This window comes from Schistocerca serialis, chromosome 2 (assembly GCF_023864345.2).
Source record: "Schistocerca serialis cubense isolate TAMUIC-IGC-003099 chromosome 2, iqSchSeri2.2, whole genome shotgun sequence".
Taxonomy (NCBI): domain Eukaryota; kingdom Metazoa; phylum Arthropoda; class Insecta; order Orthoptera; family Acrididae; genus Schistocerca; species Schistocerca serialis.
Window position 1 is genome coordinate 90,499,563 of NC_064639.1, and position 144,179 is coordinate 90,643,741.

General features: G+C 42.2%; 1 protein-coding gene across 1 annotated transcript; it reads right to left on the reverse strand.

Moving 5' to 3' along the window:
• Positions 1–3,308: 3,308 nt before the first annotated feature.
• Positions 3,309–106,932, reverse strand: LOC126456772 (transcription initiation factor TFIID subunit 9-like). The gene is made up of 5 exons (XM_050092541.1): positions 106,702–106,932; positions 41,057–41,193; positions 40,849–40,980; positions 24,008–24,317; positions 3,309–3,719 (listed from the first exon to the last, which is right to left on the reverse strand). The coding sequence occupies exons 1-5, from the start codon at positions 106,820–106,822 to the stop codon at positions 3,571–3,573; spliced, it is 849 nt and encodes a 282-aa protein (XP_049948498.1). The 5' UTR covers positions 106,823–106,932; the 3' UTR covers positions 3,309–3,570.
• Positions 106,933–144,179: the final 37,247 nt, after the last annotated feature.

Sequence of the window (144,179 nt, forward strand, 5' to 3'; positions counted from 1 at the left end):
TTTACTATCTGGCCGTTGTAGAAATTTAAGGTTGACATCTAGTTGTTTACTGAAAGAACAGCTGACCTCTGTACCCAGGTCCAACTGTTACTTCAACAACATTGTTTCATGTTCTTACACTGAAGACCATCTTACCAATCTCCGATCGTTGTTTTCTGTTTTGCAGTCTGTGGGTCTAAAGTGCACTATTGCCAAATCCCAATTTTTTCAGTTGTCAATTGAGTACCTAGGTTTTGAGGTTTCTCGCATGGGGATCTAGCTGTTGGGTCACCATGTTGACACAACTGCAGCTTAGCTGCGGCCGACCTCTATTAGGGAGCTGCAGGTGTTTCTCGGTAAAGTTGCGTACTATCATGAGTTTTTACTGGAACGATTCACTGTTGCTCAGCCACTGCATGTGCTTTTACATAAAAATGTGCCTTTTTTCTGGTCCCTAGCTTGTGACTGAGCATTCACTTTCCTTAAATCTAAGCTTCAATCTGCCTCGTGCCTGGCCACTTTTCAGCAGGGTCAGCATCTCGTGTTGGCTACTGATGCCTCTCAGTACAGTCTTGGTGTGGCGTTGGCACACAAATACATGGGCAAGTCTAAATGACCCATTACTTACACTTCTAAGATGCTAACTCCTGCTCAGCGGCGGTTTCCTCAAATTGAAAATGAGGCTATAGTGAATGTCTTCACCTTCAAGAAATTCATGTTTGCTTGTGTGGTTCTAAGTTCCATTTAATCACAGATCACAAGCTGTTGATTGCTCTTTTTAGCTTTTCAGGTTCTTTGCCGGACAAGGCAGGGTCTCATTTGCACTCCCGTTAGCATTATCGGATCCATTACTGGCTGACAGTGCAACACGCTGATGATGATGCCTTATCTCACCTTCTGATCAGCCTAGACCCGGTTTTCAATCAATATGAGTTGCTTCAGCCGGCTGTTGTGGCCAAGTGGTTCAAGGCACTTCAGTCCGGAACTGTGCAGTTCTGGCCAGGTGCACCTATTTGGGCTCATAGTTTTGGCTGCCAGCTGAACTGAGTTCCTATTGGTCATCAAGCATCGCTGGAGCTGGCACATGTGTGTCATCCGCACTCCTGTCACATCGACCAGCTATGGGGCCTGTTCTGGAGGGTCTACCACCTCCATTGCTGATGCCTGCTCCTGCATCGCAGATTGTCCAGTTTGCGCCGCAGAAAGGGGCGCCGACTGCTGACCTTGACGAAGACATCGCTAGGGAGACACCATCCGCGATCCTTCCCTATGGCCTCTCATGAGTGGGGGGACAATGCGCCAAACCACCCCTGCTCACCACGTGCTGCAGCTCTACATTTGCAGGACTTCCGTATACCATGGTTATCGATAAGGCTCCCAGTTTGTTTCCTGAGAATTCGCATCTCTTTGTTACGGTAGTTGTGTTTGCCATCTCATAACTCCCCCGTTTCATCCTCAATCTATGGCGAGACCAAACCCATGGTTCAAACATTTAAAACTCAGATGCATCTGGCAGGTCCCCTGAAGCTGCAAGCTGCTTCAGACAACCCCCCCTCCTCCCCACAGTAGCATTGTTTTCTTATGGGCTACGTTTTCTGTGTCTAGTGTTTTATACGTATGTGTGGCTTTCCCACACCCTAGAAGGGACGAACGACATAGCTTTACTCATGATGCACGATTCCAGAGAGCATGTGTCCATACAGTTCACAGGCCTGCTTAGAGAGGCCACCTGGGTCAGTCCCCTGGTGAGCTGCTAAAGAAAAAGTATTATTTAAGTGATCGCAAAAGAGCACTCTGCCTATTCCGTAACCTGTATTACTGCTGTCCAGTAAATTTGTTCATTGTTATGCACAACTTGTATCTTACATTTTGCTGTATTAACTACTATGTTCCATGCATCATGTTTGTTCTTGCTATAACAGTGTGGATACTGCTAAGGTTTTGTACATCATTCCTTACACTGTTACAACAACATATAAGCACTTTGAGATATTTACTTGTTCTGGCTATTTTGTAGGTTTCCCTCATTCATTCTGAAGACACTCTGTTACCTGTAGTGATCCAAGATTTCCTAGTACCGCTTTTTTTCTTTGTGGAAACTACTTTCAATCATCTTTACAAACTTATTACTAAACATGTTGAATTTAGACCTGGCATTGTATTCTCTGTAAATTTCATCCCAGTCAACATTTTTAAAATTTTCCTTAATGCCTTCTATTGTCACTAATCAATCTCATTCTTCACTTAATTATGAAGAGCCTCTGACAGGCACAATGATAAGACTGCTATACATTTAAGCTGCCAGCCAAAAGGCCTTCTCACACACACACACACACACACACACACACACACACACACACACACACACACGACCACTGTCTCTGGCCGTTCAATTTGGCTCAGTGGCCAGAGACACAAATAATGTGTGCGTAAGTGGAGACAGAAAGATTGTGGAGCTATAGAGTTTAACAAAAGTATAAAACTACATTTTTTTCACAAAGTATCTTTCAGAGTACTGTATTTATTAGACATTGTGATTATAATATACAGCCGTGCTCGCCTAATTACACGTGACATATGAGGGTGCTAAACTGGATGTAATAAAATACAACATCACAATTGCATATGGGTTGCTGCATATATCGAATGTGTATGTATTTTATAAATAAAAAGTAAGTATTAATCTGTTCATGCATTTGGTACCTATGGCTTGTATGACATATTTCAGAGGCTTCCATGAACCAGGGAGTTAATGATGTGCAACCAAGGGTCGAGTAACAAGTTTACTTGAGCGTTACCCTGTGCTTTTGGATTACTGAGGCTCTGTATTTTGTAATCCATTAAAACTGCCGATGGGGCCAATGGGGAAACCAGAAAATATATTACTCATCGATAATGCTTAAAATCAAACATTACTGGTTTCATCTTGTTAGTGTCATAGTTGGTCTGTGTTCACATTAAGTTTGCATTCGACTGGCGCACAATGTGCACAGATTAAAAAATGTATTAAAACCTGTTATAAGGATCACTGTGGATGCCATGTAAAGTAGTGTGTGTGTGTGTGTGTGTGTGTGTGTGTGTGTGTGTGTGTGTGTGTGTGACATGATCTCCCATGTTGTCACTGTTTGCCGCTCTCAGTACCAACAATTACTTCAGCTATTTTGTTTCATTTAGTGTTGACTGAATGCAGTACCATACACCAACTGCAACATATGATCAAAGTTATTACCACACTAAAATATTAGAGTTGTCTTGTGAAAATTTTGTTACATGCGACAGGAAACAGGGTAGTAATTTTAACACCAAAGAGTAAAGAATGACAGCACTGATGAAAACAGAACCATTTTTAATTGAATTGTACAATGCATATCTTGAAGTCCACAATAATAATAAAGTAGCTACAGTACTTTACGTCTCGAGCACTAACTGTCACCTCACAATTTTCTTCAGGACATAAAATAAATAAAAAATAATAATAAAAAAAGCCATTTAACATAGTAGGTAGTGAAAACAAAGTTTCTCTAATTGTACAATATCATCCATTCAAAAACATAGTTAACTGAAACACAATCTCTTCCAGTTCACACATTTTCACTCTAAAGTATCATAATCTTCACTCTCATCTTCTCGCTTTCGTTTTAAGCTTCCCCCACTTGTGTCACTATCCTCCAGTTTTAAGGTGCCAGTACCTGACGTTATTTGGACTTTTGGCTTGGTTACAGGTTTCTGGATGCTGGGTCCTGGGAAAAAAGATAATCAAACAATATTTTTATGTCTAAGTTAAAAAAATATTTTACATGGAACATCAATAAACGATTAGCACTGCTAAAATAATTTATGCAAATTCTGTAGAAAGGTTGACAGCAATTATATGAATTGGTGCATGGTGACAAATCATTAGATTTACACAGGAGGTGTGTTCATAAAATTTTGTTACCTTGAAAAGAAACAAAAAAAAAAAAAAAAAGAAGCATACCAGCAGACCTGGTAGAGACTGATATCAACAAGTCACGATACCACAGTATCATGCTAGAAAAGTTAAAGCAAAATAGAACAGGACACTAATAACATGCAGCATCAAACATTAATTCGTTTTTGGCAGCAGTGGAAGTCTTGAGCCGTGTCCCGACGGCAAAAGAAGAGAAATGAATCAGCCTGAGACAGCTAAAACATTTCAACTGTTGCCGAAAATGAATTAGTGTATGGTAATTCACTACATCATTTTGTTTTGGCTCCTCTAGCAAGATGCTACAGTACATCTGCAGGTGTAGCTTAACAAACACCAAAATTAATCATGGAATTCCACTAAGTCTGTTGGCAAGTTCATTGACATGATATCCGAGTAATTCAGCATCCACAGGAAAATTTCATTTCTATGGAAGACCTATAGCAGGCTGTGAATGTTACAGATCAGCGCATCTTCGATCTACTGCTTGCAGTCCACTCAATGAGTCACTCCATACAAGTAAGTTCAGGTTTGAGAGAGTTCCAGTGTGTTGAAGAGCTCAAAATACAGCTGTCAGTTTTGAAGTAAATGTGCCGATCATATCTGGTACCGGGCCTTGCACATTAAACTGACCTTGGAGCCCTCTGTATATACAGTTTAGTGAATTCTATAATTGTCGTATAGAAAGTTAAATATCTAGTGGTAAGTGGTGGAGTCTTCATGCCACAGTGTGCCCTTTTCTCAAATGATATCCTGAGAACTGTGGATGTAGGGAAACACACAGATTCCGCATTTCTAGATTTATGGAGTGTGTTTCACATGGTGCCACCCTGCAGATTGTTAACAGAGCTCCAGGCATATGGAATAGGTTCCCAAATATGTGATTGTCTCGAAGATTTCTTGAGTAAGAGAACACACTACGTTGTTATCAACTGCGAGGGTTTGTCCCAGGGAAGTGTGATATGACTACTTTTGTGCTCTATATACATAAATGGATCTGATGGACAGGGTGAGCAGCAACATGTGACTGACTGCTGATGAGATTGTAGTACACAGAAACATACCATTACTGAGTAGCTGCAGAAGCATAGATGGCTTGGATGGAATTTCCATTCGTTATGATGAGAGGAACCTGGGTCTAAATAAAGAAAAGTGTAAGCGAATGCAGATGACTAGGAAAAACATCCTGCACTGTTCAAATACATTATTAGTGCTGTGTTACTCGTCTCAGTCATGTCAATTAAATATTCAAATAATAGAGGGAAAGATTCCACGTGGGAAAAATATATCCAAAAACAATGATGATGTAACTTACCAAACGAAAGTTTTGGTATGTTGATACCAATGCTTTCATTTGGTAAGTTACATCATCTTTGTTTTTGGATACAATTAAATATTCAGGCATAGCAAATCAATATGAAATGAAACAAACACTTAGTAGTACGATACGCGAATGTTCATCTTTGATTTATTATGAGAATTTTATGAAATTGCAGCTCATCTATAATGGAGACTGCATAAGACCACTAGTGTGACCAATTTTTGAGTACTGCTCTAGTGTTTGGAATCGCCACGAGATTTGGATTAATGGAAGATACTGAATCAATTCTGAGGCTTCCTGTAGATTTGCTAGTGGTAGATTAGAGCAACAGACAAGTGTTACAGAGACGCTCTGTGAACTCAAATGCGATCTGATATACTTTTCCTGAAACACTGAGAAAAGTTAGAGAATCTGAATTTTCAGCTCACAGCAGAACAACTCTACCGTCTCCAACATACATTATGTGTAACGAATGTGAAGACAAGATAAAAGAAATTAGCACTCGTATGGAGGAATATAGACATTCATTTTTCCCTCATTACATTTTTGATAGTTGATAATGATCGCTTAGCTGAGCAGAAGGAGCTAGTGTTGTACTCTTTGAAGTGAGATGCCTGCTTCTTCAAGGATACTGTTGACTGGGCTTGTATGAAAGGCTCCAGTTGCTAGTTTTACGCTGTTATCGAATCCAGGTTCTAGTAAACCCAGTACAATGGAGCTGCTGAACCACAAGCAACACGTCCATAGCCAAGCTCGATAAAATTGGCATGCTCTAAAAGAGTCATAAAACCCCCAAAACCCATTCCCTGAGGAGCAAGTGGAGTAGGTTCAGTTTCTTCATGCAATTATCCTGGTGTTGTCATATGTTAGTTTACTGCAAATAATAATCCTAAAAAGCGAAGTTAGTCAGCTACTTCAAGTAGTTGGTTTCCTAAGTAAAGCTGTGGATGGGGAGGTACATACTAAAGTACAGACAAAAATACACAACATGCATTATGTTGGTGACACTACGTGTGCTTCTGGGCTCAATCTTGTATCCTCTGTGTGGCATTCTGAAGCTGCCATTACAAACTACATGGTGATGGAGATCTGTAATATGTACAGACATCATCGACAAGTAAAGGCAATAAGACTGTGGGGGGGGGGGGGGGCACAGTGAAGAGGGTAGCACTCAGCACCAATCCCTGTGGGACTCCATCTCCTGGACATATTGGGTACTAGGAATTGTGCCAAGTTGTACACGAAATATACCAAATGGTAAAAAGTGCTGTAGGAAAAAAAATCAGTAGGCAACCCCAAAGACCACACTTGTGCAATATTGACAAAATGTGATAGCATGCTGTAGAATCGAAATGCTTTTTGGATATCAAAGAATACAGCACACAGGTGTTGTCGGTGCGCAACTGCAGACTCTAGTCCCAGAAAGTGGTCAATGGTAAACTGAAATTGTCAGAGGATGCACTGTTATGGAGAAAGTAGTCATTTGGATTCTAAGCACTAGCATAGTTACCTAGATACCATTATAACAATTTACATTAAGTAACTGTCTGATGAACTGGTTTGTAATTATCCAAGTTGAGTATGTCTATTCCCAGCATCAGGTAGGGGCCACTCTGCTCTCCGTCAACTTGGAGAGAAAAATTCCCTCTCGCCACATTCAATTAAGATGCTCCACAACACAGTACTCTTTTAACTGCTGTTGGTCAGACATCGAAGCATTGGTTGAGTATTCTGTAGAATACCCGGGGACATCTCTCTATACGAGGGCTTTTGAGTTTCCATTCAGTAAAAAGAGCATTATAAGTTTTTAGGTGGTGGGAGTGAAACGACAAAGTGCTGCATTCTGCTACATGTCAGTAGTCTGTAAAGGTAGGACGGTAATTAAAGGATTGATATTTTTCTCAGCGATATGTACAGCAATCCAAAGACACAGTGATAACGTCTTTACTCTGTGAAATGCTAAACTGCTGTGGGTAGTCAAGGTGTACAAATCTGTCAAAGTTTAAACTAGACTCAAGTATGTACTCTCATAGAGGAGACATAGTGTTCACTTTACTTTCATCCTTTTTTCTGTTTTAATTAAAAATTGAACATGCACTGCAAGTCACTTAAATGCAATTAAGTTGGTCACAGAGTGATGGCATTTTAGTGCTCATCATCATTCACCAATGGCCCTGGTTATTTCATAGGACCACAAGGGTATGGATTTCTATTTGGGACAGTGTGTGGAAAATGGTATCACTTCTGCACTACCTTTGCTCACAGAAGTAGAATCCTACACCATATTTCTCCTCAGTGACTCAAACTTGCACTTTGGAGGTATATGCTGGCCAATTAGCTCTTCTAAGGGACCAACGTGGTAAAAACTCACTGATGTTTTGATTTGGTGAGGAAAGTACCATCAGAAAGTGATCACTATTTCACAGGTCTCTGCAAACATTCTAACAGCATAGCAGATGCCATAGGCAGCAATAAAGTGTGATTGTTCTCCTGTGTTTAATAGCCAGAGTTCAAATTCAGAGAAAAACAGTTGTCCTCTACGTTACTAGCACTGCTCCTCCACAAAGAATTGTCGGCAATAAAGTCCCCCATTAAACAAATAAAGGGTTGGGCTAGTTATACTATAAGGGTTGCTATTGCTCGATAAGATATTTCCCAATATGTGGATAGAGACAGTTATAGCTTTTAGTCTGGTGTTTAGTGGTAGCTGTTTGCTGTAGATGTTACAGTTTATTAGTGTGAATATGCTTCAAGACTCTCTCTCTCTCTCTCTCTCTCTCTCTCTCTCTCTCGACATGAGTATTGTAATAGGCTTGGTAATGTCTAACACTATAGAAAAGGTCTTCTAAGAAATTTTATTCCTGTACTGCAACACAGATGCAATTAGCTGGCATGCACAACTGTGCTACTTGGCCTTGCACCTCGTATGAGGTTGGTGGAAAATCCACGTACGAGGATTCTTCCTTATGTCAGGCAGGGATCCAATTTGGTCAGATATTTTTTTGGTTTGAGTTTTTGTTCTCTTTTCTTTCTTTTTGTTTCTGGTGAGTTAGAGTTTGTGTGAGATTTTGCTGTCTTTTTAGCTCTGGATTGGATTATGACCAGGCTTCTCTGCAATACAGTGCCCAATGCTCTTCGGTCCACTAGTTCGTGTGAGGTCACATCTCTGTTTCACGTTTGGAGGAGGATGCCTTGGATGGTGTCCTCTCCTATGTTGGGATCAGAGACATTCAAATTGTTTTCGGCTGCATCAGCATGGAGGCCTCAGCTGGTGCTATAGGTTTGGGGACCAAAGGAGTTAGCAGCCTCTCCTTCCGATAGGTGGTTGAATGATTTGCATGGATGTAGCTAGAAGGTGTATCAGGTATAAAACTGATCACAGTACCTGCAGAAGCTGTGATAACGTTGATGGAGGGAAGATGTTCATACTTCTTTCTGGTGTAATCAGTTTAGTGTTTTACATTCTTGGATCTTCCTTTCTTATTTGAGCATGAGGCAGGCCTAGAACATGGAGAACGCTGGTATGGACAATTAACACATGTTGTCATGTTTGGTTCCTGGGTAAAGCCCTTCCAATATATCCACATATAGGTTCAACACTGCAGCTAGAGGACAAGTGACCATAATGTAGGCTCTGAAAACATCTCATCTCATAGGTGGGGTAACACAAGGTTTAACATTGCATCTCTAAACTATTACTTTAATTTTCTTGGGTAATATATTGCCTTCAAAACCAAGGATAAAAGCACTTGGGTCGTTTCAATTGTCCTTCAGGTCTTTCTGGATTTGGAGAATGAAACTGACTCATCACTTTCCTAGGTTGGTTCACAATTTGTCGCTTTCTGAGGTATCGAGTCTTGGTGGAATGCAATACCTTCAGCCATACTGAAATTTTATGTGCAGTGACAATGTTTGTCACATTTCAAAAGTGCTTGTTGTTAACATAGCCATTGATGTTTTGATAAGCAGGGAACAATTTCTCATTTTTTCCAATCCAGCAAACTTGCGTAACTTATCCTCAATATGTTTGACGGCAGTCCAACAGCTCATTAAGCACAAGCTGCTGCATCTCATTAATGCACGAGCTGCTGCATCATCTCTGTCACAACAACCAGCCACATACATGGCACAACTTCCTTGCATCATGCCGTTCCAAGCTTTCAATGAACAACAACAGGAATGTAACCAGTGCTCATCAGGTCAACAATCACTGCGCTACACATCAAGCACAAGTTACTGTGAAACACTATCAGTGGGTCACTGAACTTCAGGGTTTGACACGGCAGTGTCTTTTCAATGTAGCTGTGAACAGCACTACAGTGATGCAATTACATACAATGTACCAGACAGTAGGATTTATTAATGAATTCCCATTATGATCCCTTTGAAACAAGTGCTATAAATTATTGAACGTCAGAACTCATGTGGTAATGCCATGGAAATTTTTGAGGTGGCTCTGATTTGCAGTGTGACACAAAGTAACAAACAGTTATGGCCTTGCAACCAACCACTGCGTGCAAACAGGCCACCTCACTGTGGACAGAGTAAACAAGTGTGTCTACTGGGAGATCATGACCCCAGTGCTTTTCCATGCATAAAAGACAAAACTGCCATTCAGGTAAATTACATGTACCAACCACTGGAATGTCCTGACTGTTATATGCAGTAAGTTGCGTGCAAGATTTTGTCAACTGTGATGAGCCCATCTGCTCATAAGTGGTACATTTAAGCAATGTAACCGAAGCACCATTGCTTGCTTTGCTTGTAGAAAGCCAGGTCATGTCCTGTGTGTGCTTGCAACAGAACAAGAACTTTACCCACATTTGCTCTCGTAAGTGTGGGCACCTTCTCGCTCAGTGAACATAGTTTTTTTCTAAACCGGCTACCGGTACTAGTAATGACCAACTTCGGAACATGCCTTCACCCAGCCCAAGTGCTGTGCAATGATAGTCAAACAAACTGTTTGTGAACTTAGTCATTGCCGGACACCATGTGCGACTTCAGTTGGACAGTGGTGCTTCGGTTACATTGCTTAAATGTGCCACTTATGAGCAGATGGGCTCATCACAGTTGACAAAATCTCGCACGCAACTTACTGCATATAACAGTCAGGACATTCTGGTGCTTGGTACATGTAATTTGCCTGCCAATTCCAGTTTCAAACCACAACGGTGACACATACAATTTTATGATCGCGAATGTTAATATAGTTTTGGGTTAGATTCTTTCAATTTGTTTGGTCTCTGTATTCACGACATTGTACTTCCTGTTTCTACTTTCAATTCAAAAGACAGTGTTACTAATTTGACTGAGGAGTTTCCCAATTTATTTTCTGAAGCTCTTGCCAGGGCAAATAATTTTGTGGCACATGTTACAATGAAAGACAATGTGCAACCTCAGTTTTATCGGCTGTGTCTCGACCCTCACGCACTTAGAGACAAAGTTGAAAATGAACTTAAAGAATGGCAAGACAATAGTGTTATTGCTCCTATCCAGGCTAGTCAATGGACTTTTCCCTTAGTCATCTTACCAAAGCCTTCTGGAAGACTTTGTGTTGACTTTCCATCCACTGTGAATTCACGAACAATTATGGATATTTATCCGTTGCCTTGCCCTGAGGAATTAATGGACAGACTTGGTGCAGGAAGCTATTTTTCAAAGATTGACTTACACAATGCATATTTGCAAATTCCACTATACAAGAAGTCTCAGGAAGTGTTCGTCATCAACACACATTTAGAGATGTTCAAATTTTTGCACTTACCTTTTGGCAGCACTTCCGCACCTGCCATATTCCAATGCTATTTAGAACAGTTTACTGCAAAAGTTCCATTTTGTTCAAATTACTTGGTTGATATTGTGTCAGGATGTACACCAGAGGAACATACAATAAACTTTGCGCGCTTTTTCAAGTGCTTTCAGCTGCCAGTCTGAAGTGTTGCCTGGACAAATGTGCCTTTTTTCAGACTGAAATTCAGTACTTAGGCCATGCTCTTAATTGCCAAGCTGCTCATCCCTTTCACTCACATTTGCTGGCCATCTGGAACCTCCCTGACCTGCAGAACATGAAATTGTGGGCAGTTTTTGGGAAGCTGACATTTTATATACGGTTATATCCAATGCAGCCCAGATCGCGGTTCAGTTGCATCCTCTGTGCCGAAAGCATGTGCCTTTTGTTTGGACCAAAGGGTGTCAGGATGCATTTCAGAAACTTAAAAATGCTTTGTCGAGTGGCAGATGCCTTGTTCGTTTTGATCCCGCGAAGCCTGTGGTTTTAGCAGTGGATGCTTCTTCGTATGGTATCATAGCTGTGCTCTCACACAGATTTGGATCACAGGACACGCCGAATGCTTTCACTTGCAAATTACTGACCAAGACTCAATGTAATTATTCCCACCTCGAGAAGGCACTCTGTATTATCTACGGCCTGATAAAAGTTTCACAATTATCTGTTTGATCAGAAGTTTTACCTAGTGATGGACCATAAGCCACTTCAGTCTTTTGTTTCATCCACCCAAACCTGTTCTGCTGTGCATGGCTCAGAAGCTGCCATGTTGGGCATTGTTACTATCACTGTATCAGTACAAAATCTTGTACCGGCTCACCCTTTCTTGTCTTCCTGTTTGTCCTGGTTCTGAATTCTATGCTACTGCTACATCTTGTTGTCAGATAGATGCGCAGGACACTGAACGTTTACAGACTTTTCCACTGCACTATAGGAAAATTACTCAGGCTACAGATGCATACTTGAACCTTTTGTTGCACTACATCTGTACAGCCAGGCCCTCGTTCAGTGAAAAACATTCAGAATTCTTTTGCGAGTCGATATTTTCCAGTGTTAAAGCGTCGACTGCACACCGACCAGCGCAGTGCTGCGAAACAGATCAAAAATGGGCTGACCTGCATGCCAATGGAAAGAGCGGGCAGGAAGACAGAGTTCCGTGCCTGCTGTCAATGCTGATTAAACCAGCCGCCTCGTCGCTGCTCAGCCACTTTGAGAGCATCAGTACTCAGTAATAGGAGGACAATACTTAGCCTGTGTTCTGCGAGTGGTTGTAGTAGTAGTAGTAGTAGTAGTAGTAGTAGTAGTGTATGTACGAGGCACAGGAAAGCACTTTATAATGAGAAGTTATGTTTCTTTTCTTTTTAGAAATAAAGTGCCCTATTAATCTGAAAGTGTTTCATTGTTTTGTACAGATATTTTGGATTCCTGCCACCAGCCACTCAAACTTCTCTCTTTCCTTGTTTGTGCCAGTGCTGACTCCCACAGTAAAGAGACAACACAATTGGACGAAATTTTTTAGGAGGCAAGATTCATTACAGACAAAACCACGAGCGCATTGACTTTAAACACATCTGTGTGTCTACCAAGTTGTTGGTAATAGAGGATATGTAGGTAAGTTGATGCTATCTAATGTGTCCCTCCCCAAACAATTCACACTACAGGAAAAATAGTAGTTAAACCCAAAATGAGATAAAAATTACTTTACCCAGAAAGTTTGATGAAAAATAAAGGGAAAAGATCTAAATGAAAGAATGAACAACCTAGATAAAGACCCAGGTCAAGAGCAAGGACTGCCATCATGAGTTTTGTAGTAAGAGAAGTAAGGATAGTCTGTAATGGGAGACTGCAGCACACTAAGGGAAGAAAATGGTCCAGTAATTGTGGTCTATACTTGCCACACACATACTCTTGAAAGAGTTGTGAGCTCCCTGAAGTGCTAGAGTGATGGCAATAGTCACTTAACGAATGCAAAACCACTTCAAGGAAACTAAAGAAGATATCTCTTTGTCAAATAAACATTTCTCGCCAGAACACTAAGGTATTTAGTGCTGGATAAACTACTGAACTTCTGAATGTTTTGGAACACAAACAGCATTTAGCTATTGGAGGAACTGTATTTGAAGAAAGAATACAAAAGTGGAGATTAACAACAGAGTTCTAACAGACCAATCTCCCTTGCTATCAAAACTTCCTGAGAAAGTAGCTTACAAAAGAGTGAAGAAGCATCTTTTTGATAATAACCTTGTAGCGATAGTTCACTTTCACTTTTGTAAAGAATTCACTACTGAGAAGGAAATATATGATCTCATGAACTCAATTCTAGAAAAATTACCCTGTTGGAGGAGGAGGATATTAGTGTTTAACGTCCCGTCGACAACGAGGTCATTAGAGACGGAGCGCAAGCTCGGGTTAGGGAAGGATGGGGAAGGAAATCGGCCGTGCCCTTTCAAAGGAACCATCCCGGCATTTGCCTGAAGCGATTTAGGGAAATCACGGAAAACCTAAATCAGGATGGCCGGAGACGGGATTGAACCGTCGTCCTCCCGAATGCGAGTCCAGTGTGCTAACCACTGCGCCACCTCGCTCGGTTTACCCTGTTGGCATTTTCTGCTATCTTACTAAGGTCTTTGGTCATAAGGGAAACTATAATTGTACACCATTAAAAGTCTTCCTCTTGCATGGATGGAGTCATATCATAATAACAAAAAACAGAAAGTCATATTAGCATATTATACGACAGGAATAAGAGATAATTCAGAGTGGGAAAACATTAAATACAGTGTGCTGCAAGGTAAGGTGCTCAGCTCACTTTTATTCTCAGTCTATATGCGTGATTCACCTGCAGCATTGGAGGACTCTTCAAAAACTGTAATGTTTGCTGATGACACAAAAAACCTATAAAGTGCCCAAACACAGCCAGGAGAATAGTGGGACAGCCTTTAACTTGTTCACAGGTAACAATTTAACCCTGTAATCTTACCTAAACTTTTACTATGCAATTCCAAACAAATAGAAATGATTTACAGGTATTAGAAGTAAAGATCAATGACCATACACTGGTCAGGGCTCCATGTGAGACACTCCTGAGCATCCAGATGGATAATAAACTGCTGTTGTACCAACAAGTGGCTAAGTTAGCCGAAAAGCTCAGTTCTGCCTGGTTTTCAATTAAAATCACTCTCGCCATATTGACATTTGTGAAGGATCGCTAGCACACTTTCAGTTTTGCCCTAGATCATAATATTCAGGGGAATTCCAGCTAATTAGAAAAAGGATTTATTCTACAAGGAACTCAACAATTCACAACCACAGTATTAGAAGTAGAAACAATTTCCAAATTGACCATATACCACTCTCTACAGCTCAAACTGGAGTTTCATATTCTGGTGCAAAAGTTTATAACAGATTATTTGTTTTTGTTTTCTTTTGTTTCAGAGTGCAAAAACAACTAGAGTCATACACACCCATGTCAAAACTGTAGAACACGAAGACAAAGGGAGGAGTTAAAAACGACTACATGTCGACGCCAATCGATGGAAGAGAAGATAGCCAAAAACAGGGATGTGGAGAAAGGTCTATAAAATACGCCCTAGAGAAACGGAGGTCCAGAAGTAAAATTAAAAAGCCTTCGCCATATTGCTACAATGGATAAAAAGTAAAATGCGGTTGACAGACCGCACATTGTTCGCTAAAATGGTCAAAAACTCAGATGGCAAACACAAACAGGAATGTAAGCTGTTAAAAAAAAGGGGCATTCCGTCAAGAAATGGCGGACACTCACAAGTTCAGTGCAATGTGCACAAAGTAGTAGGGAGGACCACCACTTAACAAATAGTGCACAATACAGAACCTAGTTAAAATGATTTCCTCGCAGCGAGAGGGCTGAGGGGAGGTTGTCCAGACTGTTGCGAGAGGCTTAACAACTCAGACCTTGTTCCCATGAAGGGAAGATCAGTGGTGATGCCAAAGTGACACCACCTGCTGACACATGGCAACACAGAGATCATCAGGGGAATGTGAGAACTAGGAGGCTTAGGTACAAGGAGTGCAGCCTTGGCAGCAGCATCAGCAGCCTCATTTCCTGTCAGACCAATGTGACCAGGAACCCACATAAACATCCATCAAGAGTGAACAAGTGACAGCTTTCCTAGATCCCTTAGACTAAGGGATGGATAGTGTACAGCACACACAAACTTTGAAGGGCAGTAAGAGAATCTGAGCAGATGACACAGTTGAAAAACCTGTGTCACTGGCTGAACTGCATGGTCTGATATAGAGTGAACAGCTCTGCTGCAAATACCGAGCATTTTTCTGGAAGCCGATACCAAAAAACTTCAATGCCATTGACAAAGGCACACCTGGCACCATGGTAATCCAAGAGCCATCAGTGTACACAAAGGTACTATCATGGAGTTCCATGCAAAGGTCGTGAGACTGATGGCGATAGAGCGAGACTGAAGTTATGTGCTTAGGAAGGCCAAAGTGAACATGGGCAGCCTCATGATGCCAAGATGGTGAAGGGTTCACACCCACCGGGAAAGTTGCAGGTAGTGTGAAGTTAAGCTGCTGGAGCAAGAGTCAAAAGTGAGCTTCAGGAGGCAACAGAGAAGAGGGGCGCATCCCTTGCTGGGGTCATCAAAGACGGAGGCATTGGATGGGTGGCCACACATGGCAGACAAACGGCATGCAAATCTGCTGAGGAGGAAGCCATGGCGGTAGGGCAGTGGTAGTTTGGCAGCCTCTGCATACAGACTCTCAACCACAGTAGTGTAAAAAGTGCCAGTGGCCAAACGGATGTCACAATGGTGGATAGTATTGAGACTACGTAAGATGGATGGATGTGCAAATCGATAAATGAAATACCCATAGTCTAGTTTTGAATGGACAAGGGACTGGTACAAACGGAGGGGGCTGGTTCAATCCGCACCTCAGGAAGTACCATTGAGGACACGTATGACATTGAGGGACCGCATACAGCAGGCTGCCAGGTAAGACACATGGAAGGACAAAGAAAGTTTCTCATCGAGTATGAGCCCCCAGGAATTTCGTAGTTTCAAGAGCAACAGGCCCAAGTTGTAAAGACAGTGGAAGAAACCACATGTGCTGCCAGAGATTTGAACAAATGGTTTTGTCAGTGGAAAAACGAAAGCTCTTGTCATTCATTTACTGTAATTACAAGGTAGAAAGAGACAGGTACACAATGTGCATAGATTTGAATAATGTGTCATTATGAGGAAAACAAATCCATTCCTACTGTGTTTATTAAAAGCGAAATTGTGGCTGAGTGTATATGTGTGTAAGCTGGATTAATGTTTGTAAAGAAATTGCAACTCACTTTTATTGTGAGTATTAAGAAGTAAGTAAACCTTGAGCACATAGTGTGCAGAGATTTAAATGATGGGTTGTAAAGAAATTTAGAGCTTTCATTTCAACTGAAATTATTAAGAGATTGAAAGACATCGGGCACATAATGAGCACCTAGTTGAATGACATGTTGTACTGTGGCTGTATTGGCATTCTTGTAGTAATGTCACAATGTATGTTCAAATTGCCCGAGTGGCATCCAAGTGAAAGACTAGCGTCAGGCCACTGAGTCACACAAAATTATTATGTTGTATCAGCGTTCTTGTAGTAATGTCACAACACGTTTGTTCAAACTGCCTGAGTGGTATCCAAGTGAAATGTATCAGGCTGTTGAGGCACATAAAATTATTATTACAGAATGATAATCTCATAACAGACTACTGTGGTGTAATAGTCAAACAGCAAGAAAACTTGGCATGTTAAATTCTATTACTTTGAGGAGTAAGTTATTAGATTCATTTATCCAGCACTGTGCTGTAATTGACTTGTTATAGAATTAAAAAGTAGCAATCATAAAAATCTATATTGCTCATTTAGGAAGGGGAATATGCAGTGTTCCAGATATCGATGGTAATTCTGATGTTCTTTCCACCTTAGCTACAATGGGTAATTATAAATTTTCATTTCAATGTATTTATAGTAGCCATCTTTCATAATATTCACTAAATGCTGTTTGCTTTCTATTATGTAAAGAGTTTAAAAGATCGTGAAATGTAGTATTATATTTCTCAGTTGATGCAGCACTTTGCAGTGCTGGTCATAGCAATGTTATAGCCAATGACTAACGGGTGTGAGAAGCTGGGATCTGCAGTGTCACAAATCTTGTTTTGCATTATTGCAATAATTAAAAATAACAAGAAATTAGAAGTTTTTTTTCTTTAGAGCCTCCAGCATAATATATGTCTGATAATGACATGATTATTAGATCAGATGCACCAAATAATGCTTATAATAGGCAATCTTTATTTACAACATACTGTTTTGGCATTATCGCCATTTTCAAGTCCATCTAAATTGATGTGACGTCCATATTACACTGTTAGAGGACTGTCTGATAAATGTTACTCTTTTAATAAGCTGGTAAATATTGTCAATATGTTGAAAATAAAATGTTAATTATGATGTGACAGTAGTTTGACAGTTCCACGCTTACTGTCAAACTACTGTCACATCATAATTAACATTTTATTTTCAACATACTGACATCATTTACCATCTTATTAAAACAGTGACAGTTATCAGACAGTCCACTAACCACGTAATATGGATGTCACATCAATCTAGACATACTTGAAAATGGCGATAAAGCCGAAACAGTCTGTTGTAAATAAAGATTACTTATTATAAACAGCTATTTGGTGCATCTACTCTAATAATCATGTCATTATCAGAAATCAAAACCTTTGTGACTGAGCTTGTAATTAGATAATGAAAATGTTAAATCTCCATTAAGTCTTGGTCCATTCACATTGATAACATCAGTATTGTATACAGTTAGAGAGGAATTTATTAATGTAATCCAAACAATGTAAAGTCCAGATTGGAATATCAACACTATTACAAAAAGGATAGATTACTACTTATTGTAAAGATGACACGCTGAGTTGCAGACAGGCACAACAAAAAGACTGTTTACACATTTAGCTTTCGGCCAAAGTCTTCTTCGAAAGGAAAACACACATTCCTGCACGCAAGTACACCTCAGGCACACAACTGCTCTCTCTGGCCACAGAAGACTTTCACCAAAAGATAAGTGTGTAATAGTCTTTTTTTGTGGCTGCCTGCAACTCAATGTGTCACCTTTATGGTCAGTAGCAATCTATCCTTATCAGAATATTGTTACTTTCTCAGTTCTATGCGATAGGATTTATTACAAATTGGCACTGTGGATTCAGCAGCCAGAGATTGCAGTCATGTTGGTGTTTGTGTTGGTGTTGGTGTGTGTGTGTGTGTGTGTGTGTGTGTGTGTGTGTGTGTGTGTTTTGTCTATTTCTGATTAAGGCCTTTTTGGCTGAAAGCTTATTTGCTGACAGTCTTTTTGTTGCACTGATCTGGGACTCGGCATCTGTGCTACATGGTGAGTAGCAACTATCCTTTTCATAATATTGTCATTATTTCATGCTGGATTTTGCATCATCTGAACTTCCATATTTATGAGAACAGAACTTCAAAGCTATGAGAGAGTTAGTTCTGGATGTGCGGTGTTTCGAGTTTCCAAGAAGTCCAGTGCTGATGAATTAATTAACACTGCAATAAGGATCAACACCAGTTTCAAGAGAAACACTGCACATTTGCCTGTAACTGATGAAAAACTGTTCTGTCAACATGCCAATAGTTTGTTCCACTGAAAGAAAATTCCCTTCTCATTTACTTACATGAGGCCTACTCCTCTTTATCTGTTGTACAATATGTTTTTCGTATTATTGTAATTATACTATCTACTGTGATGATCTAGATTTTCTTTCACAACAATTCTCTCACTGTAATCACTACAAGTTCAGGATGACAAGAATGTGTCTAAAAAAAAATGAATATCCACATCTGGTGTGGTTTGGGTTAATTTTGAATGTTTCACATTCTTCCCTTTGCTGCTTTTAACGAAACATTACAGTTCTGAATAGACAATAGTTTTAAGAAGTGGAATATATTTTTGTGAAGCCAATTTGAGTATTTCCTCTTTCCAAGAAGAAAGGTAGGCAATTGATTAGCTTCAACCCTCGCAATATTAATGCATTTTCAGTAATGATTACTACTGACAGAGGTGTGTGTGTGTGTGTGTGTGTGTGTGTGTGTGTGTGTGTGTTTTTTGTGTGGGGGGGGGGGGGGGCAGTATTTCATTACCACCATAAGAAAAATAAAAGAAATACAACTTTAATTAATTGTTACACAAGAACTTCATTCATCCATACCAGGTGGGACCTGATATAATCTGACTTACTGAAAATCCAGACAATCTGGAAATATTCCACTAACAAGGGAACCTCCCCATCGCACCCCCCTCAGATTTAGTTATAAGTTGGCACAGTGGATAGGCCTTGAAAAACTGAACACAGATCAATCGAGAAAACAGGAAGAAGTTGTGTGGAACTATGAAGAAATAAGCAAAATATACAAACTAAGTAGTCCATGTGCAAGATAGGCAACATCAAGGAGAGTGTGAGCCGAGGAGTGCTGTGGTCCCGTGGTTAGTGTGAGCAGCTGCAGAACGAGAGGTTCTTGGTTCAAGTCTTCCCTCGGGTGAAAATTTTACTTTATTCATTTTCGCAAAGTTATGATCTGTCCGTTCGTTCATTGACGTCTCTGCTCACTGTAATAAGTTTAGTGTCTGTGCTTTGCGACCGCACCGCAAAAGCTTTTGCGGTGCGGTCGCAAAGCACAGACACTAAACTTATTACAGTGAACAGAGACATCAATGAACGAACGGACAGATCATAACTTTGCGAAAATAAATAAAGTAAAATTTTCACTCGAGGGAAGACTTGAACCAAGGACCTCTAGTTCCGCAGCTGCTCACGCTAACCACAGGACCACGGCATTCCTTGGCTCGTATTGTCCTTGATGTTGCCTATGTTGCACATGGACTACTCAGTTTGTATATTTTGCTTATTTTTTCATAGTTCCACGCAACTTCTTCCTGTTTTCTCGATTGATCTGTGTTCAGTTTTTCAAGGCCTATTCACTGTGCCAACTTATAACTAAATCGGAGGGGGATGCGATGGGGAGGTCCCTTGTAAGCAATACAATATAGAATGCTATATTTATTATAGTTTGCTCCCATTTATTTACTGAAATATTGTGTAAGTTTCTTTTGTTTCAAACTTGTGAGACATTTCAGAGCTGTGTGGGCGTTTCACTAACATCACTTAGTCTGAAGTTGTTCCCAGCTGTGCCATTACCGCAGCAGGGAGCATTATTTCTTTTCCTCAAGTGCCACTTTCATCATCCACTTCACCATTAGTATAATAGTAATGGTAGCTGGAAGTGTGGTACCAGTGATCAAAAATTAGGTACGAGCTCTGTACACTAGCTTAAACTTGCCAGTGAATCCTGTGATGTCATCTTTGGGCTTGCTGTCTCTGTGTGCTCTGAACTCGTACTCATGAGTGTCTGGCACTGCCCATGTAGCTAAAAACTTGTCACTCAAATCTGTTGTTGGGTACAATTCAACTTGCCCCACATACAAAGGAGAGCAAGTACACAAGTTCACGAGTAAAACTGCAGATACATGACACTGCCTCTACATATGAAACTGTAGACATGACAATTATTACATACAAATACAATGACTGGCCATTTACCAATGAATATTTTTCTGTTTATACGGTACATACGTTTATATAGAAGTATATGTGTGCTTTATATGTATGTACACTGAGATGACAAAAGACATGGGATAGCAATTTGCACATATACAGTTGGTGGTAGTATCCTGTAAACAAGGTATAAAAGGGCAGTGCATTGGTACTCAAATGGTTTATATGAAAATGTTTCCAATGCGATTTTGGCCGCATGATGGGAACTGACAGACTGAACACATAATAGTAGTTGGAGCTAGGTGCATAGGACATTCTATTTCAGAAATAATTGGGGAATTCAATATTTTGAGATCCACAGTGTCAAAAGTGTGTTGGGAATATCAAATTTCAGGCATTATTTCTCACCATAGACAATGCAGTGGCTGACAGCCTTCACTTAACAACTGAGAGCAGTGGCATTTGCATAGGATTGTCAGTGTTAACAGACAAGCAACACTGTGTGAAATAACTGCAGAAATCAATCTAGGATGTATGACAAACATATTTGTTAGGACATTGCAGTGGAATTTGGCATTAATGGGCTGTGGCAGCAGATGACTGATGCAAGTGCCTTTGCTAATAGGACAACATTGCCTGCAGCACATCTCCTGGGTTCCTGACCATGTTGGTTGGACCCTAGACCACTGGAAAACTGTGGTCTGGTTAGATTAGTTGAGTTTTCAATTGGTAAGAGCTGATGACAGTACTCGAGTGTGGTGCAGACCCCACAAACCATGGACCAAAGTTTTTAACAAGACACTCTGTAACAGGTGATAGCTCCATAATGCTGTGGGGCTGTGTTTACATGGATCATTGACTGGAAATTGTTCTGTTCGGCTGCTTGGAGCCATAGACAACACTTAGTTGCTACAAATCTGTATGGTAGATGCACCAGTGTCTTCAATCAGCATTAATGCAATAAACAAAATTTGACACAACACATTGAATTCTAGGTTCCTTGTACAGTTATGTGAAGGAAATTACAAGATCTATGATTAATTACTTCTTTACAATTAAGTATGATGGCTGTCAAAAAGCCTTTTATTTGGCAAGATTTTTCTCATTTTGCATGACCGTTCTAGAGTATTTTGATGCTAAAGATCCAATTTTAAATGGAAATTTGAGCAGAAATCGGACATTATTTGTTTAACAGATATGTTCAATAAATTCAGTGAGGTTAAGTTGCAGTTACATAGAACGGTCATGCTAAATGAAAAAAATCTTGCCAAATAAAAGGCTTTTTGACAGCCATCATATTTAATTGTAAAGGAGTAATTGATCAAAGATCTTGTAATTTTCTTCACATAACTGTACGAGGAACCTAGAATTCAATGTGTTGTGTCAAATTTTGTTTATTGCATTAGTGCAGATTGAAGACACTGGTGCATCTACCATACAGATTTGTAGCAACTAAGTGTTGTCTATGGATGACATTGTATATTGCAAACAACCCAGTTACATTTTGTTTTAAATTGCATATATATCCATGATAACACCCTAACATAGCAAGTGCTCCGTCTGGTCCCACTGATATTATATTTGGTGAAGGGATTGCTTTTCCTGTGAAATAATCTTTCAAAGCATGACATAGGGAAGAACAACTGAAATGCTGAACTATGTTTTTGTAAATTTTGACTATAACCTCACTAATGCTGCATCTTAATGGGTTTTTACTGTTCTCGCGAAGAGCAGTTCTTCATGGGTTTCTTTGTCAATAATAATGCTTCATTACAAGGTAAAGTTCTTCCCAGAATTAAATTAATGAAGCAAAACAATAGATGGCACAAATTTTCCCAGTTTCTCAGTTTGTCACAGACAGACTGTCATGGCGATGACGTTTCTGCCTATGTTTGACTTTTAAATGTCCTTCACGCACACTCTGAAGCTGGGTTTGAGAATGTTTTGAATATGAAAATACTACAGTGGATTATCAATCCACATAGTGGTGTTCAAGAAACAGATGTTATGTTACAAGAAAAACTGATTAGAGTAAGCTCTAATGAAGAACTTAGGATATGGTTTAGAAGAGGGATATAAGCAATTCTGGGATCAGAGATCGAACTTGTTACTTGTCCTGTATTATAGACTACCATGAGATGGAAAAGATGTCAAACACAATCTTCATATTTTATGGAAAGGGGTTTCAACACTGTAATATCCTTGCAAAACATAAAGAAAATTGGAAATCACTAACCAAGGAGATTTAACTTTAAACCTAACTAAATTGAAGACTAATATTAAAAAATTGCTAATAAAGCACCACTCTTGTCCCTCCCACTAAAAGCATTCATGTATTATTTTCACCAGATTTACATTTTGCATCATTTAAAGTAATAAATGTATAGAATTTAACATGTTTTTTCAAGTTTTTCACTCCCAACTTCTACCTATAAAAGCAAGTAGCACTGCCTCAGCTGTCAAAAACACACTGAAAAAAGACAGCTAATTATTATTCAGCTATCGCACTAAGTCTGCCATCAAACATACATAAAACATGCACACATCCACAGCCTGTGCTCTCTGGATTATTCCCACTGACAACAGCTTTTCTGAACTGTACTTGTGAGAACTTTTCACGAATCTACCATTTGCACTCCAGCCCTGAAAATGCCTTCTATCCTATCAGCACACCTGCATTGTCCTTTTCCTTTCTTTGTCCACTTCTCTCTCCTCCCCTCTGCCCCTCCCTCTCGCACGCACGTACACCAGCAAAGCCTCCTGATGCTGCACCTGACAGCCCACTATCCTGTCTCCATCACACTCCTGCACACTACCACAGACAACAATAGGATTATCCTCCATCCCTGCCCTGATGCTGCACCTTCTCCTTCCTACCAGGTTTCTTCTGTATCACCACTACTCGTTCCAGTCAAGACTGTTGCTCACAGCAGATGAAGTCACACCCAGAGATGACAGTGTCCACGTTTGTATATTATGAATTTGTGAATGGCGTGCATTTTGTCTATATATGATGGTCTCAGCCCAACAGTTGACAATGGCTAGCTGGATTTTTTCAATGTCACTCAATGCCTCCTCTATGTGGCGATTAGTGTTCTATCCATATCATATTGTTGTTGGATTTTCTAGAAATGGTAGTAACACACTAATTTCCAAAAATTGCTAACACTGAGAAAAATATCAGCACAGTGGCTGAAGAAGACTTACCTTTGGACCATATTATTAATGTGAAATCCTGCTATAACATGTAGTCGGAAAACTTTACATGACACATACTCCACTGTGAAACATTATTACACACACTGAAACACTAAAATATGTTCTATGTTACTGACTCGAGTGCTGCAGTTATACAGTACCTGCAGAGAGTTTAATTACTGGTTTTGGAATTGTAATTGTCTGTGTTCTTGAAACTGTCGTCAATGGTCCTTGTCGTTTCACAATTGACATAGACTGTTGTCCTTGAGACTGTTGTTGCTGCTGTTGCAAGTGCTGCTGCAAGTGTTGTTGTTGTTGCTGCTGCTGTTGTTGTTGTTGTTGTTGCTGCTGCTGCTGCTTACTGCCAGATAGTTTAACATTCCCAGAGTTTGATAAACTTGTAATTGAGCCAGACATGTACGTGCCTGTGTTACCAGCCATATGGTGAACCATCTGTTGCTTGGGCTGTGGCTGGAACATAAAATTAACAAAGTTTATTATAGCTATTTAATAAAGAGGAAAATTGAAGCTGTCACACTTTTACCTGATATTCTCTCTTTGGATTGAAAACAAAATCACAAATCCAAGCTGATGCTGGTGTTTTAACTTTGGAAAAGAAGTTGCCTTTAATACTGCGATAACTCTTTATGCTCTTCAACTAAAGATAAAAATATTATATGAAATTGCCATCAAAGTCTTATTCGTGGATGTGGGATTCTAACAGTCTGTTGGCAGAAGAGTCAGCAAATAACTGTATTCTATTAATGTATATTATTTGTCTGGCTCAGATGCACAGACAAGCACGCATGTCCATTCATTACTGAATGATTACCCAAGCAGTTCTGAAATAATTACTGAAATAACATTTGTACAGTTTGCTTTATTCAAAACTGTTCAAACTTTGTGTCCTTAATATAAGTGTCTACTAAACACTACACTATACTATACTACACTACACTACACTACACTGATGATCCAAAATATTACGACCACCAGGGATCCGGCAGTTTACTGGTAGGTTTGTGGAGGTATTTGGCATTCGATGTCTGTGCACAGGTCACGTAATTTGTGTAATTTAATTTGCGTATATGGTAATGTCATCTGATAGCGGCCCAGACGGGTTCCACTGGACGTATGTCAGATGGATTTGGTCGCCGAGACATCAATATGAGTTGACTATAATGCTCCTAAAACTACTGTAGTACACTACTGGCTCTGAGACACACATCACCATCAGAGAAGACATCAATCATAAAGGGATGCAGGCAGTTCACAGCAGTCAGCACGTCTTCGATTACTACCACAGGGCCCACACAAGCTCAGGAGGATGCCTTCCATAGCATAATACTGCTCCCACCAGCCCATATCTCTGGAAACAAACATTTTGTTTTTCATCCTCCCGACTGTGGATTAGAAAAAACAGCGCGAAAACTACTGTGCCTTTCTTTTCTGCATTGTATGCAGAGGCTATGACAGTACCTAATTGCAGTCTTCCCATTCAACATCAACGTACATCACCTTATTAAAAACATTCCTTGAGGCCATTGACAGCAGACGTTCATTATTCTGTATATATTCTGTACGTTCATTATTCAGTTTTGACTGAAACAGTTAGCCATTATCATCATATGTGCTGCACCATGCCTCAAAATTATATTTACAACAAGCAATCTGACGATATCTGGAACTTCAGCAGTTAGTACAGCCTTGGTGGGCAAGGCAGTCAGGGTACACTATTTATCCATGAAGCCCTACATCAATTTGGGAAACCTCGTCAAGAGGTCAATTCCAAAGTATATACCATGAGGGTAACTGACAGACATGCTCCCATAGTTCGCATTCCCTATAGTGTCTTACATAATGTCTGACAGACCAGCAGAGATGACACATACAATACCTGCTTCTGAGTCTATCAAGGGTTTTCACATGTAACAGATGCCTGATTTGGAGGGTTGCGAAAATACTTCGGTATGGTTGGCCATAAGTGAGCTGCAATAATGAGCAACATTTTCCATCCTATTGGGTCGTTCTTGTAGTGGCAGCAGTTGGCAATTAAAATTCCTTTATGAATTGTCTGTAGTCAGACCATTTTCAGAGGAAGCCTCTCACGTATTATATATACAGAGTGGTTGCAAAATCTGTTACGGTTCTTACATTTTCTGGATCAGGATGGGCTCAATTTCCATTAACCAGGTGCCCCAAGATTTTTATTTTTTGGACAAAAAAGAGATACTTTCTCTGACTGAGTTTTTGACATGCATTTCAGCACAGTTGTCAAATAGCTTAAATTCTCTTCAATTGTCTGATAGAAAACAACAGTTCTATTCAGATACAAAAGCTACATCATCCATTTAAGTTGTCTAAGTAGGATGTCCATCATGCACTCAATGCTGCATTGTCACACAGACCAGACAGCATTACTCTGAACTGGTAGAGGCTCAAAAATGTAACAAGAGCAGTCTTCTTATAAACAGCCACACCAACCTTGGTTGTGAGGCTTGCAAGAAGTCTCATCCAAGTATCATCGTTGCCACATTCTGGTAAAATGACAAATTACAACGGCAGTGTTCTGTCCCTGATATTTGCTCTCACACAGAAGTTCCTGCTGACTGGACATATTTTTCATTTGGAACCCTCAGCACAATGATCCTTAATCTCAGAACATAATCTTCGTGGTGACTATAGCCATCTGTCACCACAGAAAATGATGACCCAGAATAGACTAGTATCAGTACAGGTCAGAGATCGCTAATGATATCAATGTGATTTTCCAACATCTTGCCACTTGCCATCAGTGGAGGATTTTCATTTGCTTTAGGCCCACAACTGCAGGTGGTCGCCTCGTTTAGTTTTCCTGACTTTGGAAGCTGGACAAGTGACTGGAACTTCTGTATTATGATGGTGAACACCTGCATGACTATAGCGCACTGAAGAGCAACCTAGATTAGGATATGGTGAGGAGCTGTGTCCGGCAGGGCGGCAGCACATAGAACTGCCCTGTATGGTGTCTTGCAGTACATTAGTCACTGAACATTCTTCTTCGTTCTTTACACTTGAGTATGACAGGCCCCGACAGCCACAATGGAAACATATTGGCCTGTTGTCATTCAATAACAAAATGTCCATTTTTCTGCACACTAAACCAACTGGCAATGGAGCCAGTTATATCTACGACAAGGAACTTAGATGTTGTCTTATGGCTGCAGAATAAATCTGGGGTTTCCAATTCTATTTCTAAATGAACTATTTGGCTTTCAGACATTGGTGTCAATGAATGTCCAAGCCCTTTGTGATTTAATGATGCTATCTCCTGCGGGCGGGGTTAAACATCCAATGCTGCTACATCTGGCTATCTAGGGTTGACATTAACAGATGTCATAAATCCTCATATCTCTTTTCTGATGATCTCTTAACCTAGCAATGCGAGGCCCATCAAGACTGCCATTGATACTACAATAGGACATCTATGAAACATAATTCAGGATTCTCTATTGTGACCCATTTCTTTGTGCCAGCAGCACTTGACGAAGTCCTCTGGTGTAGGAAGATCTTTCAAAAGAGGCACCTGATAGATGTTCTCTGCCACACCCTCCATTAAGTGTGAAACTTTGTTGGCTTCTGTCATATTTGGTTGGTTGGCTGATTTGGGGGAAGGGACCAAACAGTGAGGTCATAGGGCCCATCAGATTAGGGAAGGACGGGGCAGGAAGTCGGCTGCGCTCTTTCAAATGAAACATCCTGCCTGAAGTGATTTAGGGAAATCACGGAAAACCTAGGATGGCCAGACGTGAGTTTGAACCACTGTCCTCCCGAATGCGAGTCCAGTGTACTATCCACTGCGCCACCTTGCTCAGTATCATATTTGGATACAATGACTGACACATGCCAACACACTTCATTAATACAACTGTGTAGTCAGCCCTTGACATTGACCTTGGGTTCAGTTGTACTTTGGCTATACCAACCTGGTGCTGGATGTCACCAAATGTTTTGTTAATTTCTACCAGACATTTGGCCAGCTCTTGAGCTTTACCTCTATTCACAAACCACTGCTGGGCTGTACCAGCCATGTAAAAGCATATGCTGGCAAAAACCATTAATGTCATCCTATCACTTGGATTTAGTGAGAACAATGAATCTCTTTCAGCCACTGCGTTGGATCCTGGCCAGCTTCTTCCGAAAACACTTTCGATTGCTTGATTGTACCTGACTCACTGACACTGTTGTAACCATTGATACCTTGACAATTTGGATTGTAAGAGGAATGTACTACTTATATTCAGTCATGTGTCAGTGAGGGTGGCAGCTTTTACACAGTCTTATTGGAGCCATCGTTATCTCAATGACTAGATATGCCCAGCATCTTTATTAATGTATTGTACGTACTTGATTATAGATGAGGTTTTTTCCCAAATTTGTGAGTAGAAAACTACGGGGTCATCTTACATTTAAGCCAATGGCCATGCCGCTGTAATAACACCAGTTCCCGCCAGATCACCGAAGTTGAGTGCTGCCGGGCTTGGCTAGCACTTGGATGGGTCTCCGTCCGGTCTGCCTAGTGCTGTTGGCAAGCGGGATGCACTCCGCCCTTGTGAGGCCAGTTGAGGAGCTACTTGATTGAGGAGTAGTGGCTCCGGTCACGAAAATTGACAACGGCCGGGAGAACGGTGTGCTGACCACATGCCCCTCCATATCTGCATCCAATGACGCCTATAGCCTGAGGATGGAATGGCAGTTGGTCAGTACCATTTAGTTTTTCATCTTACATTTGCATATTCAACTATTGCTGCTGAGGTCAAATTTTCACGTTGTTTAATAGATTGATACAGGTGTCTTCTTACTGTAACAGATGACACTTTGGCTATTGAGATCATGGGCAGATTTATTTTGAAGAATGCAGGTTAGGTAGGGCAAATAATACATGCACTCTAACAAGTTCAAGATTTCCTGACAAGCTGAAGTGCTCAATACAGTACCAACCTCGCTCGAACAATTATGTGACATTTGACTCACGTGGCATAATGCAAGGGATATACGAGAAACTATGAACTACCCAGCAGAACAATCCAGAACAATCTATTGCTCTGCTTAAAATCTGACATTTTGTGAAACACAGGAAGACATAGAATTTAATGCTATTATGTTACAATTTTTGTTGTACTTGAAGAGGTTTGTGATAAAAGTTCTCATACCTGTATGGCTACCACATACAAACAATTATGGTACTTGTTAAGTAAAGTTAACATTGAAAGATGAAAATGCTGCCCTTCAAAAAACATTACTTTATTCTGAATGCAAGCCAATATTTTGTTTGATTATGAAATATTATTCTGTGCAGCCAATGAGAGAGCAGAGGGTAGACAATACATTAGGAAGCAAGAAACATTGTAACATTCTCATGTCAGTATAGAAGAGAAATCTGATACGTATTTGGAAAAAAGACTGCTGCATTCCCAGGTTCCACTGTAACCACAATCTCAGATATTGCAACATATTTGGAAGAAACAGCGAAATATATAACCAACTTTGATTCCACCAACTGTTGCGCACAGCGATTGTAAACTATAAGGAAGGAGAGGCACACAGCAATAAGTCGCAATCCCATTAGCTTTTATTATTCTTGCAAATCTAGATTTCAGCTATGAATATAGCCAAAATCCACATTTTTAAGAATAATAAAAGCTAATGGGATCGCGACTGACTGCTGTGTGCCTCTCCTTCATTAGTGAAATATTTGTGAGAATGAAGATATAAATTACACAAATATGCTATTAGGATGATGGCGATGATTAAAAATAGTGATACCACAGCCGATAGGCTTAGTACGTGGAAAAGGTTGTGGAGATTAGAACGTTTCTTTTTATTTTATTTCTTCCTGCATTATTAAATTGTAGACACTGAAATGGCCTAGGTTTAAATAGGAACAATTCTAACATTGTCGAGAAATATTTAATGTCAATAAAACAGTTTTTAATTTTGTTTAGTCAGAATACACTAAAAATATAGTTTTTTCAACAAAACTCTTCAAGAAAAAAGGGATCGCCTTACAATCAGGTAAATATGTCACGTAGAAACCACCCACTTATAACAGCAGGATCATAAACACAACTAGGATTTCACACTGAGAGCATGTTTATTAAGAACACATAAAAGCACAGACAGAGCTGAACTGTCTCCCTCAGCAGAGTTTGTGATTTATGCATACAGACGATGTTCTAGTAAATTCCAATATTCCATAAATAAATAACTGCCAGAAACTTCCAGAAATTACAGTTCTCAACTGATAAATAAATGTAACAGGCAGAAATGAAATTGGTGACCCAGTGCCACTATACAACAACTTTAACCACTACACCATAGCAGATGAGTTATTCCCAATGCTTTAACCTACAAAGATAATTTTTTTATTTAATTTTGACTAACATCAGTTTGTTTGTTACTTTTCCAATGAGCAAGTCCTTCTTAACGCTTCTTCAAACTCAAAATTTTAATGCACTTATTTTTATATTATTGCACAGCTATATTTGGTTATTAGAAACATTATCATGGCCAAGACAGACACAAATCCTGCCACACAAGTGTAGTATAAGTTCATGTGCCAACTAGCTCTGCAGATCATGAGGAAATGGAAGTAACTATGATGAGAGAATGGAATTTGATAGGAGGAAGAGGAAGAGAAGTTAAACAGTAGAACATAAGAGAGTTTGAAGGCATTTGTACTATTTTTTGACTGTGAGTGTCTCAAAAAATACGTAAAGGGTTTTAACTACCACTACCAGCCACAAAATTTGTTAACTAATGTGTTATTTATTTATTGTGCGACACGTTGTGAGGGTATACCTCATCATTAGGCTATATGACATAACAAAAACAATTTCACAATAGGATCATGCAGATGTTAAAAAGTCTCTTCATAAATGCTGTGGTTCTCCTGTGGAAGAAGAGAAAACCTTGTAAGAGGCGAAGTCACTTTGTAAGCTGGAGTGATGTTTGCATGAAAATGTTTTGTAACAATCACTCACTTTGTTCTTATGGCGTGACAGTCTCGTTGTGATGAGCTGAGGTGTTTTGGTTTCTGTGGCTCTCTCAGCTTTCTTGATCACTGTTCACAAATCTTCACACACATACCAGTGATCAAGAAAGCCAAGAGAGCCACAGAACTGTTCACAAATCTTCACACACATACCAGTGATCAAGAAAGCCAAGAGAGCCACAGAACTGGAAACACCTCAGCTCATCACAACAAGACTGTCACGCCATAAGAACAAAGTGAGTGATTGTTACAAAACATTTTCATGCAAACATCACTCCAGCTTACAAAGTGACTTCGCCTCTTACTAGGTTTACTCTTCTTCTACAGGAGAATCACAGCATTTATGAATAGACTTTTTAACATCTGCATGATCCTATTGTGAAACTGTTTTTGTAATGTCCTATAACCTGATGTTGAGGTATACCCTCGAAACATGTCGCACAATAAATAAATAATACATTAGTTAACAAATTTTGTGACTTGTAGCTGTAATTAAAAATCTTTACAGTAGAACATAAACATGGGGGAAAGAAATGAGAGGGAAGCTTTGTGTAAGTGGTAAAGACCTGGAGACAGAGGATGGTTTCAGACTGATTATATAATGATAAGATAATTATTTCAATCCCCGATTTTAAACTGTGAAACACTTCCAACAACAGATGTGGAATCCTCCAGTCTGTCATTACAAAAGCAAAACTCATGTACTACAGTATAACATTGTTGACACAAATCTGACAGGACCAAAAAATCAAGAGTTCCTGTTAAAAAAAATTCAGGTTACAGCAGTACAGTAACCCGTAATGCACTACAACATCAATCACTTTACATTACTATAGACTTGTAACACTATAAAGTGACTGTAGAAGTACAAGTACTCACAAATTACACTATTTTCTTGGGAATAAATCGAGCATGGTTTACTGACATTTATTGGAATGAAAATATCTAATAATTTCACAACTAATTATAACCAAAGCACAAGTAAACCCAGCAGTGACACTGAATGTTTAAGAAAACTGTTCTAAACTGTCCAAGGTTGTAAACATATCCTGAAGTATAGGTGGAATGGTACCTGTATTCTCTTCCTCCTCTTTCTGATGACCCTTCTTGCACCTCAGTCACAGCTTTCAGCACATTAGATTCTACAGAACCACATACAGCAACACTCATATGCACTACTGAATGTCTCAAAACTAATCCCAGGGTTTGCACAATGTCTTGCAGAACTATCCATTCATCAGGTGACGCAGCATCGTTTAACTCGTGGGCATCTTCAGTGTTGCTATGTCCCCATGCTCTGTTAAAGCACTTCCTTATATGATGTAGCAACACAAGAGTTCCAGGCTGCTGCAATGGTTTTTATTGCATCAAGCAGTGTTGTTTCCAGCAGCACAAACTGCAGTGCTTACAATCTGCTTGCGATAAGCTCTCTTCATGAAAGAAATGATGCCTTGGTCCAAGGGCTGAAGGCAGCTTGTCACATTTGGTGGAAAAAATTGAACATTTATGTTGGTTAGGTTCAGATACTGTATGTTATGGGTGGTACACTTGTCCAATGTAAGGAGAACAGTCCGCAGCTCGTGGTCGCGCGGTAGCATTCTCGCTTCCCGTGCCCGGGTTCGATTCCCGGCGGGGTCAGGGATTTTCTCTGCCTCGTGATGACTGGGTGTTGTGTGATGTCCTTAGGTTAGTTAGGTTTAAATAGTTCTAAGTTCTAGGGGACTGATGACCATAGATGTTAAGTCCCATAGTGCTCAGAGCCATTTTTGTAAGGAGAACATGTTTGTTTTGCGCAACCATTGGAATGCTGAATTGAAGAAGCCACTAGTGAAATAACGTGCTGTTGATCCGAACTTTCTCATAGTGAGAGTAGATGCAAGGTAAAGTGTCAATATTTATATTTTTAAAACAATGTGGTTTCTCAGACTTACCGATAACCTAGGGATGAAATTTCTAACGCTTGTCCGCACTATATTCAAGGGCAACAGTTACACATTGTTTGCTGTGTCCTCTACCACGACACTTACCATCTTCTACCCCAGCGTGCAATTTAGAAAAAGTTTCTACAAAAGTCCAGTTTCATTCATACTGAACACATCACACAAGGCATACTTTTCCTTCACTTGGCTGAACTCATGCAACCAGTTGTTCACACTTTCTTCATCTACTGTATTTACTTTACCACAAATTCGTAAAGATAAAACTGAATGTCTCTTTAGGAAATGATACAGCCAACCAGCAGAACAACTGAAGTTTTCGATGGCTATACTTTTGGCAAGCTCATTTGCCTCTGACTGAATCATCAGGCTACTTAAATGTGTGTGAGATGCACACAGTTGATTGAACCATTCTAGCAGTAAGGTCTTGTATCTTCATACTTAGCACTACAAAATTGTTTAGATCTGTTTCTCGAATCTGACGCAGCAGCATTAATGGTTTTTTCTCAATTCTTAATCATCGTAGAATAACGTAGATTTAGGAATTCCAAACTATTATGCAACTGCTCTTTTCTTTGTACCATGGTCATCTCACCTAGAATCTTAAGCTTTACTTGTACTTTTAGAGCCATCTGTTTCCTCTTTACCACATTTAGCGTGCTTCTGTTTGCAGATTTTTATTCAGTATTCTAAGTTGATCTGGCTATGACTAAAAGAACACCTGGCATCGAATATGTTTCTACATGTTAATGCATGCATTACTGAATTTATTTAAATGTACTATACACACTGATTGTTGAGATGATAGTTGTGGCTGCCAACCTACAATAAGTTAGAAATGAGTCAACAATGGGTCGTTAGCTTTGTAGTTAAATTTATTGCATTCATTTCAGAAAAAATTTAACACTTAAAAAAATACTGTAGCATTGGAAGTTTGTGTTACAATGAAATTTAACTACGCTAGGGTTATGAGTTGTTCTTTAGTAAGTTCGTACTAACGGGATTATACTGTATGCTCAAAAAATAAAATACTTCTAGAATAAGGCTGAAACATCAAGAATAAGGGAAAAACTGTTATAAACATTAGTAAACAAGAAACACACAAAAATAGTGATGCAAACTGAATTGAATTCCCAGAATATAGCTCTGTCAGACTGGGGAAATTTTTAAATCACATGAATCACAGGTCACCAACTCCAGTTATTACTTCTTGCAGTTGCAGCAAACACTGAACACAGAAATCCACAACCAAATAGAGATGCTTTACATTTACTTGTGCAGACACTGTGTGTGCACCATCAACAGGGATTAATGCCCGAAATTCAACTCCTAAGAAGGTTACAGAATTCATTAGGTAGCTAAACAGGAATAATTCTGCTGACTTTAACTAACTCTGGGCATATATCCGAATAAACAAATATGCATAGGTGATCCCCTCCCCCTCCATGAATTATTGACTTCACAGAAATGGGGTAGCTTAAATGTCTCATGGATACGGCAACCACAATGAGGGGATATCTGTGGAGAGACCAGACAAAGTTATGGTTCCTAGAGGGGCAGCAGCTTTTTCAGTAGTTACAAGGGCTACGGTCTGTATTGTTGACTGGTCTGACCTTCTAACACTAGCCAGCATGGCCTTGCTATGCTGGTACTGCAACCAGTTCAAAGTCAAGGAAACTACACCCATTATTTTTCCCAAGGGCTTATGGCTTTATGATTCTATTGGGTAAAATATTCTGGAGGTACAATAGTCCTCTATTCAGATCTCAGGGCAGGGACTACTCAGGAGAACGATGTCATCAGGAAAAACAGAATGAGCATTCTATGGATCTAAGTGTTGAATGTTTGATCCCTTAATTGGGTAGGTAGGTTAGAAAATTTAAAAAGGATGGGCTGAAGCCAGACATGGTGGGAATTACTAAAGTGTGGTGGCAGGAAGAATACGACTTCTGGCCTGGTGAGTACATGGTTAGACAAAGAAAATGAAACAGCGCTACTGCAGGAGTAGGTTTAATAATTAATAAGAAAATAGGAATGCAAGTTGCGTACTACAAACAGGATAGCGAATGTCTCCTAGTAGCCAAGTTGGATATAAAGCCATCATCCACCACAGTAGTACAAGTATGCCCAGTTTCTCCACAGATGATGGAGAAATTGAAAGACTGTGTGTGATGAGATAAAAGAATGCTACATACAGCTAGGGGAACAAAACTTACACTGTGATGGGAGCTGCAATTTGAAAGTAAGAAAAAGAAGTGAAGGAAAAACAGTTATAGAACATGGACAGCAAAAGAGTAGGAAGGGGGTATGAAAGTGGAAGTTAATGTGGCAGAAGCATAATTTTGATTTAAGAACAATGAAAGAAGGTTGTATACATGCAAGAGACCTGTAGACATCAGAAGGCTTAAGAAGATATGTAATGGTAAGATGGACATTTAGAAACCAGATTTTAAGCTGCAAAACATATCCAAGGGTGGATGTGAACTCTGACCAAAATTTACTGATTCTGAATTACTGACTAAAACTGAAGACATTGGAGACAGGCAGGAAATTAAAAAGATGGGATCTGGATAAACTGAAAGAAACAGATGAGAGTTTCACAGGCAGTATTTGCAACGTTTGACTCATGCGTAAAGGAGTACAATAGCAGACAAATGGATAACTATCAGAATGGCGGATCATGGAGGGCTTGGCAGTTTGAATAGACTGTCTTAATAGTCCTCAACATCTGCTTGCTGAGGTGTCATCAGATCAGATAGATAAAATTAAAGTTGATTGGTCTTACAGATTTTGACTCCACCTCTTACACCTATTAATTTTTATGCCTTGAGTAACATTGACAAAGCAATCAAACAATGTAAAATCCAGGAAAGTTGCTACCCACCATATAGTGGAGATACTGATTCGCGATAGGCGCAATAAAAAGGTTCACACAATTATAGCTTTCAGCCATTAACGCCTTTGTCAGCAATAGACACACACACACACACACACACACACACACACACAAACAACTTGCACACACGTCTGCAGACAACTGAAACCCGACTGCGAGCAGCAGCACCAGTGCATGATGGGAGTGGTGGCTGGGTGGGGGTAAGGAGGATGCTGGGGCAGAGAGGGGCAGGGATAGTATGGTGGGGGTGGTGGACAGTGAAGTGCTGCAGTTTAGACAAAGGGCAGGAGAGAAGGTGGGGAGGGGGTAAGTAGCACTGTGCAATTCAGAAAAGCTGGTGTTCGTGAGAAGGCACAAGCTGTGAAGCAGTCATTGAGATGAGGGATATCATGTTTGGCAGCGTGTTCAGCAACAGGGTGGTCCACTTGTTTTTTGGCCACAGTTTGTTGGTTGCCATTCATTGGACAGACAGCTTGTTGGTTGTCATGCCTACATAGAATGCAGCACAGTGGTTGCAGCTTAGCTTACAAATCGCATGACTAGTTTCACAGGTAGCCCTGCCTTTGATGGTTAGCTGATGTTAGTGACCAGACTGAAGTAGATGGTGGTAGGAGGATGTGTGGGATAGGCCTTGCATCTAGGTCTCTATTAGTGGGTTTGATAAGGCATTACCTACAAACAAATCTGGGGTACAGCTATGGGCACCCACATGGCACCATCCTATGCCAAACCATTCATGATCCATCTACAGGAATCCTAAGTATAAAACACAGAATCCTAAACCCCCTCACCTGCTTCACATTCACTGATGACATTTTTGCTAGCTGGATTGAAAGTGAGGACATACTATCCACATTCCTCCAGAACCTCAGCAACTTCTCCCACATTTGCTTCACCTGGACACACTCAACCCCACAAGCCACCTTCCTAGACGTTGACCTCCACCTCAGAGATGGCTACATCAGTATCTCCGTCCATATCAAACCTACTAACCACCAGCAGTACCTCCACTTCGACAAATGCCACCCATACCATACCAAGAAGTCCCTTCCGTACAGCCTAGCCACCCGTGGTTGTCGCATTAGCAGTGACGAGCAGTTCCTCTCAAAATATACCGGGGGTCTCACTGAAGCCTTCACTGACTGACTGTGATTGTCCTCCCAACCTTGTACAAAAACAAATCTCCCGTCCCTTAGCTTTCCCGTCTCCCACCACCTCCCAAAGTCCAGCCACAGAGGAGCATTCCCCTCGTAACTCATTACCATCCGCGACTGGAGCAACTGCATTATATTCTCCGCCAGGGTTTCAATTACCTCTCATCGTGCTCTGAAATGAGGAATGTCCTGCCCACTATCCTTCCCACCCCTCCTACAGTGGTATTCCGCCATCCACCAAACCTACACAATATACTTATCCATCCTTACACAACCACTGCTCCAGTCCCTTATCTCACAGCTCATACCCCTGTAATAGACCTAGATGCAAGACCTGTCCCCATACATCCTCCTATCACCATCTACTCCAGTCCGGTCACTAACATTACCTATCACATCAAAGGCAGGGCTACCTGTAAAACCAGTCATGTGATCTACAAGCTAAGCTGCAACCACTGTGCTGCATTCTATGTAGGCATGACAACCAACAAGCTGTCTGTCTGCATGAATGGCCACCGACAAACTGTAGCCACGAAACAAGTGGACCACCATGCTGCTCAACACGCTGCCAAACATGATATCCCTCATCTCAACGACTGCTTCACAGCCTGTGCCATATGGATCCTTCCCACCAACACCAGCTTTTCTGAATTGCGCAGGTGGGAACATTCCCTGCAATACATCCTATGTTCCTGTAACCCTCCTGGCCTCAACCTCTGTTAGTCACTGTCCTCGCCCATCCAGCCCCCCTACCTGTTCCCATTCCAGCACTATACACCCAGTCTTTTAGTTTCTCTCCTTTCCGCTACGTACCCCCTTCTCTCCTGCCCTCTATCTAAACTGCAGCACTTCATTGTCCACCACCGCCACTATACTATCCCTCCCCGTCCCCACCCCAGCCTCCTCCTTACGCGCACCCAACCACCACTCCCATCATGCACTGGTGCTGCTGCTCACAGTGTGATTTCAGTTGTCTGCGACTGCAGACGTGTGTGCAAGTTGTGTTTGAGTGTGTGTGTGTGTGTGTGTGTGTGTGTGTGTGTGTGTGTGTGTGTGTGTGTGTGTGTGTGAGTCTATTGCAGACAAAGGCCTTAATGGCCGAAAGCTATAATGTGTGAATCTTTTTGTTGTGCCTATCGCGACTCAGCATCTCCACTATATGGTGAGTAGCAACTTTCTTTCTCTAGTATTGACACAGCAATGACAGATATAAAAGCAAGGTTCAAGAGTGGGATTAAAATCCATGGTGAAAGAATATCAACGATAAGATTCACATATGACACTGCTATCCTCAGTGAAACTAAAGAATAATTACAGGATCTCTTTCACTGAATGAACAGTATAGTACAGAATATGGACTGAGTGCAAATCAAAGAAAGTGAAAATAATGAGAAGTAGCAGAAATGAGAACAGCAAAAACATACATCAGAATTGGAGATCATCAAGGATACATACTTAAGGAATTCTGCTACCTAGGCAGCAAAATAACAGATGATGGATGGAGCAAAAATGACATAAAAAGCAGACTAGCACTAGAAGAAAGATAGCACTTGGCCAAGAGATGTTCACTGGTATCAAACATAGGCCTTAATTAGAGGAAGAAATTTCTGAGAATGTATGTCTGGAGCACAACATTGTACGGTAGTGAAAGAGGGACTGTGAGCAAACCAGATCAGAAGAGAATTGAAGTATTTGAGAGGTGGGGCTACTAAAGAAGAATGTTGAAAATTATGTGGACTGATAAGGTAAGAAATGAGGTGGTTTACACAGAATCGGCAAGGAAAGAAATATATGGAAAACACTGACAGGAAGAAGGGACAGGATGGTAGGACACCTTTTCACATCAGGAAATGACTGCCATGTTATTAGAGGAAGCTGTAGACTGTAAAAATTGTAGAGGAAGACAGAGATTGGAATACATTCAGCAAATAATTGCGGATGTAGGTTGTAACTGCTATTCTGACATGAAAAGGTTGACACAGGAAGCTGCATCAAATCAGTCACAAGACTGATGACTTAAAAAAAATGTTATTAGTGTGGAGATTTAATTACTGCACAGACACCTGTAGTTTGCTTTTGTTTGTTCTTTATGTTGGTGTGATTTGCTATGCACTATTTGTGTGTGCTCTGCTATCAGCTTGGAGACAGTAACTTGCTACGTAGTCACTGAACCTCCACAAATAGGTATATATATTTTTGTTTCATTATTCGTCTCTCTTCTACACTGACATGCTAGCATTTTGTTACATGATCTTCACAGTGTGTGCAAGTGACAATGCAGAAGTAGGTTGCTGTTGTGGCCTACGTATCTTTTTTGCTTCACTGTATGGTACTTCGCCAGTAATTTTGATTTCCTGAATCTTCTTCTCTCGCAAATAAACGGGACAATCTCGACTCCAGTACTGATGGCTCTCACCACAATTAACACCCAATGATATGCGAGTTTCATGACATCTTTTCCAAACTTTTTCAAGTTGCCTGGCCCTTGCACATTAATGCAGTGTGTCGAAATTCTGCCATTCACATGTCTTAAAAGATTTCATGTGTAGGACCAGAGTTTTAAGCAGATAGACCATGCCATGATGAATTGGGGAGAACAAAAGCATGAAAAGTCAAAATAAATGCAGCTGTCTTCCATAGACTTTTTTCACAACTGTAAATACATTTGTGACTAAATTAGCCTCCTATTCTTCCTTCACTAGTGGCTAGGTCTACTATGCCCCTACAAGTCACATCACTACTAAAGTTTAGGTGGAGCTCCGGAATGACTGGGTGCTCACTATGATATTTTTTATCCTGCAGCAGTGTTGCTTGACATGCAGCAACTGACTGGTGTTCTGGTGCTGTTATCTACTTGCATCTAAGATTGAAAGTGTTCAGGAGGGCTGAGCTCCCTTATTGATTTGGATGTTGCTACTACCCAAAGGCCACCCGAACACGTATTAATGGGTGTCCCAAGAGCAGCTAGGGATACACATGTCAACTCAGACAGAGCTCTCTGCTTGCTGAGTAAGCCCGATATAACTGAGATGCAGCAGGTTTCCCGGACATTGCCCTTTAATGACTCCTTTGCCGCAACAGTCATCCATCTCAAAGGCATGTAGCACACCACAAGGTTGAGCTTTTCATTTTGTTTTAGAGAAACGAACTGTACGTGTGATCCAGGCAGTGAAGCCAATATCCATGCTCCCTGTCACACACAATATTTCACAGTGGTTTCTGAAGCTGAAGTGTACGCAGAGCTCGCAGTTACAGTAGACTGTGGTCATTACTTGGCACAGCCCAGATTATAGCTCTTAACATATGCATTTTACAGACCATTTTTATTGGACTCTTTTTCTTCCTTTGACCCATACTACCTCCACTCATAATATGGAAAGAAAGATGAATGCATTTGAAGAGATATGTTACTGATATTGTCAAAAGTAATGTTGCGAAACAGCTACGCACTTTCGAGAGTTACACTCTTGTCATTCAGATGTTCATATTTAAACACTTAAACAGACATAGTTGAACAAGTGGGTGGTAGTTGTAAAATAAACTCGTCTGGACAAAAAGCCCTTGTCTTACTGTGAAAGCTATCCCATCACACTACTGCTCCTTCTCCAGATTGTCCTCCTTCACTAGTGTCTCCAAAAATGTCCACTTGTTATCACACAAGCTGACTACCAGAACAATGGCTTGGCCAACTGTTCCCTCCCATTCCATATATAACAAAATATTACTGCACTGAGATGTACATTTACATTAGTTCTCTATTACAGTCTTTTTTTCTCTTATAACTTTCTCTTATAGCAATTCCATTATGGACATGTGATTGTGCAAGAACTGCATTTGGACAGAAGGATATCAGGAAAAAAATAATAGCGTAAAAACTGACAGAAAACTAATCCACCCTAAATAAAAAATGGAATGCATAATAACAGAGTTCCCAGCACAAAATAATGAATCAGAATTTAATTATAAACTCAAGTGGACTTACCTTTTTCATACTCTTGAGTCGGTAATTGCAAGATGAAAGACAGTACCGGTCAGGTGGTAACCTTAGCCCACAATGAGGTTTCACTAGTGGCAAGGGTGTACTGTTCTTCGTCCTAGCAACGTCCAAAAGAATCTGCAAAATTTAAAATCCAATACTAAATCATTTTATCACATCCAACTACAAGAAAAGGAGAAACCAAATAACATACTTCTCGAGGTGGAGGGTTGGTAAATATCCTATCTGTTGTCATCTGGACAGCCAGTTTCAGATCATCCAGATCAATTGCCTTCTTTTTTGCATGGTTTGCAAGCACTCGTGCGTCCTCCAGAACAGTTGTGACGTAACCTATAAACAAAGAGAATAAACATCATTATTCAGTTATCCTATATTACTCAGACATCCTCAAAATACTTAAAACAGGAAGAGGGGTGGGTGGGCCATGTCTGCTGGACTACAATAGGAAAGAATATAGGTACAGGAGTCAAAAGCAATGAAATTCATTCCAAACTCAGATTACATGAGAGACACAGAGATTTTCTGTGAACACTGTAGCTGTCCACAGACTCTTGTACTGGAACTTGATCTTTGCAAGAAAAAAAGTTCTCCTATTTCACTCATTTGTTAAGTATAGTTAAATTTGAAATGTACAACAATATAAAATTAATTTTACTTAATGGTTATATAAACAGACACACATTAAATATTCTGAAGTTGCTAGATATTTGTTGTTGCATAATGTTATTAGAAACCCAGTTCAATCTCATATCAGACCTAAATCAGTAGAATTTCTTAGTGACAGGTAGTATGCATATTCTGGAGGATTATTATCACAAGAATACTTCTTCACAATACACATGAGTTGAGAATATAATATCTCTAGACCAACTTCTATGGGTGTAACAAACTTACTGACAGATTAATAAGTGTGTCAGACGAGGACTTTTTAACTTTCGTCATATTATCGAGTGGTGGTTACTAGCCAAATTGAAATTTAAGGGTGCGGGCTTGAGGGAAACAGGTGGCAAGTACCCCTGCCTGAGAGCAAGTGGTTGTACATATTGAAATTAAAGGAGAAAAATAGACTGTCATCAGACCTTCAGTCATAAAATAAGCCTTAAAAGGGTAATGTCATCTGTGATAAAGGCCATCTGGTTGTATCGCCAAGCAATGTAGTGTTGGTATCTGCGCCAATTACGATGTTTGGCATTAACAAGACATAATGTGAACGTAGGGCTGAGTCGCCTTGGGAGCAAATGGGGGACCCTCAGGGCTCATGCATGATGACTGAGTGCCCCCGACACCTGATCCCCATCCCCATCTGACATGATGCAGGGATGAAACAGTGATGTAATAAACAATGCTCCTCTAGACTGATGGAGTGGAAGTCAACACAAGTAAAAACATAGTAAAGATGAAAAGGCATAGATTGTGATAAAACAATATAAAAGACCAGAGAGCCTGGCATCTCAGACATAATAAAGGCATCAAAGCTACTGTGAAGAGAGGCAGGGGGCAAGGGGTTTGTACTCATTAGGCAGTACGAAGCCCAGGGTCAGATGAGCATGTCCAATACAGAGTTGACAAAAAATCGTGGAACAGAAGGTGGAATACTCCATATCAGTGGTTTCCTTGATAATACATAGTTCATTAGAAGTGTCACCCACCATTCCCTGTTTGTGCTGCAATAGACTGCCTGTCAGAGGTGGGTTCGTAAGTAAGGGCTGGATATTCCTATTACAAGAGCCGGTAGTGAGCTTAGTTTGCTGGTTAGGCAATCAACAATCTGATCCTCATACTCGAGGGTTCAGATATGACTCAGGAACCAGTGGAAGACAACTGAATGGCCAGTGTTATTAGATCATATGGAAGATCAAGGATAGTGAACAGTACCGGGTAGCATTGCCTAATGGCCTGCAGATTACTCGTTGAGTCGCTGTGTACCAGACATTGGACACAGTCTTTCTTCTCAATAAAACAAGACAGTATGATAGTACATTTACTTCATTAGGCATTTAAGCTGTAAATTAATATTTAACAAAAGCCTGCCTCCCACTTTTCTGTGTGTCTTCAAATGAGAGTGAGATAGAAATTAATTAACATTGTTCCTTACATAAAAGAGAAATTTTAGGTCCGGGTCGTTTAAGGCAATGCATTTAAAACTGTAATTATTGCTGATTACCAAGACAGCAGTGACCGTTAGAGAAGCTCCTCTGTTTGAAGAAGGATGTTAGGAGTACAGGGATACATTCCTGGACGGTAGTTGGTGATTAGGACCAGCCATGTAATGAGGTAATGGTAGCCTAATAGATCTCGAGAGTTTCCTCAGAAATCACTGGTAATACAGACATAGCTTTTTTAGGAATGGTCATTTCGGGAGTCAACAGAAAATAGTGCCTATCGTGATAGTCTGCAGTTTTCTTGCTGGAACTGCATTTTTACATAAGGCCTAGCAGGTCAACCAGCCTCACTTTTGTCGGTTTCCTGGAGTAGCCAACACTTAGCATACATGTCTTCCACAGAGGACCTCGTGGACAACTGCTGGCCACTCAGCATAACACAGTGAGATGCTATGGCCTACAGCATAGCTAAGGCACCATCGTGTTCCTCTGTTGTTCCACACTACTAGCACCTCTTTAACACCCTAACTCTCTTTCTCTCTATTCTTAACTTGCAGGGCCTTGCAATTTCATACTTATATTTTAGTTGATGGCTGATAACATGTAAACTTGATATTGAACACTAGTGTGCTCTTACATTCCAATTTTAGTGCTTAGTAACTGTTTCTGTCACTTTGTAACTATTAAATGCAACATACATTACAATTAAGGAATTGAATTTGGTCTCTTCCCACAGTTGTGATTGTGGCACTGTCCTCCTTTTTCACATGTATCCCCATGATTAGCTTTGATTAATCAATGGACACTGCAAGGGATCAAAGTTTAAGGTCATGGGATAGATCTAGCCAAACATGCAGGCTAGGGACACACCAATGCATGAAATGATTCAATGGATATAGTCGAGTGACGGGAGAGAAATATCTCTATGGAGGATTTCCAGTCAAATCTCAATTTGGAATCCTGCTCTTTGTCAAGCATCAGGGGGCTGGGACTCCTGAGAGAATATGGAAATTGGCATGGTTACAAAGCAGTAACTGGTGATGCCAAAACCACAAGGAGACTGTTTACTGGGCACTTTCAGAAAGCCCTGATGGGAAGCTTCACCCCACAATGATGTACTGCCTCCAGCGGTTGCAATGCTGACAGTGCCACCGGATCGTATACCTGCCACCCACAGTACAATTGTGATTATTTCCAGGTCCAAGTGGATTGTGGTGTGAAAACGAAGTGTGTGATCCGTGCTTTGTCAGGGGAGAAATAAGGTTCACGATCCAGGACCCAAGACTACACCCTCCGTGTGGCTCCTTGGAGTTGACTGTTGCTGAGATCATTATGTATAGCCCATTGTAATAACATAACTAAGTTGGGTGAGCAAAGAATAAGTACTATGGCATAGAACAAGCCTTTTGCTGTGCTGAAATAATATGTAACAGAAATAAAATTCAAAATCATTAAGCAACTGTTCATCAAGGAGAATCCTACCAGTTCGTCAGAAACTCACCCATTCTTTACACTAGTCTATCCTGTGTAAGTAACTTCATCGCATATAACTAATGCTTGAAACTGCTCACTGTATTTGGCCCTTGGTCTCTCTCTATCATTTTTAACCCTCACACTTAATTCCATTACCGTACTGACAATTCCTTGATGCATTATGAAATGTGCTATCAACCAACTCCTCCTTTTGGTGAGGTTGTGCAATAACTTTTTTTGGTCCATTTCCTTTAGTACCTACTCATAAGTTATTTGATCCAACCTTCAGCATTCTTCTGCAGCACCATCACATTTCAAAATTTTCTATTATCTTCTTATATGAAATATTTATATTTCCCATTTCACTTCTGTTCAAGGCTACACTCTGGACCTTTAACTAAGCATTCTAACATTTATATTTGACGTTAACAAATTTCCCTTTTTCAGTTATTCATTTTTTGCTATTGCCAGTATGCATTATATATCCATTTTATTTTGAACAGCATCAGCTATTTTACTAAGCAAACAGCAGAACTCGTGACTTCCTTTTAGTGTCTTGCTCACTAATCTAATTTGCCCAGTATCATATAATTTAATTCTTTTAGATTCCATTAGCCACATGTTACTTTTGTTGATATTGATCTCATAATATCTTTCTAAGACACTACTGAGCCATTTAAAGGCTCCCTCAAGTCTTTAGAGGTCTTTGACTGAAGTACAATGTCATGAAATTTCCAAATTTTTTTTCTTCTCTCTGAACTTCATCTACATCTACACTCTGCAAACAACAGTAAAGTGCATGGCACAGGGTACATCTCATTGCATGAGTTATTAGGGTTTCTTTCCATTCCATTCATGTATGGAGCATGGGAATGACTGTGTTACTGCCTCTCTGTAAGTATTCTAACCTTGTCACCATGATCCCTATGTGAGCAATATGTAGGGGGTTATAGTATATTCCTCGAGTCACCATTTAAAGCCAGCTCTTGAAATTTTGCTAACAGTCTTTCTTGGGATTGTTGATGCCTATATTCAGGAGTCTTGCCAGTTCAGTTTCTTCAGCATCTCTGTGACAGTCTCCCACAAGTCAAACAAACCTGTGACCACTTGTGCTGCCCTTTTCTGTATACACTCCAAATCTACTGTTAGCCCTATTTGACACCAGTCCCACACACTTTAACAATATTCTAGAATGGGTAGCATGAGTGATTATAAGCAATCTCTTTTGTAAACTAACTGCACTTCACCAATATTCTAACAATAAATCAAAATCTACCACCTCCTTTACCTGTGACTGGGCCTAAGTGGTCATTCAATTTCATATCCCTACAAAATGTTACATTCACGTATTGGTATGAGTTGGCTCATTCCAATGTGAATCATTAATATTACAGTCATAGCACACTACACTTTTCCATTTTGTTAAGAACACAATTTTACATTTCTGAACATTTAAAGCAAGTTGCCAATCTTTTTATTTTATTTTTATTTATTTATTTTGCACCACTTTGAAATCTTATCAAGATCTGACTGAATATTTATGCAGCTTCTTTCAGACAGTACTTCAATATAAATAACTGCATCATCTGCAAAATGTCGGAGGTTACTATTAATATTGCCGTCTGCCCAGACAGCGTGATGGAATGCTGTGCAAAGGGGCCCGTGTTTGATTCCCGGTTGGCTTGGAGATTTTCCCAACTCAGGGACTGGGTGTTCTGTTGTCTCATCCCCCATCGACGCGCAAGTCGCCGAAGTGGCGTCAACTCAAAAGACTTGTACCATGGGCGCCCCTAGCCACACGATATTTCATTTCATTAATATTGTCTGCAACTTCATTAACAGACAACATGAACAGCAAGAATCCCAACACACTTTCCTGGGGGCACACTCAAAGTTACTTCTACATCTGACAATGACCCTCCATTCAAGATAACATGCTTTGTCTTCCTTACCAAAAGGACCTAAATCCAGTCACAAATTTCACTTGATACACCATATGATCATACATTTTACAATAAGCGTAGCTCTGTTTCCGAGTCAAATGCTTACCAAAAATTAAGAAATACTGTGTCTACCTGACTGCGTTGATCCAAAGCTTTCTGTATGTCACATAAGAAAAGCATGAGTTGTGTTTCACATTAGTGATGTTTACAGAATCCATGCTGGTTGGCATGGAAGAAGGCCATTATGTTCGAGCTCATAATATGTTTTAAGACTCTACAAGAAATCAATATCAAGGATGTTGGATGGTAGCTTTGTGGATAACTTTTATTACCCTTGCAACGCAGAGGTGTGACATGTGATTTTTTTCTACTTACTGGACATGGTTTCTTACTCGAGGAATTAACAATAAATTATAATTAGGAGACGGGGTAATTCAGCTGCAAATTCAGTACAGAATCTGACAGGGATTGCATCGGGGCTTGAAGCTTTGCTCAATTTTAACGATTTCAGTTGTTATTCAACAGTACCGATACTGATATGTGATTATAGGTTTTCCCGGCGTACGGAAATCTTGAATATTTCTCAGGCGAGTGGCGAAATACAAAAGGCACAATATTTCAGCAAGATGACTTCTTGCCATCTTCAGGCATTCCTGGAGTTCGATTTCTGATGGATGCCGCCTCTATACAGGCTTTACCTCCCTCCTGCAGCCTTTGTCTCGGCACCTCCACGGTCTGTGGCTAGTGATGGGGAAAGCACAGTGCCCTGTGACAAATGTTGAACTACAATCCTCTCATGGTCATGGCCATGTGCAGATCTCAGGCACTGTGGTGACAAAGCATATTCTTCTTCAGATGTCCTGACAGGAGCAGATTTCTGCGCAGACTGCCGATGTGATCTGATCACACTCAAGGCTTGATACCAGGCCTTGTTTAACTGAAAGCTGCTGTCCTTATTTATTAGCTCATCATGCAGTCAGATCTCCACTGCCTATTCAAGAATACAATCCCAGAAGATATTTGATTGCTGAAACACCTTCATGCCATTGTGGTTCATGTCATGTCTATGGGAGATGCAATGCTCTGCCACAGCTGATTATGTTGGCTGTGCATTGTCTATGTGGCATTTATGCTCAGTACATCTCTCCTATACCATTCCGATGGTCTGGCCTCCATACATTTTCCCGCACTGGCAAGGAATGTGCTAAACTCCTTGTTTCCAGAGTTCTAAGTTGTCCATGACTGATCCGAATTATGTTTTTGTCTTGGATGGTGGGTGAAACACACACCTGACATTGTGTTATCAGAGTATTCTGCCAATCTTTGCCAATTTGTTCCTGACGTATGGTATAATCGCCATCACAGCTGGTTTGTCTTCATCCTCAGTGTAGGCTGCGGTCTCAGCTTCTTCGGTCTTAGGGGCATTTTATCTGGCAGTAGTTGTAACTGTTTGTGCAGAACATTGCCTTTATGCACTGCAATTCAGTTGCTAAGCTGTCATGGTCAAAGATTTTGCTTGCTCTGTGCTTTTGCTTAGGACACATTCTCACTATGAAAGAGCATGACAGTTGGAGGCATGGTAGACACTGTGTCCTAGTGTGCCATCTGGTCTTCACTTGACGAGCACATCCAGATATGGAAGATGGTTGTTTTCTCCTACCTCAATCATGAACTTGATATTCTTATGCAGAAAGACTTGTAGGCAACCTCGTCCATGCGGCCGGATTATGAATGTATCATCTACATATCGAAAAAAGCAAGAGGGCACGTGAACTGCAGACACCAGGGCTTCTTCCTCAAAAGTCTCCATACACATATTGCCCACTACTGGCCATAATGGACAGCCAGCCACTACTCCACCTGTTTGATCATAGTAGTTCCCATTGAATAGAAAAATACATTGACATAAGTAACAATTCGAACAGTTATAGTAGCACTGGTCTGAACTTCTCTGTTATGAGGCTTACAGAGTCAGAGGTATGCTAGTAAAGAGGGATACCATGACAGAGTTCACCATGAGGTCTTCTTGGTTCAGTTGGAAGTTCTAGATCTGCTGGAAAAAATGCACCGAATTTCTTATGTGGTGTTAACATTTGCCCACAAAGGGGCTGAGTATGACATCAGTTATTTTGCTAATTCATATGTTGGTGCTCCAGTGTTGCTCACAGTCGAGCAGACAGGCATTTGTTCCTTGTGGACTTAAGGTAGTCTGTACAGTCTAGGAGGAGCAACTGCTCGTGGATGAAGTTTCTGCACGGTCTTCTTATCTGGGAAGGTGTGCTGGAGAAATGCACTGAACATGTCACACACACAGCCAACATGGTCTGCCTTGGCAGAGCATTTCATCTCCCACGGACATGACATGAACTACGACGGCATAAAGGTGTTGAAGAAATAAAATATCTTCTGGAATTGTATTCTCAAATAGGCAGTGGAGATCTGGTTGCATAACGAGCCTAATAAATAAGGACAGCAGTTTTCAGTTAAGCAAGGCCTGGGATCCAGCCTTGAGTATGATCAAATCACACTGACAGTCTACAAAGAAATCTGCTCCTGTCAGGACATCTGAAGAAGACGCATTGTCACCACGGCGACCAAGATCTGCACGTTGCACGTGCCACACTTCCCCACCACCGGGCACAGACCTCGCAGAGGCATTGAGACAGAAACTTTGGGAGGAGGGGTAAAGACTATACAGAGTCAGCATCCATCAGAGATCACAGACTTCAGAAATACCTGAAGATGGTAAGAAGTTGGCTTGCCTTTTGGGCAAGGCCACATGGCTGAATAAGTGAGAAATATTCAATACTTCCATACGCTGGTAAAATTTAAAATCCACATTAAGTACCTCTACATGCAGGAGATGCACAGCAAAACCAACAAGCTTGAAAAGCTTTGGAACAGCAAGAAGCGTTTTTCGGTCTCACTTGTCTTTGTACTGAGATGGCGAGAGGACCAAATCATACCATATTTTGTGAAGGTCGTTCACCATATCAGAACTGCAGCAGCCAACTGGATCATCAAAAAAGCTACCATCATCCTTGTTAGGTAGAGGATCCAGTACACTCAACGAGACATCACGAGAACTCTTCTCACTCCACTTACAGCTGGCCTTGACGTCCTCCTCCGACTCAGGGGAGTGGATAGATGCAGTTAGCTTGTCTCAAGGTCCAACAGGGCATGGCAATCGACCACCTGCACACAAACTTCTGAATGTGAATGCCTTGCAGCCAAACCACCACAAAAGAGCCTGAGAGAACTGTTATCACCTTTACAGAGAAAATAACTGACAATCCCAGCTTATCCCATTTGGATAGGGGCTGCATTTCACACCAACGCTAACAACACCAACAGTGCAATTCACCACAAAGGTAGAACATGTAAAAGACGACACCTACAGGAGAACTGAAGATAATCCTACCAATTTACAGTGATCGATCGAATCCGGAGTAGTTTCCTTGGGAAGCAAATGAAGTCCAAGATGAACATGGGCCACTGCATGAAGCCAAAGCAGTGAGGGCTTCACACCCATCAAGAACGTGGCAGGTAGTGTGAAGTTAAGCTGCCTGAGCAGTAACTGAAAGCGAACTCCAGGAGGTAACAAAGAAAAAGGGCCATGCCCCATATTGGTGGTCAAGGGAGCCATCGAGAAAGAGGACATAAGATGGGTGGCTGGGCATGGGAGACACCGGGCAACAGGGTCTAAAGACACAACAAGGTGAGAGGGAAAGAAAGTACCCTGTGGTCATGTGGAGGGTACCCACTGCAGGGGGACACTCCCCCTCCCCCTCACCCCCAACCATTTCTAACAGTGAAAGTGGAGGAGTATTACAGTTTAGTGCAAAATCTGCTCTCCCTCAGGAAATGCAACACTTTGATAGTGGCTGTCTCATTATTTGCAAGCATCTGAGGTAGTGAGGTAGGCAAAATGACAGCGTGTCACACATCGGCCAGCAGTGTGCACTCAACAAGAACATGCACATTGTCAGTAGACTACCACAGCTGCAGTGAGAATGATCCTCTCAATGCACAACACATTGGCTCCTTCCCGAGAGGACTGGAAAGATGTATGCGACGCCTTAGTGGACCCTCAGTCACTCTCAACTTGTTTTGTGTCACAATAGTCTGTCATTCCAGTTCCCAGAGCCTCAAAATATTGTGCCAGTATTACAATGTCAGGTTGATCTCCTGTAGTTGCACCTTTAGCCATACAGTCGGCGAGTTCATTTCCTGGAATGCCTATGTTGCTTGGTGTCTAGATGAAGGTCACTGTCTTTCCACAGCTGTTAAGGTCAGCCAGAAGGTCCTCGATGTTGGTGACCAAAAGCCAGGGCTACACCTTTTAAGCATCTCATGGAATTGTTACAGACCGGCGTAAAGTTCGTTGTGGCCAGGGATTTCATTTACCGCAAAGCCTGAGATATGGCAAACAACACTGTAGTGCATTAGTGTATACACCGCAAGCACTTGACTTTTGATCTGTCCGTGTAGATGCACACCGAATTAGAATAATCATGGAGGATTGAATGAAACAGATGTTGGAGACGAGTAGGATCAGCATTCTTTGTGAGGCCACAAAGAGGTTCATTCATATCACAGGAAAGGGGAGTGTTGAGAGGGAATTCTAGGAACACAGACTAAAAGAGGCTGTTGGAAGTCCTTCAGCAAAGTACCGAATTGGTTCCCATATGGTCTATCCAGTTCTGGGCAATGCGCAAACAGTCTGAACTGTTGATTGTTGAACAGAGCTGAGTAACATGGATGAGTAGGCATCTGACAGATTGTGACTGCATAATTTGCAAGCAGCTGTTGTTGTCTAACCCGCAACGGTGGGACACTAGCTTCCTCCAGGAGGCTGTCAACAGGCTCATAGGGGAGGCCCCATTGCTAAACACACACCAGTGTGGTGAACAGGGTCCATCCAGCTTAGTACAGACTGTGCTGCTGACCCATAGGCAACACATCCATAGTCCAAGCGGGATAAAATCAGTGCTTTGTAAAATCTCTGAAGAACTATATGGTCTGCATACCACGAGGAATTACTACAAAAATGGTGAGCATTTAGATTCTTCATGCAAGTTGTTTTGAGCTGGCTGACATGTGGCCACCAAGTTAGCTTGTTGCCAAATAAAATTCCTAAGAATTGAAAAGTTTCGACTTCAGCTAAATGGTCACCCAGATAAATTTCTGGGTGCGGGTGCACAGTCCGGAGTCAGCAAAAATGCACAACTCATTTTGCAAAAGAAAATTGATAGCCGTATTTCAGGGCCCAGTCATGAATTTGCCGCAAAGTCCCCTGAAGTTGGCGATCAGCAGTGCACAGTGATGCAGAGGCATAGTACAGGCAAAGATCATCCACATACAGTGATATAGACTCTGTGGGGCTCACTGAATTTATGATGGAGATAGTGAACAGCATTACACTCAGAACCTATCCCTGAGGGACTCCAGTTTCCTTTACATATTGGTTACTGAGAGTCGAACCTATCCAGACTTGAAAAAGTCGGAGAGATAGGAAATTCTTGATGAAATTGGTAAACTGCCCTGGAAACTACACTCACACACTGTAGACAAAATATGACATCACCAGGTGGTATCGTATGGCTTTTGTAGGTCAAAGAACACGGCAATCAGTCAGATATTGGCTGTGGGTGAGAGCATTGCAAACTGCAGATTCCAAACACATTAGATAATCTGCAGTGGACTGGAAAGCCTGACAGCCACTTTGGAATCACAGTATGTGCATATGCTTCAAAAGGCACCAACAAAGTTGACCATTTGTTCAAATAACTTACACAGCCCATTCATCAGAAAGACTGGCTGGTAGTTAGTTAAAACATCTTCCAGCCTTTGGGAAGGGAATTCTCCTTTCTGCCAAATACAATTAAAAAGCCTGAGGATATGTTCATGCAGTCAGCACAAAGATGTCTGCATTTATGGTTGTGGTGTTTGTTGGGTCCAGAGGCTGTATCTCAACACCCTGCCAAAGTGCTCTGAGCTCCCAGCCATTAAATGGGACACTGTACGAAAGACAGCTGCGAGCAAGGAAGGATAACAGGCGGCACTCAGTAAGGTGTTTCTGGGTCAGGAAACGAGGAAGGTAATTACTGCAAGTGGATGCTTCCATGAAGTGTGCCACAAAACATCCAGCAAGTATCATGAGATCAGTGGAAATGTTACCACTGACAAGAATGACAGGAACCGCAAATGGTGGTGGATGGCCACAAATGCAAGGAGATTTGCCCATGTTCAGGATAATTGCATAGATGATACCTATTGCTCCCAACAATCCTGCTTCCTTCCCTTTATCAAAAACCACGCTTTCGCCCAGAGCCTCTTGAATGCTATTAAATTATCCACAGAGGGATGGCACTTGTGCTGTTGAAACAACCTGTGGTAATCCCTAATAGCTGTGGCTGTATCTTCAAACCACCACAGTCTTCAAGATGAGCAGGAGGAGTAGCATATCATTGCTGCTGCTGCATGAATAATAATATCAATGATATCCTATGCCATTTTGTCAACATCTGTTGCACAACTGGCTGTAAAAGTGGCTGTAGAGGAGAAAGCCACCAGTCAGCTTTCAGAGCGACCAACATGGAGCACATTCCAGATGTCTGTGAGTGGAGAGGGAGAGAACAATAGGAAAATGGTCACTGTCCCAAAGATTGCCATGTATGCGCCACTGAATCAGAGGTAGCATAGTCGGGCTGCGGACTGTGAGATCAACAGTTAAGCTTTTTCTGTGGGCTGCACTGAAATGTGCAGCAGCTCCAGTGTTCAGTAGGCATACGTCCTATTTCGAAAGCAAGTGTTCTAGTACTTGGCCTCTCCGAGACATAGTGTCACTACCCCACAGAGGATTATGGGCATTAAAGTCCCCCAATAAGAGGAATGGGCGAGGTAGTTGTTCCACAAACTCTAACAGCTCATGATATTGGAAAGGCCATCTGGGGGTAGATAAACATTACATATTGTCATTCAAACTGATAAGTAGAGGCTAATGGCCACAGCCTCTAGTGCATGACCTCACCAGAAGTTCTCTCAAAATTAACACAATTGGTATAGCAGGGTTTGTAGTTTTTCAGAGCAGGGAGATGTGCTGCTGTAAACTGTATTTCCAGAAGTGCTATGCCAATTACAGAGTAAATAACAGTTAAATGACAGAGTTTAGTCAGATGGCAATAGTAGCTGTTACAGTTCCACTGAAGGAGCATTAGTCAGATCTGAGAAAGTGGTGAATGGAAAGGATGGGTGTGATTACTTCGCTACCAAGTTGTAGTCCACCTGATTGCTTGATCTGTTGTCAGTGCATAGTACCGACCTCTGCTGGGATGGAGACTGCTACATCTGCAGCCTCAAAAAGTATTTTATCTTTTTGCTTTTCCTTCTTTTCCTTGTGAGACACAATTTCTGTGAAGATTTCCCCATTTTATCTTCCAGAACTTAAGAGGACAATACTTTTCTTTGGCCCACAGCTTGTGCCTGCTGGTCCACGTCTCGAGAATGGGGGTACCTCAACAGGTGTCCTCGTCACTGAAGATGACTAGACATTTCTGGCCACACCAATGGTCTCTATACGTTGAGGGGGCAAGAGAGTTGACATTCCCTCTGCTAACTGTAGCGCAGGACATGGAACACAAAGTGGGCCAGGAGGCATCATGGGAAACCTTGTCATTGTGTGAGGTATGGACTGTGACACAACAGCTGAAAAATTTGAGGTCCTAACAGTCGGATTAAGTCTTTCAAACTTTTTCTTTGCATCTTGATAAGACAGACAGTCAAGCATTTTATACTTTTGAATTTCCTACTCTCTCTTGAACAATGAGCACTGTGGTGGATGAGGAGGGTGTGGTTCCGGACAGCTGAGACACTGAAGGGGTTGGTCAGCAGAAGGACATTACCTTTGGCACTCATAACATCAGAAACTAAGGCCTTACATAACACCTGCAAGCCACGACGTAAACCTTCTCAGGTAAAATGTTGCCTTTGAAAGCTAGCATAAAACCTCCAGTGTCCATCTACATCTACATCTGCATAGAGACTCTGCAAATCACACTTAAATGCTTCGCAGCCACCTACACAATAATTCTGTGTTATTCCAATCTCGAACAATGCGTGGAGAAAGCAAACACCTATATCTTTCTATGTGAGCTCTGATTTCCCTTATTTTACTATGATGCTTGTTTCTCACTACGTAGGTCAGTGTCAACAAAATATCTTCACATTCGGAAGAGAAAGTTGGTGATTGAAATTTCACGGGAAGATTTCACCGCAACGAAAAATGCCTTTCTTTTAATGGTGTCCATCCCTCATCCTGTATCATGACTGTTACACTCTTTCCCCTATTTCACGATGATACAAAATGTGATGCTCTTCTTTGAACTTTCCCAATGTATGCCGTTAATCCCATCTCGTAAGGATCGCAGACCGTGCAGCAGTACTCCAAAAGAAGATGGACAAGCGTAGTGTATGCAGTCTCCTTAGTAGATCTGTTACATTTTCTAAGTGTTCTGCCAATAAAACACAATCTTTGGTTTGCCTTCCCCACAAAATATTCTGTGTGTTCATTCCAATTTAAATTGTTCGTACTTAGCAGAATTTACATTCTTTGGATTAGGCTGACTTATCATGTAACCAAAGTTTAACAGATTCCTTTTTCATTATTTAATTTCTGCACCATACAAGATATCATTTCTAAATCATTTTGCAATCTGTTTTGATCTTCTGATGACTTCACTGGATGATAAACAACAGCATCCTCTCTAAATTACCTAAGACAGCTGCTCAGATCATCTCCTAAATCGTTTATATAGATAAGGAACAGAAGGAGGCCTGTTCACTGGGGAACACCAGAAATCACTTCTGTTTTAATCCACGACTTTCACCGGTCTGTTTTATGCACCAAGGGAATCAGCTCTATCGTTTGTTAATTTATTTGGTATAAATCTGTCAATCACTGTCAGTACTATTTCTTTGAATTTGCATAAAACAGACCGGAACACTGTTGCAGAAACAACGAAAATCTCCAAGATTGGCGATCTTTTACAGAAGATCGAAATTTAGCATGGACGTCAATGCAAGATGCTTATAATAGTTTCCACAATAAAACTTTGTTCAAAACCTGGCAGAAAATACAAAGAGATTCTGGTCGTATGTAAAGTATGCTAGAGGCAAGATACAATCAATGCCTTTTCTGTGCGATAGAAATGGAAATACTATTGATGACAGTGCTGCCAAAGCAGAGTTCCTAATCACAGCCTTCCAAAAAGCCTTCCAAAGGAAGACGAAGTAAATATTCCAAAATTCGAATCAAGAACAGCTGCCAACATGAATAACTTAGAAGGAGATATCCTCAGAGTAGTGAAGCAACTTAAATCATATAATAAAAGCAAGTCTTCTGGTCCAGACTTACACCAATTAGGTTCCTTTCAGAGTAAGCTGATGTAATAGCTCCGTACTTAACAACCATATACAACCACTCGCCTAGACGAAAGATCCATACCCAAAGACTGGAAAGTTGCACAGGTCACACCAATATTCAAGAAAGGTAGTAGGAGTAAACCACTAAATTACAGGCCCATATCATCAACGTCGACATGCAGCAGTATTTTGGAATATGTATTTTGTTGGAACATTATGAATTACATCGAAGAGAATGTTCTACTAATGCACAGTCAACACGGATTTAGAAACATAATTCTTGTGAAACACGACTAGCTCTTTACTCACACAAAGTGTTGAGTGCTACTGACATTGGATTTCAAATTTATTCTGTGTTTCTAGATTTCCAGAAGGCTTTTGACACTGTACTATACAAGTGGTTTGTAGTGAAATTGCATGCTTGTGGAATATTGTCTCAATTATGTGACTTGATTTTCTGTCCGAGAGGTCACAGTTCATAGTAATTGATGGAAAGTCATGGATTAAAACAGAAGTGATTTCTGGTGTTCCCCTATGCAGTGTTACAGACCTTCTCCTGTTCCGTATCTATATGAACGATTTGGGAGACAATCTGAGAAGCCGTCTTAGGTTGTTTGCAGATGACACTGTTGTTTATCGTCTAGTAAAGTCATCAGAAGAGCATAACAAATTGAAAAACAATTTAGAAAAGACACCGGTATGGTGTGAAAATTGGCAATTGACCCTAAATAACAAAAAGTGTGAGGTCATTCATGAGTGCTAAAAGGAAACCGTTAAAAGTTTGGTTACACGATAAATCAGTCAAATCTAAAGGCCACTAATTCAACTAAATACCTAAGAATTACAATTACGAACAACTTTGAAACTGTAACAGATCTACTAAGGAGACTGCCTACACTATGCTTGTCCATCCTATTTTAGAATACCACTGTGCGTTGTGGGATTGACGGAGTACATCAAAAAAGTTCAAAGAAGGGCAACAAGTTTTGTATTATTGTGAAATAGAGGACAGAGTGTCGCTGAAATGATGCAGGATTTGGGATGGACATCATTAAAACAAATTCACAAACTTTCTCCTCTGAATGCGAAAATATTTTGTTAATGCTGACCTACACAGGGAGGGACAATCACCATGATAAAATAAGGGAAATCAGAGCTCATACAGTAAGATACAGGTGTTCATTCTTTCCGCACACTATACGAGATTGGAATAATAGAGAATGAACCCTCTGCCAGGCACTTAATTGTGATTTGCAGAGTATCGATGTAGATGTAGCACAGTTTCGGATGATATTTTATGCAACCTCTGGGTTTAAATATGTATTTTCGCCAACATATCAAAAGTGAATTAAAGTTACTACCAACTATAATTGTATGAGTCAGCTACATGTTCAAAATTAAACTCTACTGTTCTTTGAACCTGTCAGCAATTGTATCATCTGAGGTGGGATGTCGGTAAAAGGATCCAATTATTACTTTATTCCGGTTGCTAAAAATGACCTCTGCCCATACTCATATGACTGCTGTAGGACTCTGTCAACCTGGCTTTATAAGCACGCCTACACCGTCAGACCAGCAGTGTTTACCAACCGCTAGGAACAGCTCCGGACAGTACTTACGCCGGCCCTAGTTTTGTATTCACTCGCTGTACTCTTGTAATAGTTTAAAACTTACTGTATGCCAAGAAGGCGTTTTTTCTTTAATTATAATAAAGTGTGTTAAAACTGACTGTTAGTTCTTTTCTGCCAACCGCAGGACACTACAGTTATTGGCGATTAGGATAAAACTTTCATTTTCGAACAGAATGGAGGCCTTGGTGGAAACTACTGCAGATTCAGGCAATGCTTGCATGTTCAGAAATTCCCTCTCACTCGCCAGCGTTGCAAGGAGTAGCGCATAGGGTCGATTCCATCGCAGGTAAATTGAACACGCTGCACATGGCTCCACTGAAGTTTCCGGTTTTCGATAGGTCTGTCGAACCATGGTCAAATTATGTCGAACGACTGGAACTACATTTACTGGCACATGGGATCCACGACGAAAATTGAAGTTGGGCTTTTTTTTTTTTTTTTTTTTTTTTTTTTAGTGACAGTTTGTCCACAGGTGTATTGTTTAGTTCAACAATTGAACCTTGAGCAGTCCCCTCGAGATCTCTCATTTACTCACATTAAGGGCTCCCTTTCTGAGTACGCTGACAAACAAATACACGTCACCTCTACCCATCAGACTTCCTTTTCTTGTCAAAAAAGTCTCCAGGTCAGACATATCAGGAATGGATTACAATGCTCCAGGGTCTCTCCCGCGATTATAAATTCTGGTGCGCCAATGTCTCCTGCAAGCAGCCTATGCCTCTTCATTTATTCACAATATGGTGTTATTTCACATGCCAGACGAGGGTCTTTGGGCTGAAATTTTGAAGTTACAGGACCCGTCCCTCGACACCTGTCTCCCAATCATTCGTGCATTTGAACAGTCTCACCGGCTACAAACATCACATCTTTACCCAGCTGTTTTCGTGGCTTACCAGTTGCCTAGCACCGAGCAGGAGTCTTGTCAATCCGTTGGCCCACTCTGTGACAGGAAGTCTTTCACCTGGTTTCCATCCTGTCCAGACTGTTTCTGGACTTAACAACTGTCGAAGTGACCCCACTGGTGCGCAAGATGCATGGCTTGCAGCCGAGCAGGCCATACTGCCGTGGTGTGCAGGCTTTATAAAAACATCGTGTTGATGCCACTCCTCCTGTGGACGCATAGGCTCGTCACGAATTGTTACCTCAGGAGCCTCGCATTCCATTGACGGCCAAGTATTCTCTATCATTCCCCAGTTGGGTGCCCGTTTTCTCATTACCTTGGGGGTCGTGCATATTCCAGTGGTCTTCCAAATTCACATGGCATCATCCCTTTCTATAGTGGATGGTGCCGCATACCAACGTTTGGGCTCACTGACTTCATACCCGTACACTCACGCCTTGCGCAGTTTCAGTAATCACTCTATATATGTTGATGGTGTTTTTTTCCACACAAATCTCTTACAGCGATTGTTCCTTCACCGCTCTGTTTTTGGTGGTCAGATCCTCTGGAGCTACTAACCTTCTGGGTGTGGAAATTTTTGGTCATCTGAGTTTATCAGTGCAGGACGTAGTACAAGCAGTGTAGATTCCCTCATCGGATACCCTCCTTGCCCATTTGGTCAGAAAATATGACATTGTTCTCATCCTCCACACCAGGGGTGAAGGGTTTCACCACGCATGTTCAGCTTCTTCCCTCTGCTGTTCCTTGTTTTTTTTTTTATAGCCTGCCCTGTTCCCTTTGCTCCCTAAGACAGGCTCCAGGTGGAACTTTGCCACTTACAGGATGAGGGCGTCCTTTCTCCCGTCACACACAGTCACTGGGCAATTCCTATTGTGATAGTCGAGAAGCTGAACAGTGCTTTACGCATCTGTGGTGATTTTAAGGTTACGGACAAATTTCAGTCTGTCATCGATGCCTATCCTGTCCCAGCAGTGGATGACATACTCATACGTCTTGTGGGCTCGACCATTTTTGCCAAAATTGATTTGTGCAATGCTTATTTGGGGCTGCCATTGGAAAGGTATCGCAGCAGATCCTAGTCATCAATACCCCATGTGGCCTTTTCTGGTACAACCACCTCCCGTTTGACATTGCCCATGCCCCCGCCATTTTCCAATGTTATTTGGAACGCCTCACAAGCCAGGTGCTCGGGGCGGCCAATTACCAATTACCTGGACGATGTCATCGTCTGTGGCTCTTCAGCGGTGGACCTCGTGCACAAGCTGGACGGCTGTTTCATGTTTTTTCCAAGGCTAACCTGTGTTGCCAGAAAGAAAAGTGTGACTTTTTTGCACAAGAATGTGAAGCAACTGCAGTCTGTCCTCAGTCAAATCAACTATTATCGGGTTTTTATACCTCATGCCGCCAAGATTTTGGCGTCCCTGACAGAGTTATTGCGCAAGGGTATGTTGGGTTTGGGACACGTCTCAAGTCAGCTCTCTCCTGCCCTCCTTGTCTGGCCTGCCCTCATCGTCCCCGCTGACGCCTCGGACTATAGCCTGGGTGTGGTCCTCTCACAAGTGGTTGACGGCGTTGAGAGGCATCCAAAAAATTGACCGACGCTAAAACCAAATATAGTCAAATTGAAAAGGAAGCATTGGCGCTGGTTTTTGCCCTGTTGAAGTTCTACGATTTCGTATATGGTCATCATTTCACACTGCAGTCTGATCACAAACCTTTGATTTCTTTGTTCCACCTAGGTGCTGCAGTGCTCACCCAGATGGCACGCCGTCTCCAGCGTTGGGTGCTCTTCCTTGCAACTGTCGACTTTAATATTGTCTACCACACCTCTGAACGGCATGCAAATGCCGATTTTCTGTCCCGGCTACCTGCCGGGGTGGACCATGAGTTTGACGCTTCCCCTTTGGTTTGTTTCCATGTGGACCCGGGCGTGAACGCAGCTCTGGATGCGTTTCCGTTGGTTGCTAACGTGGTCCGGCGGGCCATCGCTCAGGATCAGACACTGCAAGCTCTCTGCCACCAAATCACTGCGTGTTGGCCGACCAGCCATCGTAGCGTCCGCAATGCAAAGGTCCAGCACTTTTGGGATCATCGGCATAGTCTCTTTTTCCGCAGTGGTGTTATACTTTTGCATAGTGATTCCGATGTTCCCCGGGTGGTCATTCCGCATGCTCAGACTATCAACATTCTCCGGCGCCTCTCTGCTGTCAAGGGACTCCCCAAAACAATTGTTATGGGTAACGGTTGACAGTTTACTTCGACCGAGTTTAAACAATTCTGTACTGCCAATGGAATTTCCCCTCATCCATACTGCCCCATTTCACACTGCATCAAATGGCTGGACGGAATGTTTTGTGCAGACATTCAAGACCTAGCTCAATAAGCTGCTGAGCCATCACACGCTGGAGGAGGCTGTGCTGCTTTTCTTGGCTGTGTACCGCGCCGCCCCCCATGCTGGTAGAAGTCCAGCAGAGATACTTGACAGTCGACCACTCCACTCCCCCTTATCTGTCCTGGCTCCTGAGGCTTCTCACCCTCCACCCACACGCCGACACACTCCTTTTGTGTCGGGCAGGAGGTCTGGGAGTGGACCTTCTCTCACCCACAGGGGCACTGGGCGACTGCCATCATCACTGAGCTCTGCGGCCAGGCGATGGCATCTCTCTAGTGGACCGACGGTTCCGCCACCCGCCAGCACTTCAACCACCACCTCCCCTGTCTGGTGGACCACAACACCCCAGGGGAGCTGCCAGCGCCCATCGCCAACTGCCCTGTGGCAGAACCCTCACTTCCACCTCTGCCTCAGCTGCTGTCTCCTCCGCCAGCTGCCCGTGCTGCGTCGCCACCTCCCGCCCCTGCCACCCACGAACCCATGGATGTCAACCAGGACGCCCCAACACCTATGGATATTTGTGGTGCTGTGCATTTTTTTTCTTTTCCAGAGGGAGAAATGTCGTAGCGGCCACTTATTGTTAGAGGGCCCGCAGAACCGACACACAAGACGGGTTACTAACGCCCTTTCAGCAGCGCAGAGAGAAACATCGCCAGCGGCCAGTACTTACACCGACCCTAGCCTTGTATTCGCTCGCCGTACTCTTGTAGCAGCAAATTGTATTTCACAGAGTAGTTCTGGTCAGTATTTTCTTCCATTGTCTTGTTTCCTTATCTGTTTTGTTACCACGGAGTGTGGGTCTTATTTTTTGTTCTGCGTTTAAAGCTTAGTGTATGCCAAGAAGGCATTTTTTCTTTTATTGTAATAAAGTGTGTTAAAATCGACTGCTGGTTCTTTCCTGTCAACCGCAGGACTCTATAGTATATCCCCTATCTTGACATAGGCCTTAGGTGCCCGAGATGGGTTGGCATGCGATATTTTGATCAGCAAAGATCCATTTTTCATCTTCTCTATTGCATCCACCTCCCCAGATTGGTCTTTAACATTTGTAAAGAAAAACAGTGGCTCCGTCATAGTCAAAGGTTCACCTTCAGTTCTGGAACAAACTAAGAACTTGGCAAACTGTACACTTCCATTTGGGTCATTCCACGTCAAAGGGAGCAATGTTAAAATCCAGGCCTCTCCAAATCTAATGAAATTTGATGTAGAGGTTATATATGGCCTTTGATGGATATATACCAAATTGCAGTCCAATATCTTAAGTGGTTGAATTTTTAGGGGCTTTTAAAGAGCAGCTACTCATCTTCGCATCACGTACGAAGGTGCAAATGTGCCAAGTTTGCTAGGCTTCTTTAAACGTTCTAGAAAACATTTAGTCATTTGCTTTAATATACATATAGACAACTTTTTACACTGAATCACACCATGGCAAAAATTATGGATTTAGCCACACCTAAATATAGATAAAAGCCAAGTGTCCAAAAATTACATCGTACTACTCTGAGAGCTAAGGTTTGATTGACCACTGCTACTTTTCATAGGAACTAATCACACCAAAACTTCAGACAGTTATTTCTACCTATGATGTCTATATGCGGATCAAATTTAATTAACATTGGATGCCTACATGAAAAGATATGCATCTGCATAAGTTGATCAAAATTTTCCATGTGCAAATTTTCGGATATTTTTGGGGGGCAATATCTCAACTGTCTCTTGTCCAATTGTTTTTTTTCTTGCCACAGCTGGAAAGTGCATGCCTTAAGCTTTCAAAGCTATATTGTTTAATTTCTGGATCTTGCATACTGATGAGTAAGAATACCTATCAAAAGTAGGGAAAATGTATTACTGATAAATACAAAAAATTAATATATTTTGAAGATGTAAGTCAAAAAACGTGTAACTATAGTGTCTTTTAATAGTATAAGATTTGCCTGTGGTTTAGGGAATGTAACTATGCTAATAAGAAATGTTTTTACATTATTTTACAGTTGTTGTTGTTGTTGTTGTGGTCTTCAGTCCTGAGACTGGTTTGATGCAGCTCTCCATGCTACTCTATCCTGTGCAAGCTTCTTCATCTCCCAGTACCTACTGCAACCTACATCCTTCTGAATCTGCTTAGTGTATTCATCTCTTGGTCTCCCCCTACGATTTTTACCCTCCACGCTGCCCTCCAATACTAAATTGGTGATCCCTTGATGCCTCAGAACATGTCCTACCAACCGATCCCTTCTTCTGGTCAAGTTGTGCCACAAACTTCTCTTCTCCCCAATCCTATTCAATACTTCCTCATTAGTTATGTGATCTACCCATCTAATCTTCAGCATTCTTCTGTAGCACCACATTTCAAAAGCTTCTATTCTCTTCTTGTCCAAACTATTTACCGTCCATGTTTCACTTCCATACATGACTACACTCCATACAAATACTTTCAGAAATGACTTCCTGACACTTAAATCTATACTCGATGTTAACAAATTTCTCTTCTTCAGAAACGCTTTCCTTGCCATTGCCAGTCTACATTTTATATCCTCTCTACTTCGACCATCATCAGTTATTTTGCTCCCCAAATAGCAAAACTCCTTTACTACTTCAAGTGTCTCATTTCCTAATCTAATTCCCTCAGCATCACCCGACTTAATTCGACTACATTCCATTATCCTCGTTTTGCTTTTGTTGATGTTCATCTTATATCCTCCCTTCAAGACACCATCCATTCCGTTCAACTGCTCTTCCAAGTCCTTTGCTGTCTCTGACAGAATTACAATGTCATCGGCGAACCTCAAAGTTTTTATTTCTTCTCCCTGAATTTTAATACCTACTCCAAATTTTTCTTTTGTTTCCTTTACTGCTTGCTCAATATACAGATTGAATAACATCGGGGAGAGGCTACAACCCTGTCTTACTCCCTTCCCAACCACTGCTTCCCTTTCATGTCCCTCGACTCTTATAACTGCCACCTGGTTTTTGTACAAATTGTAAATAGTCTTTCGCTCCTTGTATTTTACCCTGCCACCTTTAGAATATGAAAGAGAGCATTCCAGTCAACATTGTCAAAAGCTTTCTCTAAGTCTACAAATGCTAGAAACGTAGGTTTGCCTTTTCTTAATCTTTCTTCTAAGATAAGTCGTAAGGTCAGTATTGCCTCACGTGTTCCAGTATTTCTATGGAATCCAAACTGATCTTCCCCGAGGTCGGCTTCTACTAGTTTTTCCATTCGTCTGTAAAGAATTCGTGTTAGTACTTTGCAGCTGTGGCTTATTAAACTGATTGTTCGGTAATTTTCACATCTGTCAACACCTGCTTTCTTTGGGATTGGAATTATCATATTCTTCTTGAAGTCTGAGGGTATTTTGCCTGTTTCATACATGTTGCTCACCAGATGGTAGAGTTTTGTCAGGACTGGCTCTCCCAAGGCCGTCAGTAGTTCCAATGGAATGTTGTCTACTCCTGGGGCCTTGTTTCGACTCAGGTCTTTCAGTGCTCTGTCAAACTCTTCACGCAGTATCTTATCTCCCATTTCGTCTTCATCTACATCCTCTTCCATTTCCATAATATTGTCCTCAAGTACATCGCCCTTGTATAAACCCTCTATATACTCCTTCCACCTTTCTGCCTTCGCTTCTTTGCTTAGAACTGGGTTGCCATCTGAGCTCTTGATATTAATACAAGTGGTTCTCTTCTCTCCAAAGGTCTCTTTAATTTTCCTGTAGGCAGTATCTATATCTATCTTACCCCTAGTGAGACAAGCCTCTACATCCTTACATTTGTCCTCTAGCCATCCCTGCTTAGCCATTTTGCACTTCCTGTCGATCTCATTTTTGAGACGTTTGTATTCCTTTTTGCCTGCTTCATTTACTGCATTTTTATATTTTCTCCTTTCATCAATTAAATTCAATATTTCTTCTGTTACCCAAGGATTTCTACTAGCCCTCGTTTTTTTACTTACTTGATCCTCTGCTGCCTTCACTACTTCATCCCTCAAAGCTACCCATTCTTCTCCTACTGTATTTCTTTCCCCCATTCCTGTCAATTGTTCCCTTATGCTCTCCCTGAAACTCTGTACAACCTCTGGTTCTTTCAGTTTATCCAGGTCCCATCTCCTTAAATTCCCACCTTTTTGCAGTTTCTTCAGTTTTAATCTACAGCTCATAACCAATAGATTGTGGTCAGAGTCCACATCTGCCCCTGGAAATGTCCTACAATTTAAAACCTGGTTCCTAAATCTCTGTCTTACCATTATACAATCTATCTGATACCTTTTAGTATCTCCAGGGTTCTTCCATGTATACAACCCTCTATCATGATTCTTAAACCAAGTGTTAGCTATGATTAAGTTGTTCTCTGTGCAAAATTCTACCAGGCGGATTCCTCTTTCATTTCTTAGCCCCAATCCATATTCACCTACTACGTTTCCTTCTCTCCCTTTTCCTACACTCGAATTCCAGTCACCCATGACTATTAAATTTTCGTCTCCCTTCACTATCTGAATAATTTCTTTTATTTCATCATACATTTCTTCAATTTCTTCGTCATGTGCAGAGCTAGTGGGCATATAAACTTGTACTACTGTAATAGGTGTGGGCTTCGTATTTATCTTGGCCACAATAATGCGTTCACTATGCTGTTTGTGGTAGCTTACCTGCATTCCTATTTTCCTATTCATTATTAAACCTACTCCTGCATTACCCCTATTTGACTTTGTGTTTATAACCCTGTAGTCACCTGACCAGAAGTCTTGTTCCTCCTGCCACCGAACTTCACTAATTCCCACTATATCTAACTTTAACCTATCCATTTCCATTTTTAAATTTTCTAACCTACCTGCCCGATTAAGGGATCTGACATTCCACGCTCCGATCCGTAGAACGCCAGTTTTCTTTCTCCTGATAACGACATCCTCTTGAGCAGTCCCCGCCCGAAGATCCGAATGGGGGACTATTTTACCTCCGGAATATTTTACCCAAGAGGACGCCATCATCATTTAATCATACAGTAAAGCTGCATGCCCTTGGGAAAAATTACGGCCGTAGTTTCCCCTTGCTTTCAGCCGTTCGCAGCACCAGCACAGCAAGGCCGTTTTACAGTACAGAATATAAATATAATAAAACTTCAGAAAATGCTCTTAAGATTATAATATCTAGAAGATCATAACGGAATGCTATGATGCTTCAGAATGTTTTGACCCTACAATACTTAGCGATGTATATATGGCCTGTCACTCAGTTCCCATCAACATTATAAAGCTGCAATAGTTTTTAAGGCTCTATCCTCACAGCAGTGATACATTGCTGAATCACTACTTTCAATTGTTGCTTTCAATATTGCCAGTTTTCATAATGTCAGTCTTCTGTGCGGTGTAATCTTTGGTGCTGGCATTGTACAATCTTAGTGTTGAGTCAACTACAATCAGTTAAGTAAATGTTACCATTGGACAGGGAGCTTCTACGACGTAGGTGTGGGCATGATTTTACTGAAGATGCCCAGATTTGTCCATACCATATTCCCTTGTTGATGACAAAATTTCAATTCCTGCAAAAGAATTACTGCAACTCTTTTGGTAAAGAAAAAAGTGTAATGAAGAAGGCTTTAACACTGGTAACCATTGCAATGTCTGACAGATTGAAGTTACTGACTAATGAAGTTTTTAAACCTGGTCACAAAATATGTACCAAATCTAGACATGAAGTGGCCCAAAAAGAATCATCCCACCAGGATGAGCAAGAATCACCATCCACTGAAGACATGGGGTGTTGTTGATGCTCACTTTACTTCTAATACTTCATTATCATCGACTGGGCAGTCACCATTAAAGCTTCACCAGATCAGCAAAAGGCATTCAATGGGATACATAAAGCATGGAGTTCTGAAAGCCCAAGGCAGCATTACTAAGGTAGTCGCCACAACTGCTGGTGTGAGCCAAGCAGATGTTGCTCAAATGCAAATCGAAGAGTGCCAAAAACTTAAAGACATGGACACCTTAACTGAAGAACTTAAGATTATGCTTCAGACTTTAGGCAATTGCAGTAAAGTTCAAATTTTGACCCCGGCCCCAAATAGCTGGACTATTGAAGAAGAAGAAAAAAAAAAAAAAGACTAAAGAATTTGCTGTTTCAACTAAAATGGTGAAGAAGGCTAGAAAACTAAAGATGGAAGAAGGGATTTTGGCAACACCTGCAAACCGGAAAGGGAAAAAGCTCAGTGTTGAAGTAAAGACAATGTCCTCACGTTTTTGAAGATGAGTTTTCTTGTTTATGTCCTTGCAAAAAGGATTGTGTTGCACCAAGAAAAAATGGGGAAAAGATTCACAACCAGAAATGCCTGCTCCTTTGTAACCTGAAAGAAATGTTCATTGCTTATCGTACGCAATATGGAACACAACTGAGATTCTCTAAATTTCATGAGCTTAGGCCGAAATGGTGTACTGCAGTTGGTGCTTTTGGATCACATTCATTATGTGCATGTGACTTCATCAAAATGCCAAATTGATATTGGCTTCAGCAACAGTCATCCAAGATGACTTCAATAATTTGATGAAAAAAACAAACAAACTATGTAGTCTGGAATGAAAAGATTGTATGCTGCAACAATGTGCGAAATGTCCAGGAAAAAATGCAACCAGAGGATTTTCTTGAAGATGCTTTTAAAGACGAAGACTCTGAAGAAACAATGGAATACGAGCAATGGTCCATTCTTACAGAGACATGTAAGAGAACTGTTCCAGATTTCATGAGGGCACTGATTTTGAAAATTACCGGTTTAAGGCACCATCACTTTGCGTCAAAACACCGAAGTTTATACCTTAAGCAGCTAAAAAGAAATCTTGCAGAAAATGAATTAATCATATTTATGGAGTTTGCTGAGATTTATTTATTTGTTGTTCAAGATGCTGTGCAAGGATTTCATTGGGAGAATAGTCAGGCCACATTACATCCATTTGTTGTCTATTTTGGTGGCAAAGAATGTCAGAGTGTTAGCATTTGTATGATCAGCTACTGTCTCAGTCACGATACCATTGCTGTTCATGCCTTTCAAATAAGGTTAATAGCATATTTAAAGCAAAGACTGAAAATGTTAAGAACATGTATTACTTTAGTGATAGTTCAGCTGCTCAGTATAAGAATTTCAAAAATGTCATCAATTTATGTCTGGATGAAAACGATTTTGGCATCACAGCCGAACAGAATTTTTTTGGAACAAGGCATGGTAAATCGCCTTGTGATGGCATTGGAGGAACACTAAAAAGACTAGCAGCCTGTGCTAGTCTGCAGGGCCCCTTAGGTAACCAAATATTGACTCCATATGTGATAGTAATCGAGGCATGAGGTTTTTTTATCTACCAAAAGAAGAGATTGAAAAAATCAGCCTGATCAAGAAACAAGGTTGCCATGGACATGCAATATATGGAAAAGAGAAAATTGTCAATTTAAGCAAATTAATTGTAATCAGCTCAGAGCAAGCAGAGTTTCCAGTGATGCTCCAGTGTTCACAGTTCATGACTTCGAAGCAGATGAAGAAGCTCCAGCAATATCAATTGAAAGTTTACAACCAGGGCAATATGTTGCATGTATGTATGACAATTTTTGGTGGGTTGGAAACATGTGAAGTTTCACATGAACAACAAGATGTCCTCATCACGTTTATGCACCTACATGGTTCTGCTTGTTCCCTCCACTGGCCAACTGCTGAAGACACCTGCTGGATTCCTAAGCAACATATTTTCATGACTTTAGATGCACCATGATCATCATCATCAGGAAGACAATACAGTTATCCACAATCTGTCCTTAACAAAATTGTAGAACTGTTTAACCAAAAATGGAACTGACACTTTAATATTTTTGTTTTGCAAATTTGTTGTGTTGTGTACTATATTTGTTTTCATGGTACGTGTTAAATTAATGTTTGAAACTGATTTATACACTGGAACAAAAAAAATTATTTACAGGACTTCATGAGCAAGATATTTCACCTTTTTATCTTCTCAAAGTGCTAAAATAATAACTTTTGAAACGTATCCTAACTCATCAATATGCAAGATCCAGAAGTTAAACAACATAGCTTTGAAAGCTTAAAGCATGCTATTTCCAGCTGTGGAAAAAAAAGGACTGAACAAGACACAGTTGAGATACTGCTGCCCAAAAATACCCAAATACTTGCACTTAGAAAATGTTGGCCAACTTTGCAGATGGATATCTTTTCATTTAAGTATCCAATGTTAGTTAAATTTGATCCATATACAGAAATTGCAGCTAGGAATAAATCTCTGAAGTTTCTGTGTGATTGGGTCATATGAAAATTAGCTGTGGTCGGTCAAACCTTGGCACTCAGAATAGTGCAACGAATTTTTTAGCCACTTTAGAGGCTTGTATCTACACTCCTGGAAATTGAAATAAGAACACCGTGAATTCATTGTCCCAGGAAGGGGAAACTTTATTGACACATTCCTGGGGTCAGATACATCACATGATCACACTGACAGAACCACAGGCACACAGACACAGGCAACAGAGCATGCACAATGTCGGCACTAGTACAGTGTATATCCACCTTTCGCAGCAATGCAGGCTGCTATTCTCCCATGGAGACGATCGTAGAGATGCTGGATGTAGTCCTGTGGAACGGCTTGCCATGCCATTTCCACCTGGCGCCTCAGTTGGACCAGCGTTCGTGCTGGACGTGCAGACCGCGTGAGACGACGCTTCATCCAGTCCCAAACATGCTCAATGGGGGACAGATCCGGAGATCTTGCTGGCCAGGATAGTTGACTTACACCTTCTAGAGCACGTTGGGTGGCACGGGATACAAGCGGACGTGCATTGTCCTGTTGGAAAAGCAAGTTCCCTTGCCGGTCTAGGAATGGTAGAACGATGGGTTCGATGACGGTTTGGATGTACCGTGCACTATTCAGTGTCCCCTCGACGATCACCAGTGGTGTACGGCCAGTGTAGGAGATCGCTCCCCACACCATGATGCCGGGTGTTGGCCCTGTGTGCCTCGGTCGTATGCAGTCCTGATTGTGGAGCTCACCTGCACGGCGCCAAACACGCATACGACCATCATTGGCACCAAGGCAGAAGCGACTCTCATCGCTGAAGACGACACGTCTCCATTCGTCCCTCCATTCACGCCTGTCGCGACACCACTGGAGGCGGGCTGCACGATGTTGGGGCGTGAGCGGAAGACGGCCTAACGGTGTGCGGGACCGTAGCCCAGCTTCATGGAGACGGTTGCGAATGGTCCTCGCCGATACCCCAGGAGCAACAGTGTCCCTAATTTGCTGGGAAGTGGCGGTGCGGTCCCCTACGGCACTGCGTAGGATCCTACGGTCTTGGCGTGCATCCGTGCGTCGCTGCGGTCCGGTCCCAGGTCGACGGGCACGTGCACCTTCCGCCGATCACTGGCGACAACATCGATGTACTGTGGAGACCTCACGCCCCACGTGTTGAGCAATTCGGCGGTACGTCCACCCGGCCTCCCGCATGCCCACTATACGCCCTCGCTCAAAGTCCGTCAACTGCACATACGGTTCACGTCCACGCTGTCGCGGCATGCTACCAGTGTTAAAGACTGCGATGGAGCTCCGTATGCCACGGCAAACTGGCTGACACTGACGGCAGCGGTGCACAAATGCTGCGCAGCTAGCGCCATTCGACGGCCAACACAGCGGTTCCTGGTGTGTCCGCTGTGCCGTGCGTGTGATCATTGCTTGTACAGCCCTCTCGCAGTGTCCAGAGCAAGTATGGTGGGTCTGACACACCGGTGTCAATGTGTTCTTTTTTCCATTTCCAGGAGTGTATATTTAGGTGTGGCTAAATCCCTAATTTTTGCCCTGGTGTGAATCAGCACAAAAAGGTGTCTATGTTTATTAAAGCAAATGACCAAATGTTTTCTAGAACGTCTAAGAAATGCGAGCAAACTTGGCACATTTGCACCTTCGTATGTGATGTGAACATGAGTAGCCTCTCTTTAAAAGCACCTAAAAATTTAACCAGTGGAGATACTGGACTGAAATTTGGTATACAAGCATCCAAGACCATATAGAACCTTCACACCAAATTTCACTACATTTGGAGATGGTCGAGTGGGGACCCTTGGAATGACCCATTTCCCCTTACCTGGTTCTCGTCTTAAAGCATGATGAAAGATGGAAATGCCGTAGGGTTGTAAACCTCTGCATTAAAATCATGGTTTCTGACTGCTGAGATGGCTGTGTTGGCATGGTCATTGTTAAGTTCGATCCGTTTCATTGCAGATCATCTGCCCCAATGCCACTCACACCGATCAGAGGCTCTCCCAGTGGTGACAACCCCTCCAAAGCAAAGGCCGCCTGGTGCAGTAGCTGCTGCCCAGAGCCCTGGTACCCTGGAGAGGATAGGTACCTACCCCTTGGGTGACACAGGGAGGTTACAGCTCAGGCATTGGCAGAGCATCCCTGCGTTGGCAGGGCGCTACCACTGAGAGGGTATATGACAACTCCACCGCAACGGACTGGATACTGCACTGGGTTTCAGGTGCAAAGATAAGATCCACTTGATTGGTGTGTGCAAAAGATAACAGCCCACAGTGGAGAGTTAATGCACCATAGTAAGGCATCCTTTTCCAACTTGCCCGTATGTCTGTAAAATTTGGAAAGTGGAGACCAGAATTTAAAAAGCCAAAAAAGGTGAGGGAAAAACTATTAAAAAAGTGAAAACCTTCAGAAGTCCAAAGAAATGTCAAAATACCAAGGAAAAACGTGACCAAACGAAAAAACTCAATTAGCTGCTTTTAATGCCAGCAAGGAATGGCTGCATGTCTATTCTAGCCTCTACACTGCAGGGTGGGAGAAGGGGGCGGGGGGACACTTTCCCAGGCAAGATAACGGTGAAGAAACTCAGTCCATGAGTGGCTACGCCTGCAAGACTTTACAGACTAGCTACAGTCCATAAGGAACAAATGCCTCTCTGCCCCACTGTGAGCAATACCGGAGCACCAACATATGAATTAGCAAAATAACTGACGTGATGCTCAGCTCCTTTGTGGGCAAATGTCAGCAGCACATAAGAAATTAGGCGCATTTCGTCCAACAGCTCTGGAACTTCCGACTGGGCCAAGAGACCTCATCGTGAGCTTTGACGTAATATCCCTTTTTACTAGGATACCTCTAAGAAACTCCCTAAGCCCCATAGGAGAAATGTCCGGAACAACAGTAAGGAAACTTCGAATTCGTGGTTACATCACCATGCTTTCTGTTTGATGGGAACTACTACGAATGAACAGGTGGAGTAGCAATGGGCTGCCCACTATCACCAGTAGTGGCCAATATGTTAATGGAGGCTTTTGAAGAAGCAGCCCTGGGATCTGCAGTCCGCAAGTCCTTTTGCTTTTTCAATGTGTGGATGATACGTTCATAATCTGACTGCACGGATGACATAGCCTACGATACTTCCTGCACTAGAATATCAAGTTCACAATGGAGGTAGAAGAAAACAATCAGCTTCCATTTCTGGATGTGCTCGTCATGTGAAGACCAGATGGCTCACTAGGACACAGTGGCTACTGTAAGCCGACACACAAAGATTTGTATCTGCGTGCCTCCAGCTGTCATGCTCCTTCCCAGCGAGGAGGTGTCATAAGTACACTGGTGTACAGAAAATGTGAAATCTCTGACTAAGACAGCTTAGCAGCTGAATTACAGCACTTACAACCATGTTCCTCATGAACAGTTAAAACAATTGCCCAATAAAAATGTATCCTGAGACTGAAGAAGCCTAGACCGCAGCCTACCGAGGAGAAAGACAAAATGGGTGTGATGACGATTACACCACACCATACGTTGGGAACACATCGTCAAAGATGGGCAGAATACTCTGAAAACACAATGTCAAATGTGAGTTTTGCACTCCATCCAAGATGAAAACCTTGTTAGGATCAGTCAAGGACAACTTAGGACCCCAGAAACTGAGAGTTTATCACATCCCTTGCCTGTGTGGGAAAATGTACACGACAAATACACTGAGCATAAATGCCATGCAGATAACGTACAGTCGACACAGTCTGTTGTGGCGGGGCACTGCATCTCCCATGGACACGACATGAACTACGATGGCATAAAGGTGTTGCAGCAATCAAATGCCTTCCGGGATCGTATTCTCCAAGAATCAATGGAGATCCAACTGCTTGACAACAGCTTTTAGTTATCAGAGCCTGGGAGCCAGCCTTGAGTGTGATCAAATCACATTGACAGTCCACACGGAAATCCACTTCTATCGGGACATCTGAAGAAAAAGAAGCTCTGTCACCAAAGCAGCATAGATCTGCACATGACAATGACTGCAGAAGGACTGCGGTTCATGATCTGTCACACGACACCGCGCTTCTCCCACCGCCCGCCAATAGCCGTGGATTGCACAGAGGCACCGAGACGGAGTCTGCGGGTAGAGGGTAAGACTATTATAGAGATGGCATCTGTCAGAGATCACTCAGACTTCAGGAATGCCTGGGATGGCAAGAAGTTGTTTTGCCAAAATATCAGGCCTTTTGGATGACGTCAGGTAGTTGAATACTTGAGCAATATTCAAGACCACTGATACTAATACCTATTTCACTAATATTTTCAATGCACAGGGATTAAAATGAGGCATTTGAAAACAGAGTTAAGCATTTCAGCTTTTGTTTTGTCACCCCCAATTTCAGTTCCTACCTCATTCACTAGGGACTGGATACAAATTTTGGTGCCACTAACAGACTTTACACACGATTAGAATTTATTTGGCCTTCGTGAAGGATCATTTGACAATATTCTATTGTAGTAGTCACTGAAGACTTCATGCATTGCTCTCTTGACAGCCAAACGCATTTAATTCAGCATTGCTGTATCTGTAGTCCTGTGCTTTGTTTTACAACTATTATGCAGTAGTTTCTGTTTCTTTAGAAGGTGCTTTACAGTTATATATACCATGGATGGTCCCCTCCCATTACGAGTTGTTTTACTGGGTGGATATCTATTCTTTTAAACATGAGGCATAGTTCCTCAAGCATGCTCCTGCCCGGTGCTGACAGTTTCAAGTTCCTCATTGAGATATGACAATATTGATTTTATCAATAGTTTACTGAACATATATAGCTTTCTGCTTATTTTCTTTATCCGCTGTATTCTGGTAATCATTGATGCCACAACTACGCCATGGTCACAGATAAAAGTTCTGATGCAAACATCCTCAAAGAGGTCAGGTCTATTTGGTGCCATTAGATCCAGTGTATTACGATCATGAGTGGGGTTCTGAACTATCTGTTCTAGACAGTTTTGACAGAAGGCATTTAATAATGTTTCACAGGATGTCTTATCATGGCTGTCACTAACAAAACTGCAATTTTCTCAATTAATTGTTGGATAATTAAAGTCTCCACCAATGATTATAGTATGACTGAGGAACTTACGTATAAGCGAACTGATGAGTTTTCAGTTATATCAGGATGAATCTGGTGGCTAACAGAAGGATCCCACTGGCACTTGATGCCACTACTAATACCGCGTGTTGGCTAAACAATCTCACATGTAGCTTCAATTTCCATCACAGATCTGAGTTTCTTGTCTACTGCGACAAATACACCGCCTCAATTTCCCATTTCCTATCTGTTCGATACACACTTAAGCTTTCTGTACTTAGTATTTTATGAGCTGCACCAATTTTCAGAAGCTGGGTTTCCTACAGCTATTGTTATCTGGATTGAATGGGGAGCTGTCTAATCTAAAAAACCCAAATGTGCACCCCACACACAGTCAGCTACCTGGCTGGATGCCTCTGTTGTGTAGTGCACACCTGATCCTTTTAGGGGGACACTACAGTTCTCGAACCCATGGCACAAGTCCCTTTCCCAATTTATCCTTAGTTTCATTCACATTTTTTTTTTCAATGCAATACCCTAAATCTGATATCATTCCCTTCTTAATCGCTGCCACCCTTTCATGTCCTAATAACTTTTCTCTCTCTGAATTTACCGCTGCTACCTTCAGAATTTCAAAGAGTGTAGGCTTGTCAATATTGTTAAAAGCTCTGCCTAAATCTACAAATGCTGTAAACATAGGTTTACCTTTCTTCAACCATCTAAAATAAGTCGTAGAGTCAGTGTTCCTTCATGTGTTCCTATATTTGTTCCAGAACCCAAACTCATCTTCCCCAACATTGGCCTACATCAGTTTTTCTGTAACTAATGTTAGTATTTTGCATCCATGACCGACAGCTCGGTAATATTTACCCCATTAGCACCTGCCCTGTCTGGAATTGGAATTATTACATTTTCATTGATGTTTGAAAGAATGCTGCATCTCATATCTTGCACACCAAGTGGAACAGTTTCGTCATGGCTGCCCCACTTAAGGACCTTAGTACTTCTGAGGGAATGTCATCGACTCCAGAGGCCTTGTTTCAACTTAGATCTTTCAGTGTTCTGTCAAATTCTTCTTGCAATATAATATTCCCCAACTCATTCTCATTTACTTTTGTTTTCCTCCATATTTTACTGTATTAGAGTTCATTTCCTTTGTATAGTCACACTATACATTCCTTCTATCTTGTACGGTTTTCTTCCTTTATTAGCACTGGCTTGGCAATTGTGCTCTTGATATTAATACATCTGCTTCTCTTTTCTCCAAAGGTCTCTCTAATTTTCCTATAGGCAGCATACATCTTACTTCTAGTCATATATATTTCTACAGACTTGCATTTGTCCTCCAACCATTTTTGCTTAGACATTTTGCTCTTTGTTAATCTCAAGTTCTCGACGTCTGTAGTCCCATTCACCTGCTTCATTTGTTGTGTTTTTTTCCCCCTCCCTCTGTTTGTCAATCAAATTCAGAATGTCCTGTGTTAATTAAGGATTTTTACTTGGTCTTGTTTTTTTGTCTATTTGATACTCTCTGCCTTCACTGTTTCATCTGTCAAAGCTGGTCCCTCATCTTTTATTGTATTCCTTTCCCTTGTTTAAGTCAAGTGTTGCCTAGTGCTATCTTTCAAACAAACTGTCAATAACCTCATGTCCTGTCAATTTTTCAGGTCTCGGCTCTTTAATTTCCTACCTTTCTGCAATTTCTTCAGTTTTAATCTGCAGTGCAGTCTACACCTGCCCCTGAAAATATTTTGTAACGCATCTAACATCCCACATTTCAAACTTACAATGACAGTTCTGTTTTTCCTAATGATAACATCTTCCCGAGTACGCCCCTTCTGGAGATCCAAATGGTGGACTATTTTGTCTCTGGAATATATGAGGTTTATCCACAAAGTAAGTTCTGTTTGGTTATATAAAACAAATGTGTACAGATACAGAAAAAAATATTTAATGTACAAAAATCTACAACTGTTAAACTACTTTTCTACATGTTGTGGTCTTCAGTCCTGAGACTGGTTTGATGCAGCTCTCCATGCTACTCTATCCTGTGCAAGCTTCTTCATCTCCCAGTACCTACTGCAACCTACATCCTTCTGAATCTGCTTAGTGTATTCATCTCTTGGTCTCCCTCTACGATTTTTACCCTCCACGCTGCCCTCCAATGCTAAATTTGTGATCCCTCAATGCCTCAAAACATGTCCTACCAACCGATCCCTTCTTCTAGTCAAGTTGTGCCACAAACTCCTCTTCTCCCCAATCCTACTAAATACCTCCTCATTAGTTACGTGATCTACCCACCTCATCTCCAGCATTCTTCTGTAGCACCACATTTCGAAAGCTTCTATTCTCTTCTTGTCCAAACTAGTTATTGTCCATGTTTCACTTCCATACATGGCTACACTCCATACAAATACTTTCAGAAACGACTTCCTGACACTTAAATCTATACTTGATGTTAACAAGTTTCTCTTCTTGAGAAACGCTTTCCTTGCCATTGCCAGTCTACATTTTATATCCTCTCTGCTTCGACCATCATCGGTTATTTTACTCCCTAAATAGCAAAACTCCTTTACTACTTTAAGTGTCTCATTTCCTAATCTAATTCCCTCAGCATCACCCGTCTTAATTTGCCTACATTCCATTATCCTCGTTTTGCTTTTGTTGATGTTCATCTTATATCCTCCTTTCAAGACACTGTCCATTCCGTTCAACTGCTCTTCCAAGTCCTTTGCTGTCTCTGACAGAATTACAATGTCATCGGCGAACCTCAAAGTTTTTACTTCTTCTCCATGAATTTTAATACCTACTCCGAATTTTTCTTTTGTTTCCTTTACTGCTTGCTCAATATACAGGTTGAATAACATCGGGGAAAGGCTACAACCCTGTCTCACTCCTTTCCCAACCACTGCTTCCCTTTCATGCCCCTCGACTCTTATAACTGCCACCTGGTTTCTGTACAAATTGTAAATAGCCTTTCGCTCCCTGTATTTTACCCCTGCCACCATCAGAATTTGAAAGAGAGTATTCCAGTTAACATTGTCAAAAGCTTTCTCTAAGTCTACAAATGCTAGAAACGTAGGTTTGCCTTTTCTTAATCTTTCTTCTAAGATAAGCCGTAAGGTCAGTATTGCCTCACGTGTTCCAGTATTTCTATGGAATCCAAACTGATCTTCCCCGAGGTCGGCTTCTACCAGTTTTTCCATTCGTCTGTAAAGAATTCGCGTTAGTATTTTGCAGCTGTGACTTATTAAACTGATAGTTCGGTAATTTTCACATCTGTCAACACCTGCTTTCTTTGGGATTGGAATTATTATATTCTTCTTGAAGTCTGAGGGTATTTCGCCTGTCTCATACATCGTGCTCACCAGATGGTAGAGTTTTGTCATGACTGGTTCTCCCGAGGCCATCAGTAGTTCTAATGGAATTTTGTCTACTCCCGGGGCCTTGTTTCGACTCAGGTCTTTCAGTGCTCTGTCAAACTCTTCACGCAGTATCTTATCTCCCATTTCGTCTTCATCTACATCCTCTTCCATTTCCATAATATTGTCCTCAAGTACATCGCCCTTGTATAAACCCTCTATATACTCCTTCCACCTTTCTGCCTTCGCTTCTTTGCTTAGAACTGGGTTGCCATCTGAGCTCTTGATATTCATACAAGTGGTTCTCTTCTCTCCAAAGGTCTCTTTAATTTTCCTGTAGGCAGTATCTATATCTATCTTACCCCTAGTGAGACAAGCCTCTACATCCTTACATTTGTCCTCTAGCCATCCCTGCTTAGCCATTTTGCACTTCCTGTCGATCTCATTTTTGAGACGTTTGTATTCCTTTTTGCCTGCTTCATTTACTGCATTTTTATATTTTCTCCTTTCATCAATTAAATTCAATATTTCTTCTGTTACCCAAGGATTTCTATTAGCCCTCGTCTTTTTACCTACTTGATCACTAAGTGTAAACTTATGGTTGTGCTTAATCTTCTCTTCAATTGTGTGAACCAGTTCATCAGTAACCACAGACGGGTTTCCACTTCGTTTTTCATCGTGCACTTGATCACGTCCTTCACTGAACAGTCTGACCCATACTCTAACCATTCAATCACTCATAGCATTTTGTCCGTGCACCTTGAAGATTTGCTGATGAATTTCCTCTGGCTTAACTATCTTTGCATTTAGAAAATGAATCACAGATCTGATTTCACATGCGGTGGCATTTTCAAATATGGCTGACATTATAAAGAAGCACTACAAAGCACACGTTGGCAGCAGTGATCTGAAAATGGCATACATGTCTTCTCCTCAAGTCAGAGTAACTGTTGCGCATGCTCGGAACTGTGATCGTAGTGCTGCCGCATATAGAAATAGAAACGGAACTTACTTTGTGGACGACCCTCGTATTAACCAAGAGGATGCCATCATCATTAAACCACAAAGTACACCTGTATGCCTTCGGGGGAAAATAACAGTTCTTGTTTCCTGTTGTTTTCAGCCATTCACAGTACCAATAAGAGGGGACATGCCAACTAATGTTAAAAGGCTCGATCAGTCAATCATCCAGACTATTGCCCCTACAACTACTGTCTTCAGGAACCACAGGTTTACCTGTCCTCCCTATACATACCCCTCCATTGTGCTTGTACCTACCATACGGCTGTCTGCTGTCTGTATAGTTGAGGCATGCAAGTCACTTCACATCTCTGAAGTCCATGATTGATAAGGGTTCACAGGTTATGCACACAGAGATCTCCAAGGAGGTAGGGTTGAGGTACTTATCCTATCAGGTTCACCAATGCATTGTATCTGTCTAGTGACAAGTAAATATGGCAAACAGTGCTATCAACACTCTTTCTAATCTGCACAGTCACTATGTTTGGAGAGGCACCCATTGACTGTGAACATGTGTGTGAGAGCAGATGTATAGACGCCTCAGGACATCCTCTAAGGAGCGTCAGGTTTCTACAACAAGTGCAGTAAGACTACAGCTTAGGATAATAATTACCAAAAAGGCAGATTGGGGAAGAATGCAGTAGTTGCCACAGTTCAGGGAGACAGTAGTGGCACATTTTACCGCTATATAATCACCCTGGAGGTATGGGTGGGGGAATCAAAAGCCCACAGTAGCAAATCATGCTACAGCCTTCACTCACAATCACCTGTGTTTGTACCGGATCCAGGAACACAGGTTCTATGCCACATAGAAAAGGGAGACACTGGACCACTGGGCCTGCCAAAACCACCTTCATCTTGGATTTATTCATCAAGTTGTCTTTTGAAGTTTTGGAGACTTCTAAGTCTGCAAAGGCGTGACCAATTTAAGATCAGGAACACAATAAGGAGGGGCAGCTCTACAGCTTCAGTTCCTTCAATGGACTGGCAGTGTCAGGCTGCAAATATCTACAGTTCTTGGAGGAGGGTTCCTCAGAGGGGATGCAGATGAGAACAACGCATTTCCGTGAGTGTGAGGGGGCAGGGGTCCCCAACATTGGTAAGAGTGGAGAAACTGATCGTCATAGTAACTGTGTGAAGAAGTTCATACTTCTTTCTAACATCAATGTACTACCAAAGGTCTTATATTCTTGGACTGTCCATTCCTTCTTGCAAATGGGACACACTGGTAAACAGTGGATGTGTTGAAAACCTTGTAGCAGATTAAAACTTTACACCAGACCGAGACTTGAACTCGGGACCTTTGCCTTTCATGGGAAAGTGCTCAGCTACAAGATGCCGCCCCCCCCCTCCCCCCAGGCTGTGGCTAAGCTGTCTCTCCACAATGTCCTTTCTTCAAGGGGTACTAGTTCTACAAGTTTGCAGAAGAGCTTCTGTGAAGTTCGGAAAGTAGGAGAGAAGGTACTCGGGGCAGTAAAGCTGTCAGGACGGGCCGTGAGTCATGCTTGGGTAGCTCAGTCAGTAGAGCACGTGCCCGGAAAAGGCAAAACTCCCAAGTTCAAGTCTTGGTCCAGCACGCAGTTTTAATTTGCCAGAAGGTTTCATATCAATGCACACTCCGCTGCAAAGTGAAAGTTTCATTCTAGTATGTATGTTGGTCCAGACAGCTGATACAAATTGTAGGATGGATACAAAGTGTTCCATAATGTTAAATATGTTCACAATTGAAACAGGCAGGTTCACTGGGACACTGGGATGACATGTCTGAAATGGTAGCCCTTGAAGTACTGTGGTAGTACATACTACACTCATGTGCCAAAGAAACTGGTATAGACATGCATATTCAAATAAAGGGCTATGTAAATGGGCAGAATATGGAGCTGCGGTTGGCAGCACCTATATAAAACAACAAGTGTCTGGTGCAGTCGTTAGATTGGTTACTGTTGGTACAATGGCAGGTTATCAAGATCTAAGTGAGTTTGAATGTGGTGTTGTAGTCGGCGCATGAGCGATGTGACACATCTCCCAAGTAGTGATGAAGGGGGAATTTTGCGGTACGACCATTTCACGACTGTACCGTGAATATCAGGAATCCAGTAAAACATCAAATCTCCAACATCGCTGCAGCCAGAAAAAGATGCTGCAAGAATGGCACCAACGATGACAGAAGAGAATCGTTCAACATGACAGAAGTGCAACCCTTCTGCAAATTGCTGCAGATTTCAATGCTGAGCCACCTATAAGTGTCAGCATGTGAACCATTCGATGAAACACCATCAATACGGGCTTTTGGAGCTGAAGGCCTATTCATGTGCCCTTGATGACTGCACAATACAAAGCTTTACACCTTGCCTGGGCCTGTCAACACTGACATTGGACTGTTGATGACTGGAAACACGGTGCTTGATCAGACGAGTCTCTTTTAAAATTGTATTGAGCTGATTGATGTGTACGGGTATGGAGAGAGCCTCATGAATCCATGGACCCTGCGCGTCAGCAGGGGACTGTTCAAGCTGGTGAAGGCTCCATAATGGTGTGGGGCATGTGCAGTTGGAGTGATATGGGACCCCTGATACATCTAAATACAACTCTGACAGGTGACACACGTACGTCAGCATCCTGTGTGATCACCTGCATCCATTCATGTCCATTGGGCATCCCGAAGGACTTAGGCAATTCCAGCAGGGCAATGTGACACGCCACACATCCAGAGTTGCTACACAGTGGCTCCAGGAACACTCTTCTGAGTTTAAACACTTCCCTACCCACCAAATTCCCTAGACATGAACATTTACTGAGCATATGTGGGATGCCTTGCAACGTGCTGTTCAGAAGATATCTCCACCACCTCGAATTCTTTCGGATTTATGGACAGCCCTGCAGGATTCATTGTGCCAATTTCCTCCAGCACTACTTCAGACATTAATCGAGTCCATGCCATATGCAAGGTTCCAGGTTGTGTTGTAGCATTTCTGCGTGCACTTGGGGTGGGGGTGCACACAATGTTAGGCAGGTGTACCAGTTTCTTTGGCTCTTCAGTGTACTTGACCTGTTCTGAGCAAGTATTTCCCTTGAATGTTAGAGTAAATGTTATCTTATACCTCTCTTATGCTTCTGCCACTTCTGGTTATGGCGGACAATTGCACTCCAAACCATTCCAGGTCAGTACATAGTTCTTCACCCAATTGTAATATCAAGTCACAGTGAAAGATTATGCCATGTGGTTTGTTTAAACTTCTACTGAGAATAGAAGGAACAGGAATGTCACTTAAGGAAGTACATATGAAACTAAGGCTTGAAACTGAATGGCGTTCACTGTCTTGCTCAGCGGGGAGCCTCCTAACGCCTTTCGCAATACTGCCACCTCTCCAAACTTATCTTCCATGAGTTCCACAATGAATCAGCATGGTTTTAGAAAGTACCACTCAGCTTGTCCTTTTCTCACATGATATATTGCGAACTACGGATGAAGGGCAAGAGGCAGATTTCACTTTTCTATATTTCTGGAAAGCACTGCAGGCTGTTAATTAAAGGAGGAGCATATGGAATAAGTTCAGAGGTATGTGAGTAGCTCGAAGACTTCTTAAATAATAGAACCCAGTATGTTGTCCTCGACAGCGAGTGTTCATCAGAGACAATGGTATCATCAGGAGAGCCACAGGGAAGTGTGCTAGGACCACTATTGCTTTCTAAATACATAAATGACAGGTTGGGCAGCAATCTGTGGTAGTTTGCTGATATGCCGTGGTATTCGGAAAGGTGTTGAAGTTGAGTGACTGGAGGGAGATACATGATGACTTGGACAAAATTTCCAGTTGGTGTGATGAATGGCAGTTAGTCCTAAATGTGGAAAAATGTAAGTTAATGCGGATGAGTAGGAAGATCAAACCTGTAATGTTCGGGTACAGTATTACTAGTGTCTGCCTGATGCAGTCAAGTCGTTTAAATATCTGTGTGTAATGTGGCAAAGCGACATGAAGTGGAATAAGCATGTGAGAACTGTGATAGGTAAGATGAATGGTCGACTTTGGTTTATTGGGAGAATTTTTGAAAAGAGTGGTTCACCTGTAAAGGAGGCGGCCTACAGGACGTTGGTGTGACCTATTCATGAGTACTGCTCAAGTGTTTGGGATCTGTACCAGGTCAGATTGAAGGAAGACATCGAAGCAATTCAGAAGTGGGCTGCAGATTTGTTACCAGTAGTTTCGAACAACACACGTTACAAAGATGCTTTGGGAACTCAAATGGGAATCCCTGGAGAGAAGGCGAAATTCTTTAGAGAAAAACTATTGAGATAATTTAGAGAACCAGCATTTGAAGCTGACTGCCAAATGATTCTACTGTTGCCACCATACATTGCGTTTAAGGGCCATGAAGATAAATTACAAGACATTGCTCTATTTGCAAGCGGAACAGGATGGGAAATGACAAGTAGTAGTACAGGGTACCCTCCCGCCAAGCACCATACGGTGGCTTATGGAGTATCTGTGTAGATGTACATTTTTGAGGTTTGGTTGTCGTAAAGGTCTCGTCCTACATTCTCCATGTTAATGCGACTGTCCCTCCTCCCACTGAATAGCCAATGGGTGTGACATTTCGGTGTTGTACTAGTGAGCATCACAGTGAGTTCCAACATGAGCAGACTACTGCCTCAAGCAAGTTTGGGTCACCTGATATCACCCAATCTGAATATGAGCTCTCCACAGGCACCGTGCAGCCCTGGCAACAGCCACCTGCCATAGTAAACGTTATTCACAGACCCAGTGCATTAATGGGGTAGGTCTCTACTCCTTGGCATACATATCAAGTTTGAAGCTGATACACCAGCAGCAGGATTCTTGCATTATCAAGGATACAACAGTTACAGGTAAATTTGTCCCACAACAGATTAGTAACTACATTAGGTTTTGGGTGTGGCAAGTTGTCTGCTCAGAACCGGGTGTCAGATTGATTGTGCGCAGGTAAGTATCTATGCATCACATTGGGCACCATTCCCACCACAGTTCAAATTTTGGAGAATTTTGGTAAACAATGGATGGTAAACCAGGGTAGGCCAAACAACCCGAAGGAATTAACGTCAGATTCTATACAGAATTTGCAGCTGAGTTAACACTTGTCTTAACCATGGTATACTGTAGACGCCACTGAACAAAAAACCGTGCCCAGTGGTTGGAGGAAAGTACATGTCACACAAATATGCTATCCAATATCACTGCCATCTATCTGCCGTCAACATTGCCATCTATCTGCTCTCAAATCTCAGACCTATTCCAAGTTCAAATGTGATGAGGCGTCTCTAACAGAATGACCTTCTCCACGGCATCTGACACGGATTCCAAAAACTTTAATCATGCGAAAACCAACTTATGTTTCTTCTCAACAACATCCTGAGAGCCATGTATAGATGCAATCAGGTGGTTGTTGCTTTGTTTTACTTCTGTAAAGCATTTGACCCAGTACCACACCAACGCATATTAATAAAGTACACTTGTACAGAATATCAAACTAAAGTTTGACTGTACTGAGGATATCTGGGCTAGGGGGATGTCAGGTGTTATCTTGGACAGAGGGTTTGTCAGACACACCCCACAGGTGTTGGTACACTTGCTGTCCACACCGTATATTAATGATCTGGCAGACAATATTAATAGACAACTTACAAGGGGATCACATGGCACTTGGATTTTTGTAGTTTTTTATATTTAATGTACAAAGTTCAGAACTCTAATATCAATTGGCCAAAGCAGTTCAATGGAGCCCTCAAAAATATTTTAGGAAAACTACTTTAAAGTTCTCTGAGCAACTTTACTTCTCTAACGGCAGGATCATTTTCTAAGGGCTGCATGGCTCTATCAGCAGTGCTTGAGAGCAGTAGCCATTGGATTGAGTCTCACTTCGGTCATTACTTTTATCCTTTTTATTCATTCATTGCCTCGATTCTCGCAGAAGGAAAAGGCTCTCCATGGCTGCATCTAGCACATTAGGTTGACTGGTACCCTTCTGTTCATAGAGATAACCAGTGTCCCTATAACTTCAGTAGCAAGGAACAATGCCCTGTTTACATGGTAGTTATTTCCCATAATTCCTTCTGAATAAATATTACACTGTTGTAACAAACATCTCATTCTATTCTTTTTTGTAGGTGCTGCACTCTTAATGTCAATTGGGGAGCACAACGCAAACTTAGTGAATTTACGGTTTCAATCCTGCATCAGTCATATTTGTACATGTAATAAGTTGGGAAATACAGAACTTTGAAAACGAATGGATCATTTAAAGAACCCCAGCATTACAAACAAATCCCCACAGAAAATAGCCTTGTCAAATCAACACCACTGGTGGAAATTAAGAGAATGGCATCAAGTCTGAGTCATCTGCTGCACACCATGAGGAAGAGCACACAATTCTGTCCCGTATCATCACAAGAGACAAACGTGCTATCACCATTTCTAGCCAGAGGGCAAATGTCAAAGGCAACAGTAGAAACATCTCACATCTCCACCACCAAAGAAACTCAAAGCTATTCACGCAAGTTCCAGTAAGGTAATGATGACCACCTCCTTTGACTGTAGGTGGCCCCTGCTCGTCGAGGTCCTTGAGCGTGGAACCACAATCAATGTGTAGCGCTACAAAGACACTCTGCAGGAACTGCAACATGCCTTAAAATCAAAACGCTCAGGAATGTTTTGGATAGGAAATTCCTGTTGCATGATAATGCCCGCCCCTACACTGCCAATCCGACGAAGGCTTGGTTGTGAGACATTGCAACATCCTCTGTACAACACGAATCGTTCATCATGGTTTTCACACCTTTGGCGATTTGTAGAAATACTTGAATGGATGTGGTTTCAGCAGGTCGAGGAAGTGCAAGAGTAGGTGCAGTTGTGGATCTGTTAGTTGCTGATCGTGTTCTGTGAAACAGGAACCAATCATCTCATCTTGCAAAGGGATAAATGTCTTAATACTGGTGGTGATAACTATCGACTGGAATCTTTCTATGGTCCCAAGGTGGCGGGTCTTCGGTTTTCAGTGACTGCTCCTCATACATAAATTATGAATGTTAAAATGTAGCTTGCCTTATTCCTGCACTTTAGTGTTACAAATTAATTATTTTGCCGTGCTGGCTCTAACAGTTTATAAGCCCAGGGAACACATTCCGAATACGCATCTGGTCTATAGAAGAAAGCAAATATCAGAATACTCCTGGATATGAACGTGTGAAGTGAAAGCTATAGGGATGAGCTGGTTGTGCAGCAGTTCACATAATTTAATACTGTCAATGGTAATTGTAAAAAATAAGTGCAGCATAAATACTGCAAATAGAGCGACCTATAGGTTGTGAAACTACACTGCGTGGAAATTTGCTGTTGACGCATACTTGCATTTACATAGTTTAGGGGACATTGTGAATGATACACAGAAGCCCACTGAGCAAAATTACGCAAATACGGAATGGAAAGCAATTCAAGGTTGATACGGCTGAAAGATCCAATACACATACAGAAGTTGACATGGCAAAATAATTTAATACATGTTAATAAGCGCATTTAAAGATGGTGGCCTAACAAGAAAACTCTGTGAATTTATAACACTCAACTCAAGAAGTGCAGTATCATGGATGAGTATGGTTGGTAGGTTTGGTGGTTGGAGAAGGGACCAAACTACGCAGTCATCAGTCCCTACAACCTTAGGTTAACTAAAACCGATAAAATCCCACATTAAAAGAGGGAACTACAATACCCATAAAATGATAAACTATTGACAGGGAAGGAAGGAAAAGGACAGAAGAAAAGGTGAGGGAAAGAAAGTGACTAATGACAGGGGAGTGAAGGAAGAAACACGGGAGACAATATAGATGCTCAAGACATAACAGACCCCATAAGGAAAGGAGTGGGAAGGCAAAGGGCCGGGGTGAACCACCAAGCCCAGTTGAAGACAATCCAGTCGGGGCGAGGGGGGGGAAGGGGGGGGGGGAGCAAGAGGGCCTGTCATCCCCTCCACTCACCGATAAGGTGGAAGGTCCCTCCCTTAAATAAAGCGATAAAAATCCCCATCACGAATAAAATGTAAAACAAGTTCCACCGTCGAGGCATTGTCAGTCAACACCAAGGGTAGCAAGTCTGGAAAGCTAAAAGTCTGTCACAGGGTGGCTAAGTTGGGGCAGTCCAATAAGATGTGAGTCACAGTCAACATCGATCCACGACAGAGAGGGGGGTCCTCACAACGTGAGTCAACCAAGTATGGCCAATGCGGAGCCGGCATAGGGCAACAGAGGCCTTACGAGACACCCAGAAGGAAGACCGCCATGGAGTTGTACAATCCTTAATCGCCCTGAGCTTGTTCGGCGAAGAAAGAGTGTGCCATTCTGCATCCCAAAGGCCCAAAACCTGATGACGTAATGCAAAGGTCTATTTCCGGAATGCCAATAGCAAGAGATGGCCTGATAATAGCTAACTTAGCCAGTCAATCGGCAAGTTCATTGCCAGTAATCCTAACATGGCCTGGGGTCCAAATGAAAACCACCGAGCACCCACATTGAGCAAGGAAAGAAAGGGAATCCTGGATAGCAATGATCAATGGGTGGCGAGGGAAGCACTGGCCGACACCGTGCAAACCGCTCAATGAGTCACAACAGATAGTGAAGGATAGTCCTAAGCAGGAGCGGATATGGTCCAGTGCACGCAAGATGGCTACCAATTCTGCAATAAAAACACTACAGCCATCGGGCAAGGAACGAAGTTCTGTGTGTCGCGCATAGGCGTAAGCAAAAGCAGTGCCGCCAGAAACCATGGAGCCATCAGTATAAATCACTTCTGAACACTGGAATGAACTGAGGAGAGAGTAGAATTGGTGGCGAAGAGCCATCGGAGGGACAGAATCCTTTGAATCGATTGAGAGATCAAGAGACAGTTGTGGCTAAGAGACAAACCGAGGAGGGGTATGTGCATGAGCTGAGAGGAGAGGTGGTAAAGGGAATTGCTGGAGTTCAGAAAAGAGCAACTGAATGCGGGCAGCCATGGTAAGCCCACATCGTGGCCGCCGCTACGGCAGGGTGATTTCTGTGTCTGGATAAAGGAGACCATAATTAGGGTGCTTTGGGGTGCAGCGAATGCGGAGTGCATAAGATATCAGCTGTTGTTGGCGCAAAACTCACAGTGGTGGAATCCCTGCCTCTGCGAGAAGGCTAAGTATGGGGCTCGTCCGGAAGGCACCAGTCGTAAGTCGGACCCCTCTGTGGTGGATGGAGTCTAGGATCTGCAGTGTTGAAGGTGATGCAGAACCATAGACAGGACTTCCATAGTCTAAATGAGACTGGACCAATGCTTGATACAATCGCATGAGGACAGAGCGGTCTGCACCCCAGGCGGTATTGCGCAGACACCTAAGAACATTGAGATGGGACCATCACATCCTCTTCAGCTGGCGAAGATGAGGGAGACATGTCAACCTGACATCGAAGACGAGACCCAAGAAGTGATGGGTCTCCACCACCTCAAGTGGCTGGCCATCGAGGAACAGTTCTGGATGAGGATGGACTGTATGGTGACGGAACAAATGCATGACACGTGTCTTGGCGGCTGAAAACTGAAAGCCATGGGGGAGAACCCATGAGTGTGCCCGGTAGATTGCTCCCTGTACACAGCGTTCTGCAGCGCCCATTACGGAGGAATCAAGGTAGATACAAAAATCATCAGCATACAAAGAGGGGGCACTGTCGGCCCAACAGCTATCACCAGACCATTAATGGCTATGAGAAAGAGAGGGAGGCTCAGCACGGAACCTTGTGGAACCCCATTTTCTTGCCGATGGGGAGTGCTGTGGGAGCAGCCAACTTGGACCTGAAAAGAGCGACAAGAAAGGAATTTACAGATAAAAATGTGCAGAGTGCCAGGAGGGCCCCATTCATGAAGGGTGGTGAGGATGTGGTGGCGCCAGGTGGTGTCGTAGGCTTTATGCAGATCAAAGAAGACTGCAAGGAGGTGTTGCCGATGGGCAAAAGCCGACCGGATAGCAGATTCCAGGTGCACCAAGTTATCCACTGCAGAGCAGCCCGATGACAAAAACTACGGGATTCAAGGATCCAAAACAGCTGCCAACTCACCAAGCGCTCAAGGAGCTTGCAGAGGGTGTTAGTACGGCTAATTGGACGGTAGCTATCCAACAGAAGAGGCGGCTTCCCTGGCTTCAACACCGGAACAACAATGCTTTCCTGCCACTTGGTAGGAAAGACTCCCTCACTCCACAGATGGTTGAAGAGGGTCAATATACGATGGTGGCCAGACACCGATAAGTGTTGGAGCATTTGGTTATGTATCCGATCCGGTCCAGGAGCCGTGTCAGGACAAAGGGCAAGGGCGCTGGCAAATTCCCACTCGCTGAATGGAGCATTATATGGCTCCGAGCGGTAAAAAACAAAAGACAAAGGCAGTCCTGAGTGCTCTTTCAGGAGACGGAACATGGGCGGATACTGCGCCGATGCCGAAGCTTGAGCAAAGTGATGAGCAAAATTTTCTGCTACAAAATCCGGATTGGTAAGGGCAACACCATGCAAAGAAATTCCTGCAACCCCACTGGGAGGACGGTGGCCAAAAATTCGCCTGAGTTTTGCCCAGACTTGTGAAGACGGGGTGTGTGGTCCTATGGCAGCACCATATTGTTCCCAGCAAATTTGTTTCTGAAATTTGATTAGGTAACAGGCCCGGGCGTGGAGTCGTTTTAAGACCAGAAGAAGAGTAGTACAAGGGTGCCGCTCGAAGTGTTTAAGAGCATAGCGGCGGTCTTTTATGGCTGCAGCAATTTCCGGAGTCCACCAAGGGACCATCTTCTGGCGTGGGGAACCTGAGGAAGAAGGGATTGCTGAAACAGCTGCTGAAAGGATGGCGGCAGCCAAAATCTGAGTAGATGTATCAACAGTGGCATGTGGCAATACAGGAGGGATAGGAGCAGAGGAGAAGGCACCCCAATCAGCCTTAGATATGGCCCACCCGGGAGAGGGACGGAGCGAGAGACACTGAAGGAAGGTCAAAACAATTGGATAATGGTCCCTATCACGTAAGTCTTCATGGAGTCCCCACCGAATGGAGGGAAGAAGGCCGGGACTGCAGATAGAGAGATCAATGGTAGAGAAAGTGCCGTGCGCCACAGTAAAGTGTATGGGAGCATCTGTGCTTAGTAAACAGAGGTCAAGCCCTGCCAGAACAGCTTCAACTGTCCTGCCCTGGGCAGTGGTCGTATGACTACCCCAAAGAGGATTGTGGGCACTGAAGTCCCCTAATAGCAGGAAGGGAAAGGGAGTTGTTGAAGAAGGGTGGTGAGGGCATGGGATGTGGGCAGCCTGTCAGGTGGAAGGTAGAGATTACAGATTGTGAATGGAGTGGCCAGATGGACCCAGACAGAAATGGCTTCCATAGTGGTATGGAGGGGAACTCATTTACTAACAATGTTCTTGGGGATTAAGGCGCAAACAACATCAGAAGCCCACAAGGGGCCAATTCGGTTTCCACAGAAAGCTTGGAACCCACCAAGGGTGGATGAGTAAGAATAGACAAAATGGGTCTCCTGGAGAGCAATGCAGGCAGCAGAGTAGGAGGAAAGAAGGGGCTGCAACTCTGGAAGGTGACACAAATACCCATTACAATTCCACTGGAGGATTCTCAAGCCAGAGTCCAAAGGGAAAGCGAAGGGACTGGAGTCGGTCACACCGCTGAGTCGTCATCCATCACCGATAAGGATGGGGTAATATCCATACAGCTGGGGTTAGACTCTGTTGGTTTATTGACTGGAGGAGGGGAAGGCTGCACCTCCGGGGGTACCGGAGGGGATTTGCCCTTGTTCTTGCGTTTCGGCTTCTTCTCTTGGGAAGGAAGTGAAGGGCAAACTTCAGCGAGGGTGGGCACGGAATTACACCGGGCAATCTTGGTGCCCACCGGCTGCGGATCGCACTGCCAATGTGGAGCTGTAGATCGCCTTTCAGGGGGGTGCCGGGAAGAGGAGTCCCGGGAGGGAGCTCCAGTACTGGTGGCCACCAAAGGAGGCCAGCGGGGGAGGGGGAGCAGTACCCGAAGGAGTGGGTATGGGCACTGACAGGGAGGTGGAGTGGGAGGAGGAGGCTGAAGGCATGGTGCGAATGGGGTGGGGCTGGGAAGAGCAGGGGGTAGGAGGGGGAATGGACATAACAGAAGCAAAAGTAGAAGACATAGACATGGGATGGAGCCGGTCATACTTTTGATGAGCCTCAGTGTAGGTGAGCCGATCTAAGGTTTGGTACTCTAGAATCCTCCTTTCTTTCACAAACACTGGGCATACAGGCGAGCGTGGAGAATGCTGTCCATGACAATTTACACACAATGGTGGGGGAGCACAGGCACTCCCCTCATGGAGGGGGCACCCACAGTCACCACAGAGGGGATCAGTGGTGCAGCAGTAAGACATGTCCAAACCGTAAGCATTTAAAGCATCTCATCCGTGGTGGAATATAAGGTTTCACATAACACTGATACACCATTACCTTGACCTTCTCTGGGAGGATGAATGGTTGGTTGGTTTAAGGGTGGGAGAAGGGACCAAACAAGTCATCGGTCCCTTGTTCCTAATAAAACAGTGTCACAAGTTTGAGAATAAAATGGACGAAACATAAAACACAAAACGGAAAGAAAGGAAAAGCCACAAGAATGAAGGGAAGGCAACAAACACTAAAAGGAACAAAAGAGGACAAGAAAACAGAGATGCTAGTAACAGAAGAGAGTAAAACATGAAAGCAGATTACAGTGGCTGGCCACCCAATAAAAAGGGAAAGCCAGCCACTCCGCAACACATTAAAACCTCCATCCCAAAAGCACTAGGGTGGAAGAGACAGAGGGACAAAGGACATGTGCTAAAACTTACATAGAAGTATAAAACTCACTCTCACGGATAAAAGGTAAAACTAAAGCTGCTGTGGAGGCATTGTCACCCAACATCGAAGGCAGGATGCTGGGAAAGTTAAAAGTCTGCCGCAGAGCAGCTAAAAGTGGGCAGTCCAGCAAGAAGTGGACGAATGTCATTTGGGAGCCACAGCAACACAGGTGGGTCCTCGCGACGGAGTAGGTATCCATGCGTTAGCCACGGCAGAGTGCGGAGCCGGCAGAGTGCAACTGATTCCCTGCGAGAGGCCCGCATGGAAGACTTCCACACATTTATAGTCTCCTTAATGACATGCAGTTTGTTATGTGTGCTGTTATGCCATTCCGTCTCCCAAAGCTGGAAAACCCTGCGGTGTAAGACAGAATGCAGGTCAGCTTCGGAGATGCTTATCTCCAACAGCTGTTTCCATGTCGCCTGTTTGGCCAGCCTGTCGGCAAGTTTGTTGCCGGGAATTCCAACGTGTCCTGGGGACCACAAAAACACCACGAAGCGACAGGACTGTTCCAGGGCATAGATGGACTCCTGAATGGACGCTACCAGAGGGTGGCGAGGGTAGCATTGGTCGATAGGTTGTAGGCTGCTCAATGAGTCAGTACAGAGGAGAAATGACTCGCCAGGGCATGAGTGGATGTACTCAAGAGCACGAGATACGGCCGCCAGCTCTGCAGTGAAAACACTGCAGCCAACTGGCAAGAAGTGTTACTCAAAATGTCCTCCATGAACATATGCGAAGTCTACATGACCATCAGCCACTGAGGAATCGGTGTAAACCACTTCAGAGTCCCGGAACACGTCAAGAATCAAGAGGAATTGACAGCGGAGAGCAGCGAGGTTAACTGAGTCCTTAGGGCCATGCTAAAGGTCCAGGAGAAGCTGCGGCCGAGGTGTACACCATGAAGGCGTATGTGAACGTTTTTTGTTTTTGTTTTGGTTTGGTTTTAGGGCGCAAAACTGCTATGGTCATTAGCAACCGGTCTGTGACTTAGGAAACGGTAAAAAACGAAAATGGAAAGCAGCAGCAATGGGAACGAAACTCAAAAAATTGGAGAAACTAAAAGGAGAAGAAAAGCTTAAAAATCCACTACAGAAAGGGGTTGGTTGTCCCCAAAAAGAGCTTCAAATGACTGACGTCATCTCACTGGCACTAATAAACTCGAGAACGCGATCGGCCGAGCGTGTGTCATCTGTTAAAATGGAAGATAAATCAGGCGACAGCTGTAGACGGGGGCGTAACGGAGTAAAATAGGGGCACCCAGTTAAAAGGTGTCTTACCGTCCACAGCTGAGAGCAGTGGGGACAGAGTGGGGGAGGATCGCCGCTTAAAAGATGTTGATAGCTAAAAAGACAGTGCCCTATCTGGAATCTAGTTAAAATTACCTCCTCCCGACGATGCGTTCAGGAGGAAGAGGTCCAAGCACAGAGAAGAGCTTTCACGTCCCGCAATTTATTATGGGGAAGTGTCGACCTATGTGCGTGCCATAAAAGAACAACACGACGACATAAAACGCTCCGTAGATCGGCGAAGGGAATCGATCGAATAGCTGGCCGAAGAAGATAGACTGCAGCCTTGGCCGCTATATCGGCCGCCTCATTGCCACAGATACCAACGTGTCCTGGGAGCCAGAGGAACGCCACAGAGACGCCCCCCAAATGGAGCAAGCGCAGGCAGTCCTGAATCCGGCGGACCAGAGGGTGGACAGGGTAGAGAGCATGGAGGCTGAGGAGAGAGCTGAGAGGATCTGAACAGATAGCATACTGTGTCCGCTGATGGCGGCAGATGTATTGGACAGCCTGGAGAACAGCGTAAAGCTCCGCAGTATAAACCGAACACTGGTCGGGAAGCCGAAATCGAATGGGGGTGTCACCAACAATATAGGCACTCCCTACACCTAACGATTTTTTCGAGCTATCAGTGTAAATAAATGTGGCTTCCTTCATTTGTGCACATAGAGCAGCAAATGCCCGACGATAAACAAGTGAAGGGGTACCATCCTTGGGAAACTCGGTGCTGTACCCCAAGTTGTCAAGAAGGTTTTAGGAAAGCGGAAGGAAAGAGAATGGAGCAGTTGATGGAAGCAGACTCCCGGTGGTAGTAGGGAGGAAGGGCGGCTTGCATACCCTACATCCTAGGAGGCGTCAAAAAAAATGTCATGGGCCGGATTAGCAGGCATGGAAGACAGATGGCTAGCATAACGACTCAGAAGGACAGCTCGCCAATTGGACAGCGGAGGTTCAGCAGTCTCAGCATAAAGGCTTTCCACCGGGCTGGTGTAAAAAGTTCCAGACACTAAATGTAATCCACGGTGGTGGATAGAGTCGAGACGCCGAAGAATAGATGGCCGAGCAGAGGAGTAAACTATGCTTCCATAGTCCAATTTCAAGCGCACTAAGGCGCGATAGAGGCGGAGAAAGACCACTCGGTCCGCTCCCCAGGAGGTACCATTCAGGACACGGAGGGTGTTGAGGGATTGCAGACAGCGAGCCGAAAGATAGGAAACGTGGGAGGACCAGCACAGTTTTCTGCCAAACATAAGACCCAAGAATTTTGCGACGTCCGAAAACGGAAGGTTGACAGGACCTAGATGTAAGGAGGGCGGAAGAAACTCCTTACGTCGCCAAAAATTAACACAAACGGTCTTACTGGGAGAAAAGTGGAAGCCAGTTTCGATGCTCCAAGAGTGGAGGCGATCGAGACATTCTTGAAGACGTCGTTCAAGAAGGCTGGTCCGTTGAGAGATGTAGTAGATCGCAAAATCGTCCACAAAGAGGGAGCCTGAGACATCGGGAAGGACAGTCCATAATTGGATTTATGGCAATGGCAAACAGTACAACACTCAGCACGGAGCCCTGGGGTACCCCGTTTTCTTGGGAGAAAGTACGGGAGAGAGTGGTGTTCACCCGCACCCTAAATGTGTGCTCTGTCATAAATTCTTGAAGAAAAAGGGGCAGCCGACCTCGAAAGCCCCAAGAGAACAGCGTGTGAAGGATGCCTGTCCTCCAACAGGTATCGTATGCTCGCTCCAAATCAAAAAATATTGCTACCGTTTGGCATTTCCGGAGAAAATTGTTCATGATATAAGTGGAGAGAGCAACAAGATGGTCAACTACAGAACGATGCTTTCGGACACCGCATTGGGCAGGTGTTAAAAGACAGTGGGACTCCAGCCACCAAGCTAAACAGCAATTCACCATACGCTCCAAAACCTTACATACACTACTTGTGAGAGAAATGGGGCGATAGCTAGAGGGGAGATGTTTGTCCTTTCCAGGTTTCTTTACAGGAACGACGATAGCTTCCTGCCATCGTCTGGGAAAAGTACTGTCGGTCCAAATTCGATTATAAAGGCGAAGGAGGTAAAGCAGACTATGGTATGATAAATGCAGCAACATTTGGATGTGGATACCATCCGGTCCTGGGGCGGAGGAGCGAGAAGAAGAGAGGGCATGTTGGAGTTCCCGCATGGAGAAAACAGTATTGTAGCTTTCGCGATTTTGAGAGGAGAAAGCAAGAGGTCGCACTTCCACTGCACGTTTCTTCGGGAGAAATGCTGGCGGGTAAATTGAAGAGCTTGAAATCTCACCAAAGTGTTGACCCAATGAGTTAGAAATTGCGACGGGGTCCACTAATGTATCATGCGCGACAGTGAGCCCAGAGACCGGGGAGAAACTAGGCGCACCTGAGAACCGTCGAATCCGACTCCAAACTTCCGAGGAGGGAGTGAAGGTGTTAAATGAGCTAGTAAAGAATTTCCAGCTTTCCTTCTTGCTATCGCGGATGACGCGACGGCATCGCACTCGGAACTGCTTATAGCGGATACAGTTGTCCAAAGTAGGATGGTGGCGGAAAACGCGAAGAGCACATCGCCGCTCACGTATTGCGTCACGGCATGCCGCGTTCCACCAAGGAACTGGGGGGCGCCGGGGCAATGCGGAGGTGCATGGTATTGAACGTTCCGCAGCTGTAAGAATAACGTCTGTAATATGTGTGACCTCATCGTCGACGCTAGGAAAGTGACGGTCATCGAATGTCGCTAGAGACGAAAAAAGTGTCCAATCGGCTTGGGCAAACTTCCAGCGTCGCGGGCGCATATATGGCTGTTGAGGCTGCAGTCTAAGGACACATGGAAAGTGGTCACTCGAGTGTGTATCATCAAGGGCGAACCATTCGAAGCGCCGAGCTAGCGGAACAGTACCGACCAAAAGGTCCAAATGAGAGAAATTTGTCGTGGAGGCGGACAAAAATGTAGGGTCCCCAGTGTTGAGGCAAACTAGATCCGCTTGGTGGGAGATATCTAGCAATAGTGAGCAACGCGAACAAAGATGTGGAGATCCCCAAAGCGGGTGGTGGGCATTGAAGTCCCCAACCAGCAAATAGGGGGGTGGAAGCTGACCAAGAAGATGAAGGAGATCAGCTCGTGCCATTGGTGCGAATGATGGAATGTATACAGTACAAAGAGAAAAGGTAGATCCAGAAAGGGAAAGACGGACAGCGACAGCTTGGAAGGAAGTGTTTAAGGGGATTGGGTGATAATGGAGAGTATCATGGAGAAGAATCATGAGTCCTCCATGTGCTGGAGTGCCTTCAACAGAGGGGAGATCAAATCGGACGGACTGAAAATGGGGGAGAACAAAGCAGTCATGGGGACGCAGCTTTGTTTCCTGAAGACAGAAGATGACCAGCGAGTAGGATCATAAGAGGATTGACAATTCATCCCGATTGGCTCGAATGCCGCGGATATTCCAGTGGATAATGGACATAAGGTGAACAGAAAATGGAGGAATGTGACAAAGGTTGCTGTAAACTTAGCGACTGCTCAGAGCTTGCGACCGACAGCATGGAATGGCATTCAGCCGAAGGCAGAAGATCCTGATCCATAGGTTGTTCAGGAGCAGCTCCTGCCACCAGCGATCGGCCGGTTGATCGGCCGCCAGCAGTGCGCCTCGGCGACACAGAAGACGGCCGAGGGCGATTACCGCCAGGTTGTGCTGTAGATGAGACACGCCTTGGCGGTGAAGGAGAGGAACTGGGTTTCTTACTAGCCTTCTTGGAAACATGATGTTTAGATGAAGGAGGAACTGATGGTTGTGAAGTTGGGGTACCAAAAAAATCTTCACGAGTATGCTCTTTTTTCAAAGTCTTGGTGTCTGACTTTTGCGTTCGAAATTTAGCAGAACCCGATGAAGGGTGAGCCATAGAGTGGGCAGGCGAAAGTGGGGAGGTCGAATGGGCGATCTTTGCGCTGGCCGATCTGATGACCATGGCACTAAAGGTAAGGTCACAAGTCTGCGTGGCCGCCTCCTTTGTTAGCCGAGGAGAGGCAAGGACAGTGCTGTATTTTCCTGTCTGAGGCACGGTGGGCTGTCGACTGGCGAATAATTTTCGAGCAGCAAAGGTCGACACCTTTTCCTTCACTCTGATTTCCTGAATGAGCTTTTCGTCTTTAAAAATGGGGCAATCTCGAGAGGAAGTAGCGTGGTCACCCATACAGTTGATGCAATGAGGGGATGGAGGTGGACAAGCACCTTCATGGGCATCCTTGCCACACGAAACACATTTGGCCGGATTGGAACAGGACTGGCTGGTGTGATTGAACCGCTGACACCAACAGCAATGCGTAGGGTTTGGGATGTAAGGGCGAACGGAAATTATCTCATAGCCTGCTTTGATTTTTGATGGGAGTTGAACTTTGTCAAATGTCAAGAAGACAGTACGGGTTGGAATGATGTTCATGTCAACCCTTTTCATAACTCTATGAGCAGTCATTACGCCCTGGTCAGACAGGTAGTGTTGAATTTCCTCGTCGGACAATCCGTCGAGGGAGCGTGTATAAACGACCCCATGTGACGAATTTAAAGTACGGTGCGGTTCCACCCGGACAGGGAAGGTGTGTAGCAGTGAAGTACGCAGCAATTTTTGTGCCTAGAAGGCACTGACTGCTTCTAACAACAAGGTGCCATTTCGTAATCTGGAACAAGACTTTACAGGACCTGCAATTGCGTCGACACCTTTCTGAATAATGAAAGGGTTGACCGTGGAGAAGTCGTGACCTTCGTCAGACCGAGAAACAGCAAGGAAATGAGGCAATGATGAAAGGACTATCTGTGGCTGAGACTCATTGAATTTACACTTGTGAGCTGACATAGTAGAAGATGAGGAAACCATTGCAAAAGTATCCCCCATGATTACCGGCGTCTCCGATGGCGCGCTCCTTCCTTGTGGTGACCCTCCTAAGGGCACTCCCGCCTTAGGTGATTGTTGACACCTCAGGTCACACCTCCCGACAAACAGACGGAGGGACCAATCGGCACTTTCGGAAGGTAGCAGCTCGGGTAATCACCCCTCCCTGGGCCTCGCCGTTACCAGGGGGTATGTACATGTCCTACCTGTCTACCCGGAGTGGGGAATTACGCGTAACCCCGTCACCGGCTATGCATGGCAATGCGTGGGTCGGCCTTCAGACACGCACAGGGAGGAAAAAAGAGAAAGGGAAAGGAAAGAAGAGATGTCTCAAACGCCGCAGTGGAGAAAAGGGCAAAGGGAGGAGGTAAGGAAAAGAGAAGGACAAAGGAAGGACGAAGACTTGCAAGGGGAGAAAGCAAAGAATTTGTTACAATTTCGAGCGCCCGTCTCCAGACGTAGGCACAAAACGTACTCCCAGAGTGGGAGAAAGGGAAGGAAAGAGGTGGAGGTGTGGGGAGGGGGGCGAAGAGGGGGGATGGGGAAGGATGCGGAAAGGAAAAGTATGCAGCCCGGAAAGGAAGGAAGGCCACATTAGCTCGGGGTCCCATGCTCGCTACGCACGTATCCACAAAAGAGTTGTGGACCCCCTGGGGGGGCGGGGGGGCGGTTGAGCGGGGGGGGGGGGGGGGGGGGTACGTGAACGTGCGGCCAGCAGAGATGGTAAAGGAAAGGGCTGCAGTTCGGAGAGAAGGGACCGCACGCGAACCGCAATCATTAGCCCTGACCTGGGCCACCAATGCGGGAGATGGACTGCCACAGGCAGGAAAAGCAGATGGTTATTCGGATGCGCGCATGAACTATGAATGTGTGCTGCATAACTGGCGAGCAGTTGTGCACGTCTGATCTGTAGTGGAGGGACACCAGCCTCCACCAGTACCCTGGTCACCTGACTATCCTAAAAGCTCTTGACACCAATCGAACCCCACAGTGGTGCACAGGGTTGAGTAAATGCAATGCTGAAGGTGCCGCCGAACCATAAACCACACTCCCATAGTCAATTCGGGATTGGACAAGGGCTCTGTACAGCTTCAGCAGTGTGCAGCGATCTGCACCCCAATTGGTGTTGCTCAGGCAACAGAGGGCATTGAGGTGCTGCCAGCATTTCTGCTTAAGCTGACAAATCCAGTACCGAAAACCAGTCCTAAGAATTGATATGTCTCCACTACAGTGAGTGGATCATCATTAAGTTAAAGTGGGGGTTCTGGATGAACAGTACGACGACGACAGAAGTGCATGACACACGACTTTGTGGCTGAGAACTGGTAGCCGTGGGCTACAGCCCATGACTGCGCCTTGTGGATGGCTCCATGGAGGCACCACTCAACAACAACAGTACTGGAGCAGCAGTACAAAATGCAGAAGTCGTCTGCATACAGAGAAGGGGAGACAGAGGGCCCCAACTGCTGCTGCTAGACCGTTAATGGCCACTAAAAATAGAGACACACTCAATACATAGCCCTGCGGGACTCCATTCTCCTGGATATGGATGGAACTACAGGAGTCACCAACTTGGACACGGAAAGTATGGAGCGACAAGAAGTTTTGGATAAAAACTGGGAGTGGTCCCTGAGACCCCACTCACACAATGTGGCAAGGATATGGTGTCGCCAAGTCGTGTCGTATGCTTTACGTAAGTCAAAAAAGACGGCAATCAGGTGTTGCTGTCTGGAAAAGGCTGTTCGGATGGCAGACTCGATGTGCACAAGATTATCAGTGGTAGAGCGACCCTGGCGGAAGCCATCCTGACATGGAACCAGCAATCCACGTGACTCCAGGACCCAACCCAACCACTGACATACCATACGTTCCAGCAGCTTACAAAGAACGTTGGTGAGGCTGATCGGTCGATACCTATCCACATCAAGAGGGATTTTACCGGGTTTGAGCACCAGAATGACGGTGCTCTCCCACCATTGCAATGGAAAGATGCCATCACACCACATCCGGTTGAAGATGATGAGAAGATGTCACTTGTAGTCAGATGAGAGGATGTTTTATCATCTGGCTGTGGATGCGATCAGGCCCAGGAGCTGTGTCAGGGCACTCTGCAAGGAGCTCCCACTCTGTAAAGGGGGTGTTATAGGATTCACTGCAGCGTGTAGTGAATGAGAGGGGTTCCATTCCAGCCGCCGTTTGAGTGTGAGAAAGGCTTGGGGGTAATTCTCCGACACAGAGGGTCGAGCAAAGTGCCCAGGAAAGTGCTCGGCAATCGCGTTTGCGTCGGTACATAACTCGCCATTTATGGTAACACCGGGGACAGCTGTAGGGGTCTGATACCCGAAAAGACGTTTGATCTTTGCCCAGACTTGGGAAGGTGACGTGTGGTACCCAATGGTGGAGACGTATCTCTCCCAACACTCCTCCTTCCATTGTTTGATAAGGTAGTGAACACGGGCACGGAGTTATTTAAAGGCTATGAGTTGCTCCAGGGAAGGGTGCCCCTTATGCCACTGTAGAGCTTGCCGACGCTCTTTAATTGCTTCAGCGACTTCCAGCGACCACCAAGGGTCTGCCTTAAGTCTTGGGCACCCTAAAGAGAGAGGGATTGCATTTTCTGCAGCAGAAACAACTGTGCTAGTCACTTGCTCAACCATCACATCGATGTTACTGTGTGGGGGAGATTCAGCGGTGACAGCATAGGTGAAAGTTCCCCAAACCGCCTTGTTCAAAGCCCATCTCGGTAGGCGTCAAATGTGTCTGACACTGGGGCAGTGACAGGAAGATGGGGAAGTGGTCACTACCACACAGGTCATTATGTGCTCTCCAGTGGATAGATGGGCTGCAAATTGATAAATCAATGGCCGAGTAACTACCATGAGTCACACTGAGATGTGTAGCGGCCCCAGTATTTAAGAGGCAAAGGTCAAATTGTGTCAGTAAAGTTTCGACATCTCTGCCTCGGCCACTAAGCATGGTACCACCCCACAAGGGGTTATGGGCATTAAAATCTCCCAGAAGTAGGAAAGGTTTAGGGAGTTGATCAACCAGTGCAGCTAATACATTCGGGGGTACTGCACCATCTGGAGGAAGATACACATTGCAGACAGTTATTTCCTGTGTTGTCCTTATTCTGACAGCCACAGCTTCAAGAGGGGTTTTAAGGGGCACATGTTCACTACAGACTGAATCTAGGACATAAATGGAAACTCCACCTGACACTCTATTATAGTCGCTATGGTTACTGTAATATCCCTTATAGCCGCAGAGGGCAGGACTCGGCATTGCTGGGAACCAGGTTTCCTGGAGGGCAAGGCAGATACCAGGTGTAAAGCTTAACAGTTGCCGCAGCTCAGCCAGGTAGTGGAAAAAATCGCCGCAATTCCACTGGAGGATCACATCGTGTGACTGGAAAGGCATGGTACATTTAATGAGGCAGTTTACGCTTCAGAGTCACCTGCTGCCATCGATTTATTGCCTGAGCAGTCTATATCCATTGTGGCTGAGGGTCTGACGTGATCTAGGTCCTCGGCGGATGCCAAACTGTCCACCCCATCCTCAGCCGCAGAGCTTGTAGGTAGCGGTGGTGTGGGTGCTACCGCAATTTCCTTGGTCTTAGGGGTTTTCGTTTTGGATTTCTCTCGCTGCTCCTTGGGTTTCCCTGGCTGGGAGGACTTCTCTGGCTCAGTCTCCTGGACTGAGGATGAGCATGAAGCTCTACGACCAGGTGCTTTTGAGCTCTTCAGCCACTGGTGGGTGTCGTCTTTCCTGCTAGAAGAAACCTGTGAAGGGAGTGACCCAAGGGATCCCTTCCTAGCTACAGAAGCTGAAGAAGACTTATGCTTCTCCGGCTTAGAAGTGGGGATGGATGTCGCCAATGGTTGGGGGGGAGGGGGTGTTGCTCCCGAAGTAGGTGGTGCACGTCTAGTCTTCCGGCTCTGGGAGGTGACCTGCATTGGCGGAGCTGATGGTGCCAGAAAAGTTGTAGCAGCGGCGTAAGACGATGTCACACGCACAGGATGCAGGGGTTCAAATTTTCTCTTAGCCTCAGTGTAGGTCAGTCTGTCCAGGGTCTTGTACTCCACGATTTTCCTTTCTTTCTGGAGAATCCTGCTGTAAGGCAAGCAAAGCAAATGGTGCTCTCCACAGTTGACACAGATGGGAGGTGGGGCACAGGGAGTATTGGGATGTGATGGGCGTCCGCAATCTCAGCATGTGATGCTGGAAGTACAGTGAGAAGACATATGGCCAAACTTCTAGCACTTAAAGCATCGCATTGAATATAGGGCTTTACATCACACCGACAGACCACCACCTTGACCTTGTCAGACAATGTATCACCCTCAAAGGCCAAAATGATGGCACAGGTGGCAACCTGATTATCCTTCAGACCCTGTTGGACTCGCCAGACGAAATGCACACCTCACCACTCTAAATTGGCACACAGCTCATCGTCGGACTGCAAAAGAAGGTCTCTATGAAATATGATACCCTGGACCATACTTAAACTCTTATGGGGCATGATGGTTACAGAAACATCCCCCAGCTTGTCACAAGCGAGTAACTCCCATGACTGGGCAGAGGATGCTGTTTTGATCAAAATTGACCCAGACCTCATTTTGGACAAGCCCTCCACCTACCCGAATTTGTTCTCTAAATGCTCAACAAAAAACTGAGGCTTCATCATCACAAAAGATTCCCCATCAGCTCTTGAACATACAAGGTACCAGGGCGAATAAGATCTGCTGCCATCCTTAGCCTGATATTCCTCCCATGGTGTGGCCAGGGAGGGGAACGATTTTGGGGTCGTACTTCTGTGCATTGAATTGAGCTCGTGATCGCTTAGAGGCTGCTGGTGTTTCACCACCAGCAAGAGATGATGGACTATGCTTCATTGCGTGTCATCCATCCTGATGCCACCCACTCTGACCAGGGGCCCTGCCCATGGGCGCCACCCAGTCGCAGCAAGAGACACCTGGCAGAATGGCCCTTGCAGGAGTCCTGATGCCCCAGGGAGATGGGCATCTACCCCCTGGCATACGTGAGGAGTTAACGGCGCAGGCATCAGCAGAGTTATCCCTGTGTGGTCAGTGGGCTAGAACCAACAGGGTACATGGCGGGCCCCTCCACAACGGACTGGCTACCGTGCTGGATATCAGGTGCAAAGAAGTCCATGGTCACCATCGACACATAAATCGAAACTGCACAGTGCATGCGTGAAAATGCACTCAGGATGGTGTCCTCACCCAAGAGATGGAGAATGGGCAGGACAGCACGCGACGATGAGAAAGTGGGCTAAGGATCTCAATGCATTATGGACACGACGCACCTTTTAAGGCGCCCTTCCTCAACTGGCTCGCTCTTCGGGAAAACTTTGAAGAATGGATGTCAAACCCTACAGGGGACCGTCACATAAAGGCCGAAACATATGAAACTCCTTGTAGTTGCCTCGTACGAAAGGCAGGAATACCTCGGGCCTATTCTAACCCCCGGACCCGCAGAGGGATTCTGTGAGGACATCGCCCTCGAAGGCATTTTTACCACCCTGCTGGCCTAAGAACGTCATTCAAGAAATCTACTAGTGACAAACGTTTGTATACCAATGAAAAACGTTTTAAGGAAATTTTCAGTGCTTGAACTTACCACAGCAACTGTTAGGTCTTTTCTGTATCACAGAAGCTGTCTGAAGAGATAAGTGTTCTAAACATTCATCACCAGGTTTAGGAACAGTCACATCTCGAAGGATTTTAATTGAAAATATTTATTTTAAGTATGTCAAAATTATATAAATGTTAATTTCAGTGATGTTTCCACTTTTTGTATATAATTCACTACCTTACTTCAATAACAATTGATTATATCCCGCAACATCACACATGAATTGGCAACAGTCATAAGATCAATTGTGGAGTAATGTGAATTATTCCCTCATTTCAAAAATTCATATCTTTGTTCACAGTCAGACATTAACGTTGAAATTTTTAAAATATGTTGCTATCATATAGGTGTACAAACTGTGAAAAAAATCATATTTTTATATTCAGTTCCACCTGAGATAACTAACCCCAAACTTTATAAAAAATGAAAATTTTCAAATTTCAAAAATTCATAAAAAATTAAGGAAACATTTGTAAGTGTTCTTGCTCTATATGAAGCTAGTAGTGTACGATAACTAACTATGGGGAAAAAAATAGACTCTCATACATCACTCCTTGTTTGTTATTTTTGAGCCTAAAAAGTGGATTTTTGAAAATTTGGATATCAAACTTGGAGGTAATTTTGACTGGTTATTTTTGAATTTAGGGTATTTTGTGTAATAGACAATGTTGTACAGGACACTTTTTCTAAAAACAATCATGTCAATTGGAATGTTGTAACTTAACCCAGCGCAAAGATATTCAAATTTTCACTAATGTCTGCAGACTGAAAAATCGTCGCGCACCAGTAAAGATGCAAGATAAATTATTTTAAAAAACTGTTTTGAACTTCTCAAATACAGGGCAATCACACACAAAAAATTAAAATATTTAACAGACAGAAAGAGCACACATTAACAATGTTTCTTTTGTGTCTGTATTAGTTGTACTGACAGACTGATCCATAGCACACCCCGAGGTCTAGGTTAGATTGGAAGGGGACAGTTTGGTTGCAAGTTGGCAAAGCCAATGAATGCAAATATGAGATCCTAGATGTGACATACTGGTATGTCATGTAGCCCATGGTCTAGGATAGTTTTAAAGGTGACAAGATTGGTTTTGAATTAGTAACGCAGTATCGAATGCTAAGCTCAAGAAAGCAATGTAAATGCTATCAGGTGGTTTAGAATATGCTGCACATTAGAACAGAAAGAAGGCCAGCATTGATGATAACGGCATCCTTCTTTTTTTTTATTGCATTGCAGATCTAGATTTTAAATGATAGCGCAGCTATCATCAGTGCATTATAAGTAGTCATGTAGACTGAATGCAATTATAATGACACATTCTAATCCAACTCAAATATGCACACTCATTGATTAGTTGGATCAGAATCTGTTGTTATAATTATGTTTAGTCTACACGACTGGTTATAATGATGCTGTGGCAATAGCTGCCATTTCTGTTGAAATCTAGAGAGAGAGAGAGAGAGAGAGAGAGAGAGAGAGAGAGAGATGACATGACCAATGCTGACCTCCTTTCTGTCCTAGCTTACGTCAAAGTCATGGGGCACAATCATTCCCACGGAATGAAACATGCACATTAAATATTTAGGTAAGACTTTATAAAAGGCCATCAGGAAAATCCAAGTTTGTTTTCTATTTTTTGTGATCAGTTTTTACTGTTGAAAATAATAACACATTTGCTCTTATATAATTTTAGCTGATATTGCTACAAAGGACACATGACTATTCCGTAATCTGACAAACGCATCTGACTTGGTAAATCACTCGTTACTTATCTAAAAAAAAAATAAGGATGTATATGATAATGAAGAGTAGTTCAGCTCATTTGTAACAGAAGGGAAGGAAAATTGTAACATTAAAGTCAAGCAATCATGCCTCTGAAGGAAAAAAATTTACACAGTAATCCCACAGGGTCAATAGTGTGCCGCCCTCTTTCATGTTTCTATATAAATGACTTACCAACATTATTTATGTTCATTTAGCCTTAATTGCAGATTGAAGATTAATTCTAATTCAAAATAACTTGCCTAGAAAATTTTAGTGTGACGAAAATACCACAATGGAGAAAAGTTTGAATTTTGGTTGCATCAAACTGGACTAAACCTAAAAACCCAGATGTTACAACATGAAGCTAAACAAACAGAATGGAGACATCCATCAATCTGCCGTATCAGCTGTCATAACTCTGATTAGAATATCCTTTTAAGTTTTCTTGCATATAAAATACATCATATAAGTTGCAACAATTAGTAAATGATTAGAGTCATACATAAAATTTATTTTGGATGTAACCTTAAGGTAAATAAAAGACTTACAGTTGTTAAGCTTAAAGCCTGACAAAAAGATTAAACTGTAAGATCCCTATAGCCGAGGCCTACTTAACAAATAAATTTACCATGTGTTTGACACGTGCCAGGAACACGAACAAGAAAAGGAAAATTCATTACCACTGTTACTGCAAATTGGTAATTTGTTATGGCACAATCATCTGGAGAAAGTCAACAAATGTCCCAAAGCTACCACGTAATACTAAAGAAATTAATGGGAAAAATATGTATCGGCAAACACATTTATGCGGTCTTGAATTTCTCCCACAAAAGGCAGCACACACCTGAAAGTTTTTTTTTTCTTACTTGAACAGCACTACTAAGAACTGTATAATTCTCTACACACTGTTTAAAACACTATTCCCAAACACCAGGGCAGAAGAAGTCATAACTACTAGCCTGTACAACACGAAGATTGGTTGCTTGAACAAAACACTCTCTCTCCTGTAGCCGAAAACGACTATTAATCTCGTGTAGAATCCACACATGACAATTTCGCAATTTCCCACCGTCTTTGAAACTAGATTATAAATTTTCCAATATGATGAAGCACTCAAGTAGACGATATATCTTCATAACAGCTTAACGTAAATTCCGCTGTTCCAGCTTTTTACTAATGTTATTTTCTTATTATAATGTAATACACAGTTATGCCATTCCAGGCAATAACAACTAGAAATTATGCACTAATTCCGAAGAATATTAACAAATAGTCTGTGTGATCAATTCGATGCGACAATATTTTACAGGGTCTCTATTGCACACAGAAGTAGTAAAATAAATTACGAACTGTGTAAAACAAATCTGCTTCTGAGTGATCAGTTGCGTGACTTTTGAGAGAGAGAGAGAGGATGAAGCTCTTCAAGATATGCAACTAACTGCAACGAAGTACAATGTCACTTCAGCATTCTTCTGCTGAGAGTAGCCCAGACAGACGGGGCTGTCCGATACAAATCGTCGACTTCGGCCAATGACGTACGAAACATGCGACAAACGCTGTAAACAATACGGCGACTATAACCTACAGATCTATCTATCACCACAAACTTTTTTTTTGTTCCAGATTCGTTTGCTTCACCAGCTCACAACCAAACTGTCACCTTCTTACACAACAAATAATTTATTGGCATCAGTTTATCAATATGCTTACGATACGTGAATTCCAGAAGTTGTGTCAGAACTCGTTGATCATAGTCCTGGATCCCCATGTCTTTCATTATTGCCAAAATTACTTGTGCATCTTTCGGCATGTGCCTCGGCACTCCCGCCATAATCAACAAACACAAGAATTACAGAATTTCACACAATGAAATATAAACACCAACAAGCTCACACACGCTCCAATAACTATTCCATAGACTCAATTGGCAATTGGCATCGAGTCGACTGTCGAACGGACCGATATATGTCTTTGCGACGATCGAACAGTGATCTCTTTATGTGTTCTTTGCAGTGTACTCGGTGAAGCGTCTAGCTGCGGCATATGCGGAGGACTTCGGACTATCGGCGGCACCAATATACGTAGTAAGTCTACGCGTTCACAGCACTGTATATCACACTGCGGTACACTTTCTAGCAGACAAATAAAAGCAACAGTTGCTTATAAACCAATTTACACGCTCTGTCACGTGAAGCCACGCCTATTCATTCCGCAATGTACTTCAAATTGTAGAAGTCACACTGGTCGTCAACGGTACGTCACATCATGTCATGTCAGTCAAGGTTTCTGGGGAAGAAAGTTTTGAAGGTGCCGTCGTCTGCTAACATCGGACCTTAACACATTTTTGCCGCACTTACACATCTGACAGTAGTGAATATTGCGATTTTGTATCTTCTTAATCTTCACCATTTTGCTTCTTATTTGGGACAAATTTCAAATATTCCACGACGGCTTGGATATTTTTTCCATTGAGTGTTCTTCCATTAGCGAGGTTAGATATCAGAAAGCGAAAAATGATGTATGTTTGACAATACCGGAAGAGGACAGCTCCATGTTTGTCACATTACTGTGCCACCTTGATGAGCACGCTGATGTTATTTTGTCACCCCTGGCTACCAAAATGCAACATGATGAAGATACTGTTTATACAGTGCCTCGTACGAATGCTGCAACAACACTTGTTTCAGTTTATTTATGATGATCGCCAGAGATGTCTCCAAATATTGATTGATGCAACACTTGTGCTAGATTACAGTCCATGAGCACTGTGGATTATAAATTTATCTCCCCAGGTACAGCTAATTTTTATGGACTGACTCCTAACCGTGTTACAACAGTGACAATGCTATAATTCACCAAACAATAATGACCAGCCCTACCTCACTAGGGAACCATGCCATGACACGCAGCAGCAGGCAGACAAATGACTCTGAGCATACACGGACACCATCAAGGGTGACGTCACCTGCACGCACTGCGGCAGGGATCCCCAGCCAGCCATAACAAATGCATGGCCAACTAACAACGACTGACCGTTCACCAACAAGAAGACATGACTAGGCCTTTGTTGGTTTCATGACCGTTTTGGCGAGAGAGAATGAACTGTGCAACATTTCATGAATATCCGCATGGGATAAAGATCCAGCTCGTTGCACCAATTCAAGTCGCCTAATGCCTTGTCATGTGAGCCAATCTCATTACACACCATTCTCTTGGGGCAGACTCTAAATCGTGGATTACCCTTGCAACCAATATTTTCTCATTGCCACTGGGTCCGAAGTGAGTGTCATACCATGCGAACGGCCACAAACAGGAAAACCTCTGTTTCAACTCCAGACTGCGGACGATTTGTACATTGTTGTGCATGGAACTACATATCGAACCTTGGACTTAGATAATTCTCTTGGCAATTTTTCATCACTGACATTGTTCGCCCACTGCTTGAATACTGCTCAGCAGTGTGTGATTCATACCAGATAGGGTTGATAGAAGAGATAGAGAAGATCCAAAGGCAGCAGCGCGCTTCGTTACAGGATCAATTAGTAATCGCGAAAGCGTTACGGAGATGATAGATAAACTCCAGTGGAAGACTCTGCAGGAGAGACGCCCAGTAGCTCGGTACGGGCTTTTGTTGAAGTTTCGAGAACATACCTTCACCGAGGAATCAAGCAGTATATTGCTCCCTCCTACCTATATCTCGCGAAGGGACTATGAGGATAAAAATAGAGAGATTAGAGCCCACACAGAGGCATACCGACAATCCTTCTTTCCACGAACAATACGAGACTGGAATAGAAGGGAGAACCGATAGAAGTACTCAAGGTACCCTCCGCCACACACCGTCAGGTGGCTTGCGGATTATGGATGTAGATGTAGATGTAGATCAACGGTCCAGTACTGTGGCTGCCTTTCTAAGTCGTTCTCATCTCTAAACCGATTTGGTAAAGGGAAATCTCCTACACCATTGCAGTGAACATTCTGTGACAGTAATCATCAGCGCCCTACCGTGCCACACGCAAACACAACTATAGACTCCAGCTCGCAGACTGTCAATTCCTTTGACAGATACTATGAGGCTACCTATCACCAGCGCTAAAATTGCTCCAAAAGACTCGGCAATACATCATCAAACAACACGAAAAGCTTCTCCTACACGAAGAGAACCACACTATACGTCGCATAATTTGCGCGCCTGCACACGATCTCACAGCGGTGTGTTTGTACTTGGAACAGCACACTCAGGAGCAGCGTCATCATGAACGAGTCTGCGGACGTCGAGTAGCGAGCAGCAGACATCCACACACCATCGGTGCAGCCTTTAACAACTATACCAGCACCACCATGGGTCAGTCCAGGGCTTTCTTCTTCTGGTGCTCATGCACCTGTTGTGTGTGCTTACCCTTCTGCATCAGATTTACATTTGCAATTGAGACAGTGTGATATTACGAACGAAACACTTCATAAAGTAAATACCACGCTGGGCTCACCAATCTGACTCAGGGCACATATGTTAGCTTCATGTGAACTTTGTGTGGCTAAGCTGGTTACAGAGGAGCTATAGAAAGATGGTATTGTTAGACAAAATGGCACCTATAGACTGTGCAGTGACTACTGGACTCTTTAACTCCTGTGCAGTACTGGACATTTATCCTGTCCGTCATAAATATTCAAGACTTCGCACATTATTTGGCATATGGCTCGGTCTTCAGTGCGCTGGATTGTGAGAATGCGTGTTTTTAGATCTATATGAGCCCACAGGACGTTTTGAAACAGCTATCATCACCACTTTGAGGCTTTAAGAGTTCCTTTATAAGCCTTATGGACTTAAAAATGCAGTGAAGCCTTGCCAAAGATTAATAGATAATTCTCTTTTCTCATTTCTCTTCTGCTGCCGCTACTTGGATGATATTTTATTCTTCTCTGCTTCCCAAAAGTAACACGACGAGCATCTCAGATTAGTTTTTTATGTTCTACACAAACTTTATATCTTCGCTGATGACAATAAGTGTTGGATGAGACAGTCTCATGTCCATAGTCATTTGTTTTGCCATGATGGCATACAACCTACACCATAATGTACCGAACTCCTTCAGATCCTACCACAGCCACAGGCCTTAATGAACTATGCAATTTCTTGGCAAGATAAATTTTTCAAAGACACCTGCCTAATGGAGCTGCCATCCAACCACCTCTTACAGAAGCAGGCAGGTACATCACAGGCAAAAAAATATTAACTGTACCCTGCAGATGCAAAAAGGACTTGAAAAAATTAAAGACTACCTTTCTTGGACTGTAACGCTAGCACTCCCACTACCCTCTGCCCACCTGACGATCACCTCTGATGCAAGCGATTTTGCGATTACTGCTGTTCTCTAATAGTCATTAGAAGGCATGCAACAACCGCTTCTTTTCCAAAATGTTGATTGGTCCTAAGTATAAGTGGTCGGCCTATAACAGGGAGCTGTTGGCAGTGTACAAAGCAATTCAGTGCTTTAAAGACGACATGGACGAGTGCAGATCTTTGACAGTCTATATGGATCATCAACCACTAGCATATTCTATTCACAACTCAGCAAAAGATTGTTGCCCACAGTTCTTCTGCCTTTTGGATTGCATCGGGCAATTTACAACAGATTCCATCATCTTTACAGCACAGGGAATTTCATGGCTGATTTCCTTTCATGGACTAACACTCTCTCAGTAGAGACTGATGTTGACCAAGGGGCAACAGCTCAGCTATAGAACCCACAATTACACAAACACCTACACAACGACACAATGGGATTGCACATCGAATACTGTGATGTCTCACAGAGATTCAGCAACTGCCATTTGGTGGATCTACTTTCCTGCTCTCATTTATTGGACAGTATATATTTTCAATTGCTTGTTTATGTAGGTAAATAGTTACTTCCACAATAAAATAATGGACTTAGTCTTCAACTAAATAAATAAGTACTTTGTAAGGTGGGAAAGTGATCTTTACCAGTGCAGTGGGAATCTTATTCTAGCATTCCGAATTCCTTGTAATCTCTTGTTTGTAACAAAATAATACAGCATTATTTGAAGTGATGTACATATTGCAAATACATTATAATAGAGAGTATGGACTTGCAGATGCTCATATTACTGCAGAACAATCAACACTGTAAAGTTTTTTTTAAATTCTATGTAATGATAATAACTTTTTGCTTTAGTCATTGAGTATAAGCATTATAGTGAAATAGAAATACAAAATTTGCGCCTTTAAGGATTTAAAGCTAGTCCTGACCCTAGTTAAAATCTTATATAATACAACAGTGTTTGTATTGGTGCAGTCCCTGAGTAATGACTGTTCTGCAAAACCATACAAAGTTAGGTTGCAAAATTAAGTTCTTTACCAGTAAAAGAAACGCTATATTAAGAGCACCTGTGACCTATCATAATCTTGACTAACTTTAAAAATAGAAACATAGGAGAATGCAGAGACAAAAGCCTTACTTTCTGTCGTACCTTCAGTGCACTGTAGGTAGCATCAAAGTACTTAACATAAAAAATTGGAAGTAGTGCTGTTCAGAATGTTATACATGTTCTGGAATGATGAATGTGTCTCCAGTTGCTAGATATCGCGCTTATACTTGTCATTTAATGTGATCTGGCGTGGCATTTCGCATAAGCATATTACATTTCAGTATAGGTTCACAAACATGGCTCAAAATTAGTTAAAAATTGATTTTACTCATTGCAAAATAATGACTATAATGATTTTTCGTCCTCAGCAGATAACTACCTTATTAACATATTGGATGTCTCCAAACAGTTCCTACTAGATACTCATCGCTGTACCCAACATTTGTGTTTTCTTTTTCCTTCTTCATCAATGTTAGTATAAGCTCTTCGTCTAAAATATGCACAACCATATTAACTCCCATATGAATAAGGGGAAGCGAGTTTCGTCCGAAGTTTACTGGTAAGCTTGCACGAATACAGCGCGCTTCAAGAAACAAACATCAGCAGTTCTACATGCGTAGTAGATATGTAGCGGTGGAAACAAAACTTGAAACGATTGGGCTGCGTTTCTGGAGATGCAGCCTGCAAATGCAGATAATCTCAAGATGATGTACCCCTCTTGGTCTACCCAAAGTTGCCTGAATCTTGCACACTTTATGACTTGATCGCAGCAAATGTTCTAGCAGTCAAAACTGCCAATTTTCTTTGCCTTTTTTCATTCTCTGTGTACTTGTACATAGTTACAGTTTTAGCTCTACTTCTTGACTGTTTGTTGAATTGTTTTGAGATCTTATTTGACTATTCTTCATGTCGTGGATCCAAGTGTGGGTCGTTAGGGAAGCTGTGAATATGTTTTAGCACTTTCATGAAGATATTTGTTTTAGTATTTTCGTCTGTTACTGTGTTTCTTTCGTGGTATAATGGTGGATCGGTTCTGTATTGGATTTATGCAGCTTTTCTAAATGTATCCCAATACCTATTTGTTTGTTTATGGCCTAGAATTTTGCTAAAGAATTCTAAGTTCCACATTGGTGATCACTTGTATACCACAAATTTCTCAAAGAATTTGTCCAGTGGATCACAATGGATCATTGGCAGTATACTGAAACAGCTGGGAAATATCTGTACATAGTGAAACTGTCTCATGGAACCGTCAAAAGGCATTAAAACCAACACAGAAATAGTGGGCTATGCTGAAGTGAAAATGAATTGCATTTAATTCCACTGTCTGCGGAACCAGCAGTAGGCCAAGACGATTAGGAACCCACGACAATACTTCAGGGATTGAACCAGAAAATCAACAGGCTAAGGGACACCTACCAGACTTAGAAGACCAACAAAGATTCGTGAAATGTGTTAAGCTACTGCCCATCGTCAAATTAACAGTGGAGGAAATGTTATATCTGATCTCTTCTACGTTTATAGAACTTACACTAGGATATAAAAGTGCCATGATTGTCAGTTTTTCATAACTGGAAAATGCTCTTGTCAGAATACAAAAAAGGCGAATAAGTTTCTCTTCAAAAGAGTAGGGAACCAACTACCTCTATCCTTATCCACCTTCCTCATCAAAAATTTTGGCGTGTGAACATACTCGGCTTTTTTAGCACAGAAGATTCTAAAACCTTTTCTCCTTGTCCCTCTTTGTAGTGAAGCCTTCATACTGAGCATCTTCTTGTCACTGCCACTGTATTTATATGTCTGTTCTCCCACTGTCTCCTTTCCCTCCCATTGGCACTTCCTCCCATCTGTATCCCCCACTGTCACTGTCTCTCTCTTCCTTACCACTGTCTCATCCTCTGTCACTTCTAATGTCTCTTTGTCCCACTCTTATTGACTTTGTTCCATTTCGTTCCCCTCCCTTTGCCATTGTCCCTTTCTTTCTCATTTACGGTCTGCTGTCTTTATCTTCAACCACCATTGTGTCCTCTCCACACAAGTCCTTGGTGATGGCTTGCTTGGGTTCTTCAACCCTAGGACAGGAAACTTTTAACATGTAGGTGTAGGGGATGCGAGAAAGTGGGCAATTTTTTTCATTTTAGATTTCGGCGGTCTGTGGGGGACTCAGACGCTCCCAAGCTTGTATCTCCAGCCATCTCTCTTTCTTTTCTACTGCCACTGTATCTCACTGACCATCACTATCTGGTTTCGCTTTGACTCCCACAGCTATTGTCTTCATCTACCTCTTTCTCTCTTTCACTGCCACACTCTCTCTCTCCTATGATCACTGTCTCCTCTCTCTTTCTCGTCCGTTGCAGCGTGTTTTCTCTCTCTGCTACTGTCAATGTATCTATGCTACTCTCTTTCAGCAGCAAAAGCGCGAAAATTCCTGCTGAGGAAGGTCGAATGAGGAATGAAGCTGCTGGTTTCCCACTTTTCTAAGAGAGTCTTTTAAGAGGAACATATTCCCCTTTTTTGTACTCCGCCAGAAGCATTTTTCAACTGGTTCCCTCCTTTTTCCCATTACAGGAGGGTATGTTCCTTATATCAAACGAATTGCGTAGATCAGGAAGTATTTCACAGTTTATTTGTATACTTCAACACTATTACATAGTTTGACATTTATAAACAACAAATATGTATGCATAATTATATAAAGTATGCATAATTGTATAAGGTTAACATAAAATCGTCTCCCATCCAGCTCAAGTTCATTTTACACTGCTTTACATAAAAAAAGTTCATTTTTAGGGTACAGCTACCGTAGACCAAAAAATGTGCTGTTTGCATTGCAGTACAAAGAATTTCATATTAAAAAATAATTTTTTTTGAGGCACTTTCGCCACCAGGTGCTACCATCAAATAATTTCCAGGTCAAGACATCTTGTATAGGTGTGAAGTGCCCATTATACAGAGACAGCTTGTCATAAAGTTTTATTAGTGAAAAAAGGCCCCTAAAACATAGTTTAATCATCTCAGAACCATTATTATGAGCCCAAAACCATGTATTCACAACGTCAGTTAAAACTATATTTACGCATCAATCTGAATATTACATGAGTATTTTGTGTGCATAAGAATGGTTGCTTTGAACTTCTGGATCTTGTCAACGGATAATGATACAGAACGAAGTTTTAAGATTCCCTGAGAACATCATCTTAAGAACATAGGCTAAAAATTTCGACGATTTGCCACGAATAGAAACTGTAGAAGTGGCCATCCCCACACTTGGTACTTCTGGTACCCAAAATCATGGCTTTTCCTGTCTCTTGCAAACGAATAAAGATTTTCGAAACCGGGAAAATGGTGTTTCTACATAAATATCTAAGGAATCTACGTTTAACAGTTGAGTCATTTGCTATCCGTTACTTATTTGGGTAACTGCGGCCCACAGTGCAAAAACAGCAAAAACCAACTTTTGTGGTTTGCTGCATCAGTTTGGTACCTTTGAACCATGGACCTCGGCGATTGATAATGATATCAAAAAAGTTTCGAAGTTTCCGAGAACATCGCCTTAAGGACAGCTGGTAAAAATTTCGACGATTTGCCATGAATACAAATTATAGAAGTGGGTATCCTCAAAATTGGTACTTTGGTACCCGAAAATCATTGTTTTGGAGATTTTCTTCAGGAATAGCCAATGACCAAATGGTGCTTTGTACGCTGCCGAAGGCCCGCCCTAGACCATACCTAACACAAAAGAGCCAACCGATTTGCTCAGTTTTCCTGGGCTGGAGGACAAGTGTTACATTTATTTTTGATCCTGTATCATAGGTTAGATACAGTATGCCAGTTCTTCCAGCAGGGATACTAACGGTCGCTGGGTCAAGGGGTGTCCAAATTACTTGATCCCTTATCTGTGTGATTAACAGAATTTGGCATGACCACCTGAAAAATTGCCTCTGTTTGGAACATATAGACTGACACTGGCTGTAATCAGCTCAATAACCCAAAATCATATTACTTTTAGAAGAAGATTGCTAACAAACAAGTTTCCAATGCAGCAAACCACAATAACTCGACGTCCAGTTCTAATTAAGGCTTCACATATAGCACAGAAAACATAGAAATTGTGTAACAATAAAACATCGTTATTAGCCAAAGAATACCTTCAGTTATGGCACATTTTCCCTCTAACATTAAAGCACAATATAACAGCAATATCTAGTAGAGAACGTGCAGTAATCAGGTTTCAGCCTCCTATACAGGGTGTATAAAGACACATTTGCATGCCGTGTGTGAGTTTCCTCGGAAACGCGAAATCTTAATTAAATAATTAATCTCTGACAAATAAATAAAGCTTATGGCACAGAACTGCAGCGCTATGCCGCTGATAAAACAAAATACAACTATGACACTCTTATGTTTCATTAAGAAGGAGGAGGTCTTGTAGAATAGCTGAGGCTGGAAGCACGTATATTTTATTAACTGGCACACCGCCATTTTTGATGTTATATAAGAACACTGCGAGTTGCAATCTTACTAGGCACTCGATTCTGTAAAGAATTTTTATTTATGAAAGTAAGTTGAATTATTTAACTGTAGGCTTATTCGTTGAATATATCTGATTTAACTAACTGTGTAAACTTTTTTATGTTTAATAGACAGTCACCTCTGTACGACATATTGACATGGCTGGCAAATTATTCTAATATTGAGATTTAGATTTTGAGTCCGCACCTACCGCAGCAGTCTTTGGAAAAGATTTAAATACAAAGTCCGATTATTTGAGTCTTATTTCACGGTCAACTATGAATAACATTGCACTTACGAAAAAGCCATTGTCAAGCGTCTGATACCAAATAATTAAACGTCCACGTTCCAGATAAGCAAATATTAATTACAACCAATCACTATAATATATAATTAATAATTAATATTTTATTTTATTTATTTATTTTATATTGGCGACTGCGTGTCGCACTTGTTATTTTGTCATTTGTTACATTGTTCTCTTTGTTTCATGTGAAAAACTAACTTTCTGGACCTGGACTTGAATATATGAGAAATAACAAAAATCTGAAGATATTTTCCAATCCTAAAATTTTGCGGGAAGACGCAATGAAGCTTCCAGCAAAATAAGGTAAGACGCAGCATCTGTGTATTGGCAGGCTTGACCACACGCATAATTCAGTGTATTAGCTCTTCAGTAGATTCTGTAATATTTTTTCGCGCGTAGCAGCTTTCAGTGATAAATTTCATTCTCGGTGCTTTTCCTTAAACAATAACTTCTGCAGCAATACCTATACACGAGTGTACAATATGGCCAACTTCTGTACGATACGTTGTAACATGGCCAGCAGCCATGAACAATAATCCCATATTCAGTTTACATTTTTAAATTAACAAACAGCCATTTTTGCTACGAGCGATTCATGTTCAACTTCATTTTATTTTAAAACCAGTGTCAAACTTTATTTTCTCGAAGCATATCTTACGTGTGGCATGGTCATAACTAGAAAACAATACGCAAAGATGGAACAGCAAAGACATACTATTCAGACTCAATCCGACTCGGACGAGAGACAAATTTTTGAAAATGACTTTAGGACAGCAACCGGTAGTGACGATTCATCAAATACTGACGCAAGTGTTAACGGAAATTTTGACAATAGGCCGTCCACCAAAACAATTTCAAAGTCTCAGTCAGAGGCCATGTTAATACATGACGTCACGTCTAATGACGCGGCGGGGGCAGATACCTTGCAAACAGCAAACATTGCCAACATGTTACAAATGCTAATGAAACAAAACGCCGAAAATATGGCAACCTTAAAGACACAAAATGAACAGTTAAAGACACAAAATGAACAGTTAAAGACACAAACTGACGAAATTAAATCTGATCTCATAGCAATCAAGACAGGTAATGACACTTTATGTAAACGTGTGGAACTTATAGACGCCACACTGACCAAACAGATGACTGAACTCAGTACGATACAAGAAAAGAATACAAATGACGTAGCACTTTTACAGACACAAGTAAAAAACCTTAATGTCACGTGTGAAGCTCTTACTGAACAAATTCAAACATATCCTTCAGTACACGACAACCTTGAAAAACGAATTACTGACGTGCAGAATAAATTTGACGATGTTGAACAACACCTGACGGACATCTTACAATCTGATGCCACAGCTCATTTTCAAAATATTAATAAAGAATTTCATGATTGGGTAGAGAACAAAGACAAACATTTTGATAGATGCATACGTGACAATTTACCAACAATTGTCCACGACTCCGTAGCGGAATACATCACTAATAACAAACAGCTGATTAGTGACGCAGTACAATCTGTCACTGCACCCATGAGACAATTCACCGATCAACCACAGTCTGAATGTAACGAAAATATCAGTCAGAATGTACAGTTCAGAAACCAATATACATACAAGTATGACGCACACATACTGCACACGACAAACACACAAGAACAAAACACACCATGACAACAACACATACCACGACGTGCAACCACAAACACAAGCTATTATCATGGTAAACCACAGAAACATTATCGTAATTACTCGCCATCTGAACATTACAGTAATTACAGTGGAACAAATCCATATCATAATGCAAAGGAAGAAGAAAGCTTAATAAAACACAGGCAATTTCAGACTTTTATCCCAGAAAAACGAACCATTCATCCGGTGATTTTTCTTAAATCTTTTAGTAACGCATTTCCACGCACTTGGGAGGACCGGAAAAAGATTTCATATATTGTCGGTTACATCCAAGGCGATGCAGCTGTCTGGGCATACAGTCAAGCTAACGTATGTACCACGTACAGTGAGTTTGAGCGTGCCTTTCTGAACAAATTCTGGTCGCAATCCGTCCAGGGGCGACTCAGAAGACAAATTTTAGAACCTGAAACTTTTAACAGTAAAAATGGTAACTTACGCAGATATTTTGAAAAATACTTGAGCATGGGACATTTTTTGGACGAACAAGTCACAACACGTGATATACTCCGTGCGTTGAAGGCCAAATTGCCTTTCAACATTAAAGAAAAACTCTTACATATTCCGGATGACGATCCAGATTATTTTTTAACAGCTTTAGATTCGGTTGACATGTTACTAGAAGATCAGCGCTTCGCGCGGCAAAACAGCAGCCACAATGTTTATACTAGTGGTATGCAAAACATGCAGGCTTGCCAACTCAGTTCTGGCGCGCCCACGGTTGGATACGCGGTACAGAAAAAACAGCAAACTCACATGCCGTCTCAATACGGAAATCAAAATCAACACGCGTATTCCAATACAAACAACAGTTACAACAGTAATAACACTTCATGCGGCAATCCATACAAAAGACACCGCGGTAACAACAACAACAACAACAATGGTAACAAAGGATACAAATGTAACGACAAAAACACAAACAGAAATAGAAATAATAATAACTACGAGCCAAGACAGCATCAAGGCTGGACTCGTAGCGATCAATACTGCTATACCACAGCAGCCACCAGGACAAAATTGGAGCATACCTTACGACCGACAGGTAAGTCATAATGCGCCACAGCAACAACAACTGCAAAAGTTTGGAGATCACAACAGGCAATATCCGAATGTGAATATAATAGAAGTGACACCTGATACACAACCTCAATCTGTGTCAGTACCTAATATAAATAAATGCTAATCCAATAAACTAGAAACAGTCACTTCTATGCCCCGGGTCGTGGCTGAAGAATTCTTGGGGGGCGACTTCAATGTTAATCAGTTATTAGACACCACCACTGAACAACAAAATATTGATATGCCTAATAATTCTAAACAAAAACTACCTGTTTTATTTATAAGATACAACCACAATGAGGATATATCAGATGAACTTTTGCAAGAAAGTACACAATGTAGTTCAAACACAAATGAAATTGTTTTAGCATCTACTACTGTTGTAGTAGGTGGGATTCCAACTACTATTATCTTAGATACAGGTGCAGCTGTGAGCGTCTTGTCTTTTAATTTCTATAAAAAGATGTGTGAATTAGAGCCTGTGCCTGAGTTTCCCGCCCAAAACTGTAAAATAACTACTGCTCTAGGTAATAAGTCATGTAGGGTTAAGAAGCAAGTTTTTGTAAACATTAAAATAGGTAATGGAACCATACAATGGGCATTCCTGGTTGTACAAAACCTTGTGACAAATTGCATATTAGGATTAGATATTATGAGCGAGAAAGACTGCATTATAGACTTCTCCAAAGGTAAATGTATTTTAAATGATAAAGGCAGTGTAATGATTATTGATTTGGACAGGAGAACTCTAAAGCATGACAAACACTGTACAGGGTACAAGGTTCAGTTAGTACTTGACAACGACATTCAAGACACGCACACACACTCATCTGACACAGAGTTAATGGACTTGAAAACATTGCTTGATCATAAGGTAAATGAAGCTACAGCTCTCAGTGTACATGAACATATGAAACTACAGGAAGTGTTATCCAAATATTTACAAGTTTTTACCAAACGATTAGGTGTTATCAACACGTATGTGTACAAGATTGAAGTTAAGCCTCACAAGATCTTCTACTACAAGACATATAACGTACCGTTATCTCAACGACCTGCTGTGTGGCAAGAACTAAAACAAATTACAACATAGATAATAAGTAGTATAGAAATTTTCATTTCAGCTGTACCAGTGACGCAGTTGAAGGCAGAAGAACTTTTCTTTCAACGCCGCGGCAGTACCAAGAAGACTGAATTTTAGGTAAAATTTATGATTACATAGCAGTGAATGATATATTAATTTTTCACGGAACATTTGTGACTGTAGGTACCACTGACTTGGTATGACACCTGACGAACCGACAGACGTCATCTGTGAAGGGACCTTTTACTTCGAGAAATAGATTAGACGCACATCTCTCAGCAAGAAAAGCATCTACCAGTAGCCACAGACACTATACACACACGCACAAAACGTGAGTAATCTAACAGTTTTCCGTCTCTTATTATTTTGAATATTTATTGAGTAGTGAAAACGCCTGGTCTTGCCTACTGATGTAATGAATGTTGTGTCTAACCTATCTTAATTTCAGATGACATCACAAAAAACATCGATAAAATCCCAGCAAAACCGTTAAAGAGAAAGTAAATATCTGCAATTCATGTAATCAAATTTGACATAATGTAATAATTTATAGCTATGTAATGATGATGTAAACATGTTTATGTGTAACTGTATTATGTTTATGCTAAGCAAATATGTGATGTGTATATGTATGATTACTTACGTTTTTTAAAAAAATCATGTATAATGTAACTGTTACTATGTGAAAATTTGAACGATAACGAGTGCCAAAATATGAAAAACTTTAAAAAGAATTGCATAGTGAACCACTGTTCACGGACATTAACGTACATTAGTCTGCAACTACGCAGAAACCTATGTGAAAGAAACTGTTAATGACATTCATCATGCATCGTATCTTTGTAAACGCGATGAACGATTTCTTTGATAAGTAACTATGAACATTTAGGTGAGCTACATTTTAAAAGAAAAACTGAAAATGTGAAGTGCATAATTGGTGCATCGTCTAGTGACATTACTACAGTACCTAACTTCAAGATGTTAACTGGATTAAATGGTCACAACGCGCCTGTCCAGACAACAACATGACGAGTGGAAGAATTTTGGTTGGAACTTCAGGGAATGGAATGTTCTCGAAATGTGACGAACACACTTATCTGGTCTGTCCAAGGATCGACCCCAGCTATGTGCTGTCCGAGGTTCTGCAACCAAGCTTCCACGGAATATCGAAAACAAACTGCATATGGACCAATTACTCGACGGGTCACGTCCAATCTGTAATAAACAATGCTTTTTGTCCCGACGAACTGCATCACAACGACTACACGATGTTAATGTAAAAAAAAAAGAACTTTACCATGATGACACTAACCTGTGAAACATTACTGTGCAGCAGATGAATATAAACTGTAATAACGACACGATGTGTATAGGTCAACGCACCTGAAACAAAAAGACATTTCTCTTTGAAGCATTTCAATGCAATACTATGTAACTAAGAACATTCAACAATCTAAAGTTGTATTGTATTATGACAAATATTGTACTTTAAAAATTAAGTTACCTGTCATAGAATGTACTCTTCATATGTAATCTATGTAATCTTGGTGGAATATTTTCTTTGTTCAACGACTAAGAAACGCGTGCGCACACGAACAAAATGAACTGTAATACTGTGCCACGTGATGTAAATTTACGATATAACGGCAATGCCAGAGTCACATAGACGCTTCTGCGCATGCGCACACTCTATTTTGTCAACATAAGAACTTTTACGGCGCACGCGCGTCATTCAAATTTTGTATATAATATACTGTATAATGTATGTCATGTAAATAGTTGTAGATAACTTAGATTTTCTTGTGCCTTGGGTGAATTGCTCGCCTGCAGGTGTGTCCTTTCGCCTCGCAATTCAGGGGGCAATATAAAGGCACATTTGCATGTCGTGCGTGAGTTTCCTCTGAAACGCGAAATCTTAATTAAATAATTAATCTCTGACAAATAAATAAAGCCTATGGCACAGAACTGCAGCGCTATGCTGCTGATAAAACAAAATACAATTATGACACTCTTATGTTTCATTAAGATGGAGGAGGTCTTGTAGAATAGCTGAGGCTGGAAGCACGTATATTTTATTAACTGGCACACCGCCATTTTTGATGTTATATAAGAACACTGCGAGTTGCAATCTTACTAGGCACTCGATTCTGTAAAGAATTTTTATTTATGAAAGTAAGTTGAATTATTTAACTGTAGGCTTATTCGTTGAATATATCTGATTTAACTAACTGTGTAAACTTTTTTATGTTTAATAGACAGTCACCTCTGTACGACGTATTGACATGGCTGGCAAATTATTCTAATATTGAGATTTAGATTTTGAGTCCGCACCTACCGCAGCAGTCTTTGGAAAAGATTTAAATACAAAGTCCGATTATTTGAGTCTTATTTCACGGTCAACTACGAATAACATTGCACTTACGAAAAAGCCGTTGTCAAGCGTCTGATACCAAATAATTAAACGTTCACATTCCAGATAAGCAAATAATTACAACCAATCACTATAATACATAATTAATAATTAATATTTTATTTTATTATATTTATTTATTTATTTTCTACGTGTCACAAAAAGGTACAGCCAACCTTTCAGGAAACATTCCTCACACACAAATAAAGAAAAATGTTATGTGGACATGTGTCCGGAAACGCTCAATTTCCATATTAGAGCTCATTTTAGTTTTGTCAGTATGTACTGTACTTCCTCGATTCACCGCCAGTTGGCCCAATTGAAGGAAGGTATGTTGACTTCGGTGCTTGTGTTGACATGCGGCTCATTGCTCTACAGTACTAGCATCAAGCACATCAGTACGTAGCATCAACAGGTTAGTGTTCATCACGAACGTGGGTTTGCAGTCAGTGCAATGTTAACAAATGCGGAGTTGGCAGATGCCCATTTGATGTATGGATTAGCACGGGGCAATAGCCGTGGCGCGGTACGTTTGTATCGAGACAGATTTCCAGAACGAAGGTGCCCCGACAGGAAGACGTTCGAAGCAATTGATCGGCGTCTTAGTGAGCACGGAACATTCCAGCCTATGACTCGCGACTGGGGAAGACCTAGAACGGCGAGGACACCTGCAATGGACGAGGCAATTCTTCGTGCAGTTGATGATAACCTTAATGTCAGCGTCAGAGAAGTTGCTGCTGTACAAGGTAACGTTGACCACGTCGCTGTATGGAGAGTGCTACGGGAGAACCAGTTGTTTCCGTGCCATGTACAGCGTGTGCAGGCACTATCAGCAGCTGATTGGCCTCCTCAGGTACACTTCTGCAAATGGTTCATCCAACAATGTGTCAATCTTCATTTCAGTGAAAAATTTCTCTTTACAGATGAGGCTTCATTCCAACGTGATCAAATTGTAAATTTTCACAATCAACATGTGTGGGCTGACGAGAATCCGCACGCAGTTGTGCAATCACGTCATCAACACAGATTTTCTGTGAACGTTTGGGCAGGCATTGTTGGTGATGTCTTGATTGGGCCCCATGTTCTTCCACCTACGCTCAATGGAGCACGTTATCATGATTTCATACGGCATACTCTACCTGTGCTGCTAGAACATGTGCCTTTACAAGTACACAACATGTGGTTCATGCACGATGGGGCTCCTGCACATTTCAGTCGAAGTGTTCGTACTCTTCTCAACAACAGATTCGGTAACCAATGGATTGGTAGAGGCGGACCTATTCCATGGCCTCCACTCTCTCCTGACCTCAACCCTCTTGACTTTCATTTACGGGGGCATTTGAAAGCTCTTGTCTACGCAACCCCGGTACCAAATGTAAAGACTCTTCGTGTTCGTATTGCGGATGGCTGTGATACAATATGCCATTCCCCAGGGCTGCATCAGCGCATCAGGGATTCAATGCGATGGAGGGTGGATGCATGTATCCTCGCTAACGGAGGACATTTTGAACATTTCCTGTAACAAGGTGTTTGAAGTCAGGCTGGTATGTTCTGTTGCTGTGTGTTTCCATTCCATGATTAATGTGATTTGAAGAGAAGTAATAAAATGTACTCTGACATGGAAAGAAAGCGTTTCCGGACACATGTCCACATAACATATTTTCTTTCTTTGTGTGTGAGAAATGTTTCTTGAAAGTTTGGCCATACCTTTTTGTAACACCCTGTATATTTTATGATCTGTTGTGATGGCAGTTACTGATTGCTGTATTGCATACCAAGTAAATGCCACTTCCAATCAGGGTGGCTAAATGATTACCATGACAGCATTAATAAAAGTTACCACATTTATTCAGTGCACAGTATGTACAGCTTGGATAAAAACGCAAGTTCACTAAAGATCACTCAGTAGCAAAGTCCAAACAGAATAAGATATACGTTCGTGATCTAAAATCCAATCTAGGCTAGTTGGCTTGCAGTGTGTAGACCAGACTGTGATTGTTGATAAACCTGAGTAGAAATCTGGAAGGTTACTTGAAGGTTACTCGATGACCACTGTTAGACTACTCTTCGTTACACACTTACAGAATGCAGAAGTAAGTGCTGGAGACACAATTTAACCTCTTGTTGTGGAGCAGGGTGGCCTCCTGAATACTGGCCAAGTGGAGGGTTACTTGTCCTGCTCTGTTTTCATATATGCACAGCGATGTTGGTGCTACCTGTCCAAGTGGCACCTTCTGGAAGCCTGACTGCAAACATGTAATTGCTGTTATGCTGTTGATGTCTGGTGAGTAGGCAACATGGCAGACCTGAATGTACAGCAGGAAAGGCAATAACAGACCACCTCCACTAGGACCTCGCCCAGAATGGTGATCCAGGCTTCCTGCACCTGCTTTCCTACACTCATTTCCTGAGTATGGGTCTTTTTTATGTTTTTGTGGGCTGGTTGTACAATCTCCAGCTGGTAGCCAGTTAAGCTCTATTCCCAGAATATCGCAAGAACCGCGTTGTACGAACCCAGAATAACGCCTAACCAGAGAATAAACTCAGGAGTTTTGGCTGGTTACCGAAGTCAACTGGGGATCAAGTTTTCAAGGGGGCAGGAATAGTGACAGATGAAGTTGCAGACGGCAATGACTAGATTTTGTCTGAAGTGTTCATGAGAATGAGGAAGGAGCAAAAAATGAGACGACACCAATTCCGAATTTACATCCAGATTTTGTTTATCAAGTATTTTCAATCTTGTTTGCGAGAAACTGGAGCATATGAGGGACAGGTGAGACTATTTCTCTGTTTTGTAAATTAATACTCTTCGTTTGTTGTAGTATGCATTTAATTCCAGTACTTCTTGAATTCTGTCAAGTTATTTATGTAAATCAGGCATATTAAAATGACAATTCTTGCCAAAATAGTCTTTTTTTTATATGTGTTACGATTCCTGCAGTAGTGCAAAAGACTGTTTCCTTTTATTTAGCAGTGCTTAATAGACTTAACCAAGGTGAAGAATCACACCAGTTATGGGTACTATTTGCTTTAACAGCTGTAACAGTAACAGGAAAATTAGTATTAAAAAAATGGTGCTGCCTCATCAGCTACAGAACTTAACTGTTGTTTCTCAGTTATCAGTATTACCCACATAGGCCCATCCATATTTATCATAAAGTAGTAGCTATAAGTACAATTTTTCTGAAATTGACAGCTTTTTATGACTGTTTATTGTAACATAAAGTTTGATACTATGCTAATATCCAGAGTTCACTCAGCTACACCTGTAGCAGAAAATACTATTCACTCCTATCTCCCATTGGGACAACAGATTTCCATCTTTTAGCGAATGCTTTGGAGCAAAAAATTATGCACCACCTAGAAATATTCTTATAAACATATGAATTATTTGTGCATACTCAAGCTTTAACACAATACACTTGATAGGAAAGTCAGTCTTTTTAAGAAAGCAATGGGAAATGGCTGTTGTGTTTCTCTGTTATAAGTATTATCCACATAGCCACATCCACATTTGTCATAAAGTAATTGTTATCTGTGTGTCATAAGAACATAGGTATTTGTTATTGAGTTAACATTGAATCTTTAATTACTGAAACAACATAATCATAACAGCAGAAGGAGTGGCTAGCTGATTATGGTTTTAAATTTCTCTTGAATTATTAAACAAACCATCTTATGTAATTGTTTTTCTTTCTTTCAGGAATGACTGTTCCACGAATGAAGCAGCTATTACTGACCCTCAATTATTTTGCCTCTGGTGATTTTTTTATTTCTATTGGAGACTTCATTGATATTGGCAAGGAGACAGCCAGCAGGATTATTAAAAGGATATGTAAAACACCGGACGACAGTTGGAAACTCGGAAAAAAACCAACTATTTTACAAAAGCATTTCACAGTTGCTTTTTTATTATGTCCCTACTTGTACTGTGGCATCCTTCCCTTGACAACTGTAACAAATCGCAAATTTCATTGTCCACAACTTGGAACTTACACTTTGCATGTGGGGTGCCACCGATCTGTAGCCTCAGCTACCTTTTCTAGGCATAATATTTAAGTGTTTTTTTCCAGAGAGAAAAATCGTACGTCTGTTGTAGCTGCTCGTTCATCTGTGTGAAGCTGTTTATGAACGGAAACTGTTGCATATTTTTTCCCAGACTTTAGTCGGAAATCTAGAAAGATCTCTTACTGGTCTAAAAGAAATACCTGATCCTTTAACTAATTTCGCAATAGATCGTTATACTGTTATACATGCAAGTATCCCACAAACTTCATTAAATTTTTTGCACTAATGTTTTCCTTGAATGAGACGCAGTAGTTTTCGTACTTTCTACTACACTCTTAAACTCTTTTACAGTATCTACCAGCCTCAAAGTATCCTCAAACGAACAACCTTGCGATCACAAACACTTATCGTTCACATAAGACACACTGTTTCTGCAGATGGCAACTAAAATAAATATGAAATGACGCACGCGAAAATACCAAGTGTGCCCTTAAGTTACCAACTTAACTGTATGGGAACGCTATCCCAGGAATAACTAACTGGGGAATAAAATGGTCTCATACAATGTGCACTCCAGGTTAATGTGTGTTGGCCTGTTCCTAGGTTAGCTATCCATGAATTTAATCCGAGATTGTACAACTGGCCCTATGGAAATTAACATTTTTACAGCAGCAGCTTTTGCATTAAGGATGAGGTCGAGTGTGGCATACCATGGGGTGACAAAATTTGGGTTTTAACAGATTCAAAAACTGCTTTACAAACTCTAGAGCAACAAAATGGAGTCTATGAACGATTGGTTATATATACGATGCTCTGGAGCTGTATGTAACAGCTAAAGCACACTAGAAAACCAATAAACTAGTGTGGATGAAGGCTTCCACAAGCAAAGAGCAAAGCATTGAGGAAGGGATTCCTAATTTCATTCATCTGCCTTACACAAACTTTATGTACAATATCAAACGTTACTTTTTTCAATGGCGACTTCATCATTGATCTGAATCACAAACAGAAAAGTGTAGACGCTTTCCTACAACCCAACAATCAATGTTAACACATAAATTGTTCAACAACACTTTTAAGGTCAACAGAGAATAAAAGTCAGTCGTCAGCTGCACAAGAAACTTTTATTTGGTTCACTTTACCGTTTTCAGTTCAAACTGTAACCTTCAGTAGTGAAATGGCCCACATCACTGATAAGACAACATCAAAATAAGAATCGGACGGTATCGTCCTACAAAAAGATTGGCAAAAAGTATATATATATATATATATATATATATATATATATATATATATATATATATATATATAGCAATTACGTTAAAACAAATGTGTCCTATTGTTATAACACTCTACATCTTTCAGGGTGTATGCTACCAGTTCTTCTACTGCACATTCTTCTGCGTAGAACTTTATGCTTTTGCAAACAAGTGATAATTAAATGTCGTTATTCTGTAGATTTTAAGCTCTGCAAACGATTCTTCTGTTACTGTCTGCACACCATGCAGTCCACCTTATTTAGATACAATGTAATCATCCTTTTTAAGCAGATCCAGGTGGGAATGGAGCTTTATAAACTGATTTTCATGTGTCCTTTAATGAAGTGAATATGCTCTGATGCATCATTTCGGTCAGAGCTCCAACATGTGGCCACTTCACAGTACTATTTACAATAAATTAAGATATTTTATACTCCCCAGTCGTAGCCAGTTTTCGGCATAGATTGTGTTTAAGGCAATTTGTGAGCCTTGCCTGCACATTTCTATAGTTTTTCTATTTTCCAAGTTGCAGTTTATATTCATCCTTCATGGCAGTTATCTTCGCTGAATGCTCCAGTTTTCGTTTTTTGTCTTTGATCTTTTATATTTCCAGTTATTTTTCGTGCATCCACCAGAGTAACTGCATTTAAAAGCGTAATTTCTATAATCGGGAATGGGTTAAGTCTGTGTGATGCATTTACTCTTTTTCTTAGGACTTGTGGGATAACATTGTTTGTGGGTAGCAGTACTAATTCTGCAATATAGTGGAGACCCGATTATCCGGACCTCCGTTATACGGATTCTCGACTATCTGGATTGTCAACCTCGAGCAGATGTCTTTATAGTCTAGTCAGTGCGTGCATGGACACATCGCCCTTGCACTACACGATAGTACCCCGCGTGTTTCATGAATGTTTAAGTTACACAGAGCACGTTTCATTATTCTTTGAGTTAGATAGTTGCCAGTCACTATCACACTGCGCCATTTCGCGTCTGTGCTACTAAAACCTCAAAGCGCAAGAGAGAGGTGTTATCACTTAAACATAAAAGAAATATTATTGATTCATTAAAAAAAAGAAGAAATTGGTCGTAAGTTATCGACAAGTATGGTTTAGGTACTTCTGGGATAAGTGATGTTAAGAATACCGATTCAATTTTGAAATATACTTGCACATTTCATAGTAAAGATGGAAGTAAACATCGAAAAGTTATGAAGAAATCCATAAGTGAACTTTTGTAAGAAGCTTTGTATTGTTTGTTTTTACAAAAACGGTCAACTGAGCAACCAGGTCCTTTGCCCTGTGGAAATTCCTTACAGTTAACAAAAAATATAGGTGGCGATGAGTCGTTTGTGACAAGTAATGTATGTTGGTACAGATTTAAAATTCATTATGGAATTCCCAAATTGAAAATACAAGGTGGAAGAATGTCAGCTGATGTAGATGTAGCAAATTCTTTGAAAGATGATTTAAAAAAGAATTGGACGAAACTGACTGACTTGGAGTTTGTTTACTGATGAAACCAGATTAAATTGGAAATCATTACCACGAAAATCTTCATCTTCTCAGCGAGACAGTTGAGCTCCAGTATGTAAAATTAATGTAGAGCGAGTACCAATATTACTTTTTGCAAACATAGCAGGGCCAATAAAATGCATTCGTTCCTTATCAGAGAATCCAAGAACCCCAAAATGCATCAAAAATATCAGGGTTCCCTTAATTTATAAAAACCAAAAAAGCAAGTAGATAAAAGCTGAAATATTCAACAGTTTAATCCTTGAAGTAAAAAAAAATTCAAAACGTAATCGGTAAACAAGGAAAAGTCCTACTTTTACTGGATAACACGCCAATCAATTCTTCAGCTGAACTGTTACAGAGAGAAAATGGAATGCTTACGGTAAAATTTTTACCTCCTAATGTAACATCCTTGCTACAACCAATGGATCAAAGTGTTACTGAAACATAAAAACGACTTTATAGGGAACAACTTTTATGTGGATGTTAACAATTGACAAAGATGATGTAGAAGCCATTTTGTCATTTTCAAAGCAAATGTATTTAAAGGAGTGTTGTTATATGGTTGTAGAAGTCTGGGATTTGATTGAAATGAAGAGTTTGAACTAAAAATGGAACAGCATATTAAAATGTGGGCAGGAATGATATGGATGATTCTGTTTTTAGGATATAAATCACTTTGTGATAAACATAGCAATATGCAAGGAATGTGACACTGATGATATTAAAGAGTGGCTTACTTGTGACTGTAATGTTTAAGATTTTCAGATCATGTGGAATGACGAAATTGAAACTGGAAACAGCTTTCAAACAGTTGGAAAAACTGTGCATGGTACTGTGAGTGTACAACAATTAAAAAGAATTCTTGGTGTTGAAGAAATGAAGAGAAAAAATTTTTAATGTCAAATGACAATTGCCAAATATTTGAAACAAATTTAAAGTACAGTGACCCTCCTATTTGACTTCTGTCAGGTATTTCATGATGAAGGTTGAAGTATTTTAGTAATTTTAAAAAATATGTACATATGTACGAATATGTGTCTCTAATGCCTTAATAAAAGCATATTTTTGTTGGTTTCAATAAGAGTAATTTGTTTTCGTAGTTTAAGATACACACCTAACATTATGTATTAACCCTAGAAAGATACAACTATAGAGAGGCGACATAGAATATCCTTCTAGAGTTAATACTACAAAAATCGATTTCATTCACACATTCAGTTATCTGGATTTTCGATTATCTGAATGACTTACGACAATAGTGTGTCCAGTTAATCAAGTCACCACAGTAACAGTATTGTGGAAAGAATGTCCTGTATTGAGGCAAATATGTTTCCCCTGATTTACTATAGCACTTCTGTCTGATACTTATATCGTCTTTTTTGGAATCAGTGTTAAGAATCATCACATAGTTTACAGGTACATAATTGAAACTGTATGCAGACATAACATAATTTATAAGCTCTTCTCTGTCTTGAGTGTCAGCAAGTTTATTTATACAACAGACAATTTTCGTGTATTCTTATTACCCCAGTGGAGAAACTGAGAACGTTGATAAACACCACACAGCAGCTGTTCTGCTATTTATTTGTTGAGTGAAACCACATGTTCATCATTGGCATATAGTACATCGTAAATACTGTTTCTTAGAGATTAAAACACTTAGTCTTGCACAGCGTCAAGCACACGATCCGTTCTGTAGCAATATATTGTAGCCTCCAGCCTGGTAATAGAGTGCTCTATAACCAAGGAGGGCACAAAACTTTCTCATAGGTGCATGTACTAAATTCATTATGAAATATACAAGGTAGTTACAGATAACTTTTTTCATGCTTGGACTTGTAATTTCACACATAATTTTATTATGCAACTTTACAATTGGAGATCATCCACATTTAAAACCAATTCCAACTGTCTTATCACTGTCCCCAATCACATTGCTGTTTCCCTGGTAATCCCCTTCCACACAGAAAACCTGGTTTGACGTTAGACAGTCGCAGGTCTCCCATTTATTAAAAAACCTTGCATTATGTGCAGATCCAAAAGATAACGGAAGTACCCTTTTTCTGTGGAGTGATCGAAGACGTTTTTGAAAGAAGAACTTTATTAATAAAATGAAATTCAGTTATAATGTCTTTTGATGAATATGTGCATAACTACACGCAACAGAAATATCTCTCCTGTGACACTCTCCATGACGTGCCCATATGATGAGACAAGGAGTTGTAGCAGGTGGCAGCGTGAAGACCTGGGACGTTACTGGGCTGGAACTGGCAAAAAAAAAAAAAAAAAAAAAAAAAAAGGTTCAAATGGCTCTGAGCACTATGGGACTTAACATCTATGGTCATCAGTCCCCTAGAACTTAGAACTACTTAAACCTAACTACCCTAAGGACATCAGACAACACGAAGTCATCACGAGGCAGAGAAAATCCCTGATCCCACCGGGAATAGAACCCGGACGCGGGAAGCGAGAACACTACCGCACGACCACGAGCTGCGGACGGTGCTGGCAGAATGTGACGGCAAATGTGCTGCTGGTGCAGACCAGGACGAACTGGACTGTGTCTGCCGATTTGGAGCGGTGATACGAAACTGTTGGAACTACCAACTGGTAGCGATGAGACTGAACTGCTGGTGTGGCTGGACGGACCTGCTGGCACTACCAACTTGGGGCGTGGGATATGACTGACTTTGCACGGTTCGGCGGTGGCCTAAATAGTCGGGAGAGGATGGATATCTGCGTGGTGCTGCGAGAGTAGGTGAACTGGCGCGTCTAACTAGTCTCCTGCCAACGGCGCAATCCGCTGTGACAGGGCCGCTGTCTGTCGGCGAGGTTGGCGTCCCCAGACGCCATGAAGGCGACAGGTGAATAGCCCAGGCCGTACAAGGAAAATATCTATTTTGATGAGAGCCGTTTACCCGCGTCCTTCTGGCTAGGTGGCTGTCCACGTAGCCTGCCTGGTATGCAGAGAAATCGGCTACCAATCGGATACAATAGTACCAGTCGAGCACACAAAGCTTGTGCAGCATTCCAGGCAGCTCTTCCATTAGAACGTCCAATTTAACGCTGTCCCACTTTACATGGCACAGCCGCAGGATGTTTGTATTTCCTGGAAACGGTTTCCAGTGCTTCCTTGCCGATTCTTTTCCAGCATTCCTCTTGCTGTCACACAGTCGTTTCCATGTAGGGGGAAAGGTAGCTTCGCGTTGACACCATATCTCACAGTGACGAACCTGGAGAATTTGCCACACAGATAACAGTTAAATGATCCACACTTCTCCTTCTTAACATTACAGACCGTCCCTTCTCTAACTGCTGTTGACAGTCCACTTGATCACAGATTTTAAAAATTATAATGTTACCGCAAAACGTTCTGTAATGGATGCAAGCACATTTAAATTCTTCCCAGTAAGGAGCATGCCATATTTGATGTAATTTATACTACCAGTATCACTAACAAGATATCCAGTTTCTCCAGTAACAGACGTGGGACGGAAACATTACCACATTTGGCGAGGAAGAGAGCACCAGTGACGTCACAGCCCACAGACTGTGGGATTTTAACCACCTGACGTAGCTGGAAGCCTGAGAAGGTTTTATTAATTCATATCGCTGTGAGATCATGCGTTCATACACACCTTGTTTCCCTTGTTTTTCCACTGGCAGCACAAACCCCGGTAGGAAATTCCTTCATTCCATTGTCTGAAATAGGCACAGGTTCATGCTGCTTCATATCACCCGACAGCCTGTCAGGTGGATCTTTATGTGGCGCTCCCTCTGCTCCACTAGGGGATTGGCTGAGCATGTCTCTCCCTGGATTCGGAGAGCCTTCAGTATCATCATTGGTGATCCAGTATCCACCGAAAGGAGAAACTGGTTATACCTTTTTTCTTTGGACTCAGGGTACTGCAAGTTTTAAATGAATTGAAAAATTACGGTTCAGTAGGTATAGGACGATCTTTTGTCCACTTTATCAGTTTCCTTGAAATATGATAGTACAAAAAACACTGATCCACACGATCAAGTAGGCATTGTACTGATTTACAAAAATGGGCTTGAGTATATGCTCTCCAGTTTTTCAGTTTTACTTCTCTGTACTTGAGGCAGAAGCCTCGCGACCTGTTGATATCATTCTGACATCCCGCTTGTCTTTCCATACGAAGAGAAGAATGTCATCTTTCCACAGAAGACTACACCAACTCTTCGTACTTGATGCGTTGGTTTTCAGAGTTCGCGGTAAATCTTTGTTCATAGTAATAGTACCACAGACAGTGGTTTTGTATTGCGGTAGAGGTACTCTTATAATAATTATCCTGGTAGCTATAGTACAACATTGCAAGATAAGGCCCAAGAACTGAAAGATTTAGATTCTTTCATTTCTTCCCTTTTCCAGCGTAAATCTCCGTTACTGGTGATCTAGCTTGTGTCACTGTCATACAGCAGTTAACAATTAACCCATGGTTTGGAATCTTCACAGGATTGTACGTTCAGAACCTCAGGTGTCCTCTCCATAGAACCATCACCTTGCCTAAGGATAACTGTTTCTTTGGTTTGTTAAATGCTCTGAATTTACTGAGGAGATAGACCAGCATAGGTTGAACTTTGAAGAGTCTCTCAGAGCTGTTGTTTAGTTTAGTGTTGTCATTAAAGTGCCAGAATGTCAAAATATGTTGTTACCTATTACGACTCATAGTCTGCGAAAATACTGGGGTAACTATTTGAGGTATATTGACCAATAATCTTTCCATCTATCTTTTACGCCAAGGAATTTCTCCATGTCTCTTTGTGTGACAGGTAACCACTTTAGTGCTTTAGGTGTGGTTTCACTGAGGTTTGAATACGATAGATGCTCAATTCCTTGCAAAACAGTTGAAGCAGATCATTGCCAAACCTCAGGCTGATCACAGAGGCTATAGAGACATACTGCATTCGAGATGTACGGACTCCAGGATGACCTTTGAACGATTGCACTTGACAAATTTTTCCATTTTACGCTTCTTTAAAGATCTAAAAATGTCACTGTCATTGGAATCGTCCTCAGAAACATAAATTCGTTCCTTCTTACAGTCATCCGGATCTTCATTCTCACTAAGATCATCTGAATACACATCAGCCAAAACCTCCACAAGTATTTCAGAGTCGTTCATTTCCCCCCATTTACTGAATAGGGTCACTCCTAAACGCAGGAGGAACTTCAAGATGGAAATCGTAACTATTCGATATATTGAAATACACTCACAATGCTAAATAAGCGAAAGGTACATGGAGTTTCCTACGTTGTCCATGGGTGTAAACACGTAAGTCGACGAAATTTACAGGCAGCACGTAGTAAACACGAGATATCTCGCGATTCGTCCGCCGCCAATGGCGCACGGAAAACGAGTAAACTCGGTATCCGAACGAAATGCGGGGATATTGAGGAAGTACTTGCGTATCTTCTGGTTCGCGCAGAACAATTTGTACATGAGAACAAGTATGGGGCAGCAATAGGAATCCGAGAAAACATCGACATGAAAGCGAAGGGAATCAGGGAAGCATTGATTTTTTTCTCCTTCGAGCTAGCATTATACTGTATGTCTATTGAGGTACCAGCGATACACGTGAGTTGACTACTGTATTTGACGCTTTTCAGGAAGACAGAGAACCATCTGCCTCTAAACTTACTTGCATCTGCGTTAAACGATAACAGAGAGTGGACGGGGTGATGGATTGAGATGGAGCTGTAACGAGGTACGATTTAATGGTAGACTGACGATGCATTCTAGAGAGGGAGAAGTTGCTGCAGGTCAATTTTTCCACTGTTCTGTCAGGATGCATCAGTGACATAGCCTGCGTTCTACTCGTATACAGCCACGCGATCTGTATGTGGTTTAAACCACTGTCTACTTACAGTCGTTAATGGTAAACCTATCGGTCATCAGAGACCTTCCATCTCATGTGTGATAAAATGTGACACATTCGTCTAAACGAGCTATGACTTATGCGATGTACTCCATCTCCCTGTCGCATCTTGGGTGTAACATCAAGACTTCAGCTTCATAACTAAGTTAGCGATAGGTGCTTGTGAGACACTGCAATCCCCGTGTATACATTTGCCTGACAGATGTGGTGTTTACATAGTGGCTGAATGACTTTTGATTTTCACGTGTTGGACGCTGCTGCTATACGTTTATCTGTTTCCTTGTAAGAGGTATCCCCTGTTACTAACGATCGTTTTATATAGGGGTGATGCAGGCCTCGTATAATTTTTCAAGCATGATCGGATGTGAACAGTGGACGCTATACGTCTCGAACGCTATACGTCTCCAGAAAGCTATATTGTGCTCGTATCACGCAGAACAAATGTTTTACGGAAGTAGTTTTTTCGTTTTACGGTTCGATAACGTAGTTTATCGTAGAGAAGCCGGGAAGAAGAATGTATGTCATGCGCTTGAAATATATTTATTACATTGGAATATTAACAGCGCTACATTTCATACGACTTACAGGTCTTAAAGCAAGCGATCTAATATTATAGCCCATTTTAAGTGCAGAACGTTGTAGTCTTAGGAGTACGTGTGTTTATTTTCTCTCTTACCATTACCTTCCAGGTCCTCATCCTAGACTCTGGGATAACACTTTAAAATTGATTGCTTGGTTGATTTATGTAAAAATGCTTCGAACTCTGTCCGTCTGGAGCTCCATCATGCATAAAGATCGTCTATTTCTTATTCTTCTTAACTGTCTGCTATTACATCACAACACTTTCAAATCTGTGACCATAGATCGATAAGGAGTGCTAACCTCCTCGACATGGATGCATCTCGAGAAATCTTGTGCACTTGGATGGGTGAGGACTCGGTATGCTCCATTCATTCACGAGCGGTCTTCTTCTGGTCGGTTGCAGATTAAATCGGTAACAGTGCTGCAGGGTGGGATGGTCAGCGACAGTGTGAAGGTAGTCTTTCACTCTCTAATTTTACCCTAAGACAGCGAGAATGCTCTGTGACTCCCATACATAGAGAGATAGATCGTAAATTAAGCACTATGCTCGAGGTATCAGAAATATGTAGAGTGCTGTCTGATATACTTTGATGGTGTATGTGTTCGAGAATTAACGATGAATGGATGTACTGCACAGTCATCTATCCATGTTCGCAATGATACTCGCAAAGTGGAGAAGGGATGGTTTAGCTATGATACTGAAATTGGAAAACACGCTGTCACATCATTGGTCGGTGTTGAAATTACTGTAAAATTGCTAAAATTGTGAACACTGTCAACTGTGATGTTTATTATTAGAGTACATCAATGGTGTCTTTTCCATCCCATCCGTGCACTGGCACGCTGTTGGTTAACACATAATGATTGACTGATATCGCTTGTTTGAGTTGGAGAAAGAGTTTTGGTGGATGGACATCACCTTCTGGGGTGGACAGCACCGAAACAGTGATCGCGTGTATGACTGCAATATGAGGAATCAGTCGAAAAGGAACGCTGAGCCATAAGCTATTCAGTCAATGTGACGGATGAGTTTAAATGTAAAGATAGCCCAGTTGACCTATCTTCCCTCCAAAATTCAAACTTCCGGCCAGGGGGCCTTGGAAAGTGGTGTGGCACTTTCCTGCCATCTTGGGTAACAATACTCGCGTCATCAGCTGACGTCACAGCAGTCATCTTGAATGAGTCAATCGCGTCACAGTGCAATGTCTTGGATAACTGTGCTTTGGGGTGTTGTCTGCGAGAGGACATGGATCAGGACGTCTTAATGTCAGTTTATAACCTGACACAGACCTCGAAGTCGTGGCATAAGAATAAAATGTTTGGCAGTGTACAAAGTGTGATAGAAAATAAAGTTTCAAACAATGAGACAATGCCACATGAGGGCGTCTCTTGTGACTTACAGTATAGTTCGTGGGATACGATCATCCTCCTAGAGTACAGGTGATGGGGCTTTAAACTGGTCTGTGCAGTTGATCAATACCTGTATATTTAATAGGATCGTCACATGTGCTCGATGCCTGCACGCATGTGCTATTTGTTTTCGATATATGGGAGGAGGGGGATGTGTTAAAAATCTTATGTAGTTCTCTATCGGATGAAGTTAGTTGAGATTTTATAGTTCATAATTTTTCTCTGATGGATGGTGCAGAATAACGAAGATAGCATGTTGGGGAGATAGATTTGAATGGACATGCATCTGTAGTATCTGTATCTAGTTGGGGGCGCACCACAATGCGCCCATTTCCACTGAATGGTCAGAACACTGTCCTGTCATACTAACTCAGGTCACTCAGTTTCTACACAAGTTTCATGAGGTGGTGGATATGCCTTTCTCCGACTTCTACCCAGTTCTGACTTAAACTGGAACAATCACATGAGCAAAGCTGCGAAAATAGCAGCAGACGCAGGATGCGTAGGGACTGACTAAAACCACATTGTAATTTTACTGTAGCAGACAGGTTCGAGAAAGGTGACTCATTTCGAGATATAAGAGTGCCAGAAATATGATTCACTTGTGGCTGTAATCATTAAATGACATCTCCAAAGGATCGAACGCAGGTATGTGGTTGAATGGAAAGACTTGATTCCAAATCCCAGACAGCATTTCTAATGGATAGTGTAGCATTAGAGATCTGAAAAGTTAGTCTACATTTCTTACGACCTCAATCAGCACACCATCTACTGTTTGTGATCCTTCTCAATCAACCATCGCCTATAACCCAGTGGATATTGAGACCTGATAGTCAAGGGAAGGCACGATTCGGTTAAGATTGTGGACGGGGCCTTAAGCAGTTACTATTTACAGCCTTTTAGAATTACACACAATTTATTTTAAACTAGTAATTCCAGACTCAACACTAAATAAAATACCACACGTTATTAATGAAGGAATAAACAACTGTGCAAATAATAGTGTTTTCAGTGAGCTACAATTTAGCAGATCACCATTAAATACAGACACAAAACTTACAGGTATTCAAATATTAAAGGCAAGTCGCCACAAACACAGCAGAAAGCATCAGACGCCAGGAACGGCAGTAAATAAGATTTTAAAGGCTTACTGCCTAAATACAAATACCAAAACAGAATTTTAAGGCAAGTGACCACAATCATGGCTGAAGGCCTTAACACGCCAGGAAAGGCAATAATATAAAAAAACTTAGAAACCTGCTGTAAAACAGCAAATACAATAGCAAAGGTTAATTAAAAAACAAGCAACTGATCAGCAAACGGGTGCAATAAAATGATGGTAAACTTTGTAACGTGAGGGGCCACAGACGGTGCTCCAGGAATCGACCTCTGAGTAGGTCTGGCAACAAACACTTTCGCGAGCGATGAGATAGGCAGACAAGAGTTGCATTCACTTCACAAGACGGTAATTCAGACTAGTGGCAGTCTAACGAATCACTAATGATAATCTTGCTGAAGATACCTGACGTCCAATAATCCAAATGCTACGATGGAACAATACACCAAAGCCAGAACTGGCGGTCTGCACTAAGACCCCAGAATAATGTTTAGAGCGCCTGGAACGAGAAAGGACCCACTACCATCAGAGTAGAACGCACTTCACTCTCTTCTCTACGCCTCGGCGACACTATGAGCAGCAACACGAACCGAAGTCACTGGAGAATCGCGAGATACCACAGTGGTGGAGGTTTCTCTACTTGGATTGAAATGCACTCATCTTAAGGTTTGCTGGATCCGGTTCACGATGAGGTCGTGCACCCTCGTGACCACAGCCCTTCCATCTGGCAGTCCACACGGGCCGCCAGCGGTCCCGTCGTGTTGTGGCACTGTGCGGATCTTGCTCCTCCTGAGTCCCCAACCGAACTGGCACATTCACATGACCTGGAAAAACAACGAAGTCGCCCCAAAGATAGGGCAACAGTTACTACATATAGATAACCGAAGCTGCCGTCACTAACGGACAGGCAACGCTTGCGAAACCGAGTGGCGCTAGTCAACACGAGAAGAACACAAACATCCGCAACCATGCCAACTAAACGATACTGTCTGGCCTGCGACAGAGGGCGGAAACCTACAAACAACACTAACGCGAGCCGCAACACGGCTCAGATATATCACCGAACCTCTGACATGAGATCGAGACAGAATGCACTACAAACACTGTATAAATATGTAGCTGTGGTGAAGTGAGGGACTCGCGAATACTGGTTTCATACCACGTTCCTTAGACAAATCACTCTCTAAACTGAGTAACTTTATTACGAGGCTGCACCGTCGGCGATGTGCAAGCACACTGTCGGTCTGATACAGTATACTCCAGCGATCGCCGTCGCGATATTTGTCTGCACAAAAAACCACCTCATTCAGAAGTTATGCCGTACCTCGATTTGTAAAGCTGGTATAGCTTTTAACATGGATACTTGTATGCACCTGTAGAACCAATACCCCTTGTGACAGTAATGTACAGTAGTTGTTGGGATCGGGTTTTTTAACATCTGGTGGTTTGTAAGATGGTTAAACCTCTCTTTCTAAGACGTGGTGGAAGCACTCGCAAGAAAAACTTATGAGACATGTCCACCCATGGTTGAATTTATCTCAGTATTATTTCGTATCGCCAGCGATCCGTTATTGATGAAGTATTATTACTTAGTAGTTGGGGGTGCATGATAGGTTCGCATTTGAGCATCAGGCTCATAAAGTATGTGTTTGTGTTCCGACATTTGCAAAGGAAATGACTAGGTTCAGTTGTAAGGAAGGTATGGATTTGATGTGGAGTACTGTGATAGCAAGGGAAGAGTATGTTAAGTCATAAGAATGGGTATCGATATTTCTATTTCCAGAGCCACAGCCGTCAGCAGGGTGTATTTCTGATACTTCACTCATTGTCGAGTGTCATTCAACTGAGATTGCAATGGTAACATTTAGTTGTAAGTACAGGGATAAAATATATATGTGAACGATTTCGTAGGATCATTCTGTCCATGCATGCTTGGCCTGCAGCGCCGGTGACCTGTGCGGGAATGATTCACGTTTCCCGTTAACAGCAGCAGCCATCCGAATGCAAAGACCTGTTGGAAGTCAGGAATGTAGCTGAGTTAACTTTGTCGTCCTCTAGAATAGTGAACTAATACTTAGTTTGTGTTGGGCAGCTTTCGTGATCGCGTGGAAATTTGAGAAGATTGAATATGGAGCTGTGTTTGTGCCGGACCGTTATTCCCTCATATGTAAATTGTTAGGTTGACTGCTTCTGCACATTTCGCGACTTAATTTAGTTGAGGGAACATCGATTGTGGTGTGTGCATCTAGCAGGTGAAAGAGACATTTGTTTATTCTCTAGACATGAGAAACACCTTAGTTGACTTTGTAAATTATAGGGATGATTTGGAATCTCTTACATCACCGACATCGGTATTCAAGAGTGGAAATATCATTTTCCTCTATTTGTTTCGAGTTCTCATAAAAGGTCTTCGCAGACGGGGTAAGCACTAAGGTTTTGGGTTTGTAGAAAAATAATTTCCAGTCTGTATCTTCGGAATTATGTTGCGTGAGCGGTCTGTAGGCTACTGCTGTGTGCAAACCATGCGAAAATACATGTGTTCTTGTAATCCCGGAATGTGGAGATGTGTGTAGAAAAAAGCAAGCAAGCAAGCTGGTCCTGACCAGAAACAGTAATGCGTTTGTGCCGAGGGGGAACGAGCCCGAATTTGTAGAACAGTTCTGCAAGTGACTTCGATCCACTGAGGGCACTCTGGTCACCCGTCAGGGGTGGATGATCACTGGCCTCACAGGGGAATATCTAGAGCTGCGAGGAGTATATATGGTGCTGTCTGTCTTCACAGTATATCTACGAATGATGTAAAAGGGCGATTTTGTATGTTTACTATATCGACACGATACGTGGTGATATATTGCTGGGTTACAGACTTGTTTCACGCTCTTATATTTAAGCTCCTGTCCTCAGTGGGAGAGCAGTGTAATTGAGTAATAGTCTTTCCGTATTTGACGATATGTAGGGGCACTTTGGAGGGTTTAATTGTCGGTGCAATATGGCTATCTGTGTAAAATAGTTTTTTGACACTGTAAGCCTCATCTGCAGAAAGAAAGAAAAGGCCTTCAGTGCTTCCACACTGGTTGCGTCAGTAATTCAGAGGGTAAATTCGATAAGAGCCAATCATTATGCTCGATTAATCCTTTGTGCTGGGATATAGGAGTCTCTACATAGCAGTTAGAATGTTTGCATATGTTGAAAGCAAGAAGGGTAACATTTGATGAAGGGTAACATTTGATGGACGGGGTGCAACGTCAGGACCACGAGGAAGAATGAATTCACGATTATTCTGCGCTATTTTCGTAAACAGGTTCTGTTAGGGCAAGAAATTCCATGTATACAAGCTGAGATATCACGAAAGCTCTTACAAAAGCGAGTGTTAACTATTTCTGGGACGCTATACAATTTCCGAGAGTTCGACTAGGCTCTTATTTTTACATAGCCATGTGATATCAGTATAAGATTGAGAACCTTGTTAGATACGCTTGTGGTGGTTTGTAGCTATGCGAGCGCATTTTGCGTGTTCCATTAGGAATAGCGAGCGGTGGGGCAGTTTTCTATAGCATTTATGAGGGTGAGTCGCTCTGCAAATAGGTCTTCGCTGGACCGCAGGTAGAGAGAGGAGATGACGTTAGCAGTGGTGAACACACCCGCGTGTGGTCCAGAGGATGATTTGGCGCTTATTTAGATAGACATGTGACATCAGTATATCATTCGAAGAACTTTCACATGCTGTCAGCAGCAGCGTGAGGGCAATGGCTTCTGCTGGCTTGCGGCCGGCGGTGGCTTGCGGAGGCGTCGACGTACGGGCGCTCTTGGAGAGTCTGCGCTCTGCAAATAGGTCTTCACTCCCGCCTGGAGGCATAAGCAACGGTGCCCATATGAACACGTATTTCAAGAGGAATTTCTCAGGTGTCAAGTATGAAAGGGGTGTCGCCGCCTCATGCTTGTGAGACCAATGTATCATTTTGCTGGGGCTGCCAGTGTATCTCGACTTCTGGGTGCATGTGTGGTCCAGTGGACAGGGGGCAGCAGTCGGTGCCTGAGTGTGTCTGTTGCATTATTTCGCGAGCTGGTCTGTAGGTTGCGCTATGCATTATTTGGACAGTTTCTGAGTTGATTTCGTGCCTGCACATCAGCGTGCTGCATTATTTAGGAAGAGTTTGCATGTCTGTACTAACATTATTTTGGTAATTTAGGAGTTGTTTGCGTGTCTGCAGAGCTTTATTTGTGAGTAGTTTGTAGGTCTGTGGGCTGTGTAGCGTGACCCCAAGCATGTCAGAGCGTGTGTTTTGTATCAGTGTGGTAAATATAATATCTTTCAAAATCGCTCCCTAAATAAATTGTTCCAAAGTAAATAAGGTACACTCCTTCCTCTCTCCAGCAGCCCAGCACAGGCTGAGTCATTTTCCCGTCCGGTCCCATAAGCAACAGTGCCTGTATGAACATGTATTTCAAGAGGAGTTTCTAAGGTGTCAAGTTTGAAAGGGGTGCCGCTACTTCATGCTTGCGGGACCAGTGCATCATCTTTCTGGGGCTGTCGGTGCATCTCGACTTCTGGGAGCATGTGTGGTCCAGTGGACAGGGAGTGGCAGTCGGTGCCTGCACATGTCTGTTGCATTATTTTGCGAGCAGGTCTGTAGCCTGCAGTGCGCATTATTTGGACAGGGGGCAGTGGGTGGTGCCTGCGGGTGTCTGTCGCATTGTTTTGCGAGCAGCTGGTAGTACTGTGTACTAGGTCAGTTGGAGTCTGGACCTCGTGGTGAACACATTGGATGGCTGTACTGCATCTTGGGTTATGTCGTGGAACAGACCACTGCGCCCTCTGGTGACAGTACTGTGTACCAGGTCGAGACCTTGTAGTAACCACACTGTTTCCCGCCATTTTCCCCCACTGTCTTGGGTTACGTCATGGAATGGACGACGGCGCTCTCTGGTGGCAGTAATGTGTACTAGGTCCAAACCTTGTGGTGAACACACTGTTTCGCTCCATCATGGGTAATAGTACTTGTGTCATCGGCTGACGTAGTGTCCGCCATCTTGGATTATGTCACGGATGAGAGTGCTCTCTGCTGGTGGTACTGTGTACTAGGTCAGTTGGAGTCTGGACCTCATGCTGAACACACTGGATGGCTGTACTGCATCAAACTGTTTAAATAAAAACTGGTACATTCAAAATAATAAAGACTTGTGTCCAACACAGGCTGAGTCCTTCTCCCACCAATCCCTAGGAAGAGGTGGCGGTCTGGTGTCTTAGATTAGTGGAGGTAGCTCAAGTGACCTATTTTCCCGCCATTTCCTTAGGTGTGTTGCATTGTCCTGATGGAATTTGAACCTTCCGCCATTTTCTGGGGGAGGGGGATTAGGTTAGTGGAGGTAGCCTAATTGAACTATCTTCTCGCCAAAATCAGCTATCTTGAATGACGTCATCGCCGTCGTCTTGGTTGGTGTCATGTGCTTTTGCCAAGTCTACACGTCACCATCTTGTATGACGTCATCGCTACCACCTTGGATGCATCTCATAACAATGGTGAGCAGGCCCGTATGAACTTTGTCCCATTACTTCCTGTATTTAACTGTTTGTCTCAACTTCCTGTACATTACTGTAGCAAACAGTGCCAATGACGATGTTTGAATGACACTGAAAACAAATAACAATGTACGTTAAATGTGTTCTATCTCAGATACCATTTGGAATAGGGCATATGTCCATAAGAAGTTTCTTTTTTTCAAATCACTAATACTATCATCCCGCAAAACATGTACCTTGTAATATTGTTGCATTAATTTGTTCTGAAAGCGATGCTGATAGACAATAGAAGCGGGTTAAAAGCTGTGAGCTGTCTGTGGAAGTTCCCTTGCATTACTGAGCAACTGTTTCACCAAGTATCCAGTCTAGCTTCCCAAATTCCCAACCAGACTAACATTAATTATAATCTTTTAATAG

Excerpts from the sequence above, each read along its gene's own strand:
- LOC126456772 (XM_050092541.1), bottom strand. The coding sequence starts at position 106,822 with ATGGCGGGAGTGCCGAGGCACATGCCGAAAGATGCACAAGTAATTTTG. Across the intron at positions 41,194-106,701 it reads ACTTCTGGAATTCACGTATC|GTTACGTCACAACTGTTCTG; the intron begins GTAAGCATATTG and ends CTTTGTTTATAG. Across the intron at positions 40,981-41,056 it reads CCAACCCTCCACCTCGAGAA|ATTCTTTTGGACGTTGCTAG; the intron begins GTATGTTATTTG and ends TAAATTTTGCAG.